Raw genomic sequence first — 108,710 nt, forward strand, 5'->3', positions numbered from 1 at the left:
AGTTTAAGATTAAGTAATAAAGTCTATGAATGTATCAGAAATAATTGCATACTCACTTTTGGTCCTGCCAATATTTGCGCCATTTAGCTGGATTCTTCACTGCACCGCCCAAACTATTGAGGCACTCAGCAAGAGCAGCCCATTTTTGAGGCCTGACGTGGGCCCCTTCAACTGACTCAAACCTAGAAAATTTTTAAATACAATTTACAGAACTCAGCGATCTAAACGTATCTTTAAATACTTTATTGGAAGAAATATTTAAAATTTTATCACTACTTAGTACTATCTCCACTGTAAATGTGCTAATTTATTAACGCAAGATCATTAACTTACTCAATTTGACTATTATCCAGCAAACTAGAAGGAGGTAAAAATTTGGGTAATAGTCTAGTTGAGGGGTCGACTGCTAATACGCTATCGAGAGGGGTGTCAAACGACGCGTCTTGACATCAGTATTAATAGTCCGAAGGCGGAAAATAAAAATATTAACTCGTTCAAAAGATATTAACGAAAAACCGAAAAAAGACCCGCGGGTACCTCCGAAACCGGGGGTGGTATCCATATTATTTTTGCGCAGAACACCTTTCTGCGTTGGCAGCCTTCGGCCGCGCTTATAAAAAAATTACCCTGGGTGGGTCCAACACCGGTTTGGAGACCAAAACTATATCCGCGCAAAACACTTATGTTAAGATTTTTTTTGGTGGGTACGACAACATTACAACAAATTCAACTGCAAATATTTCCGGACATAGATAAAATTTTTCTTTTCCGCCATCAGATTATTGTTCTCAAGATTAATACCCGTCTTTTGACACCTCTCTCGATAGTTTTGGTAGCGTATTAGCAGTCGACCCCTCAACTAGACTATTACCAAAATTTGTATCCTTGGAGCACTTGGACTACTTTTCAGGTCAAGCATCTAATTTTAGCCCGTACGAAATGATGTCTTCTAGTCTATCAGGAATTCAAGGGGTTGATAAGCGCAATACAAATCTTTATAACTTCATAGCTTCCCCAACTCAATACATGATACATTCATACTTGTAAAAGGATTCGTCTCGGGTAGCTTCATGGCTTCCCAAATAAATTGTCAACCTTACCTACCCGAGACGAATGGCTTCCCAAAAAAATGTTAACCTCCCCTACCCGAGACGAATCCTGTTACAAGTATGAATGTATCATACACATATTTAGCAGACAAAGGACCATCAACATCAATAGCAAAACGTTCGGGGAGTGTCTTAATCGCTGCAAGACTACTTTACCATTGAAATGAAGAGTGCTATGGTATAAACATATATGTCCACATTTTCTTCGTATCTTTCCTCTAATATTCTACATCAAAATTGCCACGGGATAACTCCTTACGCCATCAGAAAAGCAGAAATTTCCAATGTTGAAGAGTGAAATGAAGTAAAATATTTACAGCAGTGGTCGCCTGCTAAAACACATCAGAAAATGTCGGGAGAGATTAAAAAAGACGAGATTTACTCTCGGAATTAATACTCCGAAGATGAAAATTAAAACTATTATTTCTGTAAAGAAATATTTACACAAAAATGGAACAAGTTGTCATATGGTTGTTGTATTTTTCATGATTTCGTTGTACACGTACACATATTTCGAAATATTGTGGATCTATAAATATCCTTTTATGGATTCATAATTTCCATTACCGCCCTAGAATTATAGATACCCAGGTAAAAACGTATCATTCTATACATCACCAGACATTTATAAAGATTAACAATCAATTTCGGCTAAATGTCCACGCACCCCGACATCCTAGAAATGGGCTTGATACAGCTCCGCCTCCCAAACGCGTAAGGGGCATCTTGCACTTAGAACACAATCATATTTTATTTAATACACTTACCTATCATTTGCAAACTCCACGTTGTTCTCCATGAAGCAAATTAAATATTCTTTTTGTTCATTTGAAGCCTTTTTTGCTTTATTTTCCACTAGCCTTTACCCGCGGCCCCGTCCGCAAGGAGAAAATTAAATATATGGGATATTCACGTTAGCCTGCTTATCAAGTTATCTGTTTAAAAAGATGTTTCTGTCTAATACATTTTATTTTTGTAATTGAGTAAAAAAAGAACTAAATGAGCTGATAACCTGATAGGATCCCCAAATGATCCCGAAATTATCCAAAAAAATCCACGAAATGACCCCGACGCTATCGCGGACAGATCCCGAAAACCATCTAGAAATGCCACGGAAGGGTCTCCAAAAGTTCCCGGAATAGTCCCAAAAAACCCGAAATGACAACGACACGATTCTAGACTTATCCAGAGAACCACAAAGAAATGATGCCTGAAGGGTAACAAAATGATCCCGAAATAGTCGCGAAAAAGTTCCGAAATGACCCTGACGGGCTCCCGGACGGTTCTCCAGGAAGGGTCCTTAGGGGATCCACGACGGATCGCGAAAACCATACAGAAATGATTCCGGAAGGGCCCAAAATGATCCCGTATTAGTCCCGAAAAAGTCGTGAAATGACCCCGGCGGGATCCCAGACAGATTCCGAAAACTATCCAGAAATGATGCCGGAAAGGTCCTCAAATGATCTCCAAATAGTCCCGAAATGACCCTGACGGGATCTCGAACGGACTCCTAAATGACCCTGACGGGATCCCGGACAGATCTCGAAATCCATCCAGAAATGATCTTGCAAGGGCCCAAAATAATCCCGAAACAATCTCTGAAAAGTCCAGAAATTATCCCGCACGGATCCCAAAAACTATCCAGAAATGATGCCGGAATGTCCTCAAATGATCCCCTAATAGTCCCGAAATGACCGAAAACCATCCAGAAATTATGCCGGAAGGGACCCCAAATGATCCCGAATACCATACAGAAATGATGCCGGAAAATACCCCAAATGATCCCCAAATAGTCCCGAAAAAGTTCCGAAATGACCCGGAAGGGATCCCGGAAGGATCCCGAAAACCATCCAGAAATTATGCCGACAGGGTCCCCAAATGATCCGATACCAGTCGATAAAAAGTCCCGAAATAACCCCGACGGGACCCCGGACGGATCCTCAAAATCATATAAAAATGATGCCGGAAGGTACCCCAAATGATCCCGAAATAGTCCCGAAATGACCCTGGCAGGATCCCGTACGGATCCCGAAAACCATCCATAAATGATGCAGAAAGCGTCCCAAAATGATCCCGTATTAGTCGAGAAAAATTCCCGAAATGACCCCGACGGGATCCCGGACGGATCCTCAAAACCATATAGAAATGATGCCGGAAGGTACCCCAAAGGATCCCGAAATAGTTCCGTAATGAACCTGACGGGATCCCGAACGGATCCCGTAAATCATTTAGAAATGGTGCCGCAAGGTATCTCAAATGATCCCGAAATAGTACCGAAATTACCACGACGGGATCCCGGACGGATCCCGAAAACCATCTAGAAATGATGCCGGAAGGTACCCCAAATGATCCCGAAATGACCCCGACGGGATCCCGGACGGATCCCGAAAACCATCCAGAAATGATGCCGAAAGCGTCCCCAAATGATCCCGTATTAGTCGAGAAAAAGTCCCGAAATGACCACGACGGGTTCCCGGACGGATCCCGAAAAGCATCAAGATATGATGCCGAAAGGGTCCCCAAATGATCCCGTATAAGTCGAGCAAAAGTCCCGAAATGACCAAGACAAGATCCCGGACGGATCCCGAAAACCATCCAGAAATGATGCCGAAAGCGTCCCCAAATGATCCCGTATTAGTCGAGAAAAAGTCCCGAAATGACCCCGACGGGATCCCGGACGGATCCCGAAAACCATCTAGAAATGATGCCGGAAGGTACCCCAAATGATCCCGAAATAGTCCCGAAATGACCCCGACGGGATCCCGGACGGATCCCGAAAACCATCCAGAAATAATGCCGAAAGCGTCCCAATATGATCCCGTATTAGTCGAGAAAAAGTCCCGAAATGACCCCGACGGGTTCCTGGACGGATCCCGAAAAGCATCAAGATATGATGCCGAAAGGGTCCCCAAATGATCCCGTATAAGTCGAGCAAAAGTCCCGAAATGACCAAGGCGGGATCCCGGACGGATCCCGAAAACCATCTAGCAATGATGACTGAAGCTACCCTAAATGATCCTGTATTAGTCGAGAAAAAGTCCCGAAATGACCAAGACGAGATCCCGGACGGATCCCGAAAACCATCCAGAAATGATGCCGAAAGCGTCCCCAAATGATCCCGTATTAGTCGAGAAAAAGTCCCGAAATGACCCCGACGGGATCCCGGACGGATCCCGAAAACCATCTAGAAATGGTGCCGGAAGGTACCCAAAATGATCCCCGAAATAGTCCCGAAATGACCCCGACGGGATCCCGGACGGATCCCGAAAACCATCCAGAAATGATGCCGAAAGCGTCCCCAAATGATCCCGTGTTATTCGAGAAAAAGTCCCGAAATGACCCCGACGGGTTCCCGGACGGATCCCGAAAAGCATCCAGATATGATGCCGAAAGGGTCCCCAAATGATCCCGTATAAGTCGAGAAAAAGTCCCGAAATGACCAAGACGGGATCCCGGACGGATCCCTAAAACCATCTAGCAATGATGCCGGAAGCTACCCCAAATGATCCCGTATTAGTCGAGAAAAAGTCCAGAAATGACCCCGACGGGATCCCTGATGGATCCCGAAAACCATCTAGAAATGATGCCGGAAGGTACCTCAAAGGAACCCGTATTAGTCGAGAAAAAGTCCCAAAATGACCCTGAAGGGATCCCGAACGGATCCCGAAAACCATACAGAAATGATGCCGAAAAGGTCCCCAAATGATCCCGTATTAGTCGAGAAAAAGTCCCGAAATGACCCCGACGGGATCCCGGGCGGATCCCGAAAACCGTCCAGAAATGATGCCGAAAGGGTCCTCAAATGATCCCGTATCAGTCGAGAAAAAGTCCAGAAATGACCTCGACGGGACCCGGACGGATCCCGAAAACCATCCAGAAATGATGCCGAAAGGGTCCCCAAATGATCCCGTCTTAGTCGAGAAAAAGTTCCGAGATGACCCCGACGGGATCCCGGACGGATCGCGAAAACCGTCCAGAAATGATGCCGGAAGGGTCCCCAAATGATCGCGAAATAGTCCCGAAATGATCCCGGAATAGTCCCGAAAATGTCCCAAAATAATCCCGACGGAATCACGCACGGATCCCGAAAACTATACACAAATGATCCCGGAAGGGTCCCAAAATAATTCCGGAATAGTCCCGAAAAAGTCCAGAAATGACCCCGGCGGGATCGCGGACGGATCCCGAAAACCATTCAGAAATGATCCCGGAAGGGTCTCGATATGACCCAAACGGGATTACAAATAGGGTGAAGATAATTATAAAACCATGTTAATAAGGCAACAGGCGCGTTGGAGCGAATGAAGAGTTACAAAGAAACATACAGGTAAAGCTAATAAAAGCGTGCTAATAAAAACAATTGAAGGAGGGAGGATGGCGGGAGGAGGAGAGTACCACTGATCGTTTTTCCAAAATTGTTTAGATCTCGATCTGTATGAGCCAGATACCAAAAATTATTGATTTTAGGACAAAATTTACATTGAGTTATAACAATTTATAGATTTTGCACGAGAGGGAAAGGACGGGGGGGGGGGGGGTGTATCACCGCTCACTTTGTAAGCCCTCGACTTATTTCACCCATTGAGTTTGTAATATTGGTGAAAGTCAGTATACGTAAAGGTATAATTGTTAAAAAGTAATTATTCGAAGGGGTCGTGGGACCCCCTTCCCCCTTTCCATGTTCGAAAAAAATTTCGCCAGTAGCCTATTACCTCTGTCCCAAATTTCATCAAAATCCGTGAAGCCGTTCTGTCGTGATTCAGTCGCAAAGACAAAAAAATATAATAATTAAATTATAACTGTTCCTAGGGGGCGGAGACCACGCCCCTTTTGAAAAATATATAGCTAGTAGATCCTTCTAGACTATTGGCTATATGCATGCCAAATTTCATACAAATCCGTCCAGCCGTTCTTGCGTGATTGAGTCACAAAAACAAACGTCTGGACAAACATCCAAACATCTTCACATCCAAACTTTCCTATTTATAATATACTAGCCTTTACCCGCGGCCCCGTCCGCAAGGAGAAAATGAAATATGTGGGCTATTCACGTTAGCCTGCTTATAAAGTTATCTGTTTAAAATTTTTTTTCTGTCTAATGCATTTTATTTTTGTAATTGAGTAAAAAAAAGGACTTTATGAGCTGATAGCCTGATAGGATCCCAAAATGATAACGAAATTATCCAGAAAAGGCCACGAAATGACCCCGACGCTATCGCGGACGGATCCCGAAAGCCATCCAGAAACGCCCCGGAAGTGTTTCCGAAAGTTCCCGAAGTAGTCCCAAAACAACCCGAAATGACAACGACACGATTCTAGACTTATCCAGAGAACCACACAAAAATGATGCCTGAAGGGTACCAAATTGATCCCGAAATAGTCCCGAAAAAGTTCCGAAATTACCCTGACGGGCTCCCGGACGGATCTCAAAAACCATCCAGGAAGGGTTCCTAAATTATCCCGACATAGTCCAGAAAAAGCTCCGAAAAAGTTCCGAAATGACCCCGAGGGATCCACAACGGATAGCGAAAACCATAAAGAAATGATTCCGGAAGTGTCCCAAAATGATTCCGAAATAGGCCGAAAATGACCCCGACGGAATCCCGCACGGATCCAAATGTGATCCCGGAAGGGTTTCAAAACTATACCGAAAAAGTATAAAAAAAACTCAAAATGAATCTTACGGCATCCTGGACGGATCCAGAAATGATCCCAACATGGTCCCGAAATGACCCTGATGGATCCGGCAAACGATCAAGAATTGATGCCGGAAGGGTCTTCAAATGCTCCCGAAATAATACAGGTAAATTCATGGAATGACCCCTAAGTGGTCCCCAAATGATCCCGAAATAGTCCCTAAAAAGTCCCGAAATTACCCTGATGGGTTCCCGTACAGATCCCGAAATCCATCCAGAAGTGATGCCGGAAGGGTCCAAAAATGATCCCGTATTGTCCCCGAAAAAGTCCCTAAATGACGCCGACGGGATCCCGGACGGATCCCCAAAACTATCTAGAAATAATGAACCCAAAATGATTCCGAAAAAGTCGTGAAATAACCCCGACGGAATTGCGGACGGATCCCGAAAACCATCCAGAAATGATCCCGAAATAGTCCCGAAATGTCCCTGACGGGATCTCAAACGGCCCCCTAACTGACCCCGCCGGGATCCCGGACAGATCCCGAAATCCATCCAGGAATCATTTTGGCCCAAAATGATTCCGAAATAGTTTCGGAAAAGTCCACAAATTACCCTGACGGAATCCCGGACGAATCCTAAAAACCATGCTTAAATGATCCCGAAAAAGTCCCGAACTGACCCCGACGGGATCTCGGACGGATCCCCAAAACTATCTAGAAATGATGAAGGAAGGTACCCAAAATGTTTCCGAAAAAGTCCTGGAATAACCCCGACCGGATTCCGGACGGATCCCGAAAACCATCCAGAAATGATGCCGAAAGGTACACCAAATGATCCCGACGGGATCCCTTACGGATCCCGAAAACCAAGCAGAAATGATGCCGGAAGGGACCCAAATGATCCCGAAAGAGTCCTGAAATGACCCTGACGGGATCCCGTACGGATCCCGAAAACCATCCAGAAATGATGTCGGTAGGTACCCCAAATGATCCCGAAATAGTTCCGAAATGACCCCGTCGGGATCTCCGAAACTATTCAAAACTGATGCCGGAAAGGTCCTCAAATGATCCCGTATTAGTCGAGAAAAAGTCTCGAAATGACCCCGACGAGGTCCCTTACGGATCCCGAAAACCATCCAGAAATGATGCCGAAAGGACCACCAAATGATCCCGAAATAGTCTCGAAATGACCCCGACGGGATCCCGGACTGATCCCGAAAATTATCCAGAAATGATGCCGGAAAGGTCCTCAAATGATCCCTTAATAGTCCCGAAATCACCCTGAAGGGATCCCCGACGGATCCGGGAAACTATCCAGAAATGACGCCGGAAAGGTTCCCCATATGATCCCCAAATAGTGCCGAAATGACCCTGACGGGATCCCGGACGGATCCCGAAAACCATCCAGAAATGAAGGGGAAAGGGTCCCCAAATGATCCCGTATTAGTCGAAAAAAAGTCCCGAAATGACCTCGACGGGATCCCGGACGGATCCCAAAAACCATCTAGAAATGATGCCGGAAAGGTCCTCAAATGATCCCGTATTGTTCGAGAAAAAGTCCCGGAATGACCTTGACGGGATCCCGGACTGATCCCGAAAGCTATCCAGAAATGATATCAGAAAGTTCCTCAAATGATCTCTTAATAGTCCCGAAATGACCCTGAAGGGATCCCCGACGGATCCCGGAAACTATCCAGAAATTATGCCGGAAAGGTTCCCAAATGATCCCCAAATAGTGCCAAAATGGCCATGACGAGATCCCGGACGGATCCCGAAAACCATCCAGAAATGATGGCGAAAGGGCCCCAAAATGATCCCGTATTCGTGGGGAAAAAGTCCTGAAATGACCCCGACGGGATCCCGGACGAATTTCGAAAACCATCTAGAAATGATGCAGAAAGGGAACTCAAATGATCCCGAAAAACTCCCGAAATTACCCCGACGGGATCCCGAACGTATACCGAAAACAATCCTGAAATGATGCTGGAAAGGTCCTCAAATGATCCCTTAATAGTCCCGAAATGACCCTGAAGGGATCCCCAACGGATCCCGGAAACTATCCAGAAATGATGCCGGAAAGGTTCCCAAATGATCCCCAAATAGTGCCGAAATGACCATGACGGGATCCCGGATCGATCCCGAAAACCATCCAGAAATGATGGCGAAACGGCCCCCAAAAGATCCCGTATTAGTGGCGAAAAAGTCCTGAAATGACCCCGACGGGATCCCGGACGAATCTCGAAAACCATCCAGAAATGATGCCGGTAGGTACCCCAAATGATCCCGAAATAGTCCCGAAATGACCCCGTCCGGATCCCGGACGGATCCCGAAAACTATCCAGAAATGATGGCGAAAGGGTCCCCAAATGATCCCGTATTAGTCGAGAAAAATTCCCGGAATGACCCCGACAGGATCCCGAACGGATCCCGAAAACCATCTAGAAATTATGCCGGAAGAGCCCCAAATGATCCCGAAAAGGTCCCCAAATGACCCCGACGAGATCCCGGACGGATACCGAAAACCATCGAGAAATGATGCCGGTAGGTACCCCAAATGATCCCGTAATAGTCCCGAAATGACCCCGTCCGGATCCCGAAAACTATCCAGAAATGATGCCAAAAGGGTCCCCAAATGATCCCGTATTAGTCGTGAAAAATTCCCGAAATGACCCCGACGGGATCCCGGACGAATCCCAAAAACCATCCAGAAATGATGCCGGTAGGTATCCCAAATGATCCCGAAATAGTCCCGAAATGTCCTCGTCGGCATCCCGGACGGATCCCGAAAATTATTCAGAAATGATGCCGGAAAGGTCCCCAAATGATCCCCTAATAGTCCCGCAATTACCCTGATGGGATCCTGGACGGATCCCGAAAACCATCCGGAAATGATGCCGAAAGGGTTGCCAAATGATCTCGTATTTGTCGCGAAAAAGTCCCGAAATGACCCCGACGAGGTCCCGGACGGATCCCCAAAACCATCCAGAAATGATGCCGGAAGAGCCCCCAAATGATCCCGAAAAGGTCCCCAAATGACCCCGACGAGATCCCGGACGGATATCGAAAACCATCCAGAAATAATGCCGGTAGGTACCCCAAATGATCCGGAAATAGTCCCGAAATGACCCCGTCCGGATCCCGAAAACTATCCAGAAATGATGCCGAAAGGGTTCCCAAATGATCCCGTATTAGTCGCGAAAAAGTCCCGAAATGACCCCGACGTGATCCCGGACGGATCCCGAAAACTATCCAGAAATTATGCCGGAAGAGCCCCCAAATGATCCCGTATTAGTCGCGAAAAAGTCCCGAAATGACCCCGACGGGATCCCGGACGGATCCCGAAAACCATCCAGAAATTATGCCGGAAGAGCCCCCAAATGATCCCGAAAAAGTCTCCAAATGACCCCGACGAGATCCAGAACGGATCCCGAAAACCATCCAGAAATGATGCCGGAAGAACCCCCAAATGATCCCGAAAAAGGCCCCAAATTACCCTGACGAGATCCCGGACAGATCCCGAAAACCATCCAGAAATGATGCCGAAAGGGTCCCCAAATGATCCCGTATTAGTCGCGAAAAAGTCCCGAAATGACCCCGACGGGATGCCGGACGAATCCCGAAGACCATCCTGAAATGATGCCTAAAGGGACTCCAAATATCCCCGAAAAAGTCCCGTAATGATCCCGGAAACCATCAAGAATTTATCTCTCGAAGGTACGCAAATGATCCCGAAAGTACCCCGACGGGATCCCGGACGGATCCCGAAAACCATCCAGAAATGATGCCGGAAGGGTCCCCAAATGATCGCGAAATAGTCCCGAAATGATTCCGGAATAGTCCCGAAAATGTCTCAAAATAACCCCGACGGGATCCGGGACGGATCCCGAAAACTATACAGAAATGATCCCGGAAGGGTCCCAAAATGATCCCCAAAAAGTCCCGAAATTACCCCGGCGGGATCCCGGACCGATCCCGAAAACCATCCAGAAATGATCCCGGAAGAGCCTCGATATGACCCTTACGGGATTACAAATAAGGTGAAGCTAATTAATGTTAATAAGGCATGCCATGTTAATAAGACAGCAGGCGCATTGGACCGAATGAAAAGTTACATAGAAACATACAGGTAAAGCTAATAAAAGCGTGCTAATAAAAACAATTGATGGAGGGCGGATGGCGGGTGTAGAAGGAGAGGACTACTGATCGTTCCTCCAAAATTGTCTAGATCTCGATCTGTATGTGCTAGATACCAAAAACTATTGAAGTAGGAGAAAATTTATATTGAGTTATAACAATTTATAGATTTTACACCAGAGGGGGTGATAAAGGGGGAGGGGCGGCGGAGTGTTTCACTGCTTACTTTGTAAGCCCTCGACTTATTTGACCCCTTGAGTCTGTGATATTGGTGAAGGCCAGTATACGTACAGTTATAATGTGTAAAAATTATTAAAAAGTAATTGCTGTGTCCCAAATTTCATCAAAATCCGTGTAGCCATTCTGGCGTGATTCAGTCGCAAAGACGAAAAAATATAATAATTAAATTATAACTGTTCCTAGGGGGCGGGGACCACGCCCCTTTTGAAAAATATATAGCTAGTAGATCCTTCTAGACTATTGGCTATATGCATGCCAAATTTCATACAAATCCGTCCAGCCGTTCTTGCGTGATTGAGTCACAAAAACAAACGTCTGGACAAACATCTTAACATCCAAACTTTCCCATTTATAATATATATTAGATTAGATATTAAATTAGATAAACTGTGTTTTTTTTACGTCTATATACGTTTCCGCTTAAACTTTATATGGACTGCTAAGCGACAAACTTTCAATACACCTCTGAAATTGCTACGCATAAAGTTAGTACTACTAAAGCTACCATCCGGTGGCAAAATCCTGAGCCAGATATATAATTTTGCATGTAAATGGAACAACAACGATTTGAGCCAGATAAATCCAGATAGAAGCCTGGTTCAATTTGTAAGCCAGATAATTTGTTAATTACTTCTTTTTATGTTGGCAACGCGGCCTTTAATATACCTACTTTTTCAAAAATAGATGTCGCTGCTTAGCCTTTCGCCGTATGAGTTAAATGAAAAACAGCGGCGACATCTGCCTATAATATTTAACGTGTGCGAAAATTTCACGACATCTGCCTCTCAAGTCTCTCAATGATTCAGAGCATTCCCGGGAGAATTGAGCGTGAGCCGGAGCTGTAAAACTCACTGAAAGACGGCATAAATTTCAATCCGCATTATACTCAGATGTAACTGAAATATGTGTCCATGTTTCACCCTCTGCACTAATTCCATGTATTCTATGCGCGTCCACTATCTATCACAACAGATTCAGCTATACGTTATACACAGAAATACAACAGAGGGTTGTGTCTCCGCTTTTCGGTACACCCTGTAGCTGTAGCTAGTTGTTTAACCACTGCCGCTAGATGGATCTCCTAAGCATTATCTAAGCGAGGATAGGTGTTTTTTTCACGCGCAAACGAAACGTATTCCCGTGTAAAAAAACACAGCTATAGAATTTAATAGTATAGATGTAAAAAAAAAAACACAGCTAACAAATAGTTAAAACCATGTGTAATTTAAAAAGGAACAAATTTTTAGGCCGATAGCAGCTTTGCGTTCACCAATCACGCAATACCAAAAGGGTACTTTGAAGAGACGAGTGAAATTCTGCTTTTCAAAATTTTCAAAATAAATTCATGTTTAAGTTTATCTCGCAAAAATTCTTTTTTCGGCTCTAATTTATGTAAACTGACCTTAATAAAGAAATCAAGTTATAAAAGAGCGTAGTCGGCAGCCCTGGCAAAAAACGTACTCAGCACCATTGTGAATTCATTATGAACAATCCTCGGCACCATTGACTGCTTGGTCTGTCATTTTTTTAAACAAACATTTGTTTGTGACCATTGTGTACAATTTGTAACACTTGCACGTGCAGTGTTTTAATAAATAACCGCAAACTTTTTATGAAAATTCGGTAAAATGAGTGACGATGAAGAGGGAAATACAAAAATATCAACTGAACCAGTGGACAATGCTTGGGCATTGAAAATTCCTGCGTTTAAACCCGACGATAATCCACATGGCATGGTTGAAGAAAGTTCTTTTGCTACACTCTTCCCAAAATATAGGGAAAAATATCTTAAGGAAGTATGGCCTCTGGTGAAGCAAAGCTTATCTGAATATCATCTTAAAGCTGAATTGGATCTTCTAGAAGGTAGCATGGTTGTGAAAACCACTCGTAAAACATGGGATCCTTTTATTATCATAAAAGCGCGTGACATGATTAAATTAATGGCACGCAGTGTGCCATTTGAACAAGCTCGCCGTGTATTGCAAGATGATATTGGATGTGACATTATTAAAATTGGTGGACTCGTAAATAAGAAAGATAAATTTGTTAAACGTCGTCAACGCTTGATTGGGCCAAATGGAGCTACGTTGAAATCAATTGAACTGCTTACGGATTGTTATGTATTAGTACAAGGTAATACTGTAGCTGCTCTGGGTCCGTACAAAGGCTTACACCAAGTGCGTGATATTGTAGTTGATACAATGAATAATGTTCATCCAATGTACAATATCAAGGCCCTGATGATTAAACGTGAGCTAATGAAAGACCCTAAACTGGCTAATGAAGATTGGTCACGTTTTCTGCCAAAATTCAAAAATAAAAATATTAGCAAACGTAAGCAACCCAAGGTAAAGAAACCGAAGAAACAATACACTCCATTTCCACCTGCACAACCGGAAAGTAAAATCGATAAGCAACTTGCTTCTGGTGAATATTTCCTTAGCCAGGAACAAAAACAAGCTCGTAAACAACAAGAGCGAAATACTAAACAATCAGAATCAGCTAAGAAACAAGAAGAGCGCCGTAACCAAGATTTTATACCGCCCACTGAGGATGGCCCAACTACTAGCCGCAAGAGATTTGCTGACAGCGATAACAAGAAATTGGATGTTAATGCTTTGAAAGCGAAAGTAGCTAAAGCAAACAAAAAAAATTAAACTGTTTGAATAGATTACTTTTTCTAAGAAGTATGTAGATAGATTTACATTAAATAAAGTTAGGTATAGTATATGTATTTTGTTATATGTGACCCGGCCTATGAAAAGGTGGCTTATGACTCAAAAACGAAATTGCGAGAAACAGCTGTTAAAGATAAACAATGCATTTCTTCAGTTTCTTAGTATATATAATTTTTTTTGAGTCATAAGCCACCTTTTCATGGGCCGGGTCACATATATGTATATATTATTCGGCTTTACTTCTAAACATGAATATTTCTTTCTAAATCATAGTGTCTAAAGTATTTCTCTTGAAAAAAGTGCATGTGGTGGGTCGTCTACACCTGGAACTACTTTTTAGGCCTGGTTTCGTTCAGCTGAGAAATCGGACATGAAAATATTGCTATACACTTCACTCCACAAGTTCAGTTGCGATGTGCAAAATATTCCCAACCATTGGGCACCCTAATTGTCAACCTCACCGATGCGGAGCGAATTCTATACAAATATGATTATATCATACACGATCACACGTAGACAAAGCTCTAGCGACCGACCCCAAGCTGGAATGGAATGGAAAGTGGGGTGCGTTATGACCCAGAAGAAGCAATATGATCATATTAAATGGTAATTGTTACCAGAACGAACTATCAAAATTTAAATGGGGTTACACTGAAGTGACAGTCCTTGGTCGAGTCTCTCCGGGACTTAGAACCGGCTGCCGTGGGAAGATACGTCGATGCCATTACGCTATTGACTGTCTTACACCGAAAAATACTGGCTGTGACATTCGATCAGAATCTACATTTCGCCGAACATGCATGCGCAATTGTACCTAAAATTCAGAGCCGTGATAAAATCCTCAAATCACTTGCCGGCAGCACCTAGGGTTAAGATAAAGAGACGCTCATTACCACTTACAAAGCAATTGGCCGTCCGCATGCATAGATAGATAGATAATTAATTGAGGATCGCACTGCGACCATTGGTCTATTGTGCCCTCAACTGCTTCACAGCACCTCATCCAAGCCGACTTCTCTGATGAACCCTAGCAGTTCACCTGGCTTGAGGGATTTGATGTGAGAGTGCTCTGGCCATGGTGAGCCCAAAAACTTAGCCCTACGTCTTGAGATTGCGTCACATTCCAGGAGTATATGTTCCGCCGTCTCCGCTGATCGATCACAAAATCGGCATGTGTTGTTCGATAGGATGCCCAGCTTCTGCATGTGGCTGTTCAGTCTGCAGTGTCCTGTAAGAATAGCTGTTAGGATCCTCAGGTTATCTTTCGACAGGCCCATTAATGCTCTATATCGAGTTGTGTTGTAGCCCCCCAGCAGTAACTTAGATTGCCTCAAGCCTGGCATATTACGCCAGTGTTCTTCCCTCTTTTCCCTTTCTTCTAATAGTAGATGCCCTCTGATTTCCTGCGGGCCTACTGGCAGGAACGGCTCAGGACCAATAGGTCGTGTCATTGCCGCTTGCTCATTGCCCTCCACTCCCCGGTGGCCAGGAACCCAGGCCAACAACAGTTTGTTGTGTGCTCCTAGTTGATTTAGCTTTTCAACGCACTCAATTACTAGTGCTGATTTTATTTCAGACGCCGAGATCGCCTTGAGGGCGGCCTGACTGTCACTGAGTATGGCAATTGTCTCGTTGGAGTATTCGCGCTGAAGGTTCAGGTCAGCACACTGGCTTATAGCGAACACTTCCGCTTGAAAAATGCTCGGGTGTGCTCCCAGAGGCGTTGATATCTTGGCTCTGGGTCCAATGACTCCAGATCCAATCCCCTCTGGCGTCTTCGAGCCATCTGTGTACCATACTATTTTATTTAGCTGATGAATGTACACAATTCTGCTTTCCTCCCACGTACCCTTGTCTCCCAATTCTACTTTGTACCTTCCCTCATGGACTATCTGCCTGAGGATATCATCCCCCGGGAGTTGAGAGATTGGGATCTTCTCTCTCAATTCCTCCATGTTTCGGGACGATATAACTTTACCTATGCCCGAGCCCTCCTTAGCAATATTCAGGAGGGTTCTCTTGGCTGACTGCTCTATTGATATATGCAGCGGGGTCAGATCAAGGATAGCCTCCAGCGCTGCTGTAGGGCATGTGTGCATAGCTCCCGTGATGCATACACATGCCAGTCGCTGAAGTTTTGACAGCGCTTGCCTCGTCGTCGCCCGAGTTGTTTTCGATGCCCAGGCTATCGAACCGTATGTTATCATAGGTTTTACTATCATGGTATACATCCATCTTAGCACATGCGGGCTACAGCCCCATGATTTGCCTGCTAGACGTTTGCATATCATGATGGACCTCGTGGCCTTAGCTCTCATGGAGTCGAAGTGCTGTTTCCATAGGAGCTTGGTGTCAAAAGTGACCCCCAAGTATTTCACCGCGGTTCCCTGTTCTAGTGCCACGCCATTTATTGTAATTGCTCTCAGGGCTGGTAGGGCCCTTCTTCTGGTGAAAGGGATGATGGTCGTTTTAGATGGGTTGATGTTAAGCCCCACACTGGCACACCATCCCTTCGTAATATTCAGTGCTCTCTGTATTATGTCACAGAGCGTACTCTCGAACTTACCCCTTGCAATTATGACGATGTCGTCAGCGTATCCCTGGCATCTTATGCCACTGTCAGATAGCTTTTGCAGGAGTTCGTCCACTACTAGGCTCCACAGAAGGGGTGATAGAACACCTCCTTGAGGGCACCTCCTGGTGGTATTAACCTTAACTGCGCTGTTGCCTACATGGACTTCAGCGATTCTTGTGCGGAGTAGATTGTCAATCCATCTCTGGATAGGCATCTGAATTCCTCTTCTCTGCAGTGCTATGTTTACGCTTTCATGAGATGTGTTGTCAAAGGCACACTCAATGTCAAGGAAAGCGCAAATCACTGTTTCCTCTGTTTCGAACGCCCTCTGTACTTCAGATGTTAATTGGTACAGAGCTGTGCCCGTGGACCTACCCGCTCTGTACGCATGCTGGCTATGATGTAAGGGCCAGCTCTTGAGGGCGTTCGACCTGATTTCTTGGTCCAATATCTTTTCCATTGCCTTCAAGACAAAGGAAGTTAGACTTATTGGTCTGAAGGACTTTGCCTGCGAATAGTCCTTTTTTCCTACTTTTGTTATGAAAACCACTTTTGCTCTTCTCCACATCATGGGTATGTATCCCAGTGCCAGGCTATCTCTCATGATCCTGGCCAGATGTGGGATGATCTGTGTCCCTTTCTGCATTAGCACCGGGTAGATGCCATCCACCCCCGGAGATTTGTATTTCTCAAAGGATTCCACTGCCCATCTGACTCTGGCCTCACTGAAGAGGGAGTTGGCCAGTTGCCAGTCTGATGGGGTTGGTTTCACTCTGGGGAACACAGGTTCCGGTACTTGCGGAGAGGCACCCGGAAAATGCGTGTGTAGCAGGGCCCTCGCTCGCTCCTCCACCGTTCCGGTATAGGTACCGTCTGGAAACCTAATCGCTAAGTTAATCTCCCTCTGCTATTTGGATAGGGCCTTGTGGAGCCTTGCCGCTGCAGGTGTGCTAGAAATTCCCTCACAGAAATTTCTGAAACTTTCCCTCTTAGCTTTCCTTATCTCTTTATTGTACTTTGTTAGATTTTGAGTGTATTCCTCCCAGTTGCCGGTTCTTCTTGCCCCGTTAAAGAGTTTCCTGACTTTCTTCCTTAGTAGTGTCAGGTCATGCGACCACCAGGGGGTTGCCTTCTTACCCTTAACTAAGGAGACTCGGCAACTGGAGTTGTAGGCATCTATCATTATCTGATTTGCCCTATCTACTCTGCCCTCTAACTCAGTACAGTTAGTGCTTCTGCTCTTATTTCTGAGACTATCCGCGTTAGCCTCTATGATACTTTTGTAGCTGCCCCAGTCTGTTTTCCTGGGATTTCTTTTAGGGCTGTATAGCCCCGATACAGGATACAGCACCCAGCTCAAACCTTATGATCCTATGATCCGATAGGGAGGGTTCTTCTGAGACTCTCCATTCCGAGATCATATTCTCAGTCAGGTTGTTGCCAAGTGTTATATCTAGGACCTCTGCCCTGACTCTCGTGACAAACGTCGGTTTGCTCCCGACGTTATATATATTCAAATCGTTGCTGACTATATATTCTAGTAAACACTCACCCCTTTGGTTGGTATCATTGCTGCCCCACTCCGTGTTGTGGGAGTTAGCATCGCTTCCTATGATCAACGGAAGTTTCGCTCTTCTGTTTGCTCCACTAGCTTCTGCACGTTAACTGGAGGGACTGTGCTGTCGTCCCCCGGGAAGTAGGCTGCGACCAGCACAATGCTGGTGTTGTCTCCATTCACCTTTGCCTCGATCTGCACCGCCACCAGATCCCGGCTTAAAAATTCTGTAATGCAAAAATAGTTAATGTTTGACTTAAGCATTACACATGCTCTTGGTCTCTGCTGTGAGAGATCCCAAATAACTTTGTTATTACTTACATTAAGGCCCCTCACCTGTCCCTTGTAAGCCCAAGGTTCTTGTATGAGGGCGATGCCCAGATCATCCGAGGCGAACCTCCTCACCAGTACAGCCGAGGCTGCAATGAAGTGATGGAGGTTGATCCGGGCTATTTTTATGCTTGTGCCGGTCATTTTGGCCCGGCCGGCCTCATCGGATCATCTTCATCCGACAATCCGCTCTCGCTTTCGTCCCGCCTATTCAGCTCCAGCTCCTGGAGGTCGAGGCCCTCGATGAGCTCTTGTGTGGTGGGGATTTCTTTTTCATCCCCAGGCTGCACGATTTTGTCCTTGCTTGCTGCGGTGGGAGGGTTTGTGGTCTCGCGAGCTCTGATGGTATCGGTGCTCGCGTCCGTCATGTTTTCGTCCGACAGCTCGCCTCTGTCGGTGCCCTCTGCCTCCGCCTTGTCTTCCGGCTGCTCACTATTCCCTGGTTGCCTCTGCCTCCAGGGTCTCACTAGGACCAGGCCGTACCTATAGTGCAGCTTAAGCCCGTTCCTGCGTATGATTTGATACGATTCCTCGTCTATGCCTACGTCGAGACGTAGGCCTGTTTCCTCTGCGCTACAATTAATGACGCGCCATCTCTGCGTCCTGAGGCCCTCATTTTGGTTGGCGAGGAGCCGTAACGCAAACTCTTTTGGGCGTTCCGCACTTCTGGGGAGGAACATAGTCACATTATGCGTTGGCGGTATTTCATCCCCGCGTCTCGTGCATAATTGTGGCCCTGTCCACCCCTCAAGCGTTGGTATTACTTCAACGAGCCACTTAACTGTTTTTTCGTCCTCGCAGTCCACGAGGAGGAGCCCTTCTCGGAAGTATACCCCGCAAAAAACTAGGGCATGCCCACATCCCCTGAACACTCCGTCCATTATGAGCTCTTGGAGATTCGTCAGGTCTTCTTGACTTAGGGCCTCCGCCGGGTAGTTACTGGGCAGAACAGCTATTCGGATACCCCTAAGGGCTTCCGAATAACTCTGCTGCCTTGGTGCCATCCTAGCAGGTACCCCAGTCGCCCTGGCTTGAACCTCCCTGCCCGTGGGTGCAGTGTTCCTGGGAGCGTGGGCCCGTTGCCTTTTTGAGCTCGGAGTTTCCTCCGGCGTAATTTGCCCGATTCCGCGCTTTTCAGCGGGAGCGGGCGCATGCTGGTCAGCTGCCGCTGGCTGTGCTCTCCTTTCTTTGCTTCCACTTTGAGCATTGGCTTTTCTCTGCCCGTGGTCTAGTTCATGCCTGCGCTCATCTGCCCTGGCTCTTGCCTCCCTGGGCGACAGGCCTTCCTCTAGATATCGGAGGTATCTTTTTACCCCAGCCCCACTTAGTCCAAAGCGTCTCTTGTTATCCAGCGCTCCTGGACTGCCCTGTGGTGGAAGTGCAGGTTGCCTGCCTCTGTTGTGCCTTTTGTTAGGCCGCTTCCACTCCTCCGGGTTCCGCTCTGTATTTTTCCCTTCCTGGGACCTTTCATAGGTGCTCTGTGAGCTGCTACTGGAGTCATGCTCCGACGGTGAACGCCTAGACTTACTCGTCCCTCTAGAGGGACTGCTAGGGTGGTGGTTTTCGTGCTTGGATGCACCGTCGTAGCCTCTCTTTGTCAGCTTTTCTCGCTCTCTTGCAGTTAACTCTTTTGTTTTCTCTTTCGGCCCGCGCTGCGCAATGGAGGTACTGGGCCCTCCATGGATCGCGGGTTTGTTTCCTGCCGCCGCCTTCTGCTCACCTTGTTTGACTTGCCCGCGCTGCTCACCAGTGGATAGGGGTCCACTGGGGATCGCGGGTTTCTCTGCTTCCTGGTTGGAGTGCTCTTAGGGCCCGCGCTGCTCTCCTTGGGTTTTGGTGCTGCCCTTGGGGTTCGCGGTTTTGAGAGCCGGTTCCCTGTATACTCCAGTGCTAGTGGTGGGAGATTCGTCCCTCTGATGCTCTAAGAAGAGCATTGCCTCCTCTCTCGTGAGGCTTTCCAGGAATTGCCTGGAGTACGTGCGTGGCCTGCTGCTTCTCTGCCCGATGCTCTTCCTGGAGCCCGTTTTTTTTGTTGTGCTTTTATTGTTATTGTTGTTGTTGGTTTTTTTGTTGTTGTTGTTCATCATCTTTTCCTTACGGCAACTTGCTTGACATGGCAAGCGTTGTTGTCTCTGCTTTAGTTTGGGGAACTGGGTTGGTCCGCCGCGGCAGAGCCCCTTGACGCGGTAAGGCCATGGTTACTCTCCAAGGTGACCCGGTGTTGGGGAGGCGCCGTTATAATACAGCCCAATGGGCACGGTGACGCATGACACCCTGGATTAGGAGGTGACAGTTCCTGGTTACCGATCGCATTCGACCACATCTGTCAGGTGAGCGCGGTTGCCCCGCTCCCATCTGACCAATTAGCATCGAATGCGATCGGCGTAAGCCCCTGCACCGCTACAAGGTGACTGTCTTCGCAAGGGGTCCGCATGCATACTACACGTCCCCGATATATTCTTCGAGCCTTAAGGTTACTCTCTGGAAAAAATACAGGCCTGACAAAACACTGCTTTTAGAACTGCTGCCGGGTGTCTTCTTACGTCCCCATAACACAATCTACACAGTGAGTACCTCCCATTAGGGTGAGAAATACCAATCTCTCCTCTGCTGGCACTAAGTTCCACACGTCAGGAGGGCGTTGGATGAAGTAGAAGTTTCAACATGGTCACATCAAGTCGTTCACGACATGCTCGAGCTAGTACCTTACTAGTGCTATGCTCCGGAGTATACAGCACTAATATCCGGCAAAAGACCATCGAAATTTATATAACTTCCCAAAACCCTCATGGAGTCTACTTATCGCCACAAGGAGGTACAGAATGTTCTTGTAAACAGAGGTATTGAATACAATTTTATATCCACAACCCAGGCGTAGTCACACGTCACTTACTCCCAGAGTGACGACGTCTCCCCCTATGCACTTCAGAATTCTGCAGTTAAATTGTAATGGATTAACTGAGAAGATCACGGAGATAGTCGATTTCATGAAGCGGCACAACATCCGCATTGCTGCGATTCAAGAGACTAAACTCACAGCAAGATCTGCATTGCAGACCTGTTCTGGGTATAATGTCCACAGAAAAGATCGCGAGAGCGGAAATGGAGGCGGCCTCGCGTTTATCATACACCACTCTGTGCAATATCATATATTTGATCCCGACATCGACCGCAGGGACAGTGTCTTAGAACGTCAAGGCTTATCTGTCCGGTCAGGCGATGCAAACCTAGAAATCATCAACATCTACATCCCTCCTGCCACCTGTTGCCCCAGTGGATACCGTCCTAATATCAGCGCCTTACTGGCAACAATCGCATTATCTTAGGCGATTTCAATGCCCATCACGATCTATGGCATTCAAACTTGTGGGTGGACAGTAGGGGTGAGATGTTGGCGGATCATATAGAAGAAACGACGTACTGCACAATAAACGGAGACGCCCCCACACGTATGGTAGGAAGCTGTCACAGTTCGCCGGATATTTCAATCGTGAGAGCAGAACTCGTAAACTGCGTCAACTGACAGCCTGTCTGCCTATACTTATTTCGCTCGAGCGTTCCGCCGACTTCATCGTCACAGAAAAACGCACTTTCATTAACTTTAAAAAAGTGGGACGAATACAAATCCTTTACAGACAACCACTTTGCTGTCCTCCCTATCCCGACTGATGCCCGCCAAGGGGAGCGTGCTTTCCGCAAGGTCATTGAATCCGCCTCGGTTTGTTTCATTCCCGCCGGTAGAATTCCCGAAATTCGGCCCCACTTCCCGGCGGAGGCTGCAAGTTTAGCGAGAGAACGTGACCTTATAAGACCAAAACAACCAAACAGTTCCTGTTGAATACCCAGAAACCTGGGCATCCCAACAGACATCTGATTGACGAGCCAGCACCGCCTAGGGGCTTAAGGAGTCATCTCCGTAAGCATTTTGAGGAAATACGGCATCTGAGAACACAGCCGTATGAAGCGAAAAAACACAAGCAGGTCCTTGGTGAACTCCACAAACAGGCGTCGGACCTTTATGCCGGGAATTGCCCGGTGAACCCAGTACTCAAAGTAAATTATCCAAAACTTGCGGAAGAGGAACGCATACTCCCCAGGGAAACGCGTGTCACTCTGGCTCAACTTCGTTCTGGATACTGTAACAGGTTAAACTCTTACCTATCCAGAATCAACCCCGACATACAAAATGTATGCCCCGCTTGCAATGTGTCCCCACATGACACCAACCATCTCTATAATTGTAATGTGGAACCAACGCCTCTAACACCCCTTTCCCTATGGTCCACCCCTGTTGAAACAGCAAGTTTCCTCGGACTCCCGTTGGAGGATATTGATGACAGTTTGTGATCGGTCGCGTCTCAGCGCGTCACTAATTACCATCACAGCCAAAGAGGTTGAGGATGCCATCGGTCATGCTAAACCATCCAAATCCGATATCTCTCCTATGTCCAAGACGCTTGAAGCCATTTTGCTCCCCTACTTCAAAGCAAATTTGCAGCTAGCCTGCCATCAACATGGTTTCAGAAAACTCCATAGCACCACCACCGCGCTAAATGCCATTAGCACCCAGATAAATTGCGGTTTAAATCAAAACCCCCACCACAGAACAGTACTCGTTGAGCTAGTCGTATCAAAAGCTTTTGATACGGTCATCCATGGCACGTTACTGCAAGACCTGGAAGGGTCTACCCTTCCCCCATGTCTTAAAAGGTGGACCGCAAATTATCTGGGTGGTTGTTGTTGTTGTTGTTGTAGCGATTAGGTTACTCCCCGAAGGCTTTGGGGAGTGTTATCGATGTGATGGTCCTTTGTCGGATACAGATCCGATACGCTCCGGTAACACAGCACCATTAAGGTGCTGGCCCGACCATCTCGGGAACGATTTATATGGCCACATTGAACCTTCAGGCCATCCCTCCCTCCCCACCCCCAAGTTCCATGAGGAGTTTGGGGTCGCCAGAGCCTCGTCTGTTAGTGAAACGGGATTCGCCGCTCGAAGGTGAGGTTGACAATTGGGTTGGAGAAGCTATATGTTGCGCTACACAACCCCTTGGGTGGTCGGCAGGCATCGGTGCAATTTAGAAATGAAACATCAAAACCAAGAAGAATTAAACAGGGGGTGCCACAGGGTGGTGTCCTATCCCCACTTTTTTTTAATTTCTACATATATAAGCTACCTTCGCAACCAGAAGGAGTTACTATCGTTTCCTACGCGGATGACTGCACAATAATGGCCACAGGCCCAGGCCCAAAGATCGATGAGCTTTGCAACAGAATAAACGGCTACCTCCCTGATCTCTCCAGTTTTTTCGCACGCAGCCGCAATTGTACCGAAAATACAGAGCCGTAATAAAATCTTCAATTCCTTTCTAGCAGTACTTGGGGAAAAGACAAAGAAACGCTCATTACCACATACAAAGCAATTGGCCAGCCGAATGCATGCTACGCTTCCCCTATATGGTCGCCGAGCCTAAAAATTACCCACTGCAATAAGCTACAGGCCTGCCAAAATACTGCTCTCAGAACCGTCACGGACTGTCTTCTTATGTCCCCAGAACACCATCTACATAATGAGGTGAGAATACTCCCCATCAGGGAGAGAAATGAGATGCTAACCAAACAGTTCCTGTTGAATGCCCAGAAACCTGGGCATCCCAACACACATCTGATTGATGAGCCAACACCGCCGAGGGACTTAAGGAGTCATCTCCGTAAGCACTTTGAGGAAATACGGCACTTGAGAACTCAGCCGTATGAAGCAAAAAACACAAGCAGGTCATTGGTGAACTCCACAAACAGGCGTCGGACCTCTATTCCGGGAATTGCCCGGTGAATCCAGTACTCAAAGAACAGTACCCAAAACTTTCGCAAGAGGAACGCATACTCCCCAGGGAAACGCGAGTCACTCTGGCTCAACTTCGTTCTGGATATTGTAACAGGTTAAACTCTTACATATCCAGAATCAACCCCGACATACAAAATGTATGCCCCGCTTCCAATGTGTCCCCACATGACACCAACCATCTCGTTAATTGTAATGTGGAACCAACGCCTCTAACACTCCTTTCATTATGGTCCACCCCTGTTGAAACAGCAAGTTTCCTTGGACTCCCGTTAGGGGATATTGATGACAATTTGTGATCGGTCGCAGCTATTAGGTGGGGCGAACCATTGCTACAACAACAACAACAACAACAATTTTATATCAAAAAAAGCTATCCTGTGGGGTATGATCGGTAAGTACACCTATGACCTATTTCGACTTTGTGCGAGTGCTCTTGACGTTGAATAAGTTGGAGAAATTGTCTTCAGACTTGATACCTGTCACGTAAGAATCCTTTTCCATGCTTAAATATCAGCAGGCTGGGGTGGAACTTTTTTTGATGACAGCCACTGCGAACCAGGTATATGAAGGTTTATAAAGCAACAATACATCAACATACAGATAATGCGATAGGCGACCAAGGCAGGAAGTCACGGACCTTGCAACACGTTCGTATAGAGGAGGATGCGTGAGTGGTGTATTTGTGGTAGAATAAGTATTTACAGTCAGGTAATATTGTTAAACCAGCGTCTTCACGCGATCCTCGTCATAGCGAGGTACATTGACACTCTTTGAGCACCAAATATCGATTTGAACCCTTTCGTTTGGCAGCCGAGATGCAAGAAAGCCTCTGTGCAGCGAAGACCGTACGCTCACGGACAGAAGAAAAGTTTACGGCATTGAAACTTATTACGAAACAGAAACCTTATGTTCTATCAGCTCGATTATTACACATGTTTACTTACTTACTTAATTGGCCCTTAACAGTTTAAGCGGTTAGGCCGTCCAACAAGGCGCGCCAGTCGCTCCTCCCTGCCTACCGGCGCCAATTGGTCACACCAAGGGAGTTAAAATCGTTTTCCAGCTGGTCCTTCCAACGGATAGGGGGCCGCCCCCTATCTCTGCTTCCATAGGCGTGTTCCGATAGAAACACTTTCTTGGCCGGAGCGTCATCTTTCATTCGCATAACATGTCCTAGCCAGTGCAGCCGCTGCGTTTTAATTCGCTGGACTATGTTGATGTCGGCGGAAAGCTCGTACAGCTCATCGTTAAATCTTCTTCGGTACTCGCCATCGCCAACGCGTGGAGGTCCATAAATCTTTCGAGGAACTTTTCTCTCGAACACTCCCAGAGCCGCTTCATCTGCTGTTGTCATGGTCCATGCTTCTGCACCATATAGCAGGACGGGTATGATAAGTGACTAGTAGAGTATGTTTTTCTTTTGCAGAGAGAGGACTTTACTTTTCAACTGCCTACCTAGTCCAAAGTAGCATTTATTGGCAAGAGTGATTCTTCACTGGATTTCAGAGCTGCAACAACAATGTTGATGCTGGTTCCCAAATAAACGAAGTCTTTTACTATTTCGAAATTAATGCTGCCAACAGTAGCGTGGTTGCCAAGGCGCATATGCACTGACTCTTTGCTCGATGACAGCAGGTACTTCGTTTTGTCCTCATTCACCATCAAACCCGTCTTTACCGCTTCTTTTTCCAGTTTGGAGTGAGCAGAACTAACGGCGCGGGTGTTTAGGCCCATGATATCAATGTCATCAGCATACGCCAATAATTGCACGCTTTTATAGAATATTATTCCAGACCGGTTAAGTTCTGCAGCTAATATAATTTTCTCCAGCATTAAATATTAAAGAAATTGCACTATAGGGGGTCACCCTGTATGAAACCTCGTTTAGTTTCAAACGGCTCGGAGAGGTCCTTCCCAATTCTGGCTGAGCGGATGGTGTTGCTCAACGTCATTTTGCACAACCGTATAAGTTTTGCGGGGAAACCAAATTCAGACTTAGCGTCATATAGGCAGCTCCTTTTCGTGCATTCGAAGGCGGCTTTAAAATAGACGAAGTGGTTGTTGTTGTTGTTGTTGTAGCGATAAGGTTGTTCCCCGAAGGCATTGGGGGGGGGGGGGGGGGGGGGGGGGGGTGTTATCGATGTGATTGTCCTTTGCCGGATACAGATCCGGTACGCTTCGGTACCACAGCACCATTAAGGTGCTAGCCCGACCATCTCGGGAAGGATTTATGTCGCCACATTAAACCTTTAGGCCATCCCCTCCCTCCCCAACCCCAAGTTCCATGAGGAGCTTAGGGTCGCCAGAGCCTCGTCTGTTAGTGAAACAGGATTCGCCACGGATAGGTGAGGTTGACAATTGGGTTTGGAGAAGCTATATATTGCGCTGGCAACCTGAAGGGTAGCGCTACACAGCCCCTTGAATCTGGTATTTTAGTCGCCTCTTACGATAGGCATACCTACCTAACCCGCTGGGGTGTCGACGAAGAGGTGATGTGTGTAGATTCTTTTTTCGCGGGTTTTTTCCAAGATTTGGCGCATTGTGAAAATCTGGTCGATGGTAGATTTACCAGGTCTGAAGCCGCACTGGTAAGGTGCAATCAGTTGATTCAATATTTCGCACAATACGCTTGACAGGACCTTATATGCGATATTAAGAAGAATGATTCCGCGATAGGTGGTGCAGTTTGCAGTATCCCCCTTCTTGTGGACTGGGCAAAGAACACTTAGATTCCAATCGTCGGGCATGCACTCGTCCACCCATATTTTGCTAAGAAGCTGATGCATGCGCCTTACCAACTTCTCGCCGCCGTATTTGAATAGCTCCGCAGGCAATCCATCAGCGCCCGCGGCCTTGATGTTTTTCAATCTGATTATTGCTATTCTGATTTCGTTGTAATCAGGTGGGGGACATTTATTCCATCATCATCGATTGTGGGATCAGGTTCGTCACCTCTGTGCGGTAAATCGTTGTCTCCATTTAGGAGAGCAGAGAAGTTGTCTCTCCATAATCTAAGTACTCTCTGGACATCAGTTACAAGGTCGCCGTTTTCGTTGTTACAGGAGTTTGCACCGTTCTTAAAACCTGCCGTCTGTCGCTGAATTTTTTGGTAAAATTTTCGGGCGTTATTCCTGGTGGCTAGCAGCTCAAGCTCCTCGCACTCACGCCTTTCTGTCTCTGCTTTTTTTTTCATGAAAGGGTAAATTTTTCGACCAAAACATTCGCCAAAACCCAAAAATATTTTCGCAGGCTCGAAAATTCAGCCCTATTCTGCATTTCGACTTGGATTGAAATTTTTACGATTTGACAATTTTGGTATTCTGTGTTCCAATATCTTTCGATCCTACTTCGAATCGTTCGATTTTGTGTATTCTGCATTTCGATCGTAGCTCCGTTTTTCTAAGTTGCAAATTAGTTGGCGGAAAAATATTTTCTTTTTATTTTTTTATTAATTTATAACATAATTTTAACAAAAATGTAAGTAAAACTTGTTAAGAAACGTAGAAGGCTTGATGATGATTGTTTTTTATATGTTTCCAGGTCAAAACCAACATGTCGATGTCGAAGTCTTTGGAGGTATTTGCCCAGCAAAAGTATCTAACACATACTTGAAAGCATCCTTATTAAGTCGAAAGTTTTTTTGAACCTAAATACGAAAATAAGTCATTAAACTTTACCACTTTTAAGTTCAATTTCTTACAATTCGTCACTCATCTCAAATGGATTACACAAATCTCGCAATATTTGCCTTTCCATTCTCGCCTGGACATTTTCGTATGCGTTGCTTTCCAACTCCACAAATAATGCCGCGTCTGTTCGTTGGGTCCAGTTATATGCCAAATAAAGCTGCCGGAGTAGAGGAAGGTGAAGCGAAAAAGTAAACAATCCTTGCGGAAAGAATAAATAAATCTTTATAAAGTATTTTAGGCCAGTGCAATGAAATTAGCATCCATAAAATTCAGAAAATGTCAACTATATTCGTGCAGGAATTCCTTTTAACAAAACTTGGTGGCCACGGCAGGGAATTGGCCAAAAGAACGACAAAAACAAACTTACAATTATGAAGGCACTTCACTCAAAAAATATAACACTGCGGCAATATATTATATTGCTTCTTTTTTTTGTAAAAAATGGCGTGGATAATAAAATTTAAACGTTTTTCAGTATTTTTTACAAATTTTCTTTAATTTATTTTGTTCCAATGTTCACACATTCCGTACCAACAGCTGATTTCGAAAAATCATTTGCTCTTCCTCTTCTCTTTACAATTCCGTCGTAATGCAGAATACCAAACTTCGATTGAAGCGGAGCGTAGAACGGGAACGTAATCGAAATGCAGAATAGGGGTGATTATTTCTTTTCGGTATGCGTAATGTAACTTTTTTTCCTGAGCCCAAAACCTATCGAAAAATCAATGGCGCGATATGGGTTAATAAATCGACCCAGTCTAATAAGTATACATAGGTGAGGAAGCCTGTTTTATATCGCCTGTAAAAATCGAATATCAAATAGGAAAGGAAAAGCGATTAAGTTCTTTTTACATAACACCGAAAAAATTTTGATTCGTAATTTTTCAAGTTCCCACGAGCCAAGTGTTTTTACTCCAAGAGGGGGCATATTAATATTTTCCTTATGTATGATACGCTTTGACGTACCACGTGCCACCCTTACACTCTCTCACTATTACCTTGACCAACCTCATGAGAGCCATAACATCTGTGTTGGGCAGGATATTTAATGATTTCATAATATGCATTGATAAGAGATCTCAACATGATTCTATTGTTTCGTATAATTGCTCTGTAAATGTGACGAACCCATAAAATTTTATATCCATACTTGTTAAAGGTCGTTTAGCGCTCGCAGCAGTCGGTTGGTTATTCGCAAAGAGCCACTTACAATTCAATAATGCGGATTAGCTACTTTGTGAAAGAATATTTCCAAAACTCCACGTTTCACGGCGCAAGATTCATTGTGGATAAAGAAGCAAGTTTTATAGAGCGCTTGTTTTGGGTTATATGCATAATAGTAAGCTGGATAGCTTCTTGGAAATTGATTAAAACTTCAATGGGTTGAGATTTGATAATTTATTCTAGAGCCACCAGAACTAAATTAATAATTTTTACTTTAGAGGCTTTTGAAAATAATGCAATCAGTTTCGGCGTTGAAAGTTCCTACCGCGACTGGGATACTAACTTCCCAGCGATTATTGTTTGTGAATCGAAAAATATGGATCGTATACAGCAAGTGGCTGATCAGTATGTAGAAAAAATAATAAATGTACGATTTGCTTTGTAATACGTGGTCTCTCTCTTCCATGTACCGTTCCATAAGACTTTGGGGCACTGACCATGACTTCACATTAGAGGAAGTTCTCAGTGAAATTGCATTCTTTCGCGGCGAATCATATCATACAGTACACGAGTGTGGCGGCGAGGAGCCAGCAGAAAATTGTTTTTATTCGAACTTCTCCTACTATGCTCGTCTAGTGCGCAGCAGCTGCCAGGACTCAATACAGAATTGCATGTGGAACGATAAAGCTTTCGAGTGTTGCAAATATTTTCATCGTATGGAAACGGAGTTGGGAATTTGCTATGCTATTAATTCACTGCAAGCGGGGTAAGTTTGCGAAAAATATATAGTGATTTACAAGTGAGATTTCCATTCACCATTGGCCGTTGCGTAACAAGTCACGCCAACTCTCTTTATTTCACGATTACTGAAGGATATTGGGATTAGCAAGGTAGCGCCAAGTTTATTTCCCAACTACTAGTCTCAACTCAGTGTGGATCTCGCTTTGCTCTGCTTACTTTCTGAGTCGGAGCACCTTATTTCCTTCTCTTAACATGACCTAGCCACCGAAGCCTTGGACTTTTATTCATTGAACTATGCTCATGTTTGCGTAGGGCTTTTATTGTCATGATTAATTCACCTTTGGTTTATACCGTTTTCATCACGGTCCGGAGCACAAGTCCTGTGAAGAACATCAAGGGGCATCATCACAGAAATTACCATACATTTTGGGGAGAACTCCAAGCACCATCCCATTTTCTCTCGATACTGTTTTTGGTTTCAAACCATACATCCAGACAGGTATGGCGAGAGACTTACTTTTTAAACGCTTTCTCACTCCAAAGGAGCACTTGTTGGTAATTCTTATCTTCCGTTTGATTTCGAAGTTGACGTGGTTTGCGCTTTTCCTTCTGGTTCCTAGGTAGACAAGGAAGTTCAGCTATGGTATGTACCGTTATCATCACGGATAGAACCATAAGATCATACATATTGGGAAGAGCTCTGTAAGTAGTTTCGTAGCTGTCCTCATTCCCCGCCACACCTATTTTTTCGCCTCCTTATCCAATATAGAACTTGCGGCGCATTTATTATGGGCAATGGTATCAACATTTAATCTTCTCTATGCTCATGGAAAGTTTAATAAACTTCCGGAGCACATTTCGTCAGAATGGAGCCGAGTTATTATCTATCCATTTAAGATTGGCAGAACAACTACCTACGACTGCATTAATGGAATGTTTCGACCGCATTAAGACAGAGGTCGATCAGGAACTACAACAAAAATACAGGTCGCTGAACCGAAAATTGGACAAGCTGGCAGGACGACGAGAGGGTAACCAAAACCAAAACACTCACCAGTTTCATGACAAGTTCGTTAACCTCATAACAGCCATTACCAAGGAAGAGGCACAACTTCTCGAAAAGGGCCTGAAGCACAATATCATGGACCAGAATACAGTAAGAAAAACGGAGCAAGCGATTGTAGATGCGGAGATCCCAATATCATTGATACCACAGGAAGAACAGGAGCACGCAAGGCACATGTGCAGGGAAATCATAAAAAAGGAGGTGAAAGCACAGGAAGGACAAAAATCGAATACAGAGGAGAAAACAATAAAGAATCTACGGCATAAACTAAGGAAAAACAATATTGTCACAACGAAAGCGGACAAAGGAAACACCACTGCGCTAATCGAAAAAGAGCAATATATATCCAAACCCGAGGATCTCATAGAGGAAACGAAATGTCGTAGAATGAGAGAGGATCCCACAGATGAATACCAAAAACAAATCAAAGTTGCTATAAAAAATGCAACAAATATAGTAGATTCTAACATGGCACATAGATTGGTCCAAATGAACCCTTCGGCTCCTCCACTGGTTGCGCTACCAAAAATCCACAAGCCGGACACGCCAATGAGGCCCATCATTAATTTTAAATCGGCACCATGCTACAAACTGTCCAAATATTTAAGAACGATTTTGATAGATACTCTGGAGCTAAGGAACGAATATGCAATAGCTAACACAACAGAACTTATAGAGAGACTCGAGACCGTAGAGCTAACAAGAAACAGCAAATTGGTATCTTTTGACATAAAAGATTTATACCCATCTATACCACTATCGGAGACTTTGGACATAGTTAGCTCAACAATAGTTCATAACACAAAAAAACAAAGTGAAAAGTATGCAAATCACAAATACGCTCAGAACCACTTTACGTCAAAACTATTTTCAATTCAACAATAAAATATATAGACAAACAAACGGTCTTGGAATGGGAAGCCCCACATCAGCAATTCTTATGGAAGTGTTCATGCAAAATCTGGAAGAAAAATACATACAGGAGCTGAAGTCCAAATTAGGCGTGTCATTTTATGCTAGATACGTGGATGACATAATATTCGTTTTAACTACTAATAACGAAGAGCATGTACTGGAGTACCTCAACAAGCAGCACGGAAATATAAAATTTACAATGGAAACCGAAAAAGACGGAGGAATCAACTATCTAGACCTCACGATGTATATTGATAAAGAAGCCAAAATATTTAACTATGACATATATAGAAAGTCAACGGCCACCGACACAATAATACACAATACCTCAAATCACCCTCAACAGCATAAAAATGCAGCATTAAGGCACTTGTTACATAGACTTGAAAGAACACCTCTTACACAAGAGGCATATAAGAGAGAACTTGAGGTCATATATAATATCGCTGCAAACAACGGATATAAAAAAGCACTAGTAGATAAGCTCAGAAGGACAAATGGAGAACCAAAAAGAAATAATGAAAAGGAAAATAATAGCTGGACGACTATGACATATACTGGAAAAGCAACATATAAATTGGCAAACTTCTTTAAAAAATACAACATTAACACAGCATTCAAAACATCGAACAATCTAGGGCGAAAACTAAGAACTAACATTAACTCAGAGGATCCGTTTAGTAGCCACGGCGTATACAAGCTTATCTGCGGATGCCAGCATAGTTACATAGGACAAACAGGACGGCAAATAAGAACGAGGTTCAGAGAACATATTAGAGATTACAACAAAAAAATACGGAATCCAAACATTATACCCGAGTCTAACTTCGCGAATCACATGGTCGAGAATGAATGTTCCCCAGCAAACATCAATAAAGCAGTTAGGGTTCTTCACATACAAGAAAAGGGCCGGCGTCTCAACGTACTCGAAAACATGGAAATCTACAAACAGAAAACATTCGACGGTAGAATAATAAACGAACAGATAAACACAATTTCTGACACAATATTCGAGCCTTTAAAACTTGTTTACAGGAAACAACTTAATCACACAGGTACAACAGACAAACACACAACAACAAATAAACTCAAAACAATTAACACACCAAAACAAAAAACCGACAAAGAAGGTCAAACGACTAAAATCACAGATTTCTACCTACCTCAGTCAGCCACACAAATCGATTAGTTAACCACCCTCGGTTCTGAATGAACACACAGCACATACACATAACTAAATATACACAAGCATCAATTTGACAATACCTGCTCATATACCTACGAACTATAAATACAGGAAACACGACAACAACAGATCAGAACGAAAATCGACACTGATGATGGCACAACGCCGAAACCGGTTTGTCTCAAAACCAAATTTGACAAGGGATGACGGAAAATCGTTCCAATATACATCATAATGGAGCCTTCGTTGGATTTCTAACCTAGTTTCATATTCAAATTCCTTCACAGTGCCAAGTAGGAAACTGTCAACCACGACGAAGTGTCTTATCATCCTCGTTCACCACAATAGACACGTTTTTTTATAAAAGGAAAGCAGAACTTATCACGAGCTTATGACAGAAATCGTATACATATATCTCCAGAATGAATTGAAAGAAATCGACCTATCATAGACGGATTGTGAGAAGCTTCGTTAGCGTAATACGCACTCCGCAACTCCTTGGTCAAATTGCGTCTAATATATAAAAGAACAGTGTCTGTGGGCTTATTAAAGTAGAAAGAATTCGAAAACTGAATACCTGCTTACTTACTGATTATCTGTGTTATCCCCACCCAACCCAACGATTGATAGTCTCAGAATTTTCAAACTTTCCACGCTATATCTTTTAGAGCTAAACCCACGCCACCATGAAGCTTAATGCTCAGACGTGATTGGTCGCGCTTAATATTTCTATGCTTAGAAATTTTTACAAATTATTTCTAATTTTCAAGAAAAAATAATGGCGCGAAATTAAATATGTATTCGAATCGTCATACTGGACCTGGATCTCTAAAGATGGAATTACACACCGAAGCAACGGTAAGCGATATAAAAAACCCAAATTTAAGCTTAATTTTTCCCGGAAATTTTAATATACAAATTGTCTGTTGTTTTTTCTTCATTCCGGACGAAAAACATTTATGATTTTAAAAAGTACAAAAAAAAAAACGTTGTGTTGCTTTCCCTCCTTGTTTCAGGTTTTCATACTTGGTGAAGAGGAAGTGCCTACTTTAGTCACACCAAAAACGGATTATGTATTGGTTGGACCTTATATTTCATTCGTGTGAGTTTCATAAACGATTTTATTATACTTTTTTCGAGTTTTTTCTTATTGCTCAGAAACTCTTATTTTCATATGTAAATTCCTTGGCTCTTAGTCATAATCCCGGCTTTTCAGTGAAAGTTTAAACAATAGTTTAAATTGACTAGAGTTTAACCTTGCCATTTGTTCTATCACATAAAAATTTCCTACTCATCTCAGATTAAGTGGTCGGAGTGGTAGGGTTAAACTCCAGTCAACTTTAACTGGAGTTTAAACTCGCATTGAAAAACCGGACCATAGTCAAACAATAATAGGTTTTAAATTTAGTTACAGCTTTTTGACATAATTTTCTTTGAGCTCTCTGTCAAAAAAGCTGAAACTAACTTTAGAACCTGTTTTATTTCGACTATTACTTTGCGCCCTTTATTTTAGCATTATTGGTAAATAGGAAGAAACTGTTCTTAGGAACTAGACTCCTTTTAAAAAAAGCCAGTCTGTTTTTCTGTGATTGTGACTATCTGTAGTGTGATTCGAATCCGTCCAGACGCTATGTAGCAATTGAGCCAGAACGATGATTAAAAAGCCTGGTGAAGTTGCCATAGTCCTAACGCCATAGTCATAACCATAATTTTACCTATCCATATCTACTGTCATCAGTTATTGGTATCTTATCCTAAAACATGTGACGATTTGATAAACAGAGAGAAAATGCAAAAAGTCATGATACCAAAACGTATCCAGCACAAACAATAAAATATCCCAAAAATTGGTATGGATATGGCGAAAAACCAAAAACCATTTGGGTGGCTATAGTATAGTTATGCCAAGGGCGTTATTTTTTTATTTTTTTTTATTTATTATTTAAAGTCGACGACAAACTATGGTCGACTGCATAATATAAAAGATATATAAATATACAACTCAAAAGATAAAATTTAAGATATATCGAGCTTTCAACAATGTTATATTACAAACAAAGAAATATTAATGAACATTACTATTTAATTTCAGAATATAATAATAATAAGAAATATGAGCAGAAATAAGATCTTATGCCGAAATCTTATACTGGCGGAATGCATCAGATTCCGCTCAGCATGATTTCGGAATGCAGTGGATTCCAATCTCCCTGTTGGAATGCAACAAGATTCCAATCAGCATGTCATGGGAATCCGGCAGTGCTAAGAGTAGTGTAATGAGGATACGCCATCACAAGGCATAAAAAAGTAACATGACCTGTGTTGTTGGAATGCACCGGATTCCAATCAGCTCGATGCCTGACCCATAAGATTATACTGCCGGAATGCATACGATTCCGGTCAGTGACTCTTGAAAAAGCATGTTTTTTACGTTGTTGGAATGCACCAGATTCCAATCAACACAGTACTGTCTTGTTCCTTCTTAATGAGACATGTTGATAAATGTTCCTCCATCCTTAAGCGAGATAGTTCCTGTTTTTTATCGAAGGAATAAAATGCCGGCAAATTAAATTAGCTTGTATCTCTTAAATTAGATAGGCAAGTATTGCATTACGTATAGTGGCAAAAGTACATTCAAGACTGATGCAGCTATACAAGTCATTGTAGTGCGCGCACCAGATAAGAAGAGGATTATTTTTAGCAAAGTTTCGTCGACAAAGGGGTAAATAGAAAGGCACGTAGTGTCTGGATACTCTAGGGGGAACCGCAAAAAACAAGCGGCTGAGGAGGTCCGCGGAATCAATTTCTCCAATAATGAGCTTATGGATGAACAATACCCCCAGTAATATTCTCCGATTTTCCAGAGTGGGTAAGTTAATAAGAAGAAGTCTACTTCTGTATGGAGGAAGGTGGAGACTTGAGTCCCAATTAAGGCCGCGCAATGCAAATATCAAAAATTGCTTTTGAACTGACTCAAGACGCTTTATATGCTTTTGAGAAACAGGGGACCAAACGTATGAGCAATACTCGAGTATTGGACGAACCAGCGATGTGTAAAGAACCTTAGTGAGGTACGGATCATCGAACTCATTAGCCCATCTTTTAACAAATCCAAGTAAACCCAACGCTTTGTTGGCTATAGATGAAATATGCATGTTAAAATTCAATTTCGGATCAAAAAGGACACCTAGATCATTTGCAATAGATATACGCTCCAAAGGCGTACCATCTATTACATAAGATTTCAATGCTGGCTTCACTCGGTGAAATGTCATATGCTTACATTTAGAGCAATTTAAAGCTAATAAATTTGTTGTGCACCAACATTGGAACGAGTCCAAGTCGGCCTGAAGAAGATCCAAGGAACTCAAATCGGTAGGACAGTAAGTGTAGCAAAGTTTTACATCATCCGCATACATTATAGTATGGGAATACAATATTGTCTGTGGCAAGTCATTAATGAAAAGGGCAAAGAGCAAAGGGCCTAGATGACTTCCCTGGGGTACGCCGGAGGAAACTCCGAACGATTCCGACAGATTGCACTTGAACAGGACTTTTTGGGTCCGGTTAGAAAGATAGCTTTTCAGCCACATTAATAGGTGAAACGGAAAGCCCAGTAAATCAAGCTTATGAATAAGCAACTCGTGGTTGACGCTCAAATGCTTTGCTGAAGTCCGTGTAGATGACATCCGTTTGCTTGTTCGCTAAAAATCCTTCCATAACTATAGAGGTGAATACAAGCAAATTTGTAGTGGTTGACCTTTGACGAATAAAACCGTGTTGGCATGGAGATAAAAGACTAGAACACTGATATTGCAGTTGATTGGTGACAATCTGTTCAAAGACTTTAGGAATGACTGAAAGTTTAGCAATACCCCTGTAGTTTTCAACTTTTGACCTACTACCTTTTTTATGCAGGGGTATAATAAAAGACTGTTTCCAAACTGCCGGGAATGACGCAGATCCCAGAGATAGCTCAAATAATTTTAAAATAGGCTCATACATGTTTTCGGCGCAGTGCCTAAGCACGCAGCTAGGAACACCGTCCGGTCCCGGAGAAAAGGTCGGCTTCAAAGATTGAAGACTCTGAAGAACAATATTACCATCAATAGCAGGATTCCTAATGTAATTCGAGCTATCAAGCGATAGGGATATTGACCAGAATGAAAACCACTGGATGAATACGTGGACTTAAAGAACTCAGAAAATAGTTCAGCAACGTCGTCATCAGTGCAAGCTTTTTTACCTCCAAAGGTTAATGAGGAAGGATACCCAGAAGTTTTCCGCTTTGAATTTACGAAACTGTAAAACTTTTTTGGATTTCTAAAAAAATGGGCTTTACAACAACTCAAGTAATTTTTATAACAAAGCTGATTAAGACGGTGAAATTTAGAACGAGCTATTAGATATTTAGAGAGGTCAGCAGATGCTCCAGATTTCTTGAACCTCTTATAAAGCCTAGATTTGATGTTATTAAGTCTGATAAGTTGCCTTGAAAACCAAGGGGGCTTATTCGAACATAGGGTATAGCGAGTAGGAATGCAGGTATCAAAGAAGCTATCAAGCGTACTGTAAAATATAGAGATAGCCGAATCGACATCAGTGCAAGCATAGAGATCCGACCAATCATGGGAAGCCAACAGATCATTGAGCATAATGAAATTCGCTTTGTAGAAGCATCTAGATCGGGGACGAGACTGTACTTGAATCCTACGGGGTAGGCTGATATCAAGTGATATCTCTAGCGTAGGGTGAAGAGGGTCTTCTGGAAGGGATAAAGGTGGTATTTGCGTAAGGGCAGTACCCACCGAGCCATCCACAAATACTAAATCCAGCATTTTATTTCCACTATTTGGAACATTGTTAATCTGTAAAAGAGATGAGTCTAACAAGCAATTGAGAAACTCATGTTGAGCAGTGGGAGTTAAAAAGTTTGAATCACTTATATTAACCCAACTAACTGTTGGCAAGTTAAAGTCACCAACAACAACAAGTCGATCGTTATCTCCCAACTGCGAATGCAAATCACAGATGACCGAGCTATGACTAGCATAAACATCCATATCCGAACGAGGTGGTATATACGAACAGCAAACAATTACGCTATAGCTACCGAATGAAAGCCTAACTGCTATGAATTCGATATGGGAGATATTGTCCAGCGAAATCAACTCAGACGATAGGTTAGATTCAACAGCAATAAGGACACCTCCCGCTCTAGAGATGCGATCACGCCGATAAACAGCATATTTATTTGAAAAAACCTCAGAATTGTAATTATCAGGCTTTAGCCAGGTCTCCGTAAAAGCTACAACTTGTGCAGAAAAGTTGAAAGAATTAAGGAAGAATGGAACAAGTTTTGATCGTAAACCACGAACATTTTGATAATTAATGGGAAGACGGGACAGATCAGCAATTACCTTTGTGTTGTTACTACTGTGTTGTTACTACTGTGTTCGTCATACCGTTTTTTGGCTGTAATAAAACAGGTTCGGCCCTCGCCTTTCTCGTGAACAAGTGAACCACAGTATGCTTGGGCCAAAAAGAGGAATCAAGTACCTTATCGAAATATTCATCTGAAAGGGATATTTTAAATGAGGAGATGTCTCTCTCATATTTAAAGTTAAATTTATACACATTGATGTTACTAGTGGGTGCAACACCAAGTTTAGAGCAAACGTAATGAGCAATGTCATTTTCGGTAAGCGAGGCGTGTAATCGGGACACAAATACAGCCCTACGAGGTGGCACGGCAGTCACCTGCAAAGGAGTAGCGGATAGCGCACCAGAGAGCTGGGAAGGTGCGGCCGTTATAGCGTTGGTTATCGAGCCCGTACTATTTTTTTCAGGTACACTTGTATCGCTAGCAACAACCCCAGTATCGGTAACTGTTATTGTTGGAGCTAAAAATACCGGTGGAGGTGTAGGATGAATTGGGGAGTCCAGCGAAATCAACATTGGTGACGTAGAACAAACAGCCGCAAAGGTACCACTATTAGTTCGTGCATCGTTTAATTTGCCAAAGATCGTCTCACTGGAAGTCTCGACACAACCTTGTGGAGATTCTTGTGGAGATTTCTGAGCTGCATTGTTCATAACGTCTTTGGTTAGCCTGTTCGTATTAGTCAACGCGGTTGAAGGGACATTCGTAGGAGGACAGCTTTGCCCCTGACTCGAAGACAAGTTGGAGTCATTGTTGGGCATACATTTCTTTCGTTTTGGGGATTCAGATATCACTTTCAATTTTTTAAAGTGAGCCTCCATCGTTTTGAATCTTTCGTTAAGGTCACGAAACCCAATAAAAATGTTGTTGAACTCTTTCTGAGTTTGCCTCATAAAAGCTCGCATGTCATTTTCTACGGAACGACAATCATGACATGTCCAGTTCAGTCCAATTTTGCTGGATATTAGGTCAACCACCCGACCACCTATGTGAGAGAAACCGGCACAGATAACATGAGCCATATTATCACAGAGCCAACAACAAACATAAGTATCACCACGGTAAATTTTCTTTTGATTGGTGCACTTCTTGACACAGCAATCCAACATAATTGCAAACTTAAACAAACCCAAAAGAAAAATAGGCAAAAGAAACTATAAGTATAAGATAAATTGAACAGCTGTTCAAAAATTATGGGCAAGAGTTATGTTGGAGCACTGGATGCAAATCGCAAGACAGCGTATAGCTAGCGGTCCTATTAAGGTGGCAGACACACTATAGCAAACAACAATATTATATATTAAATAATTTATACCTCATTTATTGGCAATTTAATACCGCAAAACAAAATTTAAAGCTGCGTCCGGTTCCGAGAAACGGGAGTGTCTGCTAGCTTAAGACTCAAGCCAGCAGACACTTCGTGAAAACACGACCTACGACTTCCGAACGACTTGGATAATTGATATTACATTTATTGGCAATATAGTACCGCAAAAAAAATTTAAAGCTGCGTCCGGTTCCGAGAAACGGGAGTGTCTGCTAGCTTAAGACTCAAGCCAGCAGACACTTCGTGAAAACACGACCTACGACTTCCGAACGACTTGGATAATTGATATTACATTTATTGGCAATTTAGTACCGCAAAAAAAAATTTAAAGCTGCGTCCGGTTCCAAGAAACGGGAGTGTTTGCTAGCTTAAGACTCAAGCCAGCAGACACTTCGTGAAAACACGACCTACGACTTCCGAATGACTTGGATAATTGATATTACATTTATTGGCAATTTAATACCGCAAACAAAAATTTAAAGCTGCGTCCGGTTCCGAGAAACGGGAGTGTCTGCTAGCTTAAGACTCAAGCCAGCAGACACTTCGTGAAAACACGACCTACGACTTCCGAACGACTTGGATAATTGATATTACATTTATTGGCAATTTAGTACCGCAAAAAAAAATTTAAAGCTGCGTCCGGTTCCGAGAAACGGGAGTGTCTGCTAGCTTAAGACTCAAGCCAGCAGACACTTCGTGAAAACACGACCTACGACTTCCGAACGACTTGGATAATTGATATTACATTTATTGGCAATTTAGTACCGCAAAAAAAAATTTTAAGCTGCGTCCGGTTCCAAGAAACGGGAGTGTTTGCTAGCTTAAGACTCAAGCCAGCAGACACTTCGTGAAAACACGACCTACGACTTCCGAATGACTTGGATAATTGATATTACATTTATTGGCAATTTAATAGCGCAAACAAAAATTTAAAGCTGCGTCCGGTTCCGAGAAACGGGAGTGTCTGCTAGCTTAAGACTCAAGCCAGCAGACACTTCGTGAAAACACGACCTACGACTTCCGAACGACTTGGATAATTGATATTACATTTATTGGCAATTTAGTACCGCAAAAAAAAATTTAAAGCTGCGTCCGGTTCCGAGAAACGGGAGTGTCTGCTAGCTTAAGACTCAAGCCAGCAGACACTTCGTGAAAACACGACCTACGACTTCCGAACGACTTGGATAATTGATATTACATTTATTGGCAATTTAGTACCGCAAAAAAAAATTTTAAGCTGCGTCCGGTTCCAAGAAACGGGAGTGTTTGCTAGCTTAAGACTCAAGCCAGCAGACACTTCGTGAAAACACGACCTACGACTTCCGAATGACTTGGATAATTGATATTACATTTATTGGCAATTTAGTACAGCAAAAAAAAATTTAAAGCTGCGTCCGGTTCCGAGAAACGGGGTGTCTGCTAGCTTAAGACTCAAGTCAGCAGACACTTCGTGAAAACACGACCTACGACTTTCGAACGACTTGGATAATTGATATTACATTTATTGGCAATTTAATACTTCTTGACAACACGACGTACAGCTCCCTAACGACTACAATAATTTATACCTTATTTATTGCCTAAATGTTTCGTTGTCCTGAAAAATATTTTCACTATACCAAAAGGAAAAATTAAATTTTATATTTTGCCGACCCTAATAAATATAAATTATAACTTTCTAAAATCAATGAGTTGCATGTTACTGATTACTCAAAACTTAGCAACACTTAACTTGACTTAGAAGTCTGTTGAATTTTGATTTTCTATGTAAGTTCTAAGTGACGTTTACATTTTTAGATGCCATTTATTTGTTACCATTTCATTTTGACATACAGATTGACACTTATTGATTATGATGCCAGATTGTATGGGCTAAGTGGAGTATAATCGGTGCTAAATTGCCAAGTTTACGCCAAGTCAAGTCAAGTCTATGCTAAGTATCAGTAATGGGCCCTTAAGTCTGAAGCCAGCAGACGCTTCGCGAAAACACGTATGAACATACATGCATACATACATATGTACACATGTACAATGTACATGTTACCACGTATACAATGATTTAAGTAATGCGTAAATTTAGTTGCATCAATATGTTGATTGTTTTTGTGTTGATGTTCGCAACTATAACGGTTTATGAAATACATGTCGGTCTTCTTTCTTTCGAAAATCAGAGAAAAGTTTGTGCATATATCGTATTTGTATTTTCCCGCTTGCGCGCAGGATTTCTGATAACGGGTACATATGTGCTTTAGGGTGTGCCTAGAAAAACAACTTTTCAATTTCCATCCTCTCATATGTTTCTATTTTATTAAAAACAAAAAACCCTCACCAAAGATGGGTCCTATAACTCCACTCTACAGGGTACGATATTTTTATTTTATTTTCCCATTTCGTTAACGTGGGAACAACTATTTTTTGTCCAAACTTGAATTTACTCAACTTTTTACGAAAATCTTTTATGTGCCGTTTTGCCTAGTTTTGAGGTCTTGTACAGGTTACAAAAAGTTTTTATGATTTTTTTCTAATCATATCATTTGAAAACACTCTTAATGTATTGCGACCTTAATTACGAATTTATGTTATTATTATATTGTTTTAGTTATGGCTATGTGAATTTATGCTTTATCATTTCAATACACTTTTTAAGTGTGAAATAACTGTTTACACAATTTCGTCAAACAACACAACTTCAAATGGCCACGACTTTTGGACAAAATCGTAATTAAGATCTCAATATATTAAAGAGTGGTTATAAATGATATGATTAGAGAAAAAAATCATACAAATTGTTTGAAGCCTGTACAAGACCTTAAAACCCGGCGGGTAATCCGTTTTTCGGGTACCACTTAGGGTGGAGTAATAGGACCAAACTTTGGTGAGGGTTTTATTTTTACATCAAATTGAAACATTTCAGAGGATAGAATTTGGACAAAATTTTTTTTCGAACCACCCTAATATGAACTTTTTCATATGTACCCATTAGCGCAGAAATCCTGCGCGCATGCCATTTGAAACATATCGAAATACAAACTTTTCTCTGATTTTCGAAAAATAGTAGAGCGAGATGTATTTTAGAAACCGTTATAGTAGCAAACATATCAGTTTGTGCTAACACATACACAATCAACATATTCATGCAACTAAATTTACTCATTACTCAAATCATTTGTAGTAAGTATGCTCGCTACCTTGAATGTATGTTCCAGCGTTGCCACTCGCGCAATTTTTTTTGTTCCTAAAGTGTATCATTCCTGAAAAAATGTATCAATTCGTTTTAATAGATTGATACATAGTTTTTGAGTCATTTCGTCTGAGTTTTATATAATGTGTGAAACAAAATTTTGAAATTAATAATATTTAAAACAAAACATCACCGCACTATTTTGGCTAAACGGATCACACAACTGAATTTTATAAAATTTTACCAACGCTCAGTTTTAAATAAATGTCGCTGTTATAAAGGTTTTTCTATTTAACATATCGAAACGCGTTTATTTAAACGGAATTATTGTTTATACGTTTCTTAATAAACACTACTTATTTGAAACAAAATAATTATGTAGAAGAAATACGGTTTATCTATATATATAATATAGATATAAAGTAAAAAATAAATATCATTCTAAAATTTGATTTACTATAAAACTGCATATTCAAACATTTTTTAGAAATCTTACTGAAAATTTGTAGTTCCCGTGACAGTGACAGAGGTTGAATCTTCCAGAATAAAAATGTATACATTTAAGATTTTTTGTATCTTTGTATCCACTCATTAAAATGTATTCAAATGTATACAATTGTATCCAAACGGCAACCCTGGCATGCACATTGTAGATATCTGTTTTCATATGTACGCACTAGGGTAGATCTCCTGCTATCTCATGCTATTAGAAAATATTGTTTAGGACAACGAAAAATTTAGCCTGTCAAAATTGCAGGTTTTAATTTTAATGTTAAGAGGTGCATCATGCGAATCTAGTTTTCTCTAACAAATTACATGGGGAATTTTTATTCGACGTGTACCTACGCTTTAATGACGTTTACTTAATGATCCGGTCTTATAGCGTTTTCTTTTCTGACAAAAGTGTTATGATTTTTGTACGCGGCGCAAGAGTTGTAAATATATTTTTTTCTAATTGATATTAGAGAAAAATTGTAAGTTTACAAACGGCGATGGTTACTAGGACATGTTTCTGAATTTCACTTCTTCATCAGCTAGCTTTTCGGGAGCTGAGCGTTGTCAATTACAAAAACCATTGTATAAAGCAATATGAGCAAAGCTCGCTAATTAAATACATATGATCTTATTGATATAATAGTAACAGCGGAAGTATTAAAAACAAATACTGTAAAAGTCCGAACAAATGTTACTAAGCTTTCAAAAGCGCGCCTAAAAATCATATCCACACCATTAGGAATAAACTACATACAGAGTGTATGTGCCTACATTGGGATCAAAAGGAATATAAACAAAAATGCAACTCTTAGAGACCAATTGTACAGAGAACAACGGGACATTCATATGGCTTAGCAGCTAAAGGCTTGCACTGATATGAATGTTGGAGATTCGAGTTCAACGCTCAGCTCCCGAAAAGCTAGCTGATGAAGAAGTGAAATTCAGAAACATGTCCTAGTAACCATCGCCGTTTGTAAACTTACAATTTTTCTCTAATATCAATTACAAAAACCATTATATAAAGCAATATGAGCAAAGCTCGCTAATCAAATACATATGATTATATTTTTTTCTATTCTAAAAAGCAGGTAACGCCTTTGCGGGGTATTTCGTTCTTTTGTGTAATTGTTGCCTGCTCGCAACGCAAAAGCGTTACACTTTTACCCTGCAAAAAATGGCGGTGTGGCAGTACAACCCTGCTTAACCAGCTGATCGTGGCAATTTATTTTCATAACTTCACAAATTTTTAGCGACGAAAATTGAAATGAAGGAAATAATTCTGTGTGCGTTTTTGAAAATCAGCTAATATACGGGGTAGCCATTTATGTTCTTTGCATGCACTATAAATGTTGAAAATTTTCTGGGGTAGGAGTAACTCTATTAAGGCTTTACCATTTACTTAGAAAAACATTTATTTCAGAAAAGAAAACTCTATTATTCTCCTGTAATATATGGCAAAAGTGCGTAAGTTAGTCTTAACATTTTTTTTTAATCAACACGGATTCTCAGCTGCTTGAAACTCACACTTTGTCTTACTCAAATTTAATTGGCTTCAACACTGCATAACCAGAATCGTTCTTAAGAGCCTAAGTCAATGGTTCAAAGTTTAGGTAAAATATGCAGATCTTTGCATTTGGGGTTGACATTCAACCCAGAATATCTTACAAACGATTCGTCCTAGTGAAAAATCACTTTAGACTTTTTTTGTAGATCGTCCAATTTTTTATACGAATGGGTATTGCTCATCATTTAAGACCCAGTCGTTAAAGCGCAGGTACACTTCAAATAAAACATCAAAACCTTCCGATATAATTTTGTATGGAGAAACTAAAATCGCGATGAGGCACTTCTTAAAATAAAAATTAAAAGCTGCGATTTTTAAGGACCATCTTTTTCGTTGTTCTCAACAACATTTTTACTATACCAAAAGAAAAAATTTTACTTTTTATATCTGGCCCATCCTAAAGAACATAAATTATGAAATACATCTTGCTCTTCTTTACTCTTCATATACATCTACACTTGTGGTTAAAAAAAATGCTTAGATAATGTTTAGGAGGTCCATCTAGCGGAAATTATTGAAGACTCGCAGCAGTGGTAAATAACTTGCTTCAAAACGGGTTGTTCTGAATAGCGGAGGCACGCACCTCTGTTGGTCATAGTGTATAACCTATAGCTAAATCGGTTACAATTAATAGTGGACACACACCCTTTTTCGGTCATAGAAGTGGAGAATGACGCAGAGATAAAACGGAGAGACATATTTCAGTTGCAACTGAGTATAATGCATACCGCAATTTAGCAGTACTAATTTTAGGCGCAAAAATTTCATAATAGATAAAATGACACCTTAAGCAGTCCATATGATGTTTGAGTGCATATGTATGTATAAAAACACAGCTATAATGTGAAAATCATACCATTTAGAATTTCACTGCTATTTTCGTGATCACAACTGTACATATGTACATACATGTTAGCGCGCATACTTGCTACACTACTGTTGCCAATTTGGTCCCTTCCAACCCCATTTGGCCCGTTGGTTCCTTTTTTCAATTTTGGTCCTTTTTAGGAAGTAACCACGATTTTGGTACTTTTCTTTCCTTTTCACTTAGGGAAAAATTCAAAATACTGCTCACAAAATTTGCCACACACTTGTTAACTCACATATAATTTTCAATTTACTTCAATGGAATTCTTAACCAGACCAAATCTAAATATTCTCGCGGAATTTTGTTCTCACGGATTTTTTATTCCCGCGGAAAAATTCCTCCAATTATGTTCTCCTAGGGAGAACAATAATTGGGGAATAGGAATTTCGAATTTTCGAAGTCAGCTGTTTTGCCAATTGAAATTTCGTTGCCAATTTCTTTTGTTTAAAAAATTGAAAAGTTTAATTAATGTTGCAAATTTGTTGGAAATTAAGAAATGAAATATAAACAATGCACAGTATTTATTGCATTTCATGTGGTATTCACTGAAATGAGTAATGAATTGGTGCCACAGCAACATCAACAGCGGAATATAAGAAGGAGACGGCCGCATAACACAAATCTGACGGAGTTGCCTGCTTTCATTCAGCAAAGCCACTTTCTGGCGGCGAAGTTGAGTTGAATTCGTCCTTCGTCATATGCCAAAATCTATTTAAGCCTTATTAGAAAATCCTTGCGCAATTTCTGGATGGCTGCATCAAATATGTATACCAAGAGCTCTACCGTTGCTTATGATATACTTTTCGACTTAAAATAAAGAATATTGTGGTTGTAGTTGTTGTTCTATTAATTCTATTCTATTTTGATGCATTCCCTTTAATTTAACAAGTGAAAAAACTCCTATGAAATGGCAGAGAAATCTCCCTCTCCCTCACATTAATAATACCTACTTTTCTCCCATAACCGGTTTCCGCTTTTTCGAACATTATTCAGAATAGGAGGAAAGGGAGAAGTGAAAAAACTCACAAGGAATTTTTATTTAGAATACGAGGAATGGGAGAAGGGAAAAAACTCGCACGGAATTTTCGTTTAGAATTGGGCTGAACATAAAAATTGCTCAGTCAACAAAATGTAACAGAACAATGACATTTCACCAACGAGATAATTTAGGAGAGGCATTAAAAAGAGATGTGTTGGATCCTTGGGCAAACACATTGTCATTAACTTTGGTGAAAGACATAGGCTTATCCTAGAAATGTGGAAATGTTATACCTAAATAATTAACGTAGTATTTGTATACTTTTAATATTTCTTTTCTATTTATTAATTAAAACTCAGCTGGTGGTATCTATTTTTTGTAGGAAACCAAGGAAAAATCCTAAATTTTTGACATTTCACAACGAAACGACACTCTAGTAAATTGCCGAATTGTTTGTATAACAATAAACTAAAAGAAAAATTTGGCCCTTTTTTGAGATTTGGTCCTTTTTTCGATGAATTTTGGTCCCAAATGAAAACATGATGTGGAAACCGTGCTTACTACAAATGATTTAAGTAATGGCTTCAGACTTAAGGGCCCATTACTGATACTTAGCATAGACTTGATTTGACTTGGCGTAAACTTGGCAATTTAGCACCGATTATACTCCACTTAGCGCATACACTCTGGCATCATAATCAATAAGTGTCAATCTGTATGTCAAAATGAAATGGAAACAAATAAATGGCATCTCAAAATGTAAACGTCACTTAGAACTTACATAGAAAATCAAAATTCAACAGACTTCTAAGTCAAGTTAAGTGTTGCTAAGTTTTGAGTAATCAGTAACATGCAACTCACTGATTTTCGAAAGTTATAATTTATATTTATTAGGGTCGGCAAAATATAAAATTTAATTTTTCCTTTTGGTATAGTGAAAATATTTTTCAGGACAACGAAACATTTAGGCAATAAATAAGGTATAAATTATTGTAGTCGTTAGGGAGCTGTACGTCGTGTTGTCAAGAAGTATTAAATTGCCAATAAATGTAATATCAATTATCCAAGTCGTTCGGAAGTCGTAGGTCGTGTTTTCACGAAGTGTCTGCTGGCTTGAGTCTTAAGCTAGCAGACACTCCCGTTTCTCGGAACCGGACGCAGCTTTAAATTTTTTTTGCGGTATTAAATTGCCAATAAATGTAATATCAATTATCCAAGTCGTTCGGAAGTCGTAGGTCGTGTTTTCACGAAGTGTCTGCTGGCTTGAGTCTTAAGCTAGCAGACACTCCCGTTTCTCGGAACCGGACGCAGCTCTAAATTTTTGTTTGCGGTATTAAATTGCCAATAAATGTAATATCAATTATCCAAGTCGTTCGGAAGTCGTAGGTCGTGTTTTCACGAAGTGTCTGCTGGCTTGAATCTTAAGCTAGCAGACACTCCCGTTTCTCGGAACCGGACGCAGCTTTAAATTTTTTTTTGCGGTACTAAATTCCCAATAAATGTAATATCAATTACCCAAGTCGTTCGGAAGTCGTAGGTCGTGTTTTCACGAAGTGTCTGCTGGCTTGAGTCTTAAGCTAGCAGACACTCCCGTTTCTCGGAACCGGACGCAGCTTTAAATTTTTTTTTGCGGTACTAAATTGCCAATAAATGTAATATCAATTATCCAAGTCGTTCGGAAGTCGTAGGTCGTGTTTTCACGAAGTGTCTGCTGGCTTGAGTCTTAGGCTAGCAGACACTCCCGTTTCTCGGAACCGGACGCAGCTTTAAATTTTTGTTTGCGGTATTAAATTGCCAATAAATGTAATACCAATTATCCAAGTCGTTCGGAAGTCGTAGGTCGTGTTTTCACGAAGTGTCTGCTGGCTTGAGTCTTAAGCTAGCAGACACTCCCGTTTCTCGGAACCGGACGCAGCTTTAAATTTTTTTTGCGGTACTAAATTGCCAATAAATGTAATATCAATTATCCAAGTCGTTCGGAAGTCGTAGGTCGTGTTTTCACGAAGTGTCTGCTGGCTTGAGTCTTAAGCTAGCAGACACTCCCGTTTCTCGGAACCGGACGCAGCTTTAAATTTTTTTTGCGGTACTAAATTGCCAATAAATGTAATATCAATTATCCAAGTCGTTCGGAAGACGTAGGTCGTGTTTTCACGAAGTGTCTGCTGGCTTGAGTCTTAAGCTAGCAGACACTCCCGTTTCTCGGAACCGGACGCAGCTTTAAATTTTTTTTTGCGGTACTAAATTGCCAATAAATGTAATATCATTTATCCAAGTCGTTCGGAAGTGGTAGGTCGTGTTTTCACGAAGTGTCTGCTGGCTTGAGTCTTAAGCTAGCAGACACTCCCGTTTCTCGGAACCGGACGCAGCTTTAAATTTTTTTTTGCGGTACTAAATTGCCAATAAATGTAATATCAATTATCCAAGTCGTTCGGAAGACGTAGGTCGTGTTTTCACGAAGTGTCTGCTGGCTTGAGTCTTAAGCTAGCAGACACTCCCGTTTCTCGGAACCGGACGCAGCTTTAAATTTTTTTTGCGGTACTAAATTGCCAATAAATGTAATATCAATTATCCAAGTCGTTCGGAAGTGGTAGGTCGTGTTTTCACGAAGTGTCTGCTGGCTTGAGTCTTAAGCTAGCAGACACTCCCGTTTCTCGGAACCGGACGCAGCTTTAAAATTTTTTTGCGGTACTAAATTGCCAATAAATGTAATATCAATTATCCAAGTCGTTCGGAAGACGTAGGTCGTGTTTTCACGAAGTGTCTGCTGGCTTGAGTCTTAAGCTAGCAGACACTCCCGTTTCTCGGAACCGGACGCAGCTTTAAATTTTTTTTTGCGGTACTAAATTGCCAATAAATGTAATATCAATTATCCAAGTCGTTCGGAAGTGGTAGGTCGTGTTTTCACGAAGTGTCTGCTGGCTTGAGTCTTAAGCTAACAGACACTCCCGTTTCTCGGAACCGGACGCAGCTTTAAATTTTTTTTTGCTGTACTAAATTGCCAATAAATGTAATATCAATTATCCAAGTCGTTCGGAAGACGTAGGTCGTGTTTTCACGAAGTGTCTGCTGGCTTGAGTCTTAAGCTAGCAGACACTCCCGTTTCTCGGAACCGGACGCAGCTTTAAATTTTTTTTTGCGGTACTAAATTGCCAATAAATGTAATATCAATTATCCAAGTCGTTCGGAAGTGGTAGGTCGTGTTTTCACGAAGTGTCTGCTGGCTTGAGTCTTAAGCTAGCAGACACTCCCGTTTCTCGGAACCGGACGCAGCTTTAAATTTTTTTTTGCGGTACTAAATTGCCAATAAATGTAATATCAATTATCCAAGTCGTTCGGAAGTCGTAGGTCGTGTTTTCACGAAGTGTCTGCTGGCTTGAGTCTTAAGCTAGCAGACACTCCCGTTTCTCGGAACCGGACGCAGCTTTAAATTTTTGTTTGCGGTATTAAATTGCCAATAAATGTAATACCAATTATCCAAGTCGTTCGGAAGTCGTAGGTCGTGTTTTCACGAAGTGTCTGCTGGCTTGAGTCTTAAGCTAGCAGACACTCCCGTTTCTCGGAACCGGACGCAGCTTTAAATTTTTTTTTGCGGTACTAAATTGCCAATAAATGTAATATCAATTATCCAAGTCGTTCGGAAGTCGTAGGTCGTGTTTTCACGAAGTGTCTGCTGGCTTGAGTCTTAAGCTAGCAGACACTCCCGTTTCTCGGAACCGGACGCAGCTTTAAATTTTTTTTTGCGGTCCTAAATTGCCAATAAATGTAATATCAATTATCCAAGTCGTTCGGAAGACGTAGGTCGTGTTTTCACGAAGTGTCTGCTGGCTTGAGTCTTAAGCTAGCAGACACTCCCGTTTCTCGGAACCGGACGCAGCTTTAAATTTTTTTTTGCGGTATTAAATTGCCAATAAATGAGGTATAAATTATTTAATATATAATATTGTTGTTTGCTATAGTGTGTCTGCCACCTTAATAGGACCATAGCTAGCAGCGAACACAACACAAAGCAAAAAGGGCACACAATGACTTGCTAATAGCAGCTACCAACAAAAAGGTATGCAGTTATCACAAATTTTTGTGAAATCTATGATATATGAACACACAGACTGAATGTTTAAATTGCACAAAAAGCCACTATGTATATTGCACTGTGTAAAGATTTAATACGAAATTAAACTTTTAAACTGTTTTCTATTCTATGAATAAATATTTATAAAAGATAAAACTTGTTTACAAAGTAAAAAGAATAACAATTCGAAGAGCGATCAAAAACATGTCCGCGCACGGCAAGGTTACCAGATCATTATGGTATGGCACTATTGACCAATAACATTGATTTCTATTTTATACGGATATGGATATGATAATAGTGTGACCGCAAGTTATAGGAAAAATTTTTTTTTTGTATTTTCACTTGGCAAACCCTTTAGATTTATTCCAAATTAGAAAAAAGTTATTTATTGTAACGAATTTACTTGCAAATCCTCTTATTTGCAACCCTCTGCTAAGTTCGAATCACTAAACTGTTGAATAAATGACTCCAATATTTAATAATGCAAAATGGCCTTTATTAAAGTACTTCACAATAACACTCAAACTTTGCAACGAATAGCTTGCTTAATAACCAAACCTGATTGATAGCTCAAATGAAACTCTACTATTCAAAATAATACAGCTCTTGCTCGCTAGATAGCGTCTTAATCGAAATCTCAAATCAAACTGAATTCCAGCGCCTCTACAATTGCCGCATTCTATACTCTCGGATTTCAACATTCGCATATTCTAGGCGCTTCCAGAATCTACTAGTTGCCATTAGCTCTCAAACTTCTCAGCTATAACTACAATTGCACAATTTTATAGCTTTTCTCATTGCATACTTTCAGGATTATCTCAGATATATGCATGTGTTTGTGCATTGACTCTCCGCTGCTCGTATACGTACATGGTACATATGTGTAGACGCAATTATTGTTTCGTTTATGTAGATACATAATGATTGAATTATTGATGTGAATTCGCGTCACTGCTTAGCATCGGCTTAGAGATAGCAGCACCACTTAGTTTTGCTAATATTCGTAACAATATAAAAAATTGTAGATCGTTGGCATAATTATTGGGCATGCCTTGAGCCCAGAAAGTTAGCTAAAAATGATATTTTTCTCACTATGGCTCGCTTTAATTGTTCTTAACTTCAGTAATATTTATTTTATAGAAAAACTTTATTCACAAATATTCTAAGGACATATCTGATGAACAATGTTGCTCTGTATTAGTTTTCTTTAACATTAATATTTAATCCAGAAAAAAACCAAATTAAAAAATAACAGCGAAATTTTAACATATCTTCGCATTCTTTACCTGATGATTATTTATTTTGTTAAATGGTGTAATTATAAAAAATTTTGTAATAAAGTCTCCTTCGTGCTCATAGGAAATTGTTTTTGATAGTTTTTGACGACTTGCAATATATATTGTTTTTGTTCCTCGTCTTTTGTGAGCATTGGGTTGTAGTCTTGCATCAATTTCACTCCTCGTTCAGCTGTATCCTTTGCCACGTGAATGTCTCAGAAGAAATGAACTGATCCATTCCCCTTTCAATAACATGCATAATATTTAAAATTTGAATTCAGGCGCGTTTTACGTCTTCATCTAAAGTCTCACGACTCAATGCCTTCACCATCTCTTTTTTTTGACTCAACAGAAACACTGTTATCAAAAAATGCTAAAGCCACACATTCCGGACTCAAATACCATAAGTGGTTTTTAAATTTTTTGTAATGCAACTTGAGATATATGTATCAGCATCAATTTTTTTAAAAGAAACCAGTTTTCTCAAAAGCTAGACATCTTTGTATGGTGCATATATTGAAACAATAAAAATACATATATTACGTAAAGCTTGCCTATCTTTTACTGCCAAATCAAATTCACGTCGAAATATAAAAATATTTTTAAGCAGTATATAGCTTTTGTCATCCATCTCGCGTGGTGGACAGCCCCAGGGGGCGCGAAAAGCTGCATCGCGAATAGGTGGAGTCTCGACAAGAAATATTACTGTTAGCCCAAGAAACTCCCTGTAATCATCTCTTGGCTGTTTAGTTTTGATCGCATCGTTCACAAATTCAATTATTTTATCTTTCATGCTGGGTTTTAAAAAATTTAAATTTTTCTGCCGACCACCCGGGAAATTTTTTTTATTCTAGTCAAAAAAAGCCAACCGCGAAATCATATATTCGGCGCTTTTTTTTAAGAGTCATTTGAACTTCTTAATTTCTTAAATTTTGCAATTAAAGCTTTCATGCGCGTTATTGATGGGGAAATATATTTTCACGCAATAATAATCATGTTTCTTTGAAAAAAATAATGTAAATGTTTATTTTATGTAACGTTACGTACAATGAAAACAGTTATTTTAAACAAAACTACAAAATAATGCATATTTTTGTTTGAAACCACAAAAGTTCGTTAATCAGTTTCTCCAATTTATTTGAATCACAAATGGCAACTATTGTATTCTCTCCCTCAATAAACGACTAGAGTTTTCTTCACGAGATATTTTAACACTGTACTTAACCCACGTCTTTTTAAAATCTGCATGCACAGATTCAAAAGCAAGAGTTAACTACCAGACCAACATCTTCAAAACACTGAACATATTTCATACATTTACCGCCATGTTTTTCTGAAATTCTTCTCAAAATATCTACATTTTAAGCAATTTTTTGCAGCTTCACGATCTACACGGCATTTTTAACCCAGTCATTGCTTTTTATTTCAAATGCTTTCAACATGCTTTCATAAAGTTAATTTTTAACGCCATGTAAGAGATGAAGAACCGGAGGTGGAATCAACTCTATTATTTCAATGTCTTCATCAAAATCAAAGAGTGGTTTATTTACACAATTTTTAAAAAACTGAGCGTGTTCTTTTTTACCTCCATTTTCTTCCCAAGCTTTAATATTTTTTAAGCAATCGCCAAGTGTTCAAAGCGTACCGCACATATTTAAATCGTCACTAGATACTGTACACCAAGTGCAAGGATATTTACTGGCATAACTCAATATTCGCTAATTTCAAGTCTGTTGCGATTTTACACTTAAATTCAGCAATAATAATAACGTCCATAATAATGAAACATTTTCATAATTTTCTTGAGTTGATTCAAGTAACAGTTGGGATCTTTTTTGTTTCACTTGCCTCGTCCAACTCCTTATCGTCGATCAAAGAAATGCATATTTTTAAAAAATTTCCACCACCGTCAATCCCTACTTTGTACTACGTATTAGCAACATATATCTCTTTTTCTACAAATTGGCATAATTCATTAATTGGGTTAAGTACAGTGTTAAAATATCTCATCCAGAATATTCTAGTCGTTTGTTGAGAGCAGTCAAATACAAAGTTGTTGTTGTTTTTGTTTTTGTAGCGATAAGGTTGCTCCCCGAAGGCTTTGGGGACTGCTATCGATTTGATGGTCCTTTGCCGGATACAGATCCGGTACGCTCCGGTACCACAGCACTATTAAGGTGCTAGCCCGACCATCTCGGGAACGATTTATGTGGCTACATTAAACCTTCAGGCCATCCCCTCCTTCCCCACCCCCAAGTTCCATGAGGAGCTTGGGGTCGCCAGAGCCTCGTCTGTTAGTGAAACAGGATTCGCCGCGGATAGGTGAGGTTGACAATTGGGTTTGGAGGAGCTATATATTGCACTGGCAACCTGAAGGGTTGCGCTACACAGCCCTTTGAATCTGGTATTTTAGTCGCCTCTTACGACAGGCATACATACCGCGGGTATATTCTGCCCCCTAACCCGCGAATACAATAGTTGCCATTTGTGATTCAAATAAATTGGAGAAACTGATTGACAAACTTTTGTAATTTTGTTTAAAATAACTGTTTGCATTGTATGTAACGTTACATAAAATAAATATTTACATTATTTTTTCCAAAGAAACATGATTATTATTGCGTGACAATAGATTTCCCCATCAATAACGCGTATTAAAGCTTTAATTGCAAAATTTAAAAAATTAAAAAGTTCAAATGACTAAAAAAAGCGCCGAATATGCGATTTCGCGGTTGGCTTTTTTGACATTAGGCACCTCCTAGAATAAGCTAACAGAAAAATTTCCCGGGTGGTCGGCAGAAAAATTAAAATTTTTTAAAACCCACCGTGCTTTATCTACTGTTAAATATTTTTTGTGATCATTATCTTCCATTCCAGACTGATAATTATTTTGGTTAATATTTCCCCTTGTATTTTTAAATTGCTCAAATATTTTTACATTTGGGCTTTCGGTTTTGCTCATCTTAACTTCAAAGGCACTTTTTAATACGACTTCCAAAATGGGGTGACGGCAAGGTAGCCAAAGAAGCTGCTTTTGAAGACTGTGTTCAATAGTCGTACATGTTCCATTAAAACGGCCTGTATTTACGGCAGTTGTGCCCAACACCAAGTCTTTTATATGATCTTGAAGTTCCCATTCAAATATAGCTTTACAAACAGCAGACGCCTGCTCTCTGCTAGTTCCACTTTTAAGTGCGGGCACTTCAAGTAGTTGCTCCGTACGCCTGCATGAAATTATGATTGGAAATCCGTCAACTCTTTCATTCCCAGTAAGAGCTGGTAACAGCTTTCCGTCCCAATGCAAACAAATTGCACCAAGTTCGTTCTTGTTGAAACGTTCTTTTATATTTTTGTACTGTTCTGCTCGTATTTCTTCCCTTGCATTATGTATAGTCGTTTTATTTATACTGTAGTTTTGTACTTCAAGACCGACTGCTTCATCAAAGATATAATTAAATGCACGGCTTTTCGATCACTGACCTTGCAAACATGTAAAGCGGTTGCAAGTTTTGGAGTCATTATATTTTTTGGCTGGCATTGACATTACAGCTTCTGATCCCAAAACCTGCTAAAAAGGAATTAAGTGTTCAGGTTACAGTTTTGTTATGTAACCCTGTGTGTTTCAATTATTTCTCATCTACGTTTTATATAGTTTCATTCTCACGTTTTTCTTATAATTTATAACCTTGAACTTACCTCATAGCTAGCAGCGATTTCGCTGATAGCGCTCTCCGAACTGCATGAAGAAAGTTCTTGTAGACGTTCTTCCATTCCTTCTTCACTTACTGTTGTTTTGTAATCGATGCCATACATACACCCCGGTCTACCTTTCTCTTTGATTCTCCAAAAATAATTTGTCCTCTGAATTTTTAATAATGTCCAGTACTTGCTATATCAAATAAGTCATCTTTGATTCTCCAAAAATAATTTGTCCTCTGAATTTTTAATAATGTCCAGTGCATTTGCACTTGCTATATCAAATAAGTCATCTAACTTCGACATCCACGCCTCTTCTCTTTTTCTCTTTGCATTTCCGATTTAATTTTAGAATTTTTATTTACTTTTCTCCATGCATTATATAAATCTTCAAAATTTGTTATGCAGTGTTGCTTGGTTCTTGTGGGGATTCGAGCTTTATCCCAAAAAATATTCACTTCTTCGACCACTAATTTAGCACTCCACGTAAATTTAATCATAAAAAAAAAAAAATAAATTAAAAAATAATACCTTCATAACTTCTTTGTTAGAAGGTAGTTTACACCCACTTAAGGAAGGAGAAAAATAGCCTAACAAATGAATTTTTTCACGCAAAATTCTTCATGACATGTCTAATTACTTCAATGCACGACAATAAATGAAATGACAAAAATAATATTCTGCTCTGCTACTCAGTAAGAACTAACGGTAAATTGTTCCACTAATTGTGTTGCAAGTAATTATATGAAAATATGTTCGTATGCAAAGAATGCGAAGATATGTGAAAATTTCTCTGTTATTTTTATACTCAGTTGAGCAGAGCTCACAGAGTATATTAAGTTTTATTGCATAACGGTTGGTTGTACAGATATAAAGGAATCGAGATAGATATAGACTTCCATATATCAAAATCATCAGGATCGAAAAAAAATTTGATTGAGCCATGTCCGTCCGTCCGTCCGTTAACACGATAACTTAAGTAAATTTTGAGGTATCTTGATGGAATTTGGTATGTAGGTTCCTGAGCACACATCTCAGATCGCTATTTAAAATGAACGATATCGGACTATAACCACGCCCACTTTTTCGATATCGAGGACCACGCCCACTTTAAAAAAAAATTGTTTTTTAAAGTAAAATTTTAACAAAAAATTTAATATCTTTACAGTATATAAGTAAATTATGTCAACATTCAACTCCAGTAATGATATGGTGCAACAAAATACAAAAATAAAAGAAAATTTCAAAATGAGCGTGGCTCCGCCCTTCTTCATTTAATTTGTCTAGGATACTTTTAATGCCATAAGTCGAACAAAAATTTACCAATCCTTTTGAAATTTGGTAGGGGCATAGATTTTATGACGTTAACTGTTTTCTGTGAAAATGGGCGAAATCGGTTGAAGCCACGCCCAGTTTTTATACACGGTCGTCCGTCTGTCCTTTCGCATGGCCGTTAACACGATAACTACAGCAAAAATCGATATATCTTTACTGAACTTAGTTCACTTACTTATCTAAACGCACTTTATCTTTGTATAAAAAATGAACGAAATCCGACTATGACCACGCCCACCTTTTGGATTTCGAAAATTACGAAAAATGAAAAAAATGCCATAATTCTAAACCAAATACGAAAAAATGGATGAAACATGGTAATTGGATTGGTTTATTGACGCGAAATATAACTTTGGAAAAAACTTTGTAAAATGGTTGTGACACCTACCATATTAAGTAGGTGAAAATGAAAAAGTTCGGCAGGGCGAAATAAAAAACCCTTGAAATCTTTGCAGGTATTACATATATAAATAAATTAGCGGTATCCAACAGATAATGTTCTGGGTCACCCTGGTCCACATTTTGGTCGATATCTAGAAAACGCCTTCACATATACAACTACCACCACTCCCTTTTAAAACTCTCATTAATACCTTTAATTTGATACCAATATCGTACAAACAAATTCTAGGGTCACTCCTGGTCCACCTTTATGGCGATATTTCGAAAAGGCGTCCACCTATAGAACTAAGCCCACGCCCTTTTAAAATACTCATTAGCACCTTTCATTTGATACCCATATCGTACAGACATATTCTAGAGTCACCCCTGGTCCACCCATATGGCGATATCTCGAAAAGGCGACCACCTATAGAACGAAGGCCCACTCCCTTTTAAAAATACTTATTAACACCTTTCATTTGATACGCATATCGTACAAACAAAGCCTAGAGTCACCCCTGGTCCACCTTTATTGCGATACCTCGAAAAGGCGTCCACCTATACAACTACCACCACTCCATTTTAAAACCCTCATTAATACCTTTAATTTGATACCCACATCGTACAAACAAATTCTAGGGTCACTCCTGGTCCACCTTTATGGCGATATTTCGAAACGGCGTCCACCTATGGAACTAAGGCCCACTCCCTTTTAAAATACTCATTAACACCTTTCGTTTGATACCCATATTGTACAAACGCATTCTAGAGTCACCCCTGGTCCACCTTTATGGCTATATCTCGAAAAAGCGACCACCTATACAACTACCACCACTCCCTTTTAAAACCCTCATTAATACCTTTAATTTGATACCCATATCGTACAAACAAATTCTAGGATCACTCCTGGTCCACCTTTATGGCGATATTCCGAAACGGCGTCCACCTATGAAACTAAGGATCACTCCCTTTTAAAATACTCATTAGCACCTTTTTTTTGATACCCATATTGTACAAACAAATTCTATGGTCACCCCTGGTCCACCTTTATGGAGATATCTCGAAATGGCGTCCACCTATGGAACTAAGGATTACTCCCTTTTAAAATACTCATTAACACCTTTCATTTGATACCCATATCGTACAAACAAATTCTAGAGTCAACCCTGATCCACCTTTATGGCGATATCCTTAAATGGCGTCCACCTATAAAACTATGGCCCACTCCCTCATAAAATACTCTTTAATGCCTTTCATTTGATACACATGTCATACAAACACATTCCAGGGTTTCCCTTGGTTCATTTTCCTACATGGTTATTTTCCCTTATGTTGTCTCCAAAGCTCTCAACTGAGTATGTAATGTTCGGTTACACCCGAACTTAACCTTCCTTACTTGTTTAATTTGGTTTTTTCTGGATTAAATATTAATGTTAAAGAAAACTAATACAAAGCAACATTGTTCATCAGATATGTCCCTAGAATATTTGTGAATAAAGTTTTTCTATAAAATAAATATTACTTAAGTTAAGAAGAATTAAAACGAGCCATAGTGAGAAAAATTGCATTTTTAGAAAACTTTGTGGGCTCAAGGCACGCCCAATAATTATGCAGACGATCTAAAATTTTTTATGTATAATTTTTTTCTAATTTGGAATAAATCTAAGGGGTTTGCTAAGTGAAAATACGAAAAAAAAAAAATAAAAATAACGGTCACACTAATATGGCAAATTTGCTACAAGCTTAAAAAGTTACTGTGCCCAGCGAGTGCGGATGATAAGAATAAAATTTTACCTACGCCGTTATAGCTGAGAACATAGTGTTTAGTCTAATGTGAACTTGGGGCTCTTTCCCACTTTTTTTTGATGTTCATTTCTTTTTCTCAGCCGCCACGTTTCCAAGCGCGATATTCAAAATGATGACCAAATTCGTGAAACTCATGTAAAACAACGTAATTGTCGCTTCAGCGATGAAAATAATTTAGATGTCCATCATTACTACAGCTATTCCGCTTGTACGGTACAATGTCGTAAGGATCGCCAAATCGAATTGTGTAACTGTTCTAGTCATCTTTCACCAAATACCCCAGATTGGCAATTGTGTAATATGGATGGATTAAAATGCCTTAATCGAAATTATGAAGATTTGTCAGTCATCATTGCTAAATGGTCACGCGGACGCAAGGGATTAGTTTGTGATTGTTTGCCATCTTGTACGGAAGTTGATATATCTACAGTGCACAATAGCAAGGAAAAGTAAGTAATACAACAAATAATGAATAGTTCGAATAAATATTACAAAATATATCGAATCGGTTTTGAATCTCTTGCTGCTCAAGTAACCATATTCAAGGGCCCATTTTTTAAGTTTTTTATTTTGATCGCCATTGCATTTTTATAACTAATCATGCATCCTTTTTATTCGGCATTTTTTTAAAAAGTCCTCAAATATAAGTAAGATCCAGACCTTTATTCTATAAATTCGAAAATAAATGTTAGATCCGCACTTTTAACTATGGAATGCCTCATCAAAATAAAACCAATTTTTTCAACCTAAGGCCCACTTTTACTCTTTTTTAACTTAGAGTCAACTTTACATGAAGGGCTAAACACATACATTTTTGACAAATTTTTATACTCAGCGTGCTTTTCACACAGAGTTTATTAACTTTGATTGGATAACGGTTGGTCGGAATGGATATAGATTTCAAAAATATCAGTATCGAAAAAAAATTTGATGTGCCATGTCCGTTAACACGATAACTTGAGCAAATATTGAGAATATATTGGTATTGAAAGTGAGCGAAATCGGACGATAACCACGTCCACATTTTCGATATCGAAAATTTAGAAAAATGGAAAATTGATATAATTCAAAAACGAATACAGCTAAGCTAATTTTTGGTATGTGAATTGGTTTTATGACGCAAAACATAAATTCCAAAAAATGTTGGAATATGGACGTGGCACCACCCACATTTAGAATAAGAAGAAGTTTAACAAACCATAAATCAAAAGTCGTTAAAGATATTACATTGAAATTTGGTAGAGACACTGTCCTTGCCAAATTTAAAAACTGATTGAAGATAATCAAAATCGGTTAAAGACCATGCCCACTTTTCCTAAAGGTCTAACCTTAACGAAGTCTGCAATAACTCTATGGTATTTAACTACATTTGACCGGTATTCTACCTCAGAGTTGGTATGGTTGAGCTAAGAACAAAACTTAAAAAAATTTTGAAAAGGGTCCGCCCCTTTTTTCGTTACTCTTTCCAAAATACTTTTAATTCCATAAGTCGAACAAAAATCTCCCAATTCGAACGAAATTTGGCATACATATTTTTTTCATAGCTAAAACTGTTAAAATGCATTTTTCCCACTCAAATTCATTTGTGGTAGCCTCTGTATCCTTTTTGCTTCATTTGAACGAAAATGAGTTAGATATATGTATTATTGCGCAGCCTTTAACAATAAAAGTCCGGAAATAATTTTGTCTGAAGGACTTTTACTATAAAAGGAATGTTAGTTTGGGCCCCTGAAGAAATTAGCTGATTCCAAAGTTGGCTGCCTAACAACTTCGTTGCATGCAAACATCGCACGCCATTCAATTTTGAGATGTTGATTGGAAAATCGATCAATTTATGGCTATAATATTTACACGAACATGCTGAAAGTTGTTAAAATAAAACCAAACATAGTTATAGTGAAACTCATTCGTTTCCATAATTATAATTATTCGTTTCTTTTTTTTACATCTGTAGTATATACGAGAGCCAAACCGACTTGGCACGGATCGAGATATCGCTTATCGAGTTGCCGACAGAGCGTTATAAAAGAAATGTTGTACGAGGACGATTAGACTTAGTAGGTGAGTAAAGTAGACTGAGCGGTAAGAATCTGCTCTTTTGGTTCCAAAATACCCTTTCTCAGTAAATGGTTGACAAATATCTTTCTCGGAAATAGGAGGAGAAAGCTCTAATTCATAAATTTATGATCAATATAAACAGTTTTACATATATATATATTTTATTTTAGTGTCCATCGGCGGTACAACTGGTCTTTTCGTTGGCGCCAGCCTCTTGAGTTTTGTTGAACTTATCTACTACATTGCAGTACGTCCATACGGCACGATGTTGTCGCAAAAGCGGATAATACGAAAACAGTTCCAGGGATATTGAAGCTTAGTCATGTAATTCGCAGTCTGTGCAATATAAGTTTTTCTCTTAATCTTGATATTGTAGTAACTTTTGGATTTTATTATTCAACTATGTACGTCTATGAATATAAATAAAGTAAACCAGAAAGAATTTTGGTGAGCGCTTCCCTTTACACGGCATTACAAAACATCATGGAGAAAGGAGTTGCCACCATTACATACTTAATATAGGTCTCGTATTTTCACTAACTTCAAAAATTAAAAAAAATACTGGGACGACTATGAAGCATTTACGAAACATTTCTTCGCTGTCCTCCCGATTCCGATTGCTCAACAATTACGAAACGTACGTCGTCATAGATCGACAGATCCAAATCCATTAAATCCAGCATAGAGATGAACGACACGACTTTCACGTATGGAATACACTGCTTTCGCTTACAATAGCGAAAATTCTCAAGTTGGAACGCCAAAAAATTTGTTTATCTTTGCACCGAACGAAAAAACCAAAAATACTGTGTAGCCACTTGCATTACCATAAGATACAATAATAAAATGTTTTAAGCGAAAATTTCACCAAATATGTGTACAAAATTCAATTAAATTTAGAGAACAATATACTAAATTGTCAACAAACAAAACAGAAAAAATAACGCAACATTCAATCGATCTCGGGCGTTACAACGTACGCCAGGTAAAGCTAGTATTGTATATTTTTATTTACCAATATTTGATTTCCTTAAAAATAGATTTCAAAAACATATCAAACACTAACCGCAAAATGAACTGGAATGAAAAATTTGAAATGGGTAATTCCAACCTATAGTATAAGGGATTGTTATGAAAATTAGTGAAATCGATAACTAAGTTATTTAGGTCGAGTATCTTCATGCGCCGAATTAATAATTTCAAACATTTTTTAGTTATAAACTATGAAAGTCTCACAATTTTATTACGTTCCAAAAACTTCTAAATTTCACGAATGACAACTGTCAGTTATGACAACTATCAGTTAGTTTAATTAAATGTCAACATACTTCCTTAAGCGTCATATGTTGGTAAGTAGTTAAATGGTTAGATGTCGTTTTCAAATTGAACATATGCCTCTAGTGTTCAACGGTAGAAAATTACATTGTTGAGATATCTTTTTGCTACGATGAGAAATTTTCTAATAGTAATCTGTGAGAAATTGCAATTATTCATTTCATATTTGCCAAAAATATGCATTTAAATATATTTTGCTAGAATTTGCCACGGTGCCTTGATATGGCATTTCAATTTTCTGGCGTGTATAAAATTTAGAAAATTAAGTCGAGTCATGTGTAAGATTTTTAACTTCAATGTTCTCATTTAAAGCTTTAATAGAATATGAGTATGTAGAGTAGTATTTCGTCTAACTACCCCAACCCTAAATGGTAACCCTACTCAAAAATGTCCCTATTGTAATGCGGAGTGAAATACCTTTCGTTTGATACCCATATCGGCATATCTCATGCATTTTCTTTTTAAATTTCGAATAGGTGGCAAACCTTGTGAAACATTCTGAGTGGCAACACCTAGGTAGAAAGTCTTAGAAGGTGATACATTATCTCTGTGCCAAATTTCATTTAAATCGGTTGAGTCGTTCCCGAGATCTTTCGGCTATACAAACAAACAAGAATTGCTTGTTTAAAGTTATAATATAAAATTATTAAATAAGAATTGTCACCCGTTTGAATCATACAAAAGTCAACACAAAACGGAAAAAAACTATTTGCATAGTTTTACATACATTTTTACCTCTGAATAAAAAAGGAGCCTTGTAAAGCAACCACATTCTTTTTTCTAAGGGCATTCAAGATGGCGGCGTTAGAGCGAGAAACTTCTTACATCCGTCACCTTCTATAATTCCATCATGGGTACGTAGAAATAAAATTCTCTTTTAACAGCAACATATTTTTTCAAATAATCTTTTCTAGTTATTTGTTAACATTTTAGTACATTTCTGATAAATATAATGATGATTATAAATTTTAATTATTCAATATAAAAGGTTCGGATATCAAAGAATGGCTTTTCTTGCTTTTTTCGCTGCAACATTTTTTATAATAATATCAAAATTGAACTGTCTTGCCAAAACGGATTAAACACAAAGCGTGGCAAGTCCTGAAACTCACTCTGCAGATGAACACGATCTATGAAAGTTTTTCATTCTTGAAAGAACGCTGAAGGAACGTTCTGCACTAGCTACAGTGACAGGTTAAGCAATACAAATGTTGGGAAAAATTGTTTACAGATTTTGAACTTATGTAGATGGCATTTAGCAATTCAAATGGTGACAGACCTTTATCAAAATTTGCTTCGTAAATGTATTTTAAGTGAATTATTTCGCATTCTAAGCTTTGAGAAACGTTCGACTTGTATTTTTCGACAAATTTTGCTGCGCTCGCCCGAACCGTAGTTTTTCATCCATGTCTTCAAATTGCCACGAAAAGGAAAACGTCTCGCTCAAATTTCTCATAGCTGCAATTCGTTCAGGAATGCCAGTGATTACCGAATCAATGATTACCAGGAATGTATTGTTTTTAAAATCAGACTCTGAATCATCCGTATCATTTAAATTATCCTCAGAACGTCTTTTGGGTTTTCTCTTTCGAATGTCCGGAAACTTTGACGAGATGTTCAACTGAAAAGCAACTGTTTTGCATTCGCTTAAAATTGTTTCCCATTGGTTCCTGATCAACTTTAAATCAGCTAATAAGGCATCTAGATGTCGGACCTCAACATCTATGGTGGCGTCTCTAGCTTGGAGTACGACGTTTCTTTCATTAAATGCTTGTGCAGGTAAAATTTAGCTGAAGTAATGCGTTTAGTGCTTGTGTTAATCCTGGAACATAGCTTGTGAATGGTCTGATTGCCTCAATTCTAGCCGACCACCTAGTGTCTGAAATACTGTAAAGAGAGGTCGGTACATTTTTTTTGAGGATGTCCCATCGTTGTGGAGGCTACTGAAAATAGTAAAACATTTTTGTGTAACTCCGAAGAAAGTAAATCCAGCCGTACAACATTCTGCAGCATCAACACCACATAAATTGGGACTGTGGGCTGCACAAGGCGAGTAATCAGCATTCGAATTTTTGTCGAGAATGTGACTTTGTGCTCCGTTGTAAGCTCCTTACATATTGGCCCCGTTATCGTACCCTTGTACACGACAATCTTTTAATTGGATTTCATGTTTACCTAGAGTATTGCAAATTAGATCAGCGATTTTCTGACCAGATTTTTGGTTACAATTCACGAAAGGGAAAAACCGTTCTTGAATTGTAAAATTTGTTGCTTTCGAATTGAAATGGAATTAGCGCAAAATGAACTTAATCAACGTGACTAGCATCAGGCATAGCATCAACGATAATAGCAAAATACTTGGCTTTCTTGCGTTGACCTAATATAGTTTCCCTCACGTGTTTTGTACAAATTTCTATAAACTGGTTTTGAGCCAGCTGCCAAATGAAGTATTTATTCTTAAATTTTAAGGAAAGGGACTTTTCAAATTATTTTTCACACTTCACTATAATATTAAAACGAAATGCAGATATTCGTTGCTTTTGAAATTCGGCTTAAAAATTGCACATGGAACAACTAAAAACTCTCCTGAATTAAAAAAAAATGTCTTAGTACCTCTAAATCGCGGGACCCCTCAGAAACCTCAAAAGAGGGAAATTTTTCTTCAATATAGGAAATAGAAGTATTATTCATAATTCGTCATTCCAACTCGAATTATATTTAAAATCCTTCCTATAAATTATCTCTTTCGAATATTAATTACTCTGCATTATATGTGACCCGGCCTATGAAAAGGTGGCTTATGAAATTGCGAGAAACAGCTGTTAAAGATAAACAATGCATTTCTTCAGTTTCTTATTAGTTTTCTTTTGTTTTTTTTTTTTGAGTCATAAGCCACCTTTTCACATATGGTGAATTGCACTGTACCTAATCGTCATGACAACTCAGTACAAACATTTCCCGATTTTACTAAAGATGCTTCCAATAGATGTGAAATCCTTAAACACTAGACAGTTCAAACTAAACTTATTTGAATTCTATATTCATCACTCCGTAATAAGTAAGTCGGAAGTTGATCACGATCTGAGAACAAGACAATTGGTTTGCTCAAACTTTGAGATACAATTGAACCAAAAAAGGTAATTTGTAAAAAAGTAGTACGAAGAAAGCTTACTTCACCTCATGTTAATCAAACTATCCTATCATTTATGCGCTGTTTTGTACAAATAGCGCATATAATTATCGGGTGCCCTCACATAATAATTATAATATAAATTATAAAGTAACTAAAAGAGGCTGATACTAAGGTTATCTATAAAATGAATATACTTACAAATATACATGAACTTATATTAGTGATGAACGGAACCAAACAACCGGATTCGGAGAACCAGATCTTTTAATGAGTTGCTTGTTTAAAGTCTGCCAGGAAGCGGTGAAAAAACAAACAAAAAGAATTGAAGAACGGTTCGCTAGAGTCCCTCCAGATTTTAATGAACATAAAAATGTTCCTAAGAAATATATCTATATAGTTGAGAAAACATAAAAAAGTCGGTGAATAAAATGGCCTCAGCTATCCAGTTGTCTCCAACCTTCCGTGCTGTCATCTGTCTGATGGTCCCAAAGTTAACCGTGCATATGAAAAGTTGAAAGTAAAAAGACAAACTGAATCCGAAAAATGTCAGATTTTTTTTTAATCCGCTTTAGAGCATTGTACGAAACCATACAAAACTTGAATTGTACTTTGAATGAGCCAAACAGGCTATGAAATGTAGGGTATAGTAGAACCATGGCAGAACGATACAAGGTGGCAGCATGGTGACATACCTACAAACATAAATACAAATCCCAGGTACTTTGTTTTTAAATTCGATGGACAAATGTCAAAATTGTACTGCGGCGGAAGTTGATGTATCAAATCAAATAAAAAAAAGTTTATAATCAGCTGTTCCATGCTGCCACCTTGTGTCGTTCCACCATGAGTAGAACCGTACATTTCGAAAACGTTTCGATGGCGTTTTGTAACGTCGTTGCGTTTCTCGGAGGAAAACATTTTAGTTTAATTGGCACACAAGCGTAGCAATATTTTCAGAAACAATTATTTTCAGAAAAGAAAGCGCTATACGGCGACTTAGGTTATTATCGCTTGCGACCACAAGGTTCGCTCTGGTATAATTTCCGGGCTATACAAAAAAACCATTTCAACACTGTTTTCGGTTTCATTTTGGGTTTATTGGCAAGTCAGTTCGGGCCCGTTTAAGTCCCGTCTTTCGTGAGAAACTTGACCTCGCCAGAGATTCACCTGGTAAATAAATTGGATTCACCACGGATAGTTGAGGTTGACAAATATATTTGAGAAGCTATAAATTGCGCTGGAAAATCCTTGAAAGGGGTTATCGGGCTATCCGCGTGCTATTCGTCGCTATCGACGAGGTATCGACTTAAAACGGTTATCGACAACGGCCATTATTGGTTTGATATCGATATGTTTGATATCGCAAATAATCGTTACTACAGACGAGTTATCGCTTTGTTATCGATATTATTAAAGCCGCTCGTTATTGCTTTGTGATGAAGTGAATACAACTGGGAAAAAGTTGTGAAACAACAAAATGTGACTTTGGTCCATTCTTAGGAGACTAAGAATATACCACCGAAACAGCTGTCGCCTTGTCCCTTCCCGTTTACCGTTGCTTAAATTTTTCAAAAAATATTAAATAAAGTAAAGTTTTCTGCTATTCTAGCCTTGCTGGTGGTGATCGGGCCGTATAAGTACGTGTAAAAGCTCTATAAAATTAAGATTTCGCATGAGTACTCTTCCGGAATGCACACTATAACAGATAGAGTTTTCACAGATTCAATTGCAAAATATCCGATTCCACTTGAAATTGGATTAAAAATTCGTAGACGAACATCATTTTATATATACAGCAGCGAACAGAAAAATAAAATTTCTTCAATTAAATTTAAATTTTTTTATTTTCCACATTTAAAAGAAAAAACTTCTGGCAAACTTTGCAACTTTGCAACCGAAGCTATGCACGCCGTCCACAGAACCGTTTTATGAAAATTCGAGAAAATTTAAAATTTTTTATGCAGAGTTCTCTGAGATTTTTTGTAGCTCGGCCAATTTTAATCTAACAAAGTAGATAGTGTATATTTCACATTGACTTTTGACAATTTTTTTTTCGAAGTGTGTTTCAGATTTTTTTTTTTTCATCCAAAAAAATAATGTTCACCCATTGTATGGAGGAAAATCTAAAACACCCTTCAGAAAAAAATTGCCTAAAATCAATGCGAAATATAAAATTTGTACTTCGCTAGATTACAGGACTGCATACTGAAAAAAATTCAGAGATCTCCAAATAAAAAGTTAAAAACTTCGAAAAATTCTATTGGATTTATTTGGAATTTTTTTAAGAGCTTTTGAGGCTGGTTTCATTGTGGATAAGACAAGTGTGATAGCTTCTGTATAGACGTCAAAATTACAAATAGAATGGATCACCTGATTTTCAAAGGGAATATCGTGCTCTCATCCTGTATCTCTTTCTATCACCCGCTGAAGATAGGCGACCGTATGCGCCGCCATATTGAACATCCTGTCAAAACGCTGCCAAAATGCCAAAAAGTAGCCACCTTGAACATCCCGTCAGGCAGTTGACGGATAAGATGTCACACTTGTTTTATCCACAATGGCTGGCATGCTTGCTGAATTTTGAAAATAAACAAAGCGGATTTTGGTTGAAAATATTAAAAAAAAAAAACATTTAACTGCTATTTTTTTGTGCGCTGCTGTATATTTAATAAGAATGCTTCTAAATAATTGTAATAAATAATGAGTTAATGAATACTACAATTCAGTTGTTATTTGATTGTCGCTGTGAGTTGATGTGATCGTCTTCGCGTTTTCATGCATTTAGCTTGATTATATAATTTTTATTATTTAAAGCAAAGCTTTATTTAAAAACTTAAAAGATGAGCCCCACAACAACACACGCACGTGTCATAATACAGAATGACCTTTTATCGAGTTCAGAAGTTGAGGAAATACTTGACAATATGTTAAAAGAGACCAAGACAAGCGGCGTATTGTTGAATTACGATGTGATACCAGAGTGCGGACCAACTGGTTATTTAGGCGAATATTTTCATTTGCAACTGAAATATCAATTAAAAAATGTAATACTTTCTAATATACATATTTAAGTTTATATATACAATAGAAAACAAAATAATGGCAGCGGGCTTTATTTTTTCAAATTAACAATTTTTATACTCAGTTGAGCAGAGCTCACAGAGTATATTAAGTTTGATTGGATAACGGTTGGTTGTACATATATAAAGGAATCGAGATAGATATAGACTTCCATATATCAAAATAATCAGGATCGAAAAAAAATTTGATTGAGCCATGTCCGTCCGTCCGTCCGTCCGTCCGTCCGTCCGTCCGTCCGTCCGTCCGTCCGTCCGTCCGTTAACACGATAACTTGAGTAAATTTTGAGGTATCTTGATGAAATTTGGTATGTAGGTTCCTTAGCACTCATCTCAGATCGCTATTTAAAATGAACGATATCGGACTATAACCACGCCCACTTTTTCGATATCGAAAATTTCGAAAAACCGAAAAAATGCGACAATTCATTGCCAAAGGCGGTTAAAGCGATGAAACTTGGTAGATGGGTTGACGTTATGACTCAGAATAGAAAACTAGTAAGATTTTGGATAATGGGCGTGGCACCGCCCACTTTTACAAGAAGGTAATTTAAAAGTTTTGCAAGCTGTAATTTGGCATTCGTTGAAGATATCATGATGAAATTTGGCAGGAACGTTACTACTATTACTATATATGTGCTAAATAAAAATTAGCAAAATAGGATGAAGAACACGCCCACTTTTTAAAAAAAATTTTTTTTAAATTCAAATTTTAACAAAAAAGTTAATATCTTTACTGTATATAAGTAAATTAAGTCAAAATTCAACTCCAGTAATGATATGATGCAACAAAATCCAAAAATAAAAGAAAATTTCAAAATGGGCGTGGCTCCGCCCATTTTCATTTAGTTTGTCTAGAATACTTTTAATGCCATAAGTCGAACAAAAATTTACCAATCCTTCTCAAATTTGGTAGGAGCATAGATTCTGTGACGGTAACTGTTCTCTGTGAAAATGGGCGAAATCGGTGGAAGCCACGCCCAGTTTTTATACACAGTCCACCGTCTGTCCTTCCGCTCGGCCGTTAACACAATAACTTGTGCAAAAACCGATATATCTTTACTAAACTTAGCCCACGTACTTATCTGAACTCACTTTATCTTGGTATAAAAAATGGTCGAAATCCGACCATAACCACGCCCACTTTATCGATATCGAAAATTACGAAAAATGAAAAAAATGCCATAATTCTATACCAACTACGAAAAAAGGGATGAAACATGGTAACTGGATTGCTTTATTGACGCAAAATATAACTTTTGAAAAAACTTTGTAAAATGGGTGTGACACCTACCATATTAAGTAGAAGAAAATGAAAAAGTTCTACAAGGCGAAATCAACAGCCCTTGGAATCTTGGCAGGAACACTGTTAGTGGTATTGCATACATAAATAAATTAGCAGTACCCGACAGATGATTTTCTGGATAACCTGGTCCACATTTTGGTCGATATCGCGAGAACGCCTTCACATATACATCTAAGGGCCACTCGCTTTTAAAACCCTCATTAATACTTTTAATTTGATATCCATATCGTACAAACACATTCTAGAATCACCCTGGCCCACCCTAATGGCGATATCTCGAAAAGGCGTCCACCTATAGACCTAATGCCCACTCCCTCTTAATATGCTCAGTAACACCTTTCGTTTGATACCCATATCGTACAAACATTCTAGAGTCACCCCTGGCCCACCCTAATGGCGATATCTCGAAAAGGCGTCCACCTATAGACCTAATGCCCACTCCCTCTTAAAATGCTCAGTAACACCTTTCGTTTGATACCCATATCGTACAAACATTCTAGAGTCACCCCTGGCCCACCCTAATGGCGATATCTCGAAAAGGCGTCCACATATAGACCTAATGCCCACTCCCTCTTAAAATGCTCAGTAACACCTTTCGTTTGATACCCATATCGTACAAACATTCTAGAGTCACCCTTGGTCCACATTTATGGCGATATCTCGAAAAGGCGTCCACCTATAGAACTAAGGATTACTCCCTTTTAAAATACTCATTACCACCTTTCATTTGATACCAATATCGTACAAACACATTCTAGAGTCACCCTGGCCCACCCTAATGGCGATATCTCGAAAAGGCGTCCACCTATAGACCTAATGCCCACTCCCTCTTAAAATGCTCAGTAACACCTTTCGTTTGATACCCATATCGTACAAACATTCTAGAGTCACCCCTGGCCCACCCTAATGGCGATATCTCGAAAAGGCGTCCACCTATAGACCTAATGCCCACTCCCTCTTAAAATGCTCAGTAACACCTTTCGTTTGATATCCATATCGTACAAACATTATAGAGTCACCCTTGGTCCACCTTTATGGCGATATCTCGAAAAGGCGTCCACCTATAGAACTAAGGATTACTCCCTTTTAAAATACTCATTACCACCTTTCATTTGATACCCATATCGTACAGAAACATTCTAGAGTCACCCCTGGCCCACCCTAATGGCGATATCTCGAAAAGGCGTCCACCTATAGACCTAATGCCCACTCCCTCTTAAAATGCTCAGTAACACCTTTCGTTTGATACCCATATCGTACAAACATTCTAGAGTCACCCCTGGCCCACCCTAATGGCGATATCTCGAAAAGGCGTCCACCTATAGACCTCATGCCCACTTCCTCTTAAAATGCTCAGTAGCACCTTTCTTTTGATACCCATATCGTACAAACATTCTAGAGTCACCCTTGGTCCACCTTTATGGCGATATCTCGAAAAGGCGTCCACCTATAGAACTAAGGATTACTCCCTTTTAAAATACTCATTACCATCTTTCATTTGATACCCATATCATACAAACACATTCTAGAGTCACCCCTGGCCCACCCTAATGGCGACATTTCGAAAAGGCGTGCACCTATAGACCTAATGCCCACTCCCTCTTAAAATGCTCAGTAACACCTTTCATTTGATTCCCATATCGTACAACTAGAGACACCCCTGGTCCACCTTTATGGCGATATCTCGAAACGGCGTCCACCTATGGAACTAAGGATCACTGCTTTTCAAAATACTCATTAACAGCTTTCATTTGATACCCATATCGTACAAACATATTCTAGAGTCAGCCTTGGTCCACCTTTATGGCGATTTCTCGAAAAGGCGTTCACCTATAGAACTAAAGCCCATTCCCTTTTAAAATACTCATTATCACCTTTCATTTGATACCCATATCGTACAAACACATTCTAGAGTCAGCCCTGGTCCACCTTTATGGCGATATCCCTAAATGGCGTCCATCCATAGAACTATGGCCTACTCTCTCTTAAAATACTCTTTAATACCTTCCATTTGATACACATGTCATACAACCACATTCCAGGGTTACCCCAGGTTCATTTTCCTACATGGTGATTTTCCTTATTTTGTCTCCATAGCTCGCAACTGAGTATGTAATGTTCGGTTACACCCGAACTTAGCCTTCCTTACTTGTTTCAGCTGTATTTAATTAGCGAGACTTGCTCATATTGCTTTATATTAGAGAAAAATTATAAAGTTTTACAAACGGCGATGGTCACTAGGACATGTTTTTGCCGTTTGTGAAACTTTGTAATTTTTCTCTAATATCAATATTTTTTTTTATTTCCGATGCTTTAACAAAAAACATTTAGAAAAAGTTCCAAAATTCGGCAATGTTTTAAGAAAATTTCGAACTTTTAATTTGGATTTCTACGAATTTTTTTGAGTATGAAGTTTTGTAGCTCAATCAATTTTAGTTCGAATAAGTCAAAAGTTCGCAATTTATTTATAAGTTTCCACAATTCTTCCGAAAACGTTTTTGGAATTGTTTTGCATAGTTTCATTTACAAAATTCCTTTTCAAAAAAAGAAAAAAATTTAATTGACGAAAAAATGGATACTGCTATTTTTTTGCTTGCTGCTGTACGTATTAGTGAAATTAAGTTCTTACAAAAATCATGACTTGAATATACTGTACGCGACGAGAAAAGTGCCACGCGTTTTTGGAAAAATTACAAGGGAGGCAGATAGGCCATCCGTGTCGAAAAGACTAGCCAAACAAAATCGATTACCAGCTACCACTTGACCTTCACGTGTAACAGCTATAGGCTCAGCTGATAGACTTAGAGAGTCTAAATGCTACAACGAGAACCATATGCCTATAGAAGTCACCGCAGCAGGAAAACATACTATTTTTTTCCACATTGAACTTTGGCCAAAACTTTGGGGTGATATTTCTCCTGAGACGCGGCCGGGGAGACGACATGATATGTAAGGAGGGCATCATATAACGTCGCACCGACGGGCCCCTTAGGGACTGAGGCGTCGGAGCAGACGTCATCTTCGAACAGCTACAAGTTACACTCCTCGATTGTCTCCTAAACTTAGCGAGTATCTGTCAAGCATATGTACTTGGAATAGATTAGGCTTGCTACTTAGTATTGACAAACTATGAGAATGCAAGTTTCTGATCTCTAAAGCCATGGGTTACTAGTAGAAGTTAGTCAACTTACCCACCACCACACTAATTTACACACCTCTGACGGTATGCAAAGAAGGTTGAAAAAGAAAGAAGTGGGAAGGATGGGAGTTAAATAAGATAGATACGCATGATCGTTTTATGGCCTACCCGAGATGTTAGATAGTGGAAAAGTTTTCATGAGAGCTAAAAAAATAATTTGTACTAGAGTTGTTCTTGTATCACAAACATATGGTTTCCTCCAGCTTCACCAATTCGAATGGTAATTTCAAGTCAAAAATGCAACACATATATTTTGGCCTAGAATGGACGCGGTTAAGAAGTGTCGCAAAGTGTTTAAAGTTCAGACTTTAATACATGTGACACTCCGCTAGAAAAGACCTCGAAAGATTAATTTTTTTCGATTTATTATAAACGAAAGTACGTTATCGCTTTCCAAGGCAGTCTGTTCTATGTACCGGAGCTACTCGGGATTTTTCCCGACCAAGGACTGTCATTTCAGTGTAACCCCATTTAATTTGTTGCGTCCCTCCCACAAATTGTCATCCTCACAGCAGCGCCTTGCAGCGGGACTGCTCCATACTCTCTTTCTCCCTGAAGGTATCGAACCCAATCCGGGTCCGTCTCCTGCCCCCTGTCCTGAGAAATGGTTTTGCTGCGTCTGCCGGAAAAGTATCTTTTTAGGACGCTCATACTCTTGTCAATGTGTCTCGTGCAAGGGATGGTTGCATCGGACAGGTTGTTCTGGGCTTGATCCCAAAACCCGGTGTCCACGTAACTTTTATAAATCTTTTGTGGCTCCTTGCTGTTCACGCCCGAGGGCGTACCGTAGTCTACGCCTTAGCGCCCCCACTACCTTCCAGCAGCCCCGCTGCTCAGCAAGCCACAACAAGTACCCGCTGCTGCTCGCGCCCCACGGCACCACCAACTCATACGGCCTCTCCAACTCATAACTATTATCTCCGTAGTAGAATCGGTAGCAATGCCGAGCATCAGCCCCTTCCCCCGTCTCCCCCCCCCCCCCCCCCCCCCCCCCTCTTTTCCACCCTCTTTTCCGGCAGCAATCGTGCAGGTCAGGGAAACATACTCTTAGTTCCTACCTCCTTTTCCACGGTTTGCCACCACAGAATATATATGTTTGCGACATCCGCCCAATGTAGCTCCTGCCTTGGACGGTGCCACTTTCCTAGATGTTCTGGTCTCCGCGACGGCAACCCCCTGAAGGGTTTAATTTCGCCACGTTGCCAGGTCGCAAACCCAAATACACCGGTTACCCCAATGCTTACCCAAGGACGTCCAGTCCTAGGGCCACAACAGCAGTTGCGGCCTAGCCTTTCACAACCCAGGCGTAGTCACCCGTCACTTACTCCCAGAGTGACTACGTCTCCCCCGTTGCACTTCAGAATTCTGCAGTTAAACTGTAATGGATTAACTGGGAAGATCATGGAGATAGTCGATTTCACGAATCGGCACAACATCCGCATTGATGCGATTCAAGAGACTAAACTCACAGCAAGATCTGCTCTGCAGACCTGTTCTGGGTATAATGTCCACAGAAAAGATCGCGAGAGGCGGAAATGGAGGCGGAGTCGCGTTTATCATACACCACTCAGTGCAATATCATATATTATATATTTGATCCCGATATCGGCCGCAGGGACAGTGTCTTAGAACATCAAGGCTTATCTGTCCGGTCAGGCGATGCAAACCTAGATATCATCAACATCTACATCCCTCCTGCCACCTGTTGCCCCAGTGGATACCGCCCTAACATCAGCGCCTTACTCACTAGCATTATTTTAGGCGATTTCAATGCTGATCAAGAGCATTCAAACTTGCAGGCAGACAGTAGGTGTGCGATGTTGACGGATCAAATAGAAGAAACGACGTTATGCACAATAAACGGAGACGCCACCACACGTATGGTAGGAAGCTGTCACAGTTCGCCGGATATATCAATCGTGGGCGCAGGACTCGTAAACTGCGTCAACTGGCAGCCGATGGGAACATTGGCATCCGACCACCTGCACAATGACAAAGTTTCTATCGCCTTTGGCGATAAAGTGATGTCGGATGCGAAAAAATGCGCGAGCGCTTTCTGCCGACAATATATAATGCATTCTACGGTCGAAAAAGATAGACGGAGGGCCAACAGACACGCACATAAACATAAATCCAGTGCGTCACCAATTATCGTCACGCCAAAGAGGTTGAGGAAGCCATCGGTCATGCTAAACCATCCAAAGCAGTGGGCCCAGACGGCATAGCCATGCCGATGCTTAAAAGCCTAGGGAAAGAGGGTTTCAAATATTTAGCACATATCTTCAACCTGTCTCTTTCCACCTTTGTCATACCCGAAAAATGGAAAATGGCCAAGGTGGTCCCGCTACTAAAGCCTGGGAAACCAGCTAACATAGGAGACTCATATCGCCCGATATCTCTCCTATCGCCAATAGGGAAGCCATTTTTCTCCCCTACTTCAAAGCAAATTTGCAGCTAGCCTGTCATCAGCATGGCTTTAGAAAACTCCATAGCTCCACCACCACGCTAAATGCCATTAGCACCCAGATAAATTGCGGTTTAAATCAAAACCCCCACCATAGAACAATACTCGTTGCGCTAGAACTATCAAAAGCTTTTGATACGGTCAACCGTAGCACGTTACTGCAAGACCTGGAAGGGTCTACCTCCTCCTCCTCCTCCCTCTCTTAAAAGGTGGACCGCAAATTATCTGGGTGGTCGGCAGGCATGGGTGCAATTCAGATAATGAGACATCAAAACCAAGAAGAATTAAACAAGGGCTGCCACAGGGTGGTGTCCTATCCCCACTTTTGTTTAACTTCTACATATCAAAACTCCTTTGCCACCAGAAGGAGTTACTATCGTTTCCTACACCGATGACTGCACAATAACGGCCACAGGCCCGGACCCACAGATCGATGAGCTTTGCAACAGAATAAACGGATACCTCCCTGATCTCTCCAGTTTTTTCGGCTCTCGAAACCTGGCATTATCACCGACTAATTCCTCCGCGACCTCATTTACAATATGGACGTCTCAAATGTCGACCATTTTGAAAATCCAAGTCAATGGCACTACGTTACCGACTGTCCTACACCCCAAAATCTTGGGTGTGACGTTTGATCAGGAGCATTGGTGAGCATTCAGCAGCAAAACTACTCTCTGGAAGAAGCTACAGTCCTGCCGAAATACTGCTCTCAGAACCGCCACGGCCGCCTTCTTATGTCCCCAGAACACCATCTACATAATGAGGCGAGAATACTCTCCATCAGGAAGAGAAATGAGATGCTAAACAAATAGTTCCTGTTGAATAACCAGAAACCTGGGCATCCCAACAGACATCTGATTTATGAGCCAACACCGCCCAGACGCTTAAACAGGTCCTCAGTGAACTCCACAAACAGGCGTCGGACCTTTATGCCGGGAATTGCCCGGTGAATACAGTACTCAAAGAACAGTACCCAAAACTTGCGGAAGAGGAACGCACACTCCCCAGGGAAACACGAGTCAATCTAGCTCAACTTCGATCTGGATACTGTAACAGGTTAAACTCTTACCTATCCAGAATCAACCCCGACATACAAAATGTATGCTCCGCTTGTTATGTGTCCCCATATGAAACCAACCATCTCTTTAACTGTAATGTGGAACCAACGCCTCTAACACCCTTCTCATTATGGTCCACCCCTGTTGAAACAGCAAGTTTCCTTGGACTTCCGTTAGAGAATATTGATGACAATTTGTGATGGGTCGCACCTATTGGATGGGGCGAAGCACTGCTACAACAACAACAAAGTTCGTTATAAGAATTATTAAAAGCCGGAGATCTTATCTTTATCACTTTTTGAGTTATAAGCAGTCAAAGTCGACAGTAATTGCGCCGTATAAGGGATGGATGCTAAGGCTAGCGTCTACGATTCATATACCTACTCGTAGTGTAAAATCAGCGGCACTGGAAGTAGGGGCCTTTTCTCTCGGACCGTCTCATAGTTAGCCTTCTTAATTTAATATGAGTTTGTATCCCTGTATAACATGCTTTAACTGTTGCACTCTGGACCAAAAATTTTGTGTAATATCGTCAACAATAGTTTTATGGATTTTGGTATTAAAAATACAAATATATTTTAATTTTTTGCGTGCGACACCTCTGAGCCGTTTGCTACAGTGACCAAAAATTATATGTGATATTTTGGACCTAGCTATTGCCGTCTGAAGTGGGGTAAAACCGAAAAAAGTTGTTCATTTGATTAATAGGGACCACCCTAATGTATACGTAAAGAAAATACATTGTTTCCATCCAAGACTCAAAAAATATTTTTTCAACTCTTATTATCTTTTCAGTCGAATGAGATAAAAAAGACACGGATGTTCATAAAATCATTACCTTATCAAAATCCCGAAATGACAGCGTTTATTGAAGGTTGCGGAATGCTAGTCAAAGAAGCAGCGATCTATGAACGACTCTTGAATGAGTTGCGAAAATTGAGTATGTATGTATATAAGAGTATAAATAAAATACCCACCTTTACAATAGTTCTAGGGCCTTTAACACGAAAAATAAGTTCTCATCTTCAGACTAAAAATAACATATTTTAAAATGTTTGAAAACAGTCGAGAAATTTAAAAATTTCCAAGACAAAATGTATGTAAAACCAGTAATTGAAAATGCTTTTACGATTTGGAGTTTTCTGACTTGCTACGGCTCTCAACATCAATAGAGCATAGAGCAGAGTCGTAGCATACAAAATTGATAACATTTCATGGACTCTGCTATGGTCTACGTCCTGTTTCAGAGCAGAGCAAATAGCAGATTGGTTTTTCTATGTAGGCCTGTTTAGAGCAGAAAACAATGAAATTTTCATTTCGTACTTCAGACTGAATAATATGCTTTGCTACAGCTCCGGCTCTGAACATAAACAAAGCATAGAGCAGAGCCGTAGTATGAAAAAGTTATCGCATTTCTTTGGGTCTGCTATAAGCTACGTCGTTTTTTAGAGCTGAGTAAGTAGCTGGATAAAAACTACGAACTATTTGTAGTTGAGCGATAGCAAAAAAAAGTAAATGCTATTTACTCTGTTGGTCATTGTTATACAACACTTTGTCTTTTTTTCGCTCTACTATCTATCTACGGAACGGAGGCGAGTGTCCCAATACTATAAAAATAGCAACAAAAACAAGAAACTACAACAACGACTTAAAGACCGTCATATAAAACCACAAGTCCAAAAACAACAACATTACAATGCTTAAACAGCTCCAAAAACAAAAAAGAGAGTTCTACATAACAACGCCTAACAGAGAAAAAGGAATACATTTATTTTTTTGTTATCGCTCCACTACAAATGAAATTTTGTTTGGAGTTTTTATCCTGCTATTTGTCCGGCTCTAAAATACTACGTAGCTCATAGCAGAGCCCCTTTTCTGTCGCTCTGCTCTATGCTCTATGCAGAGCATATTTTTCGTTACTACTGCTACTCTGGAGTAGCAAATGCAAATATTGAAAAATCTGCTCCGTACATGCTTACAAAGAAAAACTATAATTGGGATTTTAACATCCATGTTCTGCCGTTTAGTAACTCACAATTGATATTGTTTTGCTTTCATTCGAACATAATAAATTAGAGGAACAATTAGAAATTTTCATAAAATATATTTGAAAAATTTGCATTTAAAATCATTCAATTGCAAATTTTGCATACAAATCTTAAAACTAAAAAAAGAATTTGAACTCGAAAAGTTAAACATTTTCGCAAAAAATGTAATAAACAATTTTTTTGATTACCTTTTTAATAGCTCTAGAGTTCCAGATAAGTCGGAAAAAAATTCAAAATTAGATTAGATTCTTTAAGTTTTGTTCTTTTAAGCGACAGAAACAGGAACCCAGAAGCAATAGGCAGTCGAATGACATATAACGAAGGAATGGTGTTCGGAGTTTTTTCAAAGTTAAAAAAAAAAGATAAAATCTTTAATATAAATAAAAATATTGTTTTAATAATAACAAAGACGCCTTATATATTCTATATACATAAATTCGTAAGGATTATCTCACTATAAAAGTTGAGCTAAATAATCTAAAGTTTTTTTTTGAAACTGAGTCGAGAACTGTGCGTGTGAATGTGCGAATTTCCAGCGATCAGCGCAACTTGGTAAGATTTACAATGCTCAGAAGATTGGGTCTAAGCGAATGCTCTCTTTTTATGCATGAGATCCGATGTGTAATACCCATAAACAAATGAGCCAAGATCCCGAATTCTGGAATTGTTGTACTTGTAATCGAATTTGAAAAAAAGTTTGATGACGTAGCGCTTTTGAAGTTTTTCGATTTATTACATTTCTCTCATATTTCGTTACTAGTGTTGGAGTATTTAAAGGTGTTACCTGAGTAAAGGACTACGCCGGAGTAAAAATTAAAGTTTCTTTCTTTTTAAAAGCGGGCGAACAACTAGAAATATTATTATAATTTTTTTGCGGGTTCCCATACATATTTCATTCTTTTTTATTGATAGAAGATTTCAAGACCTGGGCAGAGTCCTGTAGGAATGATAATGGCGATGTACACAGTGTGGGGGAAGACGAACCCGATACCCCGATCGGCGATGGTGAAAAACATGCTCCGGCATCCAACTATGGCGAAGTGAGGATGACAATATCACGGCTAAAAAATCACAAGGTGCCAAGTAATGACGGGATACTCGCCGGGCATGGAGGCGAAGAGTTGGTATAAGCTAAAGAAGCAAAAAAAGTGAGTCTTGCATTAAATGTGGACAAGACGAAGTACTTGCTGTCATAGTGGCCTTTGTAGCCACGTCACTGTTGGCGGATATAATTTCGAGACTGTGAAGGATTTCGTCTATTTGGGAAGCAGCATTAAAAGCAAAAACAATGTCGGCCTAGAAATCAAACGGAGAATAACTCTTGCCAACAAGTGCTTCTTTAGGCAATTGAAAAAAAACTAAAGTTCTCTCTCGAGGAACAAAATTCACGCTCACCAAGTCACTCATCATACCTGCCCTGATGTATGGCTCGGAATCATGGAAGGTGTCGAGAGAATATGAGATGAGATTTATAGTCCTATACGTGAAGTCGACGGCGAGTATCGAAGGAGGTATAACGATGAGCTATATGAGCTTTTCGCAGATATGACGACGCTAGCTAGGTCATGTTATGCGGATGAACGAATACGCTCCGCCAGTTTGTAAACAGAAGAAAGAGAAGACCTTCACTGAGTTGGGGAGACAGTTGGAGGAAGATTTGACCTCGATTGGTGCTCCCAATTGGCGACTGTTATCGCAAAACCGGGTTAGCTGACCTGGCTGACTCAACGTACTTCATTTTTATATAAAAATTCAAGAAGTGCCATATGTTGAATTTTGGCAGGATTTACAGATCGCGTCCGGATACATTTTTTACTTACATTTTACTCCTTCTGTTCTCATTCCGTACGAAAAAGTACAAAAACTGTGAGTAAAATGAGAACAAACATGTCTTAAGACACGAGCAATGAATTCACGTAAAAAAATTTCATCCAATCGTCACTTGTAAACAATCAGCTTTTCATACGTATGCAATGAAAACTTCAACCAAAAAATATTAGGTAGTAATATTATTTAGTTTTCAACTCGACCTAAATAAAAAATTTAGGAGGTAAGGGCAGAGCAAAATACTCCCATTGGAATAAAGTCTGAACACTGCGTCAGCAATGAAACATGTTATAACAAGTAAGGAAGGCTAAGTTCGGGTGTAACCGAACATTACATACTCAGTTGCGAGCTATGGAGACAAAATAAGGAAAATCACCATGTAGGAAAATGAACCTGGGGTAACCCTGGAATGTGGTTGTATGACATGTGTATCAAATGGAAGGTATTAAAGAGTATTTTAAGAGAGAGTAGGCCATAGTTCTATGGATGGACGCCATTTAGGGATATCGCCATAAAGGTGGACCAGGGCTGACTCTAGAATGTGTTTGTACGATATGGGTATCAAATGAAAGGTGATAATGAGTATTTTAAAAGGGAATGGGCTTTAGTTCTATAGGTGAACGCCTTTTCGAGAAATCGCCATAAAGGTGGACCAAGGCTGACTCTAGAATATGTTTGTACGATATGGGTATCAAATGAAAGCTGTTAATGAGTATTTTGAAAAGCAGTGATCCTTAGTTCCATAGGTGGACGCCGTTTCGAGATATCGCCATAAAGGTGGACCAGGGGTGTCTCTAGTTGTACGATATGGGAATCAAATGAAAGGTGTTACTGAGCATTTTAAGAGGGAGTGGGCATTAGGTCTATAGGTGCACGCCTTTTCGAAATGTCGCCATTAGGGTGGGCCAGGGGTGACTCTAGAATGTGTTTGTATGATATGGGTATCAAATGAAAGATGGTAATGAGTATTTTAAAAGGGAGTAATCCTTAGTTCTATAGGTGGACGCCTTTTCGAGATATCGCCATAAAGGTGGACCAAGGGTGACTCTAGAATGTTTGTACGATATGGGTATCAAAAGAAAGGTGCTACTGAGCATTTTAAGAGGAAGTGGGCATGAGGTCTATAGGTGGACGCCTTTTCGAGATATCGCCATTAGGGTGGGCCAGGGGTGACTCTAGAATGTTTGTACGATATGGGTATCAAACGAAAGGTGTTACTGAGCATTTTAAGAGGGAGTGGGCATTAGGTCTATAGGTGGACGCCTTTTCGAGATATCGCCATTAGGGTGGGCCAGGGGTGACTCTAGAATGTTTCTGTACGATATGGGTATCAAATGAAAGGTGGTAATGAGTATTTTAAAAGGGAGTAATCCTTAGTTCTATAGGTGGACGCCTTTTCGAGATATCGCCATAAAGGTGGACCAAGGGTGACTCTATAATGTTTGTACGATATGGATATCAAACGAAAGGTGTTACTGAGCATTTTAAGAGGGAGTGGGCATTAGGTCTATAGGTGGACGCCTTTTCGAGATATCGCCATTAGGGTGGGCCAGGGGTGACTCTAGAATGTTTGTACGATATGGGTATCAAACGAAAGGTGTTACTGAGCATTTTAAGAGGGAGTGGGCATTAGGTCTATAGGTGGACGCCTTTTCGAGATATCGCCATTAGGGTGGGCCAGGGTGACTCTAGAATGTGTTTGTACGATATTGGTATCAAATGAAAGGTGGTAATGAGTATTTTAAAAGGGAGTAATCCTTAGTTCTATAGGTGGACGCCTTTTCGAGATATCGCCATAAATGTGGACCAAGGGTGACTCTAGAATGTTTGTACGATATGGGTATCAAACGAAAGGTGTTACTGAGCATTTTAAGAGGGAGTGGGCATTAGGTCTATATGTGGACGCCTTTTCGAGATATCGCCATTAGGGTGGGCCAGGGGTGACTCTAGAATGTTTGTACGATATGGGTATCAAACGAAAGGTGTTACTGAGCATTTTAAGAGGGAGTGGGCATTAGGTCTATAGGTGGACGCCTTTTCGAGATATCGCCATTAGGGTGGGCCAGGGGTGACTCTAGAATGTTTGTACGATATGGGTATCAAACGAAAGGTGTTACTGAGCATATTAAGAGGGAGTGGGCATTAGGTCTATAGGTGGACGCCTTTTCGAGATATCGCCATTAGGGTGGGCCAGGGTGATTCTAGAATGTGTTTGTACGATATGGATATCAAATTAAAAGTATTAATGAGGGTTTTAAAAGCGAGTGGCCCTTAGATGTATATGTGAAGGCGTTCTCGCGATATCGACCAAAATGTGGACCAGGTTATCCAGAAAATCATCTGTCGGGTACTGCTAATTTATTTATGTATGCAATACCACTAACAGTGTTCCTGCCAAGATTCCAAGGGCTGTTGATTTCGCCTTGTAGAACTTTTTCATTTTCTTCTACTTAATATGGTAGGTGTCACACCCATTTTACAAAGTTTTTTCAAAAGTTATATTTTGCGTCAATAAAGCAATCCAGTTACCATGTTTCATCCCTTTTTTCGTAGTTGGTATAGAATTATGGCATTTTTTTCATTTTTCGTAATTTTCGATATCGATAAAGTGGGCGTGGTTATGGTCGGATTTCGACCATTTTTTATACCAAGATAAAGTGAGTTCAGATAAGTACGTGGGCTAAGTTTAGTAAAGATATATCGGTTTTTGCACAAGTTATTGTGTTAACGGCCGAGCGGAAGGACAGACGGTGGACTGTGTATAAAAACTGGGCGTGGCTTCCACCGATTTCGCCCATTTTCACAGAGAACAGTTACCGTCACAGAATCTATGCTCCTACCAAATTTGAGAAGGATTGGTAAATTTTTGTTCGACTTATGGCATTAAAAGTATTCTAGACAAACTAAATGAAAATGGGCGGAGCCACGCCCATTTTGAAATTTTCTTTTATTTTTGGATTTTGTTGCATCATATCATTACTGGAGTTGAATTTTGACTTAATTTACTTATATACAGTAAAGATATTAACTTTTTTGTTAAAATTTGAATTTAAAAAAAATTTTTTTTAAAAAGTGGGCGTGTTCTTCATCCTATTTTGCTAATTTTTATTTAGCACATATATAGTAATAGTAGTAACGTTCCTGCCAAATTTCATCATGATATCTTCAACGAATGCCAAATTACAGCTTGCAAAACTTTTAAATTACCTTCTTGTAAAAGTGGGCGGTGCCACGCCCATTATCCAAAATCTTACTAGTTTTCTATTCTGAGTCATAACGTCAACCCATCTACCAAGTTTCATCGCTTTAACCGCCTTTGGCAATGAATTGTCGCATTTTTTCGGTTTTTCGAAATTTTCGATATCGAAAAAGTGGGCGTGGTTATAGTCCGATATCGTTCATTTTAAATAGCGATCTGAGATGAGTGCTAAGGAACCTACATACCAAATTTCATCAAGATACCTCAAAATTTACTCAAGTTATCGTGTTAACGGACGGACGGACGGACGGACGGACGGACGGACGGACGGACGGACGGACGGACGGACGGACATGGCTCAATCAAATTTTTTTTCGATCCTGATTATTTTGATATATGGAAGTCTATATCTATCTCGATTCCTTTATATATGTACAACCAACCGTTATCCAATCAAACTTAATATACTCTGTGAGCTCTGCTCAACTGAGTATAAAAAGCGTATCGTAGGTAGGTAGGTTGAACTGGCCGGTCCATGAGGACCTCACATAGACTGATTGAGTCCGTAGTATTACCAGAAGTTTGTTTTAACGACCAAATTGAAAAACCCAATCAAAAACCAGGACCTATGTTATAAAATAACTCCGTCCTCTTGGCAAATATTAGAAGCTTCCTAGGACTTAAGCCACTTTCTGCTTCTAGATCTGACTGCTGTATCACTCCTGATAGCTGGAGTCTTAGCCTGGCAAATGCAGGGCACGAGCACTGAACGTGCTCGATCGCTTCCTCCTCCAATCCGCACTTCCTACATCTGCTATCACTGACCAAGCCTAATTTAAAGCCAGGTGACGCCGGAAGGCAGTGTCCAGTCAGAATACCCGTCATGAGTCTACAGTCCTCTCTTTTTAATGATAGAAGCAACTGTGTTAGTCTAAGGTTGTAAGACCTATACATAATCTTCGACACTTTACAGCCCCGCGCTTGAACCCACGCCTTTCCCGCTGGGTCGATCATGTGCACCTCTCGCCTTCGCTTAATCTCGCCCAAAAGCATGTCGTCACGCCGAGAAAATTTATTTCCCAGCAACTATGATTATTTTGCTCTTTCATTTTTAAATGCGGGATCTGTTTATTGGTTCATTTGTAATACCTAAAGCCATTTTCACTTTATGCAGCATTGCCATCAAACAAGTCAAATTGTCACATCCATTCTGCAACAGATCTCGCAGTGTTGTGAATATCAATTGGCACGAACCAGAATAGAAGTAGGATTAATGAAGGAAAACAAAAAACCGCTGTGATGGCAGCGGCGCCTAAACGTTGCCGATGAAGGAATTTAGCAATTCCCGAAATGGATCTATACAACGAGCTTTGGCCGTTGTCTAAATTTTTTCTTTCTTCTATTCTAATTTAAAAATTTTTTCAATTAAGAAAAAAGTTATAACAATAATAATGATAAAAAATTATTGTTAGGCCTTGAGCTCGATATTAACTCGCGATATTACAAATCAGTAGGCCGATATAACATCAAAAATTGTTTATGCTTTCTATTTCAGCTCCGACTATTTGGTGTGCGCAATGTTATTTCACTCGTCATGATCTTTTCGTTATGCAAAACATTGCCGATATGGGATATGAGCCCATACAAAATCCAGGAGAATTTCTAACAAAATCCCAAATGGATATGTTGTTCAAATCATTAGCGACTATGCATGCGTGTAGTATTATATATGAAGTGAAATATCAAGTGAATATTGGAGAGCAATTGAAGGATGTATTGCGAGAGATGACTGTATCGCCGAATGTACGTTTCTACACTGCTGGTGTTAAGGTAAGAAGAACGAAGGAGCAGGTAAAGACGGTTAAAATATGTTAACCGTAAGCCCCAGTTATCTGTCAAATATCAGAAATTTTATATCTATATTAACATGAGGTCTTATTGTCTTCTCTTTCAAGCAATAAACAGATATTCGATTATTAGTGATTTGACGCAATATATTAAGTAACGCGCCTCTTCAAAGAGGGGTAAGATAGAATGTGTCACTGGGATCGATTTTGCGTACTTGGCTTGGTTGTCTCCAATTATAAAGGAGATACGTGTTGCCTCTACAATCTAAGCACTCTCTGGGTATTGGTTACCTGGTCGCCGATTTCACGCATTCCTCGTTTCATTCCGTATCAATGTGGACTTATAAGCAGCGACCTATTTTTGGTTTCAAGGCGGTATATTTTTTATCGTATTCGGAATTTTTTCGTGTTCACGGAGATCCTATAACTTTCTCATCTTTAACTTTCCTATGTAAACTTTAAATTTATTATGTTAGAGGGGCTTTGGTTATATGCCTTTAAAAAAGATCTGATTTCTGCCGCTCCTTTTTCTCTGCTTCTCCTAATATCTTACCATCTTTGTTTCTATCTCACTCCCGTCCCTTTTCATTTCCGTCTCCATCTTTATCCTTCTCTCTCCCTTTCATTCTACGTCTCACTCTTCTTATGGATTGATGCTTCCTTCTCCTTTTCTCTCCCTTTCCTTCCTTCTCTTCATCCGTCTCCACAGGTGTTCCGCCCCGTCCCTCTTATCCCTACCCTACTACCTCTTTCGCACTCTGTCACATGATTCGATCGAAGAACACCCTATCTAGAAATTTGTTTCAAATTCTCCCTATTTTTCACTAAATGCTCTATCGAAGCTCAATATTTATTGATTTTATGTCGGAAAAGGGGTTTTTGCAGTAAATTTAAGGGTAGGGCTTTTAGACCCGAATTTTAGAATTTCAATAAATTCTGAAACAGGGCTTTGCGAATAAACAAAATCTGCAGCCAAGAAAATCTTAAGCAAATCAAACGCTTGGAACATTTCGCGGGAAGAAACGTCATAACAAACACTCCCGGGTTTCCATGCAGCTATCTATTCTAGTAAATTCAGCGTAGTAGTTTTGGAGTCCATAGGCGAATTATACATATTTGTAGAAGCATACGAATATGTATTACTTTAGTTTAGAAGTTTAAATAGAACAGTATATTTAATATGTTTCCCGTCTTAATATTTTGTTTTTTTAACCTGGTAATGCTAGTGTATGAAACTAAATATACATGTACACTTGAATGTGATCATAACATATTGGTGTGGTAATATGTGCTCGATGGAAACTAGTTTAAACGTTTGGTTCATAGCAAATAAACACGCAAACTGTTTTTTGGAGAAAATGTCATTTTTGCTTTAAAAAACTAGAATGAAATTGAGTTCTTAATACAAAAAAGAAATATCTCAATCGACTGATTGGTTTTTAAATTTTACTATGCTAACAACAATAATATAATCTTTTCCCACATGTTGGCGAATCGCCACACCCCTTTTAACGATTCCTTCACATTAATTGAGAATAACCATCTCACATAGCTAACCTTTAATTTAAAAGATTTATAGATTACACCGTGAGAATATATTTTTTCTTGGACAGCTAGGCATCAGGATGGATGTTTGACTTACTTCGCCAACATTCGATTCTGAGCTTTAAGTCAAGGTGTATCACTTCTGCAGAGCTTCGACATTTTTTGACAGAGGTTTTTCCCGAGTAACAAGCCCATATTGAGCACTCTATATATTTTATGTTGATTACCCGTGATAGCAATACACTTTTGTGGTCTTTTAGGCTGAAGTCTCATCTCTTAACACTGATTTTATAAATTATTTTCTGACGCTGTTAGATATCTATAGCTATAAATTAGGCAAGAAATTGAAATCACGAAAAGTTCCAGCAAAAAATTCAATATATCTTTAATTTCTAATCTTCGCCACACTTGTATATAGACCTTGTTAGAAAAGATCTCAATATCGCCCAGAAATGTGTGTCTCATTTTTATTTAATTCTTGATTTTCTTCAACTACAGGCCATTTTAGCTGTCGCACGTATTCATCCCAAATACCAAAGCAATGAGCTACAAAACTTCATTGCCGAAAGTCTCCCGCGCAAACTGGATACTGTCTATGAAATGATGAATCCATCAAATGACTATCGCAACGTATTTTGCCATCGCGACCTCTGGAGTGGCAATTTGTTCTATCACAAATCTCAACCCGACAAAGTATCGGTGGTACTGGTCGACTATCAACTTGCACGCTATAGCCCTCCAGCGATTGATGTGCTCATGGTTGTCTATCTGAATATAACACCGGAGCAAAGGTATACAATGAAAGGCTGGTGTTATGACACATATTACCGTTACTTTGCCGATGAGCTTAAGCAACAGGAACTTGAGCCGGAGCAAGAAATAAGTCGCGTAGAGTTTGAGAAATCATTAAAAGCGCTGGAATTGTGGGGTGCACTCTATAATTGTATTTCAGCGACTATATTACGTGTGCCGGGTGATTATTTGAAAAATTTAAAATTGAATCATCCAGACGTTTTTTATCGCTATACTAATGTTGATCGTGTTAAAGAAGTACTTGAACTTCTGGAAGTGGATGATAAATTTAAGGACTATATGTTTGAGTGTGTTGATGAAATGCTTCAATCCTTGTTGTAATATACATTGTATATAATATATATATTATATATATAGTCAAATTTACCTTATACAATAAAAATACTAAATAAGACCTTGATTATTCAACAAATGTTCTATAAGTTCTACATTTTCGAAATGTAGGTAGGATCGATTGCCATTACCCTTTCAAACAATTCATTGCGATCGACATTCATGTAGTAATAGAATTTTTCATTATTCTCTTGCCGCAATTTGTTTGATAAACCTTCGGGGATCAACGTAAGAGGGTTGGTAATGGCAATGAGAATCAAAGCCGGAAGTTGCGCCCGTCGACACTCCTCTAAAAACGCAGATTTAGTCATAATATCCAGTGGTAGCGCTAATGTACGTAAGCGTGCTTCAAACTCGGCATAATAATAGTCCAGATAGTCTTGCATATGCTGCTTTCTCTCTTCTTCATTCGTATGGCCGTACAAGTAGCTGAGTATCCAGCGGGGGAGGTGAACACTGATGACCTGATACGAAATATTTATTCTCTCTTAATTCGTTTCCAGGAATGGGTCTTGAAGGTCATTCGATTGTAAACAAAAGTTCATTCGTTTCCAAGAATGGGTCTTGAAGTTCATTCGATTGTAAACAAAAGTTCATTCGTATTTAATTAGCGAGCTTTGCTCATATTGCTTTATAAAATGGTTTTTATACTCAGTTGAGCAGAGCTCACAGAGTATATTAACTTTGATTGGATAACGGTTGGTTGTACAGGTATAAAGGAATCGAGATAGATATAGACTTCCATATATCAAAATCATCAGTATCGAAAAAAAATTCTATTGAGCCATGTCCGTCCGTCTGTCCGTTACCACGATAACTTGAGTAAATTTTGAGGTATCTTGATGAAATTTGGTATGTAGGTTCCTGGGCAATCATCTCAGATCGCTATTTAAAATGAACGATATCGAACAATAACCACGCCCACTTTTTCGATATCGAAAATTTCGAAAAATCGAAAAAGTGCGATAATTCATTACCAAATACGGATTAAGCGATGAAACTTGGTAGCTGAGTTGAACTTATGACGCAGAATAGAAAACTAATAAAATTTTGGATAATGGGCGTGGCACCGCCCACTTTTAAAAGAAGGTAATTTAGAAGTTATGCAAACTGTAATTTGGCAGTCGTTGAAGATATCATGATGAAATTTGGCAGGAACGTTACTCTTATTACTATATGTCTGCTTAATAAAAATTAAAAAAAACGGACGACGACCACGCCCACTTTTTAAAAAAAAATTTTTTAAATTCAAATTTTAAAAGTTAATATCATGTTGCAACAAAATACAAAAATAAAAGAAAATTTCAAAATGGGCGTGGCTCCGCCCTTTTTCATTTAATTTGTCTAGGATACTTTTAATGCCATAAGTCGAACAAAAATTTACCAATCCTTGTGAAATTTGGTAGAGGCTTAGATTCTAGGACGATAACTGTTTTCTTTGAAAAAGTGCGAAATCGGTTGAAGCCACGCCCAGTTTTTATACACAGTCGACCGTCTGTCCTTCCGCTCGGCCGTTAACACGATAACTTGGGCAAAAATCGATATATCTTTACTAAACTCAGTTCACGTACTTATCTGAACTCACTTTGTATTGGTGTAAAAAATGGCCGAAATCCGACTATGATCACGCCCACTTTTTCGATATCGAAAATTACGAAAAATGAAAAAAATGCCATAATTATATACCAAATACGAAAAAAGGGATGAAACATGGTAATTGTATTGGTCTATTGACGCAAAATATAACTTTAGAAAAAACTTGGTAAAATGGTTGTGACACCTACCATATTAAGTAGAAGAAAATAAAAAAGTTTTGCAGGGCGAAATCAAAAGGCCTTGGAATCTTGGAAGGAATACTGTTCGTAGTATTACATATATAAATAAATTAGCGGTACCCGACAGATGATGTTCTGGATCACCCTGGTCCACATTTTGGTCGATATCTCGAAAACGCCTTCACATATACAACTAAGGGCCACTCCCTTTTAAAACCCCCATTAATACCTTTAATTTGATACCCATATCGTACAAACATATTCTAGAGTCACCCCTGGTCCACGTTTATGGCGATATCTCGAAAAGGCGTCCACATATAGAACTAAGGCCCATTCCATTTTAAAATACTCATTAACACCTTTCATTTGATACCCATATCGTACAAACAAATTCTAGAGTCACCCCTGGTCCACCTTTATGGCGATATCTTGAAAAGGCGTCCACCTATAGAACTAAGGCCCACTCCCTTTTAAAATACTCATTAAAACCTTTCATTTGATACCCATATCGTACAAAAAAATTCTAGAGTCACCCCTGGCCCACCTTTATGGCGATATCTCGAAAAGGCATACACCTATATAACTAAGGCCCACTCCCTTTTAAAATACTCATTAACACCTTTCATTTGATACCAATATCGTACAAAAAAATTCTAGAGTCACTCCTGGCCCACCTTTATGGCGATATCTCGAAAAGGCATACACCTATATAACTAAGGCCCACTCCCTTTTAAAATACTCATTAACACCGTTCATTTGATACCCATATCGTACAAAAAAATTCTAGAGTCACCCCTGGTCCACGTTTATGGCGATATCTCGAAAAGGCGTCCACATATAGAACTAAGGCCCATTCCATTTTAAAATACTCATTAACACCTTTCATTTGATACCCATATTGTACAAACGCATTCTAGAGTCACCCCTGGTCCACGTTTATGGCGATATCTCGAAAAGGCGTCCCCCTAGAACTAAGGTCCACTCCCTTTTAAAACACTTATTAACACCTTTCGTTTGATACCCATATTGTACAAATGCATTCTAGAGTCAACCGTGGTCCACTTTTATAACGATATTCCCAAAAGGCGTCCACCTATAGAACTAAGGCCCACTCCCTTTGAAAATATTCATTAACACCTTTCATTTGATACCCATATAGTACAAATAAATTATAGAGTCACCCCTGGTCCACCTTTATGGCGATATCTCGAAAAGGCGTCCACCTATAGAACTTATGCCCACTCCCTTTTAAAATTATCATTAACACATTTCATTTGATACCCATATCGTACAAACAAATTCTAGAGTCAGGCCTGGTCCACCTTTATGGCGATATCCCTAAATGGCGTCCATCTATAGAACTATGGCCCACTTCCTCTTAAAATACTCTTTAATACCTTCCATTTGATACACATGTCATACAAACACATTCCAGGGTTACCCTAGGTTCTTTTTACAACATGGTGATTTTCCCTTACTTTGTCTCCACAGCTCTCAACTGAGTATGTAATGTTCGGTTACACCCGAACTTAGCCTTCCTTACTTGTTGTTATTGATATTAGAGAAAAATTGTAAGTTTACAAACGGCGATGGGTACTAGGACATGTTTCTGAATTTCACTTCTTTATCAGCTAGCTTTTCGGGAGCTGAGCATTGAACTCGAATCTCCAACATTCAATCAATAACAAAAACCATTGTATAAAACAATATGAGCAAAGCTCGCTAATTAAATACATACGATCATATTTATATAATAGTAACAGCGGAAGTATTAAAAAACAAATACTGTAAAAAATTCGAACAAATGTTACTAAGCTTTCAAAAGCGCGCCTAAAAATCATATCCACACTATTAGGAATAAACTACATACAGAGTGTATGTGCCTACATGGTGATTAAAAGGAATAGAAACAAAAAGGCAACTTTTAGAGACCAATTGTACAGCGAACAAAGGGGTCATTCATATGGATCAGCAGCTAAAGGCATGCCTTTGCACTGATATGAATGTTGGAGATTCGAGTTCAATTGTGGCGAGACCGATTCCGGCGTGGCCAAAATGGTCTCCATGTGTCTCAGACAGTATAGAATCGTGCAGATTGATATGCAGGTATGCACTCGTTTGCATGCACGCACTGTATTTCACGACTGTTGAAATATTTGATCACCGCAATTAAAATAAAACACTCGAACTTTTACAATAATGTTGGTTTTATTTGTGTCACACAAATTTATAGGTGAGCCGCTATATTTCTTATATTTTTGCGTACACGATATTACTTAGCGAAAATTTAGATGACTGCCCGAGTTGAATGCGCGTAAAAATCTGGCGTCATTCAATTTGACATTATGTGAGGTAACCCTCACTGTGAATGTTGCTTTGACAGGCAACCCCTATTGTGAATTCTTGTTGTGTTCCATACGCATTGCTTGACCTTATGGTCACGCAACACTTACCGTAGGGTTACCTTACATCATTCCCCTTTGGAAAAGAAGAATTGGCCAAATTCTTCTGTCCCAAAAGCGATGTAATTAACTTTAAAAGTTTAAGACTGTTAAACTAAGTTTAAATCTACATCTATGTTTAGGTCTAAATTAGGAATTGAGTTGTAAAGTCTAGTTCTAAAGTAGGACTTAAATTTAGTTTTTATAATTAGAAAACAAAATTTTTTTTGTGTTTTAATTCTACTGTATACATTCAGTTCTTAATTTTTAATGATTGCTTAAATTTATTTGGTTTCATTGTCTTTTTTTTTTTTCAGGTTTGGAAGAAAAACATTTTATTTCTAATTTAACGATAGAGATTAACTTTAAATAATCTTGAATTTAAAACTTAATTTAATTAATTTTTCTAATTCTATTTTTATGTACTATTTTTTTCTTTTTCGTTTCGTCATCAATTAAAGTGACGTTTACGCCGTCAATACCTATTACGGTATACGGACCAATATAGATACTACTATGCTTGTCGCGGGGTTCTTTTTCAAGCAATACCTTGTCAAATACCTTGACAGATATTGGTTGTGAACTTTTGTTATATCCGGTTTGATTTTTTAATTTGTGTTCTGTAACTGTTTTATTCGCTAATTCGTGAGTTTTTTGAAAACGAAATTTAACTTCTTTCGAATAGTTTTCTATGTTATAAATCGGGTCTATTTTATCGGTTTGCAGTTCTTTTGGTAAATTAGCTGCTTTGCCAAAGACTAATTCATATGGTGAGAATTTATTATCGAATACTGTGTTTGTTGTTGTGTTATGAAGAAAAGTGAAATATTTCAAGTAAACATCCCAGTCGGAAAAATTGGGATTTAGAAAAGATCTTAAATATTCATTGAAAACTCTGTGATTTCGCTCTACTGTGCCAAGAGTTTCATGATGGTACGCTGTGGAAAATTTATGTTCTATTTTTAATAATTTTGTTAACTCTGAAAAAATTTCATTTTTGTATTCGGTACCTAAATCAGTTTTAATCGTTTTCATAATGCCATATATTAGTATGAAATTTTCAAAAATAGCTGATGCGACCGTTTTTGCACTTTTGTCAGGTATCGCAATCGTTACTAAGTATTTGCTGAGATCGCATATAATGGTGACAGCGAACTTGTTACCATTATCGGATTGAGGTAGAGGTCCTATAGTGTCAATGACAACAATGTCGAATGGCTTACATGGTGTTTCGGTTAGGACTAAATTTTCTTTTGTTTTTGGCTTAACCTTATTCAAAAGACATTTTTCGCAGTTTTTAACAAATTTCGCTATATCGCGCGTCATGCCTTTCCAATAATATTTGGTTCTGAGTTTTGCATAAACTTTTTTGCTACCGAAATGTCCTCCTAAAATTGGGTCGGTATGGTAAATTGTTATTAATTGTTGTTTTTTGTCTTCGTTTGTCACAGTTTCTACGGGTTCGGTTAGGACGATTTCTAAATGTTTTAAAATTTTATTCCCAGTGGTTTTCAGATCTGATATCGAAAAATATTTAAAAAGATTATCATTTTTTTGCAATTCAATTATATTAATATTGCGCTTGCCAGCTTCTTTTTGTAGCTTCAAAAGTAATTCATCTAACTGTATTATTTTGTTAGCACACGCAACCTTAATTAACTCAATCTTTTTGTGTTTTAGATGCGCATTTAATTCAAAATTCGTAATTTTACCACTTTTATCATAATTTATTTGGGATTTTACTCTGGGTATTTTCTTTGAAAATTTGTTTGAAAAATTATCATAAACTTGTAATTTTATGTTTTCTTTTACTTTTTCTTCTTTGAGTATTTCTTGTTGCATTAATTGTTTTTGTTTTGTCTGTGATCTTGTCTGTACTGCTAAAATTGATGTTCCTGAATTTTTTATTTCTTCTATTGTGATGCGAGAGAGTGCATCTGCTCCTACGTTCGTTTTACCTTTTATGTATTCAATAGTGAAGTTGTACTCTGCCAGTTCAAGTCTGATACGTGAAAGTTTTGAAGAGGGATCTTTCATATTGAACAAGTAAACTAATGGACGATGATCGGACTTGACTGTAAAGTGTGTGCCATATATGTATGGTCTGAACTGTTTTATTGCAAAAAATATAGCTAAAAGCTCTAACTCAATTATTGATTTCTTTTGTTCTGAATTATTAAATGATTTGGACGCGAAACAAATTGGTAAGTCAATGCCATCTTTATTTTGACTTAAAATGGCACCACAACCAATTTTTGAAGCGTCGACAGTAATTATAAATTCCTTTTTGAAGTCTGGGTATTGGAGAATTTGAGGAGAAATTAAAGATTTTCGGAGTTTTTCAAATGCTATATCACATGATTGATCCCATTTAAATTCTACTCTTTTCCTGCTAAGTTTATTTAAAGGTGCTGCTATGGAAGCAAAATTTGGTATAAACCTTCTGTAATAATTGGCGAATGCCACGAATCGTCTTACTGCATCTTTATCGGAAGGTTTCGGATATTTCTTTATTGCAATTATTTTGGAATCGTCTGGAAGTAGACCTTTTGACGAACATTTGTGTCCTAGGAAAGTGACTTCTGAACGCATGAAGTTGCATTTTTCGGGATTGAGACGCAAATTAAATTTTTTGCATGTTTGAAAGACTTGTTCTAAATTTTTAAGATGGTGAGCTTCGCTACACCCAATGACTATAAGATCATCGACATATAAAAAGGCTTGGTTTGGAGAAATTCCTGAAAAGGCAATTGACATCATTCTTGAGAATGAGTTCGGAGCTACGTTTAAACCGAATGGTAAAACTTTCCATCGAAAAGCACCACGATCAGTGCTGAATGAAGTGATGTCTCTAGAATCTTTATTTAATGGGATTTGGTGAAAACCTGAATACAGATCCAATGTAGAAAAATATTTGGCTCTGCCTAGATTATCAAGAATATCGTCTATTCGTGCAAGTGGGAATTTGTCTGCTATCAATTTTTTGTTTACGGCTCTAAAGTCAACACACATCCTGTAGGATTTCTGTCCATTTGGGTTTTTCTTTGGCACAAGTATCAATGGACTATTATAGTTGGAATAGCTGTGTTCTATAAGATCGTTTTGCAATAAATTATCAACTTGTTTATTAATTTCCTCTCTCTGACAATATGGTAAACGGTAGTTTTTTATGTAAACAGGATTTGTATCTGTCAATCGTAATTTCTGTTCATAAAAGTTGTTAAGTGTCATACGATCGGTCTTTAGTGCAAAAATATCATCATATTTTAGACATAAATCGAGAAGTTTTGGTTTGGCATAGTTTGGCATTTGTTTTTCTAAAATTGATTTTAATTCCTCTGACCTTTTCGAATCTTTTGAAAGATCATTGATTTTATACACGTTATAGTTGGTGATTTCATCCGTAACTATGTTGCAATTTCTTACGTATTTTACCTCGTCAGTGACGTTTAATACCTTTATTATCGGATTGTTGGTGTCAACAATACACTTTGCGGTGAACACACCACTACAAATTTCCTGTGCGTCTATAAAAACTGGATGTTTAGATTTTTTTCAGCTTAAATAAGCGATAAACTTCGCATCTAGGAGGAATTATCAATGTATTATCGGTTGTATTATGTAAAATTGAAATTTTATGAATATTTTTGCCAATGCCAATTGTTATGCTCTCGTTTGCATAGTCTATGACGCAATTGTATTTTTTCAAAAAGTCTTTGCCTAAAATACCATCTGACGGTATGTTGAATTTGTCATCTACTACATTTAAAGTATGTGGAATTGAAAAATTTGAATAAAAAAGTTCTGTTTTAATGGTACCCAATGTTGAAACTGTATCTGTCGTAACACCCGTTATATTTATAATATTGTTGTTATTTATAGCAACATTTTGTTTTAAACTTGAAAGTTTTATAATTGATATATCAGCCTGTGTATCTACTAAGAAAGTGCATGTTTTAAAAGAGTCATTACAATTCAGTTCGATAAAATCTGAGTAGTTCAGGTTTAAACAATAAATTGATTTATTTTGAAAAACGTTATTTAATTCAGATTCTGGTCCCCCAGTGTTCGCTCCTGAGGGCCGTTGGCGTTTAAAGTGCGTACACTAGCGTTATTTGTGGTATTTGAACGTCGATTGTTGTTGTTACTGTTGTTATTGCTGTTGTTTCTGTTTACGGGCCTGCTATTGTTATTTCGAAAATTACCATTATTTCGCGAGCCATAATTATTGTTGTTGTTATGCCTATAATTGCTATTGTTGTTTCTGTTAAAATTGTTGTTGTACCTCGAAAAGTTGTTCCTATTATATTGATTTGACCTGAAGTTACCTCGAAAACTATTATTTTGCCTGTTATAACGTGATCTAAACGCTAGTACCTGCCTTTCACTTGTTTGGTTATTTTGTTCTACGATCATTTTCGCAACTACATCCTTAGAATCAGTAAACGTAGTTGACGCTAAAATTGATTTTACAAGATCTGAGCGGGTGTTAAGCCGACAAACGTTGACGGTTTGTTCGACTGCCATTTCGTGCGCTTTTTCCTGAGTCATTCCTTCTATAACTAATGATCGTTCTAAAGCATCGGAAAGTTCCTCAACACGTTTGGCGAATTCAGTATGATTATTATTAAAAACTTTTAACGATGCAATTTTTCCTGCAACAACTTTTGAGTTGTCAGGTTTTATTCTACCTTTTAATGCATCTTTTATTTGTTGAATTGTTGTTACTTCATTTGGAATTGCCTCACGCGCTTTCCCTTCTAACTTGGATTTTATAAACGAAATGAAAGTATTTGTCAAATTTTCTTCCATCAAATCTTCTATCAAAACTATTTTATCTATAAAGGATGCAAGTGAAAGCGGATCGCCGCTGTAGTTTTCTCTAATTATGGATGCACACATAGTAATAAACGTTTTCTTTTGCTCTGGAGTCGCCATTGTTGGTTGTTCTTCGCTAATTGTGTCTAAATTATTATTGTGGAGTGAATTGGAAAATCCAGGGAAATCCTCAAGAAAAGATACGTGACTTTTTTTAATAATACTAGCTTTGTATGCTGAAGTTGTCGATGCGTCAGATAATTCTTCCTCAGTGTTAAAATCAGAACTTGATTCGCTTTCTTGTATTAATTCAGAAAGATCTTTGGGTATTTTTATATTGCAGTTAATTCTAGAAAAACATTTAGTGAGTTGTTCTCTGCACTTTGATAAACTTTCGATTATTGAACTAGGCTTATCTCGATTTTCAAAATATGAATTTACTTGTATTATGATTTGGTTATAGCTTTTAATTAAAGCATCTTCGTATTCTATTGATTTTTTCGCTGAGATAGTTCGGTTATTTAAAACTCGTTTAGTAACTTTAGTGAAATTAGAGCGTAAATTTTTGAAATTGGAATCAAAATCTGACATTTGACAACTGACATCTGAAAACTTTATTACATTTATTGAAAATGTTTACCTCCGTGGCAGAAAAAAAATTCGGAAAAATGTTAAGATTAACGCTGTAGGCACTGTTTATACTAAAATGAATTTGAAACTATTCATTCGCTCAGTAATTGTGGTTTGTAATTAAAAAAATTTTTTTTTTTTGTTTAAAAATCATAGAATATTCGAAATATTCGAAATCGATGAGTTAATTGGTAAATGGTAAAGATTCGCATATTCAAAGGCACTGTATTTAAGACTTATTTTGTAAATGCAAGTGAATGTTGAAATATTTTAACCGCACTGTATTCGTTTAATAATGCCAAGAGAAAAGAAACTGTTGGAATATTTGAAAGACACTGTATATAATACACAGTTTGAAAAGAGTCGCAAATGTAAGATATGTTGAAATATTTGGAATACACTGTATTCGTGTGATGCTTCGAAGGAATTGTTAACTATTTGAATGGCACTGTATTTGTTGCAAAAAAATGTGTAAATGTTTATGATATTCACTATGTTCAATTTCCGAAGAAATAATTGGAAAAAGGGAAATTAAGCTTCCACCGATAAAATAAATTTTCACCATTACCATTATGTGACTGTAACCTGTCTATATTGATATTTGAAGTCAATGAGAGATTTCAAAATTGATTAGCTTCGAATAATTATCGCAAACTTTTGGCGAAAAGATTTGATATTTTTGGTATTATACATATAAAATTGATGTATAATTTGCGTTTCAAAAAGGTTTTAAAAAAATGTGTAAATTTGAAAAAATATTTTTCCGATTGTATTTATTACGAAGCAGTGTTCGCATTTGAAATAAAAAATTCAAGTTCCATGTTAATGTTTGAAAAAGAAAGAATATAGTAATATATGCGTGATAATTTGCATGTGGTGGCCGTATATTTAAAATTATTTTTAATGTACATTCAAAAAGTTTTCGATATTTAAATGTTTATATTAAATATTTAGTTAAATTGTGAGAAGAAAAATGTGTTGCTACATGCGCAGTATACAAATGTTTAGAAACAAAGTGTCAATTTTTGTTGCTACATGCATAGTATACAAATGTTTAGAGAAAAGTACATATGTAAAAAGGCAAAAGTGTCAAGTTGATTTGCTACATGCATAGTATACAGGTATTGAAAAAGATTACATACAGAAGCAAAGTGTCTACTTATATACAGAAATTAAATATTAGATATGTACGTATGTTCTAATCTACTCTACTGTACCGCTTTTTGTCTTTTCTGCTTGCTGGTGTATGTGTTGTTGGTATTTTTCCGCTTCTTGCTGATGTAGATGTTGCCGTCCAAGTGATGCCGTCGCCGACTGGTTTTTATACTCAGTTGAGCAGAGCTCACAGAGTATATTAAGTTTGATTGGATAACGGTTGGTTGTACATATATAAAGGAATCGAGATAGATATAGACTTCCATATATCAAAATAATCAGGATCGAAAAAAAATTTGATTGAGCCATGTCCGTCCGTCCGTCCGTCCGTCCGTCCGTCCGTCCGTCCGTCCGTCCGTCCGTTAACACGATAACTTGAGTAAATTTTGAGGTATCTTGATGAAATTTGGTATGTAGGTTCCTTAGCACTCATCTCAGATCGCTATTTAAAATGAACGATATCGGACTATAACCACGCCCACTTTTTCGATATCGAAAATTTCGAAAAACCGAAAAAATGCGACAATTCATTGCCAAAGGCGGTTAAAGCGATGAAACTTGGTAGATGGGTTGACGTTATGACTCAGAATAGAAAACTAGTAAGATTTTGGATAATGGGCGTGGCACCGCCCACTTTTACAAGAAGGTAATTTAAAAGTTTTGCAAGCTGTAATTTGGCATTCGTTGAAGATATCATGATGAAATTTGGCAGGAACGTTACTACTATTACTATATATGTGCTAAATAAAAATTAGCAAAATAGGATGAAGAACACGCCCACTTTTTAAAAAAAATTTTTTTTAAATTCAAATTTTAACAAAAAAGTTAATATCTTTACTGTATATAAGTAAATTAAGTCAAAATTCAACTCCAGTAATGATATGATGCAACAAAATCCAAAAATAAAAGAAAATTTCAAAATGGGCGTGGCTCCGCCCATTTTCATTTAGTTTGTCTAGAATACTTTTAATGCCATAAGTCGAACAAAAATTTACCAATCCTTCTCAAATTTGGTAGGAGCATAGATTCTGTGACGGTAACTGTTCTCTGTGAAAATGGGCGAAATCGGTGGAAGCCACGCCCAGTTTTTATACACAGTCCACCGTCTGTCCTTCCGCTCGGCCGTTAACACAATAACTTGTGCAAAAACCGATATATCTTTACTAAACTTAGCCCACGTACTTATCTGAACTCACTTTATCTTGGTATAAAAAATGGTCGAAATCCGACCATAACCACGCCCACTTTATCGATATCGAAAATTACGAAAAATGAAAAAAATGCCATAATTCTATACCAACTACGAAAAAAGGGATGAAACATGGTAACTGGATTGCTTTATTGACGCAAAATATAACTTTTGAAAAAACTTTGTAAAATGGGTGTGACACCTACCATATTAAGTAGAAGAAAATGAAAAAGTTCTACAAGGCGAAATCAACAGCCCTTGGAATCTTGGCAGGAACACTGTTAGTGGTATTGCATACATAAATAAATTAGCAGTACCCGACAGATGATTTTCTGGATAACCTGGTCCACATTTTGGTCGATATCGCGAGAACGCCTTCACATATACATCTAAGGGCCACTCGCTTTTAAAACCCTCATTAATACTTTTAATTTGATATCCATATCGTACAAACACATTCTAGAATCACCCTGGCCCACCCTAATGGCGATATCTCGAAAAGGCGTCCACCTATAGACCTAATGCCCACTCCCTCTTAATATGCTCAGTAACACCTTTCGTTTGATACCCATATCGTACAAACATTCTAGAGTCACCCCTGGCCCACCCTAATGGCGATATCTCGAAAAGGCGTCCACCTATAGACCTAATGCCCACTCCCTCTTAAAATGCTCAGTAACACCTTTCGTTTGATACCCATATCGTACAAACATTCTAGAGTCACCCCTGGCCCACCCTAATGGCGATATCTCGAAAAGGCGTCCACATATAGACCTAATGCCCACTCCCTCTTAAAATGCTCAGTAACACCTTTCGTTTGATACCCATATCGTACAAACATTCTAGAGTCACCCTTGGTCCACATTTATGGCGATATCTCGAAAAGGCGTCCACCTATAGAACTAAGGATTACTCCCTTTTAAAATACTCATTACCACCTTTCATTTGATACCAATATCGTACAAACACATTCTAGAGTCACCCTGGCCCACCCTAATGGCGATATCTCGAAAAGGCGTCCACCTATAGACCTAATGCCCACTCCCTCTTAAAATGCTCAGTAACACCTTTCGTTTGATACCCATATCGTACAAACATTCTAGAGTCACCCCTGGCCCACCCTAATGGCGATATCTCGAAAAGGCGTCCACCTATAGACCTAATGCCCACTCCCTCTTAAAATGCTCAGTAACACCTTTCGTTTGATATCCATATCGTACAAACATTATAGAGTCACCCTTGGTCCACCTTTATGGCGATATCTCGAAAAGGCGTCCACCTATAGAACTAAGGATTACTCCCTTTTAAAATACTCATTACCACCTTTCATTTGATACCCATATCGTACAGAAACATTCTAGAGTCACCCCTGGCCCACCCTAATGGCGATATCTCGAAAAGGCGTCCACCTATAGACCTAATGCCCACTCCCTCTTAAAATGCTCAGTAACACCTTTCGTTTGATACCCATATCGTACAAACATTCTAGAGTCACCCCTGGCCCACCCTAATGGCGATATCTCGAAAAGGCGTCCACCTATAGACCTCATGCCCACTTCCTCTTAAAATGCTCAGTAGCACCTTTCTTTTGATACCCATATCGTACAAACATTCTAGAGTCACCCTTGGTCCACCTTTATGGCGATATCTCGAAAAGGCGTCCACCTATAGAACTAAGGATTACTCCCTTTTAAAATACTCATTACCATCTTTCATTTGATACCCATATCATACAAACACATTCTAGAGTCACCCCTGGCCCACCCTAATGGCGACATTTCGAAAAGGCGTGCACCTATAGACCTAATGCCCACTCCCTCTTAAAATGCTCAGTAACACCTTTCATTTGATTCCCATATCGTACAACTAGAGACACCCCTGGTCCACCTTTATGGCGATATCTCGAAACGGCGTCCACCTATGGAACTAAGGATCACTGCTTTTCAAAATACTCATTAACAGCTTTCATTTGATACCCATATCGTACAAACATATTCTAGAGTCAGCCTTGGTCCACCTTTATGGCGATTTCTCGAAAAGGCGTTCACCTATAGAACTAAAGCCCATTCCCTTTTAAAATACTCATTATCACCTTTCATTTGATACCCATATCGTACAAACACATTCTAGAGTCAGCCCTGGTCCACCTTTATGGCGATATCCCTAAATGGCGTCCATCCATAGAACTATGGCCTACTCTCTCTTAAAATACTCTTTAATACCTTCCATTTGATACACATGTCATACAACCACATTCCAGGGTTACCCCAGGTTCATTTTCCTACATGGTGATTTTCCTTATTTTGTCTCCATAGCTCGCAACTGAGTATGTAATGTTCGGTTACACCCGAACTTAGCCTTCCTTACTTGTTTCTTCTTACTTTTGTTATGTATAGCATGGTTTTACTGCTACTAACGGTACTGCGTATTAAAACGTAGCGGGTGGTTGTGCTTATGTGTCAACGTTATGGTATGGTACAGCAGCTTCCAAAAACTTTTTACATATATGTATGTATGTACCACCACAATTCCACACGTAACTTTGGTTCAAGTTCAAATTAATTTTTAAATGTATGTATATACGAAGTTCTAAAAAGTATATTTTGCCATTTAGGATGTACCTTTTTCTTGTAGTTTATGAAATTTTATAAAAAATTTTTTTTTTGTAGTATTTGAAATTTTATGATTTTTTTTGTAGTTTTTGATATTTTAAATTTTTTTTGTAATTTTTGAAATTTTTAAATTTTTTGGAGTTTTTGAAATTTTTTTTTGTAGTTTTTGAAATTTTTAAATTTTTTTTGAAATTTTTAATGTTTTTTTTTTTTGAAATTTTGTAATTTTTGTAGTTAGATTTTGTAGTTTTAAATTATAGATTACTTCATGTAATTTTTTGAATTTGTTGCAATCAGCTTTGTGTAATTTATATCATTTTATGTAAAATTTTTTTTGTATGTATGTACTTTTTTTTTTTTTTTTATTACAACCACCACCGCATCACAACCACCACGCACTCAGTTTTTAGCAAATTTGTAAATGTCTTTTAATTTTGTGCTGCAGGGAATTATTCCAGGTCCCCGGAGCCACCATTTTTCTGCAGGCATGGTCACGGTCGCCATGTGGCGAGACCGATTCCGGCGTGGCCAAAATGGTCTCCATGTGTCTCAGACAGTATAGAATCGTGCAGATTGATATGCAGGTATGCACTCGTTTGCATGCACGCACTGTATTTCACGACTGTTGAAATATTTGATCACCGCAATTAAAATAAAACACTCGAACTTTTACAATAATGTTGGTTTTATTTGTGTCACACAAATTTATAGGTGAGCCGCTATATTTCTTATATTTTTGCGTACACGATATTACTTAGCGAAAATTTAGATGACTGCCCGAGTTGAATGCGCGTAAAAATCTGGCGTCATTCAATTTGACATTATGTGAGGTAACCCTCACTGTGAATGTTGCTTTGACAGGCAACCCCTATTGTGAATTCTTGTTGTGTTCCATACGCATTGCTTGACCTTATGGTCACGCAACACTTACCGTAGGGTTACCTTACACAATGCTCAGCTCCCGAAAAGCTAGCTGATGAAGAAGTGAAATTCAGAAACATGTCCTAGTAACCATCGCAGTTTGTAAACTTACAATTTTTATCTAATATCAATAACAAAAGTTCATTCGTTTCCAAGAATGGGTTTTGAACATCAGATGGCTATAGAGTTGCCTAAACTACCAAAAAAAAAAACTCCAAGATATCCGTTCGCTTTCATTATTTTCAAAAAAATCAGCAAGTAAGGTGATAAAAACTTATTAAAATTTATAAAAAGGCAAAGTTTTGTAGAAATATTTTGTGGTAGATACATAAGAAAAAAATATGAAATAATATATTTCAATTGCGTTGCTTTGCTTTGTTGCGCTGGCACCGCCATAAGATAACAATGAACGGCTTTTTCACTTTGATGCGACCAAAATGTTTATGTACATACATATGTATATCCACATAGAATAAAAAACGTAAAAAATTTATAAGAAATTACGAAATTAGATCACTTGGTGAAGTATCTGCGTTGTCGTCCGCAAAAGGCTGTTAATTATACATGTTGCGTTAACCTATACGTATACCTACAATTTATCTCAGCTGTCAATAGTGGAATGTTGCAACGCTCCACAAAAACCTGGCCTTTATGCGAAGACTAAGAGCTGACTTTTTCACCAATCGAAAGCTGCTGCCAAAACCCGTTACGTGTGCAGCCCTTCGATGAAAGGTGTTGTCACTGATAAATTTTCCACTGGTGAAAAATAGTTATTTTTTCTTCGGATTTGTAATCCCGACAAAAATTCGAGTGTTTTGATATCCCATTTGACAATCTGGAGTAAGTTTTCGGTGAAAATTATAAATTAAACTTTTACCATGTAAAATACCCCAAAATTATTCTGAAATGCCCAAATTTGATTTTGAGCATGATGGTATCTATGGCCAATATTATAAAAAATGCACATTTTCACGCGCTCTCAGAGAGCGAGAAATTTCATATCAGGTCATCAGTGGAGGTGAATAAGTCGACAACGCGAAGTCAACAATGCAAAGACTTTTAGGTTCGTTTTTCCTATCGAATTTGTAAAAAAATATTTCGGCTCCACGAATCACGATGAAGCAATTGCGTTGCGTGCTCGAGTCGAGGGCTTTGTGTACTTTTCCACATCCATGAGTATAGCGTGGAGTTTGTCCTTGATGAATATATTTGGCATTTTGGCGGTTTGGAGTTTTATATACTTTTCTGCGAGATATATAATGCCCTGTGAAATAAAAATCGCATACGTGGAAAGAAAAGTTATTGAAAGGAATATGGGCGCAGTAAAATAGCGGAGAGGACTACGGGGCGGAAGAGGGAGTGGAAGTGGTAGTGTGAAGGGAAGGGAAGACAAGTGAATGAAGAAGACGAGACGAATTGTAAAAACTTCAATAAAAGTTTTAGGCAGAATATAAATCGCCGAGTATGCTGCCTTAAACATCTTAAATTCTGTTGTATATATTTATACAGAAAAGTGGGATCTTCTTCATCTTGTAGCGATAAACACTCCAAGAAGGTTTTGGGAAGAAGTGTTATCCATGTTGACGATCTTCTGTCGGTACTAGCTCGACCATCTTGCGAACGATTTAATATGACCAAATTGAACCTACTAGACCATTCCTCACGCTCTATCGCTATGAGGAACTTGGGGTAGCCAGATCCTCCCTTGCTAAATATGGATATGATACGTTCATATTTGTAACAAGATTCCTCTCGCGTAAGTGAAATTTGCAATTGGGTCGCGGTAGCTGTGAAACTACAAAGCTCTGTATTGCATTTATCAACACCTTTAAGCCCACATAAGCGTGGGAGGAAGCCCACTGTTATAAGATAGTTGTAAAACGACGAACAGAGAGACGAAGACATTCCTAGGAGCAGAGAGCAGAACTCCAGTTTTTTTTCCGGAAAGCTGAGCGACGTGCAAGACACTAGTCATGGTGCAAAGCCGATAGCTCTAATGAGGGAGCTCATTTGTGTTAAGACTAGGGCAACGGATGGTAAGGTGGAGTGCCATCCATAGACAGTACTTATCTGTGCCTTACAAAAGAGGAAAAAACGGCGATTATCATAATTTCCTAAAAGTAGGTGTAAAAATGCACACGGCAAAGAGGCTGGCGGTGGACAACCGGCGTGGTGATGCTGGGAGTGCTACACGAAAAACCAACGGAGCAGTAAAGTGGCTGCGAGCTAGTTTCTCCTGACTCTTTCGGAGGGTTCGCTCCATGCGAAGCTAATCTAGGAATATGTGCCATCATCTAGAGGCAAGGTTTCTAAGATAGGTGCATCTAAACTCAGTGTCTATCACGCAAAGTCCGTAAGCAATACATTACTGAGTACCTAGCGGTGGTAGCCAATAAACGTATGAAGGAGCAGGCACCTGTCCTTGTGTTCCGCTGCATGGCTCAAGAGACTGGGGGAAAAGATGGGCGCATGATACGAATGAGCTCCACAAAGCGTCGGACGGTGCCAGCATAAGCTATACAGGTGGGACCGTATATTGCAAATGTACTACGGGAGTTCCTGCATACATATCTTGGAGCAGCATTCTCTCTTTTGATTTTTATTGCATTTAGGTCTAAGCAAGATATATCAAGGTATGACTGGAGAGCAATTGTGGAAGGGGGAAATTATTATAATAAAACTTGCGCAAATCCCAATAAAGGAGTATGCTGAATAGTCACATAGTAGTGATGAACGGCGTAAGCGTTTATTGGAAAAGGTTAAGGTTATTTTAATAGATGTATAGAACTGTACCATGTACAGCGAGAATAGCGAAATATTTACCAAAGACTACATGAATATTAGCTTAACATTTTTTCAACTTATTACTTCAACCTCTTATTAGAGAGATCAACTGTGAGCAAATTTGGTGGCAGATTACTACTGCAGGCCACGAAATCAAGGAAAGGGGGCACGCCCCAGAGCGAGGCATTCTAATTTTCACGGCGGATTCGCGATAATATTGTAATCAAGAAGCGGACAAACTAGCTAAGTAGGTAGAAAACTTTGAAGGTGTTTTCTTCCTCTTAGTGTAAGTGAGGCTCTCAACAACCGGCAAGTTAAAACCAACCTAAGATAATATCAGCAATCATTTCGATTCACGTGTGGAGTTTTGGTTTTTATCACCTACCTTTGCGCTTGTAACGTAAAACTCATTTATCGTTGTCAACATCATTTCGAACAACTCATCTTTGTATTGTTCTCCAATATTAACGTTCTCTTTATCCTCCCATGCGATGCTCGCTGCATGTAACTGTGCTAAATGTGTAAGGAAGAGATTGCGATGTTTATTTTTATATGGTTCGTCCTCTCTTAAATGGAGTAAGTTTAGATGAGAAGCGGTGAGATCTTCAAGCACTAACAAGTCTTTACGCGCATAATAGCACTCCGCGGAAGCTTCGTTGAGGCTAAAAAATAAGTTCCCCCATTAGAATTCAAAACTCAAAAAATCATTTAGTTGATAATTTTGTTAGTCCACTTCGATGCTGGAGGTCCCATTTTGGAACTACCTTTTTAAATTCAAATTCAATCTCACCATATTTTTGCAAATTCGGTACAATTTTTGTGTAAGCATAATACTCTTTATGAAAAAAAACGTTTACGTTCACACTCCTCTCGTTGAAATTCATTTTCTGTTGGTATAGATTTAACGAAGTAACATAATTGTTGAACGCCGTCAGTACAGCCCTGCGTGATATGGAACGCCAATTACTTTCTATTGTTGTATATTCTTCAAATCGACTCACCGGATCTTCAGTGTTTATGTAAAGCTTATAATATTCACCCATAAAATCCACCAATTCATCAGAAGCTTTACAGAGTACATAGTCTATGATTTTAATCCCATCCTCATGTTTAAGCAATAATGATTTTTTTACAATTATTTTGCATTCTTTCGCACTTAAAATTTTTCCATCCATTTCATAGACAACCTTTTACTACACTTGCCAATTGGTTCGTTGCTGGGAAACAAATATTACCTATCAGAGATTCACGTTTGAGTAAATGATCGTGTCTGTTTACAGGGTTTACCAAATGAGAACTTCATATTGTAACGAATTTGCTTGCAAATCCTCTTATTTGCAATCCTCTGCTAAGTTCGAATCACTAAACTGTTGAATAAATAACTCCAATATTGAATAATGGAAAAATGGCCTTTATTAAAGTACTTCACAATAACACTTATACTTTGCTACTCGCTGGCTTAATAACCAAACTGACTGATAACTCAAATTAAACTCTACTATTGGCCGCCAGATCGCGTGCTTAATCAATAACTCATTGATTGCTCAACTCAAACTGAATTACTTCTTACTCGCCTGCCCCGCTTTTATAGTTTACGCTGCATACTTCTAGGCTCTTCCATTTCCAGAACTTACCAACTATATTCGTGTGTGTATAGTTCTCATATAGTTTCTACTTGTTTACAATTGTCTACTTTTTTAGCGCTTCTCAGATGTACATATGTGAGTTTGTAGTTGACAGTCTCCCGCACACACATAAGCGTATAAGTAAATTCATCTGTGTGTGACATCTCATCTCTCGCTGCCTTGTATGTAAATGTTGCTCGTCGGAATGTGTACATATGTGTAGAC

At 39.3% G+C, this 108,710-nt stretch overlaps 4 protein-coding genes across 4 annotated transcripts; 3 read left to right on the top strand and 1 right to left on the bottom strand.

Moving 5' to 3' along the window:
• The first annotated feature begins 12,634 nt into the window (after positions 1-12,634).
• On the top strand, positions 12,635-13,851 carry dbe (KRR1 small subunit processome component homolog dbe). Its single transcript, XM_067769819.1, has one exon. It carries the CDS (start codon positions 12,750-12,752, stop codon positions 13,776-13,778), a length of 1,029 nt encoding a protein of 342 aa, XP_067625920.1. The 5' UTR covers positions 12,635-12,749; the 3' UTR covers positions 13,779-13,851.
• Positions 13,852-29,122: 15,271 nt separating this feature from the next.
• On the top strand, positions 29,123-61,915 carry ppk13 (pickpocket 13). Its single transcript, XM_067769191.1, has 8 exons — positions 29,123-29,132; positions 29,236-29,362; positions 29,439-29,723; positions 33,636-33,723; positions 33,882-33,967; positions 59,370-59,738; positions 61,244-61,350; positions 61,518-61,915. The coding sequence occupies exons 1-8, from the start codon at positions 29,123-29,125 to the stop codon at positions 61,658-61,660; spliced, it is 1,215 nt and encodes a 404-aa protein (XP_067625292.1). The 3' UTR covers positions 61,661-61,915.
• Positions 61,916-68,557: 6,642 nt separating this feature from the next.
• LOC137240498 (uncharacterized) lies at positions 68,558-88,584 on the top strand. The gene is made up of 4 exons (XM_067766861.1): positions 68,558-68,859; positions 77,719-77,863; positions 85,553-85,827; positions 87,888-88,584. Exons 1-4 carry the CDS (start codon positions 68,656-68,658, stop codon positions 88,521-88,523), a joined length of 1,260 nt encoding a protein of 419 aa, XP_067622962.1. The 5' UTR covers positions 68,558-68,655; the 3' UTR covers positions 88,524-88,584.
• Positions 88,585-88,627: 43 nt separating this feature from the next.
• LOC137241790 (uncharacterized) lies at positions 88,628-108,035 on the bottom strand. Its single transcript, XM_067769192.1, is given in 8 exon segments — positions 88,628-88,973; positions 105,082-105,167; positions 105,169-105,201; positions 105,203-105,340; positions 107,246-107,511; positions 107,651-107,708; positions 107,710-107,802; positions 107,862-108,035. Coding segments are annotated over 8 exon segments (1,194 nt in total).
• Positions 108,036-108,710: the final 675 nt, after the last annotated feature.

This window comes from Eurosta solidaginis, chromosome 2 (assembly GCF_040869045.1).
Source record: "Eurosta solidaginis isolate ZX-2024a chromosome 2, ASM4086904v1, whole genome shotgun sequence".
NCBI lineage: Eukaryota > Metazoa > Arthropoda > Insecta > Diptera > Tephritidae > Eurosta > Eurosta solidaginis.

Excerpts from the sequence above, each read along its gene's own strand:
- LOC137240498 (XM_067766861.1), top strand. The coding sequence starts at position 68,656 with ATGAGCCCCACAACAACACACGCACGTGTCATAATACAGAATGACCTT. Across the intron at positions 68,860-77,718 it reads TGAAATATCAATTAAAAAAT|TCGAATGAGATAAAAAAGAC; the intron begins GTAATACTTTCT and ends TTATCTTTTCAG. Across the intron at positions 85,828-87,887 it reads TCTACACTGCTGGTGTTAAG|GCCATTTTAGCTGTCGCACG; the intron begins GTAAGAAGAACG and ends CTTCAACTACAG.
- dbe (XM_067769819.1), top strand. The coding sequence starts at position 12,750 with ATGAGTGACGATGAAGAGGGAAATACAAAAATATCAACTGAACCAGTG.
- ppk13 (XM_067769191.1), top strand. Across the intron at positions 29,363-29,438 it reads ATACAGCAAGTGGCTGATCA|ACTTTGGGGCACTGACCATG; the intron begins GTATGTAGAAAA and ends CCGTTCCATAAG. Across the intron at positions 59,739-61,243 it reads GTGCACAATAGCAAGGAAAA|TATATACGAGAGCCAAACCG; the intron begins GTAAGTAATACA and ends TTACATCTGTAG.